At 43.6% G+C, this 144,179-nt stretch overlaps 3 protein-coding genes across 18 annotated transcripts; 1 reads left to right on the forward strand and 2 right to left on the reverse strand.

Annotated features, from left to right (window-relative positions):
• Positions 1-765: 765 nt before the first annotated feature.
• Positions 766-26,979, reverse strand: Ssr1 (signal sequence receptor subunit 1). The gene is made up of 9 exons (XM_042278377.2): positions 26,809-26,979; positions 24,625-24,737; positions 21,140-21,227; positions 19,121-19,383; positions 17,530-17,606; positions 16,751-16,829; positions 14,886-14,979; positions 12,917-12,980; positions 766-1,514 (listed from the first exon to the last, which is right to left on the reverse strand). Exons 1-9 carry the CDS (start codon positions 26,885-26,887, stop codon positions 1,490-1,492), a joined length of 882 nt encoding a protein of 293 aa, XP_042134311.1. The 5' UTR covers positions 26,888-26,979; the 3' UTR covers positions 766-1,489.
• A 4,800-nt stretch (positions 26,980-31,779) lies between these two features.
• Positions 31,780-73,463, reverse strand: Cage1 (cancer antigen 1). Of its 15 annotated transcripts, none has more exons than XM_076573191.1 (12): positions 68,175-68,210; positions 61,711-61,798; positions 59,798-60,318; positions 56,922-57,974; positions 52,903-53,049; positions 50,333-50,443; positions 48,947-49,027; positions 48,286-48,393; positions 43,601-43,705; positions 42,655-42,725; positions 36,722-36,790; positions 31,780-33,883 (listed from the first exon to the last, which is right to left on the reverse strand). In XM_076573191.1, exons 1-12 carry the CDS (start codon positions 68,193-68,195, stop codon positions 33,826-33,828), a joined length of 2,433 nt encoding a protein of 810 aa, XP_076429306.1. In that variant the 5' UTR covers positions 68,196-68,210; the 3' UTR covers positions 31,780-33,825. The 15 variants fall into 15 exon arrangements, with proteins under 15 accessions (XP_076429306.1, XP_076429305.1, XP_076429311.1 ...); XM_076573190.1 differs by lacking the exons at positions 31,780-33,883; positions 68,175-68,210 and adding exons at positions 34,823-34,950; positions 73,122-73,463; XM_076573196.1 differs by lacking the exons at positions 31,780-33,883; positions 68,175-68,210 and adding exons at positions 34,823-34,950; positions 73,091-73,249.
• A 52-nt stretch (positions 73,464-73,515) lies between these two features.
• Riok1 (RIO kinase 1) lies at positions 73,516-94,810 on the forward strand. 2 transcript variants are annotated; one of them, XM_006972777.4, is made up of 17 exons: positions 73,516-73,802; positions 76,474-76,672; positions 78,320-78,410; positions 79,502-79,571; positions 80,948-80,990; positions 83,303-83,395; positions 83,894-84,006; positions 84,093-84,173; positions 85,031-85,117; positions 85,480-85,617; positions 86,457-86,560; positions 86,852-86,958; positions 89,727-89,792; positions 90,779-90,898; positions 92,365-92,418; positions 93,546-93,698; positions 94,475-94,810. In XM_006972777.4, exons 1-17 carry the CDS (start codon positions 73,732-73,734, stop codon positions 94,583-94,585), a joined length of 1,701 nt encoding a protein of 566 aa, XP_006972839.1. In that variant the 5' UTR covers positions 73,516-73,731; the 3' UTR covers positions 94,586-94,810. The 2 variants fall into 2 exon arrangements, with proteins under 2 accessions (XP_006972839.1, XP_015846376.1); XM_015990890.3 differs by having other exon boundaries at positions 73,666-73,802; positions 76,437-76,672.
• The last annotated feature ends 49,369 nt before the right edge of the window (positions 94,811-144,179 follow it).

Consider the following 144,179-nt stretch of genomic DNA (forward strand, 5'->3'; position numbering starts at 1 on the left):
AGCACTAGAGAGTGGCTCCTCAAGAACCAGTTCAGAATCCTAAAAACTGAAGGGCTTCCTGTGTACTCAAGAGCTTGGAGGGTACAAATATATTCATCTGAATCTAAGATAAAGTGGACCATGAAGTTAGGAAAGGCAAGTGGGGTGCTGGTAGCCCCCTGCTGAGATCCAGCAGCACCCCATCTCCCCAGGGGGTTCAATTTTTTTTTTTTTGGACAGGGTTTCTCCATGTTCCAGCTTTCACTGTCCTGGAACTCACTTTGTAGACCAGCCTGGCCTGGAACTCAGATATCTGCCTGCCTCCACCTCCAGAGTGCTGGGATCACAGGCCGGTACCATCATCGCCTGGCTTTTCTTTTACTTTTTTAATGCAGGCTCTTGAGCCAGCTCTCTGAAATCCCAGAGTCTGACTTAGACAGGTGGTGTAGGGGGAGGGGCTGTGTCCAGAGCATTCAGATGCACTCGGGTCACTGGTAGGGCTGGTGATACAGTTTGTCCCTATGTGACGATGTATGGACAAATGTGAGCCTGTGTCATGGATCAGACGCAAGGCTGCTTCCGTCAGCCAGTACGTCACACGTCACTTCAGCTCCTCTCACATTCACAACCCACAACCCCAAATGTGCAGTATCCACAATCCCACAGCACTGCCATTGGATACACCCGGGTGTGTGTGTGTGTATGTGTGTGTGTGTGTGTGTGTGATTGTCTTCACCTTTGACCTTCTAGGGCCTGGCACCCAGAAAGATTCATATAAATCTGTAAGCCTTTTACATCCATTTATTTCCACCCAATTTGATTCAAAGTAATTCAACTCCATTCACATCAGCACAATTCAAGCTCATGGTGAGCATCAACACGCAGCAAACTGCCCGAGAGCCAGCTAGGTGAATCTACATTTGCATGAAGCTTTACTCAGCTGGGGTGCCTGGCTCACCTCCACTGGAGGGCCTGTGGAGTGGGGGGACCACTGAGCTCTTGATGAGGTCCCGTCAGCCCAGCCTGAGGACACTCGTCATTGGACATTTCCTCAAACGGTCACAGAAGCTGCTAAGGTATGTCCAGTCAAGGAGGTATGCTGGCTTCCTTCACACAGAATCCTCTGGTTCCTGCCATCTTTGTCATGAGGCCATAGATGATGTGGGGACATGAAAGCCCGCTGACCCAAGTGGCCCTAGAGCTTGGCTGGGGGCCCCTCCCCTCCTCCACACTAGCTGTCAGAGATGCGGGGCTTCCTGGGAACACTCCACCCTGAGACAACACACGGCAGCTGTCGTCGCTCATCAGCCACAGCTAGTGACCCAGCCATTTCCAGCGGTGACTCCATAGAGGACTCAGCTGAGCAGCTGGTGCTGTCCTAAATGTCACAAACAGCAAGCCGGTGCAGAGAAGACATCCAGGGGCCACTGGTCTAGGCAACTTCCTGAAGCAGCTGAGGCAGGCACATCGTGCCCCTGAGACCGCAGGATGGCTGAGCAGCAGGGTCCCCTCAGTGGGCCTCTTTCTTTCTGCGCCTGAAAGAGCAGAGGGAGACGGTGACCTAAGAGGCTGCATGATGTGCTCCCAGCCACTGCCCCAGTGTCTGAAGCTTGGGGGGTGGGGCAATGGGGCCTAGGACCATCTTAAAGGCATCTTTATGCTGCTGTGTGGAGCCGAACACATCACCCATCAAAGATTCTCCCCGCCATGCTCTTCCTCCTATGAGGAGTCAGAGAGAAGCCTAAGCCGGGAGTTCCAAGTTATTAAAATCGGCCCAGATTATGAGTCCCTCCGGGAAAGAAGGCCAAACAAGCGTGCTTCTCATTGAGATTTGGGCACTTGCATGCTTCAGGAGGGACCTGGTGTGAAAACAAGTCTCGCCATGCTGCGGAGCAAAGGAGAGGTATGGATCTTTGCTCTAGAAACCAAATCAGTGCCTGACCATTCCCATTCCCTCACCCACTTAACACATTTTGAGTGCCTACTGTGTTCCAGGCTCCAGACTAGGAGCTGTCATTGTCACTGTCCTAGGGAGCAAGGCATGACCCTCACAGTCAATGGCGGCATGCATACCTTGAGAACTGTGTGAATGAATGAAACCCTGTGCCTGGGATTATGGAACAGACACCTACCCTCAGTATAAGGCAGAGAGAGAGTCCAAGAAAAGCTCCTCTGATACAGGGTGATGCCCCTAAGGAGCTAAGGCTTAGTTCATAAAAGGCTTGCCATGCAAGTGTGGACCAGAATTTGGCTCCCCAGGATCCATGTCATGCTGGGTGGACTCAGAAGGGACAAGAATGGCAGTTAGAGTGGGTTAAGGCTCTGGCAGCGCCATGGGCAGGGACCACTACCACTTTGGGACACTGGCATCTGGCATCTTTAGAAGCATGCAGGAACCAGGTGGATCCATGCACACTTGTCTAGGCTGGGCAGCAGGCAATGTGGCTGACTGTGTGCCCAAAGCAGTCTGAGATTGCTTGGAGATGAAGTGAGGGAGGATGAGAGGGCTACACTGTTTAAATACGTCATGGTTTGGAGGGAAAAGCTCTGGTGCTTTTAGTAGCAGACACATGATCCCCGCTTTTAGAGGGAGAAACAAGAAAGTTACTGTGGGTCAGGCATTCCGGTCAGCTTTTTTTTGTCATGCTGCATTTTTTTTATAAAGCGGAGATAAACTAAAAGATTTAGAGAGCTTCATTGGATTAACTAGTAATTCTAGTTACTACTATCCCTATATGACAGGTGAAGACACAGGTGGAGGTAAGTCAGGGGACTAGAGGAAGGTTATCCACGCAGTACATGGGTGGGTGGCTTCAGGAAAGGGTTCATCCCAGTAGCTGACCCAATCTACAACACGGTCATCCAATGGATGGAAACAAACCGCTCTGTTCTCATGCCATCTCATACACAAGGAGACCCTGTAGCAGGCAAAGCAGAGGAGTGGTTGGCTTTCTCTGCTCAGCTTGTTTCTCTTGGCGCAGTGGTTCTCAACCTTCCTAAAGCCGAGACCCTTTAATCCAGTTCCTCATGTTCTGATGACCCCCAACCATAAAATTATTTTCGTTGCTACTTCATCACTGTAATTTTTCTACTGTTATGAACTGTAATGTAAATATCTGACACACAGGATATCTGTATGCAACCCAAAGGGATCATGACCCATACTGGAGTAAGTAGTGTGTTTAGGAATGAACTCTTCCCAGACTTCTCCAGCGTTCAGGGCTGGGAGGCCCTGGGAATGGGTGGTTCAGTCACTGCCATACCCTCCATGGCCAGCAGAGGGCAGCAAAAATACATCTGTGCAGACTGGCTCCAAGGGAGTCTGGAATATCTCACACATGAAAGTATTTTCTTTTTAAATTTTTTATATTTGGTGTGTGTGTGTGTGTGTGTGTGTGTGTGTGTGTGTGTGTGTGTGTGTGTGTGTGTGTGTGTGTGTGTGCGCTTTTTCATGCGCCATGGTGCGTATATGATCCTGGGACAACTTTGTGGAGTCAATTCTTTCCTTCCACCATATGGGTTCTGGGATCCAACTCTGACTTGGTGGCAAATGCCTTTCAGTGCTGAGCCATCTCGCCTGCCTTGCAATATCTTATCATTTGAAAGCTCCCTGTAGTGGATCTACGGGAAAAGTTATGAAGAAAACAAACAAAACAAAATAAAACCTCTCACAAGTGAAAGTGACTATCTCCTGTAAGAAACTGACTTTTATGTGCATTTAGAAATGTGTGCATTTTCTTTGTATTTGTTTTATTTTGTTCGTTTGTTTTCAAGACAAGGTCTCTCTGTATAGCCCTGACTGTCCTGGAACGCACTCTGTAGACCAGGCTGGCCTCCAACTCAGAAATCTGCCTACCTTTGCCTCCTGAGTGTTGGGATTAAAGGCATGCGCCACCACTGCCTGGCAGTGTTTTTGTTTGTTTTAATTAAAACTTAAATTATATGGTGTGTGTGTATAGGCACATATGTGGATGTCAGAGGTCAAACTCTGGGGAGTTGGCTCTCTGCTTGATTCTGGCTTCTGCAGAAAGCCCCCCCCCCCTTTTTTTTCCTGTTTTTTTCAAGACAGGGTTTCTCTGTGTAGTTTTGGGGCCTGTCCTGGATCTCCCTCTGTAGACCAGGCTGGCCTCGAACTCACAGAGATCCGCCTGCCTCTGCCTCCTGAGTGCTGGGATTAAAGGCGTGCACCACCACCGCCCGGCCCAGCAAGCACGTTTTATCCTGTGAGTCATCTCATTGGCCCTAATTAGGTTTTCTGAGACAAGGACTCACTCTGCAACCTCACCCAGCAAGCCTCTTGCCTCAGCTTTTTCACTGTGAGCATCTGGGGTTGGTTTTAAATATTAGTGGCACCTAGTCTTCAGAGGCAGAACCATGGGCAAGGGGCTAACCTTTGACGGTTTTCCTTGCCTCTCTCCTCCCAATGCTGTCATGGCTAGTGGGCAGCTTGTGAGGGGCTAATTTTCGCTTGGCATCATGCCTGGTCATCACACATGTAAGAAAGTATCTGTGGTTACAAGTCAGTTTAGGAACAAGTTTTTCATACTGAAGCTACAGCTGTTATGTTTTTGTGCCTTTTCTAGAGCTACCTGATGGAATTTCACAGGGACCATTTACCAGTGATTATGTGGACTTGGCTGCCGTTTCTTCTCGAAATGAGCAGCAGTCTACACTCCAGATGCCACCAGCTCTTTGCATAGATTCAAGGTGCAGCAGCTTGCAAGGTTCTGCCTGTGAATCCCAAGCATGGCATGCAAACGCCTCTTCTTCCCTTGGGTTTTTAGTGGATGGTGACCAGGAGGTAGTTTTGTTTTGGAGGGAGGCACACCATCACATAACTGGTCGGGATACACACACACACACACACACACACACACACACACACACACACACACACACACACACACACACACACAAGAACCTATGTTTGAATCTCAGTTTTGCAGCTTAATAGTGGAGTTTATTTCTAAATCAAGTAAACTTGTACTTTTTTTTTTTTTTTTTTTTTTTTTTTGGTTTTTCCAGACAGGGTTTCTCTGTGTAGCTTTGCACCTTTCCTGGAACTTGCTTTGGAGACCAGGCTGGCCTTGAACTCACAGAGATCCGCCTGCCTCTGCCTTCCGAGTGATGGGATTAAAGGCATGCGCCACCTCCGCCCGGCAAACTTGTACTTTTAATTTCCTTATTTGCATATGTATCACAGTGTGGCTGTGTAAAAAAATCCTAACATCAAACACCTACCATTGAGGTACTATCTGAAGACTCCATCTAGCGACTTGGTTGCCTGGGCTGGATGTGCAAAGTGGGGTCATGTGTATTTGAGGCAGTGGATCTAGCTGAGTTACATGCCTAGTCCTTAACAGTTCTGGTCCTGAAGTTCACATTTCACAGGGTGAAACAACATAAGGATCGGGGAGTAGGACATGGACAACAAAGGACGGAGTGTGATGCACACCCCGAGGTAAGCTGGGCAGGTCCCACTGCTGGAGTAAGTGTGGGGGCTTACGACGGTGAGAAGCTGGAGAGGGTGTGAGGGGAAGGCAAGGCAGGGAGGGACCCTCTAATCTAGACCCTTGAGCACCCTGCAGGCCACAGTGGAGCACCACAAACAGACTGTGTCTGTGGAAATGAAACCTTCCGATTTTCAGCAGGGCAAAGTCAAGTTCCTGACTTGGCCGTGACAGGGATGCAGCATTGAATGTGGGGGGCTGGACCAGTGCAGAGCGGAGGGGAGAATGGACATTCATAGTTCACATCGAGGATGATATAAAACACCTGTAGGGGCTTCTGGGACTAGTTATCCCGACCTTCAAACAGGACGTGTGCTAACACGTTTTAGGCAATGGCTCACTCTTTTTGGCTACACGGAAGCTATCTGCAACTGCTTTGAGGATCACACTCATCTTTGGAGGCCCAGATAAAGTCAACATTCGTATTTATTGCTTTCATTATAAAATATAAGCACTTTACAAACATTTTGAAAAGGAAAAAAATTCACCACCCTAGCACAAAGACTGCATCAGCATTTTGGTATGTCTCTCCCTAGATTTAGCATTTAAAGGTTAATCTGAAATTTAATACTGTTCCAAGCATTTAGAAGAAAACATAAAAATACTAGTTCTTATAGTCCTTGTTTTTTTCTAATTCTTCAGAGCATGTTTTTCTTTCACAGAAGACTGAAAACATTAGTTATACAGCCACACTCTCCAAGTTTGCAGCTTCCAGTCAAGTGACCTTTCTGTGAGGAACATACAATGTGACAGCGCAGAGCTGAGCTGGGGGGCACACCTGGTGCTGCTGCCTCATCGGGTGTCCAGATGACAATGCTTAACTGGCTGGTTCGTGGGGTGTGTGATTAACTGGAAACCCACTCTTAGTGTGAGTGGGAATGAGAGGAGGGTAGGTCTTTGAACCCTCATGTATCTTTTACGACCATGATCTGCAAAGTCAACAGGCCAGCAGCACACGTGAAGTGTGTGTGTGTGTGTGTGTGTGTGTGTGTGTGTGTGTGTGTGTGTGTATGCATGAGCGTGTGTAGTGCTGAAGATGGAACCCAGGGCCTCACACATACTGAACAAGCTCTCTACCGCTGAGCTCCTTTTCAGACAGGGTCTCATTAAGTTGCCCAGGCTGGCCTTGAAATTTACCCTACAGCCCAAGCATGCCTAGAAGTCACAATCCTTCTGCCTCAGCCTCCCGAAGAGCTGGGATTAAAAGCCTACACCATAAAGCTTGATATGAAATTCATTGTTAGTCCTCTTGATTCTACAACACTACTTTGTTATCTGGAATGGCAACATTTTTGTATGTAGAGAATAGGTTAACTTTTAAAAACATAATTCTGGCCAAAATCATGATCAAATTTTTTTTTTAGATAGGATCTCACTTACATAGACTAGGCTAGCCTTGAACTCTCAAGAGATCCACCTACCTCTACCTACCTCCTAAGTGCTGGGATAAAAGGCACGTGCCATCAAGCCTGGACTGTTTTTTCCTTTCTTCTTCTGTTTAGTATTTTAGGTATGTTTGAGCATCTCATCTCTGAAGATCAACAGTGACAGGCTAGCACTTGAGAAAGATTTCAGACTGCAGCGATGCTCTCCCAAGCAGCTGTAAGGGGTATGCCTTGGAAACAGAAGCAACACAGATAAGCACCTTCACCTTAGGCTCACCAGACTCGGCACAGCCATCCTGACACTCATATGAGGAATGCATATCAAAGCTGCACGAGAACTACTAGTTCACTGCCCCCATTTTCACTCAACAGACACAAAAGCCACCCAAAGAACACCTTCAGACACATGACCACCAAGAACCCCCCCGACTGGAAAGCTTCCTAATAGATGAACCTGCTTGAAGTACACTGGGAAACCACAACTGGCAAGCGCTAAGTTCAAACAGCAGCTCCAGGTCTCCTGAAGGAAACTGGGAAGTAGAAAAAGTGATGTTTTGAATCAGAGGTACCTCAGAAGTGGAGAGGACTGAAATCTATTAGTAATTCACAGCAGAGCTAGGGTTAGCTGTCACTCATTCATTAAGGCTAAAAGGGAAGTTGTGCTGCTGAAAGGTGACACAGGAGCCGGAGAGGGCCACGGAAGAGAGCATGTGTTACTGGTGTGGGAAGAGAGACTAGAGGGCCACAGGCAGTTAACTGGCCCTGAAGGAAATACTTGAGATCAAAGAACCCAGGGCTGAACTAACAAGCTCAACAACACGAAACATGAAACTTTAGTGCCGAAGCATGACCCTGGATGGGAAAGGGGACTTGGGGTTGGTGGCCAATGAAGATGGCTCTGGCCACATGGAGTGCCACGAGATCCTAGACTAGCAGGCTCTGCCCAGGCAGGGCTAAGTCAAAAGGAACCTGAAACACTGCAGGCCTAGTGAAGGCCAGCAAGGCCGGCAGCACAGGGACAGTCTGACAAGAGGAAAAGCAGACAGTGGAAGAGGAGGACCTGCAGGACTCAAGACGAAGCTTTCAGAAGCAGGCAAAGAAGAGTCAGAGATGGAGAGGATGGTACGGAAGGAAGAGTCCATCTGGAGACAAAAACAGTCCAATCCACAAGGTCCTCGGGAAGCCTAAGGTTCCTGCAGTCCTGAGGATTACCGCTAGAACACAGGAGAGCCTACTGGTGAGCACATACTCATCAAGGATTCGTTACACCTCCAGTCAAGTTCCAGAGGTTATGTCAGTCACACAGCGGATGACTGAGTGAGAATGAACAGGGAGCAAGTGCTTGATACACCCAACTTGACCACTTCCATTTCTTGGTGCTAAGAACTGAACTCGGTCTTGTGCTACACTCTACACACACCATTCTTCAGTATTTCTCATTCTCTTGTCTAAAATGCCTTCAGACTGCAGGTGTATGGAGGCCAGAGGACAACCTTGAGTGTCATCCTTAGGAATGCTGTCCTCTACCTTTGAGACAGCTGGCCAGCGCATGCCACCATACCTGGCATTCTCATGGTTTCAGGAGCTCAAACCCAAGTCCTCATGCTTGCAAGGCCATTGTCAACTGAGCTATGTTCCCAGTCCATGCTGCCTTGGTTCTTGAGACAGGGTCTCGCTATGTAGTTCTGGCTGGCCGAGAACTCACTAAGACTAGGCTAACCTTTATGCAGTAACAGGTTTCCACCTAACGGAGCTAGAGGCTGTCAATACCCAAGTCTTGGGGCTCCTAATCTAGCAGAGGGAGAAGTGACAGCAGGACAAACTGTCACAGGCACCTACAGAAGTCGGTATAAGGGAAAGCAAAGGAACAAAATAGGCACAAATTACCTCTGGGTCTTGAAGACTAAAGACCTATCCTTTGGGCTTTTCAGGTACACTGGACTTTCTTTGCAATGTCTTATTGTGCCCAAAGAAAATCCAAACTGAATAGAAAGTAGATCGGAAGTCTTGTAACCCCAGACCTGGCCCCACCTGCCAGCATAATACAAGCAGCTATTAACATCTCTAACACAAATATGGGTATTTCAGCTAAAAAATTCAAACCATCCAAACATCATTTTCATTTTCTTAAAACAAGGTCTTGCTATGTGGCCAGGCTGGACTTTCTCACGATCCTTCTACTTCTGCCTCCCAGTACTGGGATTACAGGTGCTCACCATCACACACTGCCAGATGATTTTAAAGAGCATTAACTCTTTACTAGGGAGACACATATATGATTTAATGAAGGCCAAATGGTGTATTGTGATTAACTAAATTAAAAAAGTTAAATCCCCAGTTCAATTTTATATACACACACCACAAGCAAAGTGCAATGATGCACTTCTGCAGTGCTATGAGCTAAGTGGCAGATGTGTTCAATGTGTACATGTTACAAACACATGCTAGGTATTCAGCACCATGGCTATCTCCACTTTCTAGCTGCTGGATTCTGGAAATTGAGTATTTGTAAGCTGCCCAAATGTTTGGTTTTATAAAATGTCCATGTTGTCTGGAGTACAGGGAAAGAACACTGAGGTTTTTTTTTTTAAAAAAAGACATCTCTTGGAAGCCCTTATTTAATACATAGCCTCCAAGTCACTTATTCCATGACCCTTTTTATACATACTAAGTGAGAATAATGTGGCTGCCCCAGTGAGCTGTTGTGAGGGGTCATGAAGAAGAGGGCCCACAGAACACATCTCATGACTCATGTTCAACAAACAAGCTTCCCTTCCCACACCCTTACAAAGGCAGGATACCCAGCTTCATTCTTGTGTGTTCTACACAATTCTACCATCTAGAAAAGACCACCAGAACACTTCAGGTAGAATCACAAGGCTAGGTTTTGTGTAAATGAAAAAGAGATAAAAGCATGCAAATACCAACAAAATTAATGCCCCAGAGCAACTATTGCTTAGCTATCCACAATAATTCGTAGCCCTGTTGTCCCTTCTTAGGAAGTACTCTGTACAGGTCATTTTCTCTGGAACACAGACCAGCGTAACCTCAGTGTAACCTAACATGAAACCTAACATCACACACATACACCGCTGACTAGAAATTTGACCATGAGGTTGCTCTTCACTAAGCTGAGTAAGGGAGGATTTATTAAAGAAATACAGATCTATGGTTATAAATGCAACCCAACACTGTGTAAGTACTTCAATTATATCTAGAAATAGTCAATTTAAGCTAACATACAATCTTGGGACTCAAAAGAAAAACCAAGGGTCCAGCCTATCAATATTTTTGAGAGCATATATATTGTTCTGAGCTGAATTAAAATTATTTCACACCATACTGTAGGAATTCAAGACTATCCTGAACAAGGCCATAAGACCCCATCTAAAGACAAACAAAAGGCATGACTCAAATGCACTAACTACCAAGCACATTTTCCTTTATAAAAAGAGTATGAGCGAACACCTTTGCACTACGAGACGAGCGCTCTGTATTCCTGCATGTAACATCATCTACTATACCTCCAAAATATGAGCATGACAGTTATTCAATGTTGTACCGCTTGCCTCTCCTTCCAGCAGTTCTAGGCTGATAAACTAGCCACCCGACGTATCAAGTTCTATTTTCTGTTGTTACTGCTACTTCGCATTTCTACCTGGTTCTCTCCCCTTAGGCTATTTTATAAAGTCTCACTTCTCCTTTCCAAACTCCTCAGGCAACACTTCAGTGGACAGTGTATCAGTCCCAAAGTCCCTTACTATAGAACATGATTCAAATGATGAAGCTATACAACCAGAGTGAGACCCATGCTTTATGACACGTTATTCTCAAAGGCCTGGGTAATGTCTGATACACATGATCCTTAAATTCATTTAACAGATTCTGAAACCCACTTGTTCAAAAGATGAATTCTGAAACCAAGGTTGATGATGCAAATGACTATATTGAAAGAAAAAAAAAAAGCGCTTCATCCAAGTATTTACATTTCAAAAGACATTTAAAAGTAGACTACTTATTAAGTGTGCTTGAACAAACCATGTGTGGAATTGAATTCCATTCATTATGGAGTTAGGTTCTGCTAAATACTTACTGATGCTATAGTAGACACCTGGCACTTGAAGACCCGAGTTTTCAGCTGTCCCCAGTCTCCACTAAAAAGTAATACATTCTACACTCCCGAGGCTCTAATCCGGGCCTCAGAAACAAAGAGCTGGTGTATAAGGCAATTACTCAGGGATGAGAACGTGGCAGCTCTAAGTGTGGTTTCTGCAACTGCCCATGTTGTTACCAGGTGTTTAGTCAAACTCTAGGGGCCATTTAAAGGTTTTAATCACTGATACCTTACTGTTACAGTAGCTTAACAAACTGAGATATTCACAGAAGGTTCTGGAAAATGTTTCTTGAGAATGAGAAGGGTCTCCTATATTACATCAAGTTAAAAACCATACAGTTCCTCAGGCCTCAAAGAACCTTTTCAAAATAAACTGATTATGCAGCCCAATTAAAAACCCACACACATTATATTACAGCCACAGAAAGTTTACAGTCCAGCAATGCAAATACAGGCAATGTGACATTTCAGCCCCTTTTGCAAAATGATTAACAATTACAGAAGACCTTCTATCGTTATTGGCTTTGGCTCACATGTTAAACAGCTTGGAAGTTCTGTTTCTGTGTGTATTTTTGTTTCGTTGTTTTCCTTTAGATGTGTGGGGAAGGGAATGGACCTTCCAATGAAAAGGAAGTCAGGAATAAAAGAACCACTGAAATTACTACTTCCTTGTAATACACACAGGGAGACTATGGCTTAAAAACAGAGGGAAGCCTCTGACCCATTCACTGAACTCAATGTTACTTTAAGTCTGACAATAATGCCAAACTTAATTCACTAGTTCAGGCAAGAGTAACTAAAGGATTGTTATCAAAACCAACTTAACTTTGGTCCTGAAATCTTAAGTGCTTAAATTTTGGGAATTTTCCACATTAACAAAGACAAGAAGTAGGTCAACAATCAAAAAACCCAAAAGATCAGGCCAAAGATAAATCTTGTAACTACTTTAAAAGTTTCCAGCTAATGTTTTTGTAGGTTAGGATTAACCAAAATGTATCTCTGCCCCTAAAATTTGATCCCCTTGGTCTGTAAACCATGACAAGTTTTCTTAAATTGTTTCTAAGAACAAAATGCACTGCTGAAAGCCAACAACAAGCAAAGAGGCAAAGAAAGGAGGCCACTCCAGAGCTCCCCCAGGTCACAGGAACAACAGACAACACAACAACCCAGTTTGCGCAAACTACTTTTGTTAAAAAAAAAAAAAAGAAAGAAAGAAAAGAAACCAAAAAGGAAAACAGGTGTAAAATTAGGATTTATATACCAACATCAATAGAACTGTCAGGTTTCACATTTTGTTGCTAGAGATTCCAAACTTCCTTGACTCCACTGGTGAGTTCCTGAAGGTGCGCACACAGTAAAGAGCAGCAGATACCCAGCATGCCTCCGCTGCTCAGGGAGCAGTCCCTCCTGCTTGTACCTTTAGAATATAAGCTGTAGCAGACAGCAAGCAAAAGGCCAGTTTGTGCTGTCAGCTTGATCAATTCCAAGAAATAAACCAATTATTTGCTCAAAATGATCCACGGCAGAACATCTAGAACCACACTGACAACAAATATGAATTGAGCTTGGGGGCAAAACTCAGAAAATACCACAAGGGAAGCGGCACCAGCGTTTTGCTGAATATTCTAAAGGCGTGGTTCAGGTAGTTTAACAATGATTCTGGTAAGACAACTGCTCAGACATTCACACCCACACAGTTTAATGTTTAAAAAAAAAAACAAAACCAAAAAAACCAAATTTGTTACTTTAGAAAAATGAATGCAGTGCATTTTCACAATATTATCGCCACAGACTCTGATTGCTCAGTCCACACATAAGCAGTAGTTGCCTCCTATGGTGATATGGCTTCTCTGCACTAATTCCCATCAGGCCGAAAAACATTAGGGCAGGGGAAGCACAGACTGAATTGTTGCACAAAGAACATTTACTCATCAGATCCCACCGATCTCTTCTGTGCCCGCTTCCTGGGCAGCCTTCTTGGAGAAGCTTTATCTGAAAGAGAGCAAGTAAGAAGCTAACTACCTCAACAGTGTTTTGCCTTCTCAGATAGCAGTAAACTACACACACACACACACACACACACACACACACACACACACACACACACACCCATCTGGTAACAAATGTCTCTTACCTAGCTCTAAGTTTTAAAAATAAGTTTAAAAATAACCTTCAAGGGTGATACCAATTAAAATAAAATGTTCCCATCTAATGTAGGAAATGGTCTGACAATGGTTGATCTACTACTGCAGACACCATGCACACATGCACATTCTATAACATGCTTATATGTGCAAAAGCAAGAGTTTAAAGATACTTTAAAAGACCTAGGCATGGTGGGCCACATCCCAGCACTTGGGAGGTGGAGGCAGGAGGATTAGGAGTTCAAAGCTTATAGCAAGGGCTACTATGAGATTCTACTTAAAAAACAAATACAAACATTTTAAAGATATGACACATTTGAAGCATACTTCTGCTGGACACTAATACAAGACTTAGTTGGTATTTGTGGGCACATAAGTTTGGGCAATTTACAAATTTATCTGGAAAAAGCAAGCAAAGAACATTAGTACCTCAAAGCTAAAACCACTCCAGTACACAGAATCACTTTAGAATTTAACAGAAATATATGTAGTGTTGAGATTCTACTATTCTATAAAAGAAATAATCTATATGTTTCTTTTAAAAACAGAGGGCCAAGATGGGTATGGTGGTTCATGCCTGTAATCTCAGTCCTGGGGAAGCTGAGTTTGAGGCCAGCCTGGGCTATATCTACAAAGGCTGTTTCAAAAAAAAGGTTGGACATACCCTCTCCTCATTTTCTAGGAGCACTCTGTGCACCAGGAAGAATAGCTCACTGTAAAATAAGCTAATATTTTTCCAAAAAGAATAAAGAAAATGTATACACCCTGGTGATATGTGCTAACTGTGGCAGCCGGAAATCATTTGAAACCAGATACAAGGCCAGGTTGGGCAATATACAAGATCCGGTTATCTTGTCATCACCACCAAATGATTTCTGAAGGAAAAAAAACTGGAAAAGGATACTTTCACCAAGGTGTGAGGTTTATTTATTTATTCTATGAAATGAAAGATTATGCCTAACATCCTTTTTCTTAAAAAAGTTACTAGGATACATTTTATAATAAATGTTTATCAAAAATAACTGAAGGCTAGCGGAGTGGTGGTGGTGCACACCATTAACCCAGCACTTGGGGGGCAGAGCCAGGCGGATCTCTGTGAGCTCAAGGCCAGCCTGGGCTACAGAACGAGTTCCAGGACAGCCAAGGCTGTTACAGAGAAATCCTGTCTTGAAAAACCAAACTGCCTATTTAAAAACAAAACAAAACAGAATATATTAAGTAATATTTTAGATCCATTCTTTCAAAAGTAGCTTATAGGCAGTTTTGAATCTCTGTGGGTTCAAGGCTAGTCTGGGCATGTTCCAGGACAGCCAAGACTACACAAAGAAACCTTGTCTTGAAAAACTAAAAAGTAGTTTGTGGTAGTTTCCCCCCCAAAATTACAGTTCCATTATTCAACTTGCTTCCTCATGCATTATGCAAGAGCCCCCACTGCGGTAGCAAAGCCCATGAAGAAATGAACCACCTCACCTCTTCTACTCTGCACTGAAGCGACAGGGAGGAAAAGACAGGAAACGGATTAGAGAGAACTCAGACATTTACAATCAAGCTGCAAGTCTGAATGCACTTCTACATTCAATCATAAAAACACTATACACAGAACAAGTCTTTAAGTTAATCATTACACCAGAGTCTAAACAAGTAATGGAAATGATCAATGGTAAATAGTACTGACCAAGCATGTTTTTGCTGAATTGAAACTACTTAGTTTCTATTTAGAGAAAAAATTTTCACAGTTTGTAAGGCTACTTACTGATCTGATTCAAAGTTTCCTGAGGAATCCAGCTCATGTCAACATCATTTTGACTTGACGTGCCCATTTCTACTTTCTGTATGGGTCTCTTGCGCTACAAGAACATAAAAGATGTATTTCAAAAATATGTCACATCATTGTTTATTCTAATTTTAAAAACATTGATCAACATATAATTTGAGTATCTTAGCAGACAAATTACATTCTTTTGTTTTCAAACACCCTAACATACATTTTATTTGCTAGAAGGATGAAAACACCATGTCTTTTTAGCGAGTAAAGATGGTTGCAACCAAGTTTGATGACCTACATTTGATCCCAGTGTCCCAAATGACAGAAGAATCAACTTCTCCAAGTTGACTTCTGACCTTCTCACATGCCAAATTGCACACATGTGAATGCATGTGTATACATACCCACCCAAAAATAAATAAGTGTAATCGGAAAATGCTTTAAAAAAAATAAATCTTGACTATTTTCAGTCTGTAAAGAGCCTAATTTGTTGTTATACCACTGACAGATCAAATAAGAACACCATTTACCCAATAATTTTCTTTCCATTTAGGAATTAGATCATAAAAAATAAAGTTCCAGCCGGGCGTTGGTGGCGCACGCCTTTAATCCCAGCACTCGGGAGGCAGAGCCAGGTGGATCTCTGTGAGTTCGAGGCCAGCCTGGGCTACCAAGTGAGCTCCAGGAAAGGCGCAAAGCTACACAGAGAAACCCTGTCTCGAAAAACCAAAATAAATAAATAAATAAATAAATAAAGTTCCAGTCAGTGAAACTGAGGATAATTATTGAAATGTTGCAAGCAGGCAATCTTTCATCGGTAGTTAAATACAATTAAAAAGTAGGCACAGATACAAAAACAAAAACCCCAAAAAAATACCACCACACAAAATCTCACATAGGCTGACTATAATGAATTCATTAATGGCATGAAATTTTCAAGGCATAGTGGGATGTATCTATAATCCCAGGACACTGCAGGAAGAGGCAGAAGGATGAGGAGTTCAAGGCCTGCCTTGGCAACATAGTAAGTTCAAGGTCAGAGTAGGCTACATGTCTCAAAAACAAATAACAAAAAACCAAAACAAAGAGAGGGAGAGACTTTCTCTATAGCATATCTGCTGCAATACTGGACTATAAAACCAATTTAATTCCATTTTCTCTAGCCTTGCTCTGAAATTTAAAAATCTAATCTGTGCAGGAAGCTGGTGCAGTGGCACACACTTTTAATCCCAGTACCCAAGAGGCAGAGGCAGGTGGATCTCCATGAGTTTGAGGCCAGCCAGATCTACATAGTTAGGACTATCTCAAAATTCTGTGGGAAAGTTTGTAACCCTAGCACCTGGGAGGACACAGAAGGACCGATCATGCCGGGCCAGAGGGAGCTACACTGGGCTTTAAGGCCAGCCAGAACTACACAGAAAAAACTCCCTCAAAAACCAAGGGCTATACTTACAGCTCAGTGTAGAATGCTTGCCTAGCAGGTAGAAACTCTGATAATCTATTTAAACAGTTTTACATAGTCTATAAATTCTGAATACACAAAAAAAGTACCCCCCCTCACTAAGAATTCTAACCCAAATAAATTGGTCAATTACAGATAATTCAATCCATTCACGAGAAAAATGTATTAGGTGGAAGAAAATCTTTCTGAACTCAAGGAACATTACAATGAGAAAGTAGAGATCACTTTAGAGAAAGTAACTAGCACACATCTCAAAACAAATTCAAGTTACACACCCAAAGTCTCATCTCTGGGGACTATTTTAAAAGGCACAACAAACTACAGTAAGAACTCCAGCGTATTAGTACTGTCACAGCTGGGTGTGGTTTCCCAGCTGTTCATTCATAATTACCTTTCTAGATTCTAGGAGCTGATGAAGGCCAACAACAACCAGAAGCCCAAGACCAGCAAGGAACATATACATAAAAATTCTGGTACAAAAAAAGAAAATATAGCTCATGTTAATTCATACATACTATATCTAATTAAAAAAAAAAAAAACCTAACACATGCTACAACAGCTTTCCAAATAAACTGTAGGAAAAAAAAATAACAGCATTTTAATTAATTCTAGGAAACAAATTTTTACATTTTTTTACATTTACTTTACAAATTTCCTTTTATTTATAGTTAAGAACACTCTGTCAATAAAAAATTCTACCATCTAAATTGTGTTTTACTTCAAACTCCCAGTTTAAGATAATTCAGTAGTTTTGTTTGCCTTACATTTATATCCTTTTTCATAACTAGCCTTATAAATCCCTTCAAGTCAGTCACATTTAAGTTCACAAATGATTCTTCACTCAAAAAAAACATTTCTCAAGGAAAAAACCCTATTTTGTGTGATTATCATAGAGACATGTTAGATGGGCTAAAGCTCAATTCAAACAAGAGATGTGGGAAGAGAAGAGTCAACTACTACCTTTGTAAAGGCAATTTTCCAGTTTCAACCATCTTTCCTGACTTGTATTAATAAGCACAAGAAGCACGTAACATATGGACTCTGTAGTAAGTATTCCAAATCTGCAGGGACCATTGCATTCTGACCATTTAAAGATGTTCTGAGATCTGAGCACACTGCCCTCCAGCTCAATCTGTGAGCTCCAGATACACAAGGACTGCTTTACTTACGTTTCTCCATCTAACCCGTCCTCTCTTTCAATCACTGTAACTGTCTGATTGAAGACAGCATCCTGGAATACATTGCCCTGTTTAAAAAACACACATTAAAGATCACATATGAGATGTGCTGAAAGAGTAAAAGTGACAAGTGTCCTTCAAACTGTTATCCTACTAGACTTAACTTTCCCATCAGTCATAAGGGACAATAAAGTCACATGTAACTGCATGACTCAACGCCAGGTACAAAACCTTACGATGTTATTTCCCCCATAAAATAAACATGCCCAGAAACTTGCCAAGACCACCCTCTACTTTCTTCAGGGAGCAGGGAGGTGGTGGCTTCAGGAGCCAGGACAGCAGTGAAGGTCACAGAGCACTGGCAGGAAGAAGCAGAGCCCACAGAGCTGCTCAGTGGCAGCTGCAGGAGCAGACCACTCACAAAGCAAACCTGGACAAAGTCAGGTCCATGATCTACACTGAACTGGAATGGAAACCAATTCCACTCTAAGGAATGGACCAGTGATTTATTTCCAGTTCCAAAGTATTTTTTCTATTATCATCTTAAAACAATTTTGACAATTTAACAAAACTTTAGTTTTCTAGTACAGGGAATCACCAGACACACAACGGCTGTTCTTCCACAAATGTAGCACTTTAAAACTGAACCTAACTTAATTCAATCTTACTTGAAAACAAGATGATGGACACAAAATGAAGTAACTCTAGCTATTTAAATGTCACTTTGAGACAGAATGAGAAGCTTTTCCTCTGTGCTAATCACAACGCAGGGCCTAGCTGAAGACACAAGGTGAACACATTAATGGGGTGAGGGAAGGTGGAACCCACTCCTCAAAGGATGCTCTTGGGAAAGGAAATTGGATAAACACAGCCTCATGCAATAGAGAACGTAAGAGTTGTCACTTGGGATCTCTGGCCCACAGTAGTGGATTCCTCTTGGGCTTAAATGAAATTAATACATAAACTTTGCTGCTAGAACTGTATTTAAAAGTGGGTGGGTTTTTTGTTGTTGTTGTTGTTGTTGTTGTTTTGTTTTGTTTTTTTGTTTTTCAAGACAGGGTTTCTCTGTGTAGTTTTGGTGCCTGTCCTGGATCTCGCTGTGTAGACCAGGCTGGCCTTGAACTCACAGAGATCCACCTGGCCCTGCCTCCCGAGTGCTGGGATTAAAGGCATGTACCACCACTGCTCAGCAAAAGTGGGTTATATTTTATCTATGAGCATACAAAAGAGCAAAACTGTAACAAAGTCTTTAGAAGCATTTAAATGGGCAAAATGTCTACAACAAAATGGGACAGGACAAACTATTCAATAGCATCTAAGTAACAGGCAGACTCCACTTCGCCCTTCCTGGCCCTTGTCAAGATCCTAACAGCAGCATCTGGTACCACAGAGCTCAGGCAGGCACATTCATACTGTGCTGCTGCGTATTTCTGGCCATCTCCCTCACCACCTTGTAAACACAGTTAGAGTCGGATAGGCAATCCTTTTTGTATAAGCACTTATCAGACAGAAAAGCATTCGACAATGGCCACTGTCCCCTGCAGTCTCTAACAAAAACAAAACACAACTCAAAGGGTCTTACGTTCAAATCTTTGTAGTTCAGATTGATGACCAGACCAAAAGGCCGTCCCCCCATGGGCTCTGCAGGAATGAAGGAATACTCAAAAGTCGCCTGTCTCTGGGGTGGCACTATAGTGTTCAGAGGAAGAGCTGTGAAATTCTGGATGTAAAACTGGTAGTCCTGAGGATAACGAAATGAGGCATCTAGCGATTCAACAATAAAATCTTCTGTCCCCTTGTTTGTAAAGCCTACCAGGAACTTCACGATGTTGTTTGCTGGAAAATCTAAGACACAAAATAGGAGGGGTGGGGATGGGGGTCAGAGCACATTCAGAGTTCAAAAGGAAACACAGACATGGACTTGGTTTCAGAATTCTCTTCACCAGAGCACTCTAGTATGACTACCAGCTCTGATTCAGAGCTATACTACAAACTAAAAATCTTTTGTCTGTTCTCTGGGATTCCAATTTAGGAGATAAAGTGGGTATTGCAATTTCAGCCTAATCACATCCAGATTAAGAGGCTAAGAAAAAGCATAGCAGCAAGATTATCATGCAAGAGGTTTATATAACTCAGTATGTTACTACAAAAATAAATGAAGGAGGGTCATCACACACTTAAATTCCCTTTTCTTAAGTGCTGAGAACAGAACAGGGGCTTTGTACTTTCAAGGTGTGTAAAGAACTATTGAGTACATCCCCAGCAATCAAATCACTTTTTGCAGGCATAAAGCTGGAATATATGGAAAACAGAACACTTAAGACCAAGAAAATGCATGGTTTCTGTTGTTATGTCTTCCATAACACTGTACAACAGCCTAATAGTTGAACTCCACCTAGAACAACACAGGCTACAGACAGACTGGGTTATTAGAATCTTGTCTCTGCACTCTAGTTTATGTTCTGAGTAATCACAGAACAAGTTTCTTAACTCTTCTAAATCCAAAACCACCAATAACTATATCCTCGGGGTTTGCTGGGATTAAGTAAGCACTGCAATGTATAAAGAACAATGCTATCCACAAAGCCCTCAATAAATAAATGCACTCAAGAATTTGAGTAGCCCTAGCCGGAAGACTGGAAATGCTCCAAAATCTAAACCTTTGTGGGTCAACAAGATGCTACAAGTGGAAAATCCAAGTCTCAAGTGATGCACATGAAACAAATCCACCCTACAAATAGCTCATGTCTATAAAAATATTCTAAAACTTAAAAAAAAAAATTCAAAACCACTTCTTGTCCTATGCAAGAAATATGCAACCTTAATATTCCTTTCTAAATTAATACTATGCTGTAACCAAAGCCTAATTGTAAACATTTAGTATTTCACTGATATTTAATCATTCAAAAATACCACCAAATTCCAGACAGGTCTGAAGATATATGCCTGTAATCCCAACACTTGGGAGGCTGAGGCAGGAGGACCTTCAGTTCAATACCAACAAACCAAACTACTTTTAAAAGTTAGTATGGGTGTGAGTGTGGATGTAAACACACAGAAGAGAGAACCACTTCTGGGAGTCAGTTCTCCTCTTCACTTGCTCAGGAAGAGCCGTCTTGTTTCTGCAGGGCTGCCTACTCCCGGCTAGCTGCCTCACAGCCTCAATGAGCCACCCTGACTGGGCTTTTTGTGTGATTGCTGGCTCTTTAACATGGGTTCCAGGGATTAAACTCAAGCCATCAAAACAGAACAAACTGGTATTACTGACACAGCTTGGAAAAAGTTCCAAGAATGGTACTTTTGGGGCTGGTAAGATGGCTGTGTGGGTCAAAGTGCCAGCAAGCAAGCCTGATAACCTGAGTTTGGTCCCCAGAAGCCCTGGCACAAGGGCCGGCCTCCTGCAGTCATCCTCAAGCCTCCACATGCTCCCACTGGCATGTGTGCACCCACATGCACACATACATTTTTTTTAAAGTATTTTTGAGATGAATGTTTAATTTCTAGTAAACCAAATAACATTTACTTTCCCCTTTAAATACCAGCATTACCACACAGTGTTCATAAACGTAAGATCAGAATTAAACAGATAATTCTGCATTACCTTCTCCTTTTACAAATAAGATAGTTGTGTCTGCACTCGGTGAAGCTTCCGGTTCACCAGACACATCTTCTTCTTCTTTGTCTTCTGCCTAAGGGCAACAACATCAAAAACAGATTGCTGTGAAAAGGGTGGGAAAAAAAATCACTGAAGTACAGACTTCACTAGACTGGGATAAAATACTGATTTGCTGGTACTGGTGGTATGAATTTCTTATTTTTTTATGAGATCACAAACACAGTCTCCCACTATCACAATTTATACAGTGGAGTTTTCTGCACTGGGGAAATCACTAGTCAGCACATCCCAAGACAATGAACCTCTCCCTGGGAAAGCTACCTCCTGGAACACAGCATCTCTGCAGCCAAGTAAGTATAATGGTATTACTTTGCTCTACCTCATCAATTAAACAGAACTTATAGAACAGCTCATGAAAATGTGCACACCAAGCCACTGGGAATCTGGTAGCTCTACCTCAGGTAAAGACTGAAATTTTGCTTCAATTTCTCATAAGCATTCAGTAAATGCCATCATGGATAGGAATCTAGCCACAATTTGAACTGCAAGGTCCTTAGAACAGAGACTGGCAAGCTGGTTTCCTTCTAAGGAGGGACCATAATAAGGTCCCCCTCCTCGTCACTACTTACCTCTGCTTTTGCTGTGTGAAAGCAGCCAGATAATAAATGGATGAGCAGAGCTGGATTTGGCCAGTAACAACATTTTGCCTAGCCCCATTTTCAAGCACCTTATTAGCAGCCCAGAAAGATTTACATTCCAATTAAAATCAGCCATACACCACTGAAATGGTATATCTGTCAAATACCATTGAAATGGTATGGTAATGGTGAATATACACCCCTCTACAGAGACAGAGTTCCCCAGATCTGAGGAATACACAAGGCAAGATATGACTTTTGAAGACAGGCAGATTGCTGATTGAGCATAGGAGTTTGAAGCCAGCTTGGGCAATACAGTGTCTCCAAAATACAAGATGCAAGTAGGCAAATATACCTGAGATAGGAAGGCTAACAAATTCTGTAAGAATAAAATAGCAAAGTATACTTGAGGGAAAAAAGTGAAAGAGAGAAATCACAACTAAGATTCGATTAATGGACTTCAAAATAAAACAAAAGAAAAAGACAACAGTCCAATCCACTGGAGCCACATGAGAGCAGACACTCATTTATGGGGACGCACAGCTGGTAAGTGCCGGACTCCACTGTGGGCACATGCAATTGGAAGTGTACTATCCTGCAAAGTGGTGGCAGTATTTGTGGAGCTCAAGGTAAGGGGCTAGAAAGGAGATCTGAAAGCTATTAACAGAAGGCTGTAGTGGTTAAAATCAGGTTTTACCAACATCAGGGTGTAACCAGAAGAAGGTAGCAGAGAGAATCCCAGCAGCAAGTAGGCAGGAAAGAGAAAGGCAGGAAACAGCAAATGCTAAAAAGGGCCTGAACTATGCAACCAGGAAAGTGGGCCAGGAATTGGCAATGAGGTTGCTGGTGACCTTAGCAACTTTCACTACGCATATAGGACAGATCCTGATGGGTAACGAATATGAAGCTACATAAGAGCAGAAGCACAGATTACTCTTTTAGGAAGTACCAGGTACCGGCAAAGGTAAAAAAAAGCAAGTAGCAACTGAAGGTGGGAAGATGGTGTATCTGCATGTGTGCAGCTCCAGACCCGAATGCCAACAAGAAGGACCAATGCCGGAGGTGACAAAAGCAAAGAATCCTGTCCGATCAACAGGGTGAGATGGAGATCCTTAGACGGAGCATAACACTGTCAGGAGGAGATGCAGAGGTGGAACTCTGAGGGTTCACTGTTGAAGGCCTTCATTTTGACACCAGAGCCAACACTGCTGCCAGAGGACTGACACAGGAGTTAAAGTTAGCAATGTCTGCAAGAACAGATGACAACACAGGAAGCTTAGGACAGGAAGATAATAACCTTATGATTTACCTCAGGTCACAAAGGAATGTAAAGCCCAGTGCCTACTACCTGGTACAACAGCACAGACGAGTCCGTGTATCCCAGACCACCTCCATAAGCAGAGGACAGGGCAGGTAGCACAGGTGATCTATTTAAGGCTGCTCCTCTAATGAAATGAGTTGAAGATGCACAGCTTCCAAGCATAAGGCTTGGCACAGATCACCAGTAAAGGTCTCTTCAAAGCGGGGAGCCAGCAAAGCATAAACATTAAGGGTATTCTATTCAGATGAAACACCATGTGCCTGTACATCAAAATGTTAACTCAAAAAAAAAAAAAAAAAAAAAAGAGCAAACCACCAGCTTAAGAGGTAGGCATTAGCAGGAAAAATGTTGTAGCAATGACTCCAATTTGAGCTGGTTTTTTTTTTTGAACTTTATTATATATATATGTGTTTGCCTGCATGTATGTGTACCTATGGACCACGTGCACAGTGCCCATGGAGACCAGAAGAGGGCATCAGATCCCCTGGAACTGGAATTACAGATGTTTGTGAGTAGCTCTGTCGGTGCAGGGAAAAGAACCCAGGTCCTCTGGAAGAGTAGCCAGTGTTCTTAACTGCAGAGCCGTCTCTCCAGCTCTGAGCCAGACATTCATATTGTCACTATTACAGAGTACAAATATCAGAGCTAACTTCTAAGAGATCTTCTCTAACTGTTACTATTCATACGGCCTATTTTTATCACCTGCTCTTTATCTCCTGCTCCCAAAACACTCACATTATCCACAAGAACATCAACTTTTTAAGAAAGCAGAGAAAATATCGCACTTGTTCTATCTAGTACCGGAATACAGCCTTGCTACATAGTAGAGATGGCCCCACGGGAGTCACGGCAGGTTACTGAATGAAAGTAAGCAAGCACAAAAAAAAAAAAAAGACAGACCTAGAAAGCTGAGCACTGTAGGTTCCAAACTTAACAGTTCAGGTCTGTGCTAGCCCCACTACACTGTTCTTCTCCTCCATTCACATATGAACGATCAGTGCATCGATTCTCCTCCCCTCCTCCAGAAAATCCTTGTGTTCATTCTTAATGACTTGCCCTTAGGCCAACTTCAACCCAGGGGAGGTAGCTCAGAGGCTAAGAACACATAGGGCTTTTGCAGAGGACTCATATCTAAAACCCACAACTGTCTGTAACTCCAGTTCTAGGGGATCAAATACCCCTGGCCTCCTCAGGCATTTGGACTCACATGCAAGTACCCATGCATTCATATAACTTAAAAAAAAAATTACCTAACTTGCCAATAAGAAGAACATTTTCTTGGGCTCAGTTGGTAGTGTACTTGCCCACTATGCCTGAAGCCCTGGGTTCAATCTCTGACACCAAATAAAACACATCATGTCCTGTACTTGGGAAGAGGAGGCAGGAGGACCAGAAGTTCAAGGTTATCCCCAGCTACCGTAAGTTTAGAACCAGTCTGGGCTACAGTGAGACTACCTCAAAATTGGGGGTGACCCCACCTTCGTGTATCCTATACAGTATATGGCACTAACCAAATCGGTGGGTTCATCTTCCTCAACCTCAGCTTCGTCATCTTCATCTTCAATTATCGAATCTTCCACTGTTTCTTCATCTTCTGTAAGATCTTGAGCCACTGCTAATGACCCTGAAAATAAAATAAAAAAATCAACACTTAACTTTCATCACTGTTTTTAAACATCAGGTATGGATAAGAAAATGTTCTAAGCCAGGCGGTGGTGGCACACACCTTTAATTCCAGCACTCAGGAGGCAGAGGCAGGTGGATCTCTATGAGTTCAAGGCCAGCCTGGTCTACAGAGTGAGTTTCAGTCAAAAGCTGCACAGAGAAACTCTATCTCAAAAAACAATAAAAATAAATAAATAGATAAAATAAAAGAAAGAAAAAAAATGTTCTGCCTATAGTAATTCAGTTTCCCTGGTCAGCTGAACAATATTTATATTATTTTATTAGTAGTCTTAACTACTGCATATTAAAGGGAATGTTTCTAATATCAAAAGGCACAAAATAGGGAGGCCAGACTCAAACTCAGTGAGTTAAGGGCAATTGATGCCAAGCCAGACCATGTCAATTTGATCCTTAGGATTCACACTGAAAGGCGTCCTCTAGTCTCTACATATGCACTGCAAGTCACACATACAGAAAGACAAGACAGAGAGACAGACACACAGACACACACACAACACACTAAATGTAATAAAACATTTTAAAATATGTGGTATCTTCATGGTTAATAGCAAGGGAAAAAAAATCCGATTATTTTATACATGACTTCAAACATATTTTCAGATAGATTTAAAATATCAAAAATAAATCATAATCATAATGCCCAATTATAAGTCATAGTTTTACAGACAAAACTTTCTCAGCAAGTCACACTACATTACTTTCAGGCAAAACCCTCAGAAGCCCTTCAAAGTTCTAGCAGTTCTTTCCAGCACTTGTCAGAGACTGATGATGTGGCAATTCAGTAGAGAAGGAAATGTGGGAAGAGCCACACGTGCAATACCTACAGGAAGCCATCTGTCCTTAGGACCATGCATCTTTAAGTCTTCCCGAGTTAAAACGGTTTATTCGTAGTTTATATATCATTTCCCAAAGACAGTTTTTAAAAAAGAAAGAAAATCCAAGGGGCTATGGTTGTAGCTCAGTTGTTAGCGTGCATGTCTTGCATGCCTGGCATGCTGGAAGTCCTGGGTTCATCCCCACCACCTCATTGATGGGGTGCGGTGCCAGACACCTGAAACCCAGCACTCCAGAGGGACAGGGACAAGGATCAGAAAGTTCAAGGTCCTGCTAGGCTACAGAGGTTTCGAAGCCAGCCAGGGTTACCTCCGTGAGATTGTCTCAACACCTGTCCCGTGTCCCCACCGCGCCCCCAACCAAAATCTGTAACAGTTACTCAAACCATACTAGCTACTAAATAGAAACCAATCACTTCCTGTTTTCTAGGAACACCTTCTGAACGTGGATCATTACTTCTTATGCCCTGGGCCTCGGAAACTTGGAAAAAGGAAAGGAATTCTGGCCATTACTCAAACTCTTTTTATAAATTGGAAAATCAAAGTTTTTGATTTTTGGCAAGAGGAAAAAGTTTCTACGTTTTTACATTCTGCCAAGTTTTTACCCCAGGTCAATCGTTGGAATGAATAAACGCATAAATCTCGAAGTAACTTTTCCCCAGCACATTTCCAACCTGCAGAAACTGGCTGGGAAAGGGAGAGGGCAGGAGGGAGACATTAGAAAACGAAAAGAAAGCCATCCGGTGGGAACTCTTCAGTAGCGGCTGGCGAGCAGAAGGAAGAAGGGGCGCTTTTGGACACCGAGCCTCGAGGTCCACACGGACCACGTTGGGCGATCAAGGAGACGGAGGGGCTACGATCCACCGCGCCGGGGTGGAGAGTCCACCCTGGGCGAATGAATGGAGGCGCGCCCGCGTGGGGCTAGCGACACGTCAGCGCAGAGGCTGGAGGCCGGGGGGCTGGGGGTCGGGGGCCCGGGCGGCCCGCGCGGGCAGAGGCGAGGCCGGCCCCGGCGTGGGTCCCGCGGACCGAGGGCTACGGGCCCGCGCTCGCACAGGGCGCCGAGCCGCGGTGGGTCCTGGGGGGCAGCACGGCCGCCACCACCACCACCCGGGGAAGAGGTCCCGGGCGGCCGCGGTGCCGGCCCCCCCCCCCACCCCCCCGCGTGCCCCTCACCTCCGGGACCGCCGCGGAGCAGCACGGCGGCGGGGAAGGCCAGCAGGAACAGCAGCAGCAGGCGGGGGAGGAGTCTCATGGTGCGGCCGGTCAGCGTCCACAGCGAGTCCGCTCGGGCTCTCGGCGGCTCGGGCGGTAATGGCGTTACCCTTCATCCGGGCTCCGCGGGAGGGGCGGGGCACGCACGCGCGCCAGCCGTGGTCCCGCCCAGCCACCGTCGACGTGGCCTCTAGGCGCCCAGGGGCGGGGCCTGCGGGCCGCGGGATCACGTGGCCGGCGGGGGCGGGGCTCCCGCCAGAGCCTTGCGGGCCCGCCCCTTCCAGGTACAGAGCTCCTTCGCTGGGGGTGCTTTGAGGGACAGACCCCCTCGGTAAGTGACAGTGACGTGAGGGACGTAAACTTCCTGCATGTGTGGCGATTAGAGGACGGAAAGGGAGGGCTGTGGGTAACGACAAAAAAGCCACGAGTCACGCCTCCCGCTGGAATCCCAGCATTTGGGAGATTGAGGCAGGAGAATTGCCGGCTAGTTCGAGAGCATCCTGGGCTATGTTGTGAGCTCCTGGTAAGTCTGGGCTACAGAGTAGACACCTTGTCACAAAACAAAGCAGGTAGAAAGGGGAACACACAGATAGGAAGATCTACCCCCATCCTCTACAATAAACAATGAGAGTTCTGGAGTTTTATTCTTTTAAATTTTACTGTGTGTGTGTGTGTGTGTGTGTGTGTGTGTGTGTGTGTGTGTGTGTGTGTGTGTTTGCCGGTGCACGGATGAGGAGGCAGTCAGAGGACAACTGGGAATTGATTTTTCTCCTGCCCCTTTTATGTGGGTTTTGGACTTGAACTCTGGTCCTTAGGCTTGAATCACAGCCATCTCCCAGGCTCAGTCTGGGATTTTTTTTTTTTTAATGTAACAAACCCAGACTTAGAAATCATCTAGCATTTCTGCTGTTTCCATTCCAGAAGTCCTGGCTTCTGGTTTATTTCTGGCAACTTCAGCTGGCCCGTGTGAAATAAACTCATCAGAACCTCCAGACAAAATCCTTTGTGGGGATTTTCTTAGTTATTTTTCTGTTGTTGTCAAGAGACACCATGGCCAAAGCAATGTATAAAAGAAAGCATTTAGTTTGTAGGCTTGTTTATGATTTGAGGATGCGTTCATAACCATCACATCAGGGAGAATGGGAGCAGTCGGGCATGTTGCTAGTGCAGTAGCTGAGAGCTTAGTGTTGTGCCAAAAAGGACCAGGCAGAGAGGTAATTCCAATGGTGTGCAGTTTGAAACCTCAAAGCCTACCCTCAGTGACACACCTCCTCCAACAAGGCCACACCTACTCCTTACCAAGCAGTTCCACCAACTAGGACGAAACATTGGCCTATGGGGGCCAGTCTCATTCAAATCACTGTAGAGGCTAAGCAGCCACCAGGATGTCTGGAGCCTCTGAGCCACAGAGGGAATAAACAAACTTCCCTAGCAATTGTTGATGACTGGAGTGGAAGTCACAGCTTACATCAAAACTTACAAACCTCAACAGGTGCAGGCCGGTTGAAACGTTAAAGGACCAGAAGTACTCACCACCTGAAGTCAGACCTGGGAAGGGGACAGAGTCAGTGAGGCCCTCAGAGCAGTAACAGTGCATGTGTGACTTCACCTCAGTTACAGTCCCTGTCAGTTTCTTGTGCCAGGAGAGAGCACCAGGACATGCTTGTTGAAACAACCACAAAAACTGGTGGTCTGAATAAGGACGGCTTCCACAGGCTCACATATTTAAATGCTTCGTCATCTAAGCATGGTGCTATGGAAGAAGGAGGATTAGGAAGTGTGGCCTTGCATGGCAGGCCCTGTTCTCTGTCTGTCTGTCTGTCTGTCTGTCTCTCTCTGTCTCTCCCCCCTCTCCCCGCTCTCTTTCCCTGCTGCCTGTGGGTCAGGATGTAGAACTCTCAGCTACTTCTCCAGCACCGTTCTGCCTGTGTACAGCCATGGCCCCTGCCACGGTGATAATGGACTAAGCCTCTGAAACTGTGAGCCAGCCCCCAATGAAAAGTTTTATGAGTTGCCTTGGTCATGGAGTCTCTTCCCAGCAACAGTACAGTGACTAAAACAGTGACCTTTTCCACCTCAGCCACTCAGAGCAGGTCTGAACCGATACCCATGACACAAAAGGGCCTTTTTAAAATTTGTTTTTGTTGTTGGTTTTTGAGACAGTGTTTCTCTCTGCTGTCCTCAAAACAGGCCTTGAAGTGGAGGTGAAGGATTAGTCCATCCAGTGGAGAACCCAGTATAGTCTCTGCCACATCAAGACAGTGAAGTGGGAGGCAGCTTCAGGGGAGCCCCTCTGCTGCTGCATGGCTCCCTGCAGTAGTAGCTGCTGCAGCAGTGCCAGCACTGGTGACCATTGTTGAGCACTGTTAGGTAATTAGCTGTGAAAGGTGCAGCAGAAACCAGTTTGTGTGCTCAGAGGTGACTGGTATGTAATGACCTCAGGGAACATAAAACATGGAAACGGGAGAGAAAAAGACCAGCATATACAGCCATTTAATTATCTAAAAAGCAGAAGTGAGTGTTTCAGGGAGTCTTGAGCCAAGCCAGCTTTCCCTCAGTGCCCACCAGAAAAGTTCCCCTTTGTTGGTTGTAGTATTTATTAAAGTCCCATCTACTAATTTAAGCCTTCCCTAATATCCCCTCTCATGTCTCCCTGTCCCCTCCCAACTTCTGACCTACCTTTTGGGAGGTGCCTGTTTTCCAGGAAGATGAGGCATCCAGGATAATCACACTGGTACAATTCCGACAGGTCCACAGGTGATTCTCTGCTTTGGTCGTTTGACTCCTTTATAATATGTGGGAGCAGAAAATCACTTCCCTTGATACTGAAGTTTGCCTCAGCATTGCTCAAGCCTCATGAGCCCTGGTTTGTTCTCTGCATTCTCCAGGTGACTGCTTGTCCTTCAGAACCTCACTCATCTGGCATCTCCTCCACTTACCCTGATCTGCCTTAAAATTACAGCCCTTGGACTGGAGAGACGGCTCAGTGGTTAAGAGAGCTGTTTTCCAGATGACCCACATTTGGTTCCTAGCACCCATAATTACAGCCTTCCTGCCCCCCTCTCTCTCAGGTCCCCCATGTTCACTTCATAGCATTTGTTATCTTCTTATATAATCCTTAGCTCTTGGGTCTCCTGTCCATGAATACACCCTAACACGGTGATATAAAACAGTCTGATACCAGGGAACTTGGTTTTGTTTTGAAACAGGGCTTTCTTGTACAGCCCAGGCTCGCCTTCAGCTTTGGACCCTGCCTCAGCTTCCTGGGGGCTAGTACTACAGGTGTGGGCCAACATGCCCAGCTTGTAAAGAAGTCATTGAACTAATGAGATACGGTTTTGTTATAGTTACATCTTTCCTCCTCAAATTTGTAATCCACTTGGAGGTCTAATAAAATATCAATCAAAACAGTTGTGTTTATTGTTTGTGAACAAATACTTAAGTGTTATTCTATGTATCAAGGAGGAGAAAAGAATTAAACCTTCTATTGTATACTCTCAGAGGGAACAAAAATCAATGGGGAAAGAGAATGGAAAGCAAGGCTGTCCTGGCCAGTGACTCAGTTAGCAGGAGGGCCTCTTTTCCTTCCCCAGCCCACACTTCAAAAAGAACATGAGCAGTCCTGCCAGCGGATTGACCACAAAACACACCACTTCACCTGCCTCTCTCCCCCAAGGCTCTGCCTTCCTTTCTCTTACAGTAAAATGTTTATAGGCCAGTCAGAAGCCAGTCATCATTTGTGGTTTAGATCCTGTCACCCGTGTTAAATATGATTCTAGAACATTCCTCTCGACACCACCGTAACTGCCTTTCAGTGCATCACTCCCATCAACATACACTACCCTCTGCTGTCACCTCTCAAACTGACGACGGCTCATATCCCTATCAGTGAGACTTCACTCTCATTTTGCAATTTTCTTCTCAGTATAGTGCAGCTTGGATTTTAAATTCTCCACTAAAACTTGATAGACCCGGTAACACTCATGTAAAGCCAAACCCCACCCTGGCGCTCATTTTTCTCGACCCTGTGGCTCCTCTGCAGGACTACTAAATAACAATACGAAGCCCCCCGACAATGGATTCACAGCCTCGGGAGTGTCAGCCCTACCTGCTTTGGTTCTGTTTGAGGGCCCACAGGACACTCCCTTCAGCAGAATGGGAAGGAAGGCCCTGGGAAGAGTGCTGTTAGGAGACAAGGGTGAAGTGCAAGACATCCTGGACAGAACTGGGCCAATGGCAGTGGAGATAAGAGGATGGGATGGGGGACAGGCAGAAATAGCCTGGGCAGGCTAGAATGAGATTCAGTGAGACTAGGAGAGGGAGGGGGATGGGCAGAGGGCACAGTCTGTAGAGAGCTATGCCGCTGTAAAGAAGCACCACCCTAGAGAGAGGACAGAAGGACACCTGTTAAGTCCATGACCCTCCTCTTGTGGTTGCTGTGATAAAATAGCCTGACAAAAGCAACTGAGGGGAGAAAGTTCTAGATTACAGCCCATCATTTGGGGGAATTCAGAGACAGCTGGTCACATTGCATCCACAGGCAAGAAACAGAGCAAACATGCTTTTATGTTCATCTCTCTCTCCTTTTCGTTCAGTCTAGGACCCAATCCACAAAATGGTTCCATCCGGTTCAGGGTGGGTCCTCCCCACTCAACTAAATGAGCAAACTATTTCACAAGCTTGCTCACAGGCCAACTGATGTAGACAGCCCCTCATTGAGCCTTCCAGGGGATCCCAGATCCTGCCTAGTTGACAACAGAGACCCCAGAAAGAGTACTGCCTAATTTATACAATTATGGGACTCAAGTTCAGGAGGCTGAGGGATGTCCACTCTTTAAAAAAAAATAGAGGACCAGCCTCCAGCAGCACAGGGCTCAAGGGGGATCCACAGAGTCGGCGAACTAGGACAAACAGACACACATGAGGCGGTTTCTGAGGGCCAAAGCTTGGTTGGTCATTTTATTATTCTTATTGTTTCCTTCTGTCTATCTCCTAACTTTCCTTCTACATCTTTCCTGGTGTTTTCCTTTTCTCATTCTTGATGTTTTCCTTCTAACTGACTTAATTTTTTCCTCTCACAGCTTATATACCCCAGCAAAATCTTTCAAGCAATATAAAAATTACAATGTGGTTACATTCTGTTTTTCCAGTGGATGATTATAATGAATACAGGTTAAAAAAAAAAACATGTTTTCCATTTCTCTTACATGATTAAAACAAAGTCATTCCAAGAACCCATGTACATTCACATCTAAGTAACTTGCTACAGAACAGAGTATGAGCAAGCAGGGTATTTTTATCAGCCAGTTCTTTTACTAGCGAGCTGCATATTGTGGTTACAAAGAAAAAAAAATCAATCACTTTATTGCTATCTTGAGAGGTAATCTTATAAAGAGTCTTAAAAGAAGCACAAACTTAAACTTTTATATATGAAGGTATATATGAGCCAGATGATTTACATATGGCCTCTGAAAGTGTGCATGGAATGAACAGACATGCTTGCTTGGTTATTGAAAGAGCCATCACATCAGTTCCCAGCATGCAGGGTAAATGGAAATAAAAGCATGCTTCTGAGACCGCTGCCACTTAACCCAGCCAGCTAAGATAATAAACTAAGAACCCATCTGGCAGGGCCTGATGGCACAGCCTTGTAATCACAGATACTCAAAAGACCTAGGCAGGTGGATCACAAATCCAAGGACTGCCTGAGCAGCTATAGAGAGATCCTGTCTCAGATAATTATTCAGTGGTAGAGCTCTCACATGGCACGCATGAGACCCAGCACCAAGTAAGTAAGTAAATAAATAACATGTCTGAGGGCTGCCTATGTAGCTCAGTGATAGAGTAGTGGTCTATATTAAATCTGAATTTTTTCTCTCTGTACCCCTTCCAAGTCTCCCCATCATTCTGTCTGTTATTCCCTTTGGAGACTAAATCCAAATTTAATTTACCACTCAGCAGGCCCTCGTAAATGCTAAGACACATCATGTCATATGATCTGAAATGCTAAAACATCAAGATTCCAAGACTTGAACCCAAGCCTTAGGATTCATGTTGAGGGCTCTTTTTGCCATTTCTATTGTCTCTTGTTCTATAGTTTAACAGACTGCACTAAGTGCCATTAAAGTCAGATAAACTGGGTGAGATGACTGACCATCCTGGACCCACAAGTCAGGTTTGAAACCCAAGCTCTTCCAGTGGCGAGAGATAAGGGTGATCATGAAGAACAAGAAATGCCAATCTAGAAAACTTAAACTTGGTCCCAAGAGCTCTTGGAGGGACTTGGAGTGGGGAAGTGATGTGGAACATGCTCTTTTGAAATACCCCCTTAGTAATGACACATAGAGGAGGTGGATCGAGGTGACAGCAGAATCCAGAAGACAGCAAAGCTACTTTTTCAGGCAAGAGAAACTGTGCCTGAGAACTAAAACCGTGACCGTGGACATAAAGTACATGGTAGTTTGAATGTAATTGGCCCCCATAATCTCATAGGGAATGTGGCACTATTAGCAGTTATGGCTTTGTTAGAATGGGTATGGCCTGGTTAGAGGACGTGTGTCACTGTGGGGGTGGGTTTTGATGTTTCTATGCTCAGGATACTGCCAAGTGTCTCAGTCAACTTCCTGCTGCCTGTAAGATGTAGGACTCTCAGCTACTCCTCCAGCACTACATCTGCCTGCACGCCACCATGTTCCCTGTCAGGATGATAAAGGACTAAACCTCTGAAACTGTAAGCTGCCATGTCAACTAAACGTTTTTCCTTTGTAAGAGTTACTATGGTCATGGTGTCTCTTCCCAGCAGTAAAAACCCTAACCAAGACATAACTTAAGTCAGGGTTTCTGCAGAGTCGTGCTTTTGGACAGCCTGGGCTGGCTTTCCTTCACTTGTTTCATCCCTTCAGTGTGAAGACTCCAGACTTAGCTGTCTTTGTAATAGTTACCTTCCAGAACATTCGATTTTCCTAGAGGATCCTTGGATTATAAGGAAGGGTTCTTCTTATGCTTGGGTGGCTTCACAGCTCTCATGCTCACCTTGCTGAAAGGAGACACCACTATGGCTGCAGCTCTCTTAACTGGTCATAAGTGATGTTCCATGTTTTCATATGATTTAAAAAATATTCTGATTTTTATCATTTTCCCCTTTTTCCATTAAAATAAATTAGTTGAATTGCTGAGCATGTCAATCTCAACTGACCCAGAGCTGTCTGAGTGGGTCTCCTTTTCCCCTTGCACCTTACCTGTCCAGAGCCCTGCAAGCTCTTAAGCCTGTCATCCACCCAGCCATGTTATGTGACCTGCCTCCCCAAAGATAGTAGTTGTCTGAACCCCTAGGAGAGGTTCTGGTGAACCACCTTGTCCAACTGTTCCACGGCTCCAGCAAACACCACATTTTCTGCTTCTGAGTTCAGATAGGCCCTGCCTTACAGAGTTCTCCAGCAAAGACAGACGTGGTGACAGCTTGCCTCAGTCAGCGTGTCTTTCAGAACCAGTCACGCACTCCACACAAACTCGCACTTGCACCTGACTGACTGACTTTGTGAGAGGAAACAATGTCCACCAGCAGAGCATGTTGGTCAACAGCTGTTGTTGGGGATTTGACAAAGGGGTGGAATGGGGTGAAGGCAAACCTGGAGGTGGGAAACCAAGCAGGACAGAACGTCCACAGGTCACATGTTTGGTGTGCAAGCGCGGGGACCTGATTCATACTCCTAGCCTACATTTTAAAATAGCCGGCACAGCGCTGCATGCTTGCAGTCTTGGCACTGTGGAGATGGAGGCAGGAGGATTCCTGGGGCTCCCCGGCCAACCAGCCTACCCTATTTGGTAAGTTCTAGACCAATGAGAGACCCTGTGTCCTAAAACAACATGCATGACTCCTGGGAAGGGACACCCAAGCTTGTCCTCCACCTTAGATACTCAAGTGCGTGCGGGGGCACGTGCACATGCACACACACGTGCACACAATACAAATAAATTAACTTCAGGAATTGAGTATTTAATCATGTATTACAGTCAGTTCACACGGAAATAGAACATTCTTTACAGTGTCCATCAAGATGACCTATTAAGGTCATGGACTTTGGATGATTTTCTAATCTTGGTCTGTAAGAAAGAAAGAATATGATGTAAAAATGGGGAGAGAAGACTAAAATAGTGAATATGGCTTTAAAAAAATCATTATTTTGGCATATTTGCCTATCACTTTCAAGAAGTTGTCCTTTAGGATCAAACTATGAGACCCTAAAAAGACAAAACTTTCAACACATAGTGTGTGGACCATCTTCAATGTGGCCCATCCTCAATGTGGTCCATCTGTATTGTGGACTATCCTTAATGCATGTGAAATAAATACTGGGCCACAGTCTCATTATATTTAATAGGGTCCTAATTTACTTACATCAAGATTTAGCTTTGAAATGAAAACCTACAAAAATCTCCTTGCAAGTGAAGAACTAGGAGCAAAAAAATAGACATCGGGGTGAGGGCTGGAGAGTGGGGATGGCTCAGTGACAGAGAGCATTTGCAGGGACAGAGTTTGGTTCCCAGCACTCCTGTTAGGTGGCTCACAACAGCTCCTAACTCCAGCTCCAGGGAGTGCAAAGCCTCCGTGGTCACCTGCACTCATGTGTACATATCCACACACACACATAGACATACGTAAAATAAAAATGTATTTTAAAAAGTTAGACATCTGGGATTGTTTTTTTAACCCCAAAGTTCTGCTCTTTCCACTGCCAGAGACAACTGAGCAAAATCAGCACCGTGATTTTGAGAAGAAGCAGAGGAAGTCTCAAGCTACACTGAAGGGTACACTGAGGTCAGAGGTCAGTCAAGACTTCAGAGCTCATCATGGCTGAAGCCTGCAGGGCTCTGGAGTTTTCACCCAGGACTTAGCAGCTGGGGGTGCCTTGTGACCTCTTTCCCTGATTTCAAAGTCAATAAATCCATGCAAATATGCCTCGCATTCAATGTAAAAAATAGCTATGTGATAAGTAAGCAAATGTCTCAATGGGTAAATGTATAAAATTATATGGAAAATATTTTTAAATAATTCTAGAAAAAATACCATAGTATGTTGCTACAACTCAGAGAAAATCCATGCTGTTTTGGAAATCAAAATTCCTGAGCAGAATTAAACTAGTGTTTGCAAAGTGATCATATAAAATAACTTATTTTTTTTTCTCTAAATCTCCAGTTTTGGTATATGTACTGCTGAAGATAGGACCCAACTGCGTACTTACAGTTGACCTAAAAGATCGCGTACATATCCTGCTGCACGGGGCTACATGACTGAGACTGTTCTAAAATTACAGATTAAGAGTTCATGTTAGTGAAGGGAGTCAGTTGATAAACACGTAGAAGGCAATAAACACCTCAGCTCATAACCCCAGCAGTCTTTTGCTTAGAGCTTCTGTGAGGGCAGGCAGCCTGGCCTTCTTATTCAGGCTCTACAAAAACTTGATTGTAACTTGGTAGGTGGAACATGCCTGAAATCTCAAAACTTGGGAGCACTTAGTGGAAGGATTTTGTATTGTAATCTGTGCTGCATAGCAAAAAAATAGCTCAAAAAACAATCAACCAGATATAAGACCATCTCAAAATAATATAAAAAACAAAACCTGTGTTTAACATAGTATCTTGCTAAACTTTGCAGGCTAGCTTCCAGAATAGCTGGGGGTTTTAGATATGTGCCACTGGGCAAGGCCTACAAGAAAACTTTGATCATGCAACTATTTTATGCTAGAAAAATATGAAATACTTCATATTTATCTTTTAATCTTAAATAAAATATAAGGGGAGGAAATTTTTTAAATGTATTATTTACTATATATATTTTAAAGATATTATTTTTTAAAAAGGAAGGGAAGCTTACCTTGACCTTCTGGCTTTCTCTTTGGGCATTCTAATTAAATCTTCCAAATGTCTATTTCTCTCTTCCAAACTGAGGGAAGAAACAATTGCATTTTTACACAAAAATGGACTTTTCAAGATGAATATTTTGTAACTTCTCTGGAGGCTGTCTCAGTCACTGTCCTATTGCTGTGAAGACACACCATGACCATGGCAACTCTTACAAAGGTAAGCATTTAATTGGGGGCTGGCTTACAGTTTTAGAGGGTTGGTCCACTATCATCATGGCAGGAAGCAGGCAGGCATGGCACTGGAGCAGTAGATGAGAGCTTTACATCCTGATCCACAGGCAGCAGGCAGAGGGAGACAGACACTGGACCTGGTATGGGCTTTTGAAACCTCTAAGCCCACCCCCAGTGACACACTTTCTCCAACAAGGCCATACCTCCCAATCCTTCCTAAACAGTTCCACTAACTGAGGATCAAGCATTCGAACATATGAGGCTACAGGAGAAAAGCTCATTCTCATTTAAACCACCAGAGACTATGAGTCAATACTGTAAGGATTATGAGCTAAGATTGTTATCTATAATAAAGCTACCCTATTAAATATTTTATGATGGGGGCGAGAGGAGGGAGGAGAGGGGGATCTGTGGCTGGTGTGTAAAATGAATAAAATTTTTCTTAATTATAAAAATTTTTTAATAATAATAAAAAATTATTTTATGATCAGATTTTTCTCATAACTAACATTAAATCCAAAGCTAATCATACACCATCTGTCCATCTCAAAATACAGGAATCTGGATCTTTTCTTGGCAATTCAGAACACTTGGTCAATTTTTCCCTTTATAGGTTCCAGGGCTAAAGATAAGAATAGATAATGACAAATGTCATTTAGATTTGTTTGTTTGCACAGAGGGTCAGTGTAATGTAGCCCTGGAGTGTGTTAACAGGGTTCCTTATCTGGAGCTGCTTTACCACAGGAAAATGTGTGATAGTGTCCTGCATGGTCACAGCATTCTGTTGGCCTGTTAGATAGAGATTTTCCTGTTTTTATGCATTTAGAAAGAGAGAGAGAGAGTTCCAAGCAAAAGACATTTACAATCTCAAATATATTCTTTAGGACATATAGTAAAGACACTAAAAAAGTTAAAAACAAACAGTTAAAAAAAAAAAAGCCAGCTCATCTACAAAGGCAAACACAGCACATTAAACGTCTCAAACCAGGAAAGAATGGAATTAGACAAAGACTCACACAGCACATCAAACCTCTCAAAGGAAACCCTAAAATCCAGTAAAGAATGGAATGGTATATTTCAAGTCCTAAAAGCCAATAACTTCCAAATAAGATTGTTGTGTCCCACAAAATTGTCTTTCAGAACAGTAGAGAAATTTGATTATTTTAAGACAAACAAACAACATCAGGGCTGCTAAGCCAACACTGAAGGATGCTTATGTGAACCCTGAATATAGAGGAGGAAGAGTGTGGACCAAGGAACACAGGGAAGAATACTCTTCTTGAAAAATAGATGAACAAGGGAGAACTAAGAAAGAATACAAAGTGCATGATACAATAAACCCACAAATCCCTAATATGAATAGAAGAGAGAGAACAGAACAAGTAATAATCCAATTAACCAGGAAAACAACCAATCAAATTACAGGAATCAGCACAGCACTCTCAATAATAACCCTAAGTGTAAGTGGTTTTAACTGTCCAATTAACCAATTAAAAAAAAAAAAAAAAAAAAAAAAAAAAAACACGGGCCTGGCGGTGGTGGCGCACGCCTTTAATCCCAGCACTCGGGAGGCAGAGGCAGGCAGATCTCTGTGAGTTCAAGGCTAGCCTGGGCTACCAAATGAGTTCCAGGAAAGGCGCAAAGCTACACAAGAGAAACCCTGTCTCGGAAAAAACAAAACAAACAAACAAACAAAAAACCCACTGACTAACCTGGGCAGTGGTGGTACACTCTAATCTCAGCACTCAGAAGGCAGAGGCAGGTGGATCTCTGTGAGTTCAAGGCCAGCCAGGTCTACAGAGCAAGTTCCAGGATTGCAGAGAGAGACTCTGTCTTGAAAAACACAAAAACAAAAACAAAAACAAAACAAAGCAAAAAACTAAAACCAAACCAAAATAACAACAACAACAAAAAGACACTAACTAGCTGATTGGACTAAAAAGCAAGATCCAAATTCTTTTGTCTCTAGGAAAGGCATCTCACTGGCAAACAGTTACAGACTGGAAGTGAAAGATGCAAGTCAGTGTGCCAAGTAAATGAAAGTTGCTACAAGCTGCAGGAAAATGCAACGGAATTCAGCTACTATCACAAAAGCTACTACTTGGAAAAGTCAAGGACTTCTCCAAAGGTCAAGCCATGGCTTAAGAAGTCATGTTGATTATATATATATATATATATATTTGCTGGTTCCTAAAATGTGCTTCCAAGACCTCCTAACAGTGTATTTATCTAAAATGCCTATCAAGGCCAAACAAAACAACACCTGTCTCCTAGGTCAGGCAGATAGCTTTATTTCTTGTGCAATTTAGGGTGAGACCCTCCTTTCTTATACAACCTTACTAGTAGATCCCTAACTTCTTACCTAACCACTTCTCAGAATGCAGACTGAGCACACAGATCCCCTTTTTCATACACTAACGGTCATTAGCACTCAGGTGACCTCCTCTTTGACCACTCCCATTTTGGATTGTAAAAGAAAGCCTGGTGGTCACTGCCTGAGGAAAATGCTTACCTGCCTTTATGACCCCGCTCGACCAGGGGATTGCTATTGCTTGGGTCTATAACTGGATTGCTGGGAGACTTAGGAGGAACGTGGAGAACTTAGAGACAGAGAACAGAGAGGGATAAGGAGGATTTTGACCAGAAAGAACGTGTGGACGAGATGGAAGATGAGGAAGAGTCAGATGGAGAAGTACTAGCTGGGTAAGAACAAGATGAAAAGGACCTGGATGAGGCAGAATTAAGACGAGAGAATTAAGATAGAACTTAGAGCAGTAGATAAATATAGAGAGAAATAAGGCAGGAAAGGAGAACAGAACTGAAGCTGTGTAAACAGGATGTTATCCCAGAGGAATTAAAGTGAATGGACTAAAGAGCTCTGTGTGCTGAGATTCTATTTCCCGAATATAGTCCTCACTGTTCATAGTTCTCTCTCCTGAGCCCCTGGGATGTATAATATTAAGGCTGGTCCCTCTAATATTATACAAGAGAAAGTCAAAACTAAGCTGGCAGAGCTCAAAGAAGAGATGGTGGGAAGAACGTCAGTGAGATGGCTCAGTGGACAGAAGTTCTTACCACACAAGCCTCAACCTGAGCTGGATCCCCAGAACCCACCATGGAAGGAGATAATTGACTTCCACACACACAGGCACAGGCAGGCCTGTGCACATACATGAGCACAAACTAAACAATCTCCAAGAAAACGAAAACCCAAACAAATGTTAAGGACGTAAAGCAGATGTGTTTCCCTGGGTTAGGTCCTCCTCATTTTGTACCCTTAGAATGATGACTGCCATTTAGTAACCCCACTTAGTTGTTAGAACATTTCCTTTTTCTTTTTCAATGATTTATTTATTTTTATTTTGCGTACATTGTACACTGCTGTTCTGCCTGAATCTATGTCTGTGTAAGGGTGTCAAATCCCCTGGAACTGGAATTACAAACAGTTGTGAGCGGCCATGTGGGTGCTGGGAATTGAACCCGGGTCCTTTGAAAGAGCAGCCAGTGCTTTTCGCCTTGGAGTCATCTCTCCGGCCCTAGAACATTTTCTATACCTGAATTTCTTCCTCTCCTAACATTAATAATCATTTTTGGAAAGTAATGAGAACGCAGAATGAGCTCTGTATTTACACTGTATCATAGAAACAATTTAAGGGATTCTTGTATTCCCTCTCCCTAACTCAGACCTGATATAATCCCCAACACCCCAAACTTCTAGCCACCCTGTCCTTTTATAACTCTAGATGTTCAAGTTGGATTTGGAATGGGAATGAAACGATTGGCTCTAGGCCCCTATCTGTTGATCTTTGTTTTCTGGATTCTTGTCTTCAGCTTCTCCATTCACAATCAACCATGTTAAGCCTTGACTACAGGGCTCATGGGCTAGGCCCCTCCCTTCTTGGGAAGGGTGTGAAAGGCCTGAGTGAGTACAGGGCACACTCTGGGTTGTTTCTAGGAAGTTTTGTTGTTTAGGATTGCAAAAATAACTGTTTGCTTCCTTTTGTTGTTGTTGTTTGTTTGTTTGTTTGTTTTTCCTTTTTTTTTTTTTTCTTTCTTTTCTTTTTGAGACAGGATTTCTCGGGTTGCTCTGGATGTACTGGAACTCCATCTGCAGACCAGGTTGGCCTTGAACTCAAAGATCCGCAGGCCTCCCAAGTGCTGGGATTAAAAACGCACCACCGCTCTGGGCTGCAGATGATTCTTGAAGTGTAAGGTGAGGCAGCCCCACCTGGAGAAGGCTGGCTCACACCTCTGCCCCTGGAAGGTCCATGCCCCGTGTACTGCAGCAGTGCCAAGGGCAGTTCGTAGGAGCTGGCACGTTTGCCCACAGCTGTCCCCACCACAGCGGTGAGGTTTCTCACCTGTGTGGGTTTGCAAGCATGTCTTGAGATGCCTAGGATGCTGTTCTTTCCCTCTCCCCACTCTGGTTAGGGGGCTTCTGGAGCGGTAAGGCTTCTCACCTGTGTGTGTTTGCAAGCATGCCTTGAGATGCCTAGGGTGCTGTTCTTTCCCACTCCCCACTCTGTTAGGGGGCTTCTGGCAGTGTCATGAGCAAGGGGCTCATTCATGGTGGGGGAGCTCCGGAGCGGGTGATGCCCTTGCAGGGGTAGCTGTGGGATGGTACTCTGGGGTAACAGCCAGTAGTTCCTCTCCACCCTGTGGAATTATTCCCGCTATGAAGCCGTAGCTGCAAGGGGAAGTCTTGTGCGCCGCTCCCCGTGGCTGAGCTGTGGTCCAGCTTCACACTGGGCCCATTGGGGCCCGCCAACCATGCAAAAGGACACTGTAATGCTTAATTCTGGGGCACAGCGTGGCCTTTGGCAAGGCTGATGACCCACTGACCGCCATGTTCGCTATCGGGGCTCTCAGCTACTCAGCACCAAGTTGCCCCTCAACCGCCCAGGAGCTGCTGAGTGGTGGCTCTCTGGAGGAGGGGCCGTGGGGGTGGTGCCGACAAGCCCCTGTCTGCAGGAGGAACAACTTCGGACCCTGCAGGCATGGGGCACTGGCAGGGTGGTACTCCACCTGGAAGAGGAGGATGGAGCTGAGGCTGGTGGGGACCATTGATTGCTGACGGGATAGGCAGTTGGAGAGAATCAAGTCTTTGAACTCCTGGGTCTCCTTCGGGGTGGGCGGCCTGGTCATCACTAGCTCTCTCTCCAGGGCTGGGACAACAGTGGCTTCTTGTGAGGGAGCTCTTCCTGTGACTGGTAGAGGTAAGGTGAGGTGGGGTGGGGTGGGGTGGGTTAGGGTGTGTGTGTGTGAGGGGCGTGTCAGTGAGAACACGGGGCGACAGCGCCTCACTCGTGGCCTAACAGCGAGGTTTCAAAAAATAAGAAACAAAACCCAAGACCAGAAGTCCCAAGTTGCTCGAGATTCTTCTTCTTCGGATTAAATATAAACTGTTGTGGTGCCTTTTTAGGAAGTTCGTTTGTATATCAAAATTCTCAGAAAAGCTGTATCTCTTGAAAGCAGCAGCCAGGCAAGCCCCAGGTCACACGCCGGGCTGCGCCCTTGGACCAGCAGCGTCCCCCACGAGTAATAATGCAGCTTATTCCGAATCCGGCCGGGGACAAGGTTTTAGCCCATCCTAAATACACACCCTTGTTTTTCTATTTCTAAGAGTCAGAGAAAAAGATCTTAGAAGCCAGAGAATGAAATAAAACATCAGTAAATATTCACAAAATTTAAAAAATTAGTTTTATTAACTTACTGTGCAATCTGAGAATGGGATATCTCAAGTCTTTGGTCAGCACATTTGATAATTTCTTCATATGACGTTACCTTGAGAAAACAGGTATTTTTTAAAATAAATATAAGCATTTGTATTTAATTTTGATTACTTTCTCCTTTTTAAAAAAATCTTTACAAGTTGAAGTTTAATTATTTGAGTACAATAAATGAAAATCTTACAGCAGACAAAAACATCCTTTTCTATTTTGATCTTAGGAACATGAGTAACCATAGAGTTAGGCCCACTCATCAGGCTGGAGATGTGGGTCCCAGAAACTAGACAACTCCAGTGAGGGCCCTGTCATCTCCCAGTCTCCCACACAATGGTACCAACGATACAGGAGTCAACTAAGGATTACAGCCTATTTGATTAAAGTTAATGCAGCCCCCCCCCCTTTTTTTTTTGAGTAAACTAGAAACCAAGCGTGGATGGCCCATGCCTGTAATTTTAGCACTGAGGCAGTAGAATGTAAGATTCCGAGGCAAGCCTGGGCTACATGTGGAGAAAGTCTCAAAAAGACCAAAATGAAAACAAAAAGGAAATTTAAACACTAAGTTGGCAAGATACTTAATTACCTTGAAGGTAAAGTAGCAAAACCAAGACTTTAAAGTGCCTGGCACAAGGTTCTTGGCCACTTTCCAGCTATCCCACTAATGAGGGCATTGAATGTGCATTACGAGGAAAAAGGGACCAGTATAAAGTGGCTTGGCAGACCTCAGATCCTTTTGGCTCTGGAGTTCCACTGGTTCTGATGTGATGTTTGTGTTGAATTTTATCATTGTTTGGTTTGCTTTTTATGCTGAGGACCAAACCCAGGGCACATGCTAGGCAGGCACTCTGCCAACTGAGCCACAGCCCCATCATTTTTTGATGCTTGGCATCATTTTTGAAGGTTTTGTTTGTTTTCCTGTCAGAGAACTTGTACCTTATTTATTAAGCTGCCTACATGTCTTCGGTACTTGTTATTCTCCTCCATGAGTCTGCTGTAGTGGTCTTCTTTGCTCTCCAGAAGGCCCCCCAGCTTTGTGATCTACGGAGAAACATCAGTGAAAATGTAACCTGGAAACCACCATGAAACAGGCATAAAAAATGAAAACAACCAGCTATATTTTAGTCCATATTCTCTGAAACAGAGTTCTACTAAAGTGAGTCGTGACACAGATCAGCTGGAGCTGGGGTTAGATTGCACACAGAACACACAAGCAAGGATTATGATGGACTTTCATTGATTCTGTTATTTTCCACTCTGAGACGGCTTTGGAAATAACCAAGCACCTGCTAGCACCTACGGACATCAATCACATCCAGCTGTCATTACTGTCCTTTTCCTAGATAACACGTGCAGAGACATGCTTGAGTGTGAGTCACAGCAGCGATGGGGTGATGAGGCACGGTCTGGGACACACTATCCCTTGCAAATGATGCTCATTTCTAAGTTTCAGCTTAATGTACTTCATGGTCCAGCCGATTGTCCAGTTTTCTCAAGAATATTATTGAAAATTAAAACAGGTTGGCAAGATGGCTTAGTGGGTAAAGGCACCTGCAGCCACAGCTGATGACCTGAGTACTGTCCCCAGACCCATGTGGAAAGGGAGAACCAACTCCTGCAAGTTGTCCTCTGACCTCCCTGTGTGCCATGGCACTTTCCATATCAATATGGTTACACACACACACACACACACACACACACACACACACACAAATCAATCAAATGTAATAAAAATTTTAAATAAAAAAATTACTTTTTTCTGAGAGAGGCATTTAGGGTTATCAGGAAAGCTTGTTAATATTTTTCTCTGAAAGTTACTTTAATTTTCAAAGAAATTATAGAAGAAAAACTACAGAAACCTTCCCATTAACTAGCAGTGCTAAGAGTGATTTTCAGCCTTCTCGCATTATTTATTTATTTATTTATCTATCTATCTATCTATCTATCTATCTATCTATCTATCTATCTATCTATCTACCTATCTATTCATTTTGGTTTTTCGAGACAGGGTTTCCCTGTATAGTTTTGGTGCCTGTCCTGGATCTCACTCTGGAGACCAGGCTGGCCTTAAATTCACAGAGATCCGCCTGACTCTGCCTCCCGAGTGCTGGAATTAAAGGCATGTCCTCCCTTATATTCCTTTCTCTGCCCAGCCATTATCACTTCCTGTCTCAACCTTCCTAGTGCTGGGATTAAAGGTGTGTGACTCCCAAGAGCTGGGATTAAAGGTGTGTGCCACCACTGCCTGACCTTTGTGGCTAACTCTGTGGCTGGCTCTGTCCTCTGATCTTCAGGCAAGCTTTATTAGAGTACAACAAAATATCACATTTCCCCTTTTTTGTCTAAAGTAATAAAAGAAGGTTATAACTAATATAAGAAAAACTATATACAATAAGTATAATAACTATATATAATATATACAGGGAATAATTACATTAACAATGTCCAGTCCATTAACATTTGACAGACTCAGAGAAAATACTCCATTATTTATCCTATTTTGTGAGTCCAAAATGTTGTACCTAATTAATTTTCTATCCTAATTTGTATTATCAACCCCAAACTGTCTTTTGATGTCTTTCAAACTTATATATTTTACATCTCTTTAGTGAGTTTCTTTCCTAAATTTGTCAACAAGGAAACTATAATCTTCAAACACTTCAAAAACCTACAGAATATGGCATTTAATATGTTTTAAGAACTTAGACTTTTCTGGACAGTGAGATACTTCTGCTCCTGGAAGCACCAATTACTTCAAAGAGGATGATGGGCATCGAAGAAACTTGTTATGGAGTTTGCTTACAGTGTGGAAAAGGCTAACCATTTGGGCAAGAAACTGCTCTTGCCTAGACTGCTTGACAATATGTTGTATAAACTGGATATGCAGGACCCATAGGAAGGTGACCACTGAACTTTGCTAAAAAAAAAAAAAAAAAAAGGCAGGATGGTCCTCTAGGTTTCTGCTTCACAGAAGAAACTGCCAGACATTCTGCAGGACACAGAGGAAAGCAACTGACAAACTTTAATATTAGGTGGAATAGTCCTTCAAATTTCCTGCTTCACTGAAAAATATGCCAGTGACTCTAGGCCAGTAGGCTGAAGATGGATGCCCCAATATTACAGAGGAACTTTGGGTGACTGTCCAGGCAGCTAGATGTCTCTGTCATTTCTAGAATTTTGGAAGTTGCTTACAATGCACTTCCTGTTTACTTAGGTATTATTATATCCTTCTGGGGTCTTTGATGGAGATGATGATTAGATAGTCACAGTTTTCCTTAGTTATGATAAAAGGTAAATTAGATATAAAACTTTAGAATCACAAAAATAGGATAGATGATAGAATATTTTCTTTAACTTTGCTAAAATACAAATAAACTAGATATTGTAACTGTAATTCTTGCTTGATAACTGTTTTGTTATATGTAATTTTACTATGTTAAATTTAAAACCTTTCTTTTTGATTAGACAGAAAAGAGGAATTGTTGTGGGATGGTCTTTCTGTATGCTATGAATATGTGTTGCTTCCATTGGTTAATAAATAAAGCTGCTTTGGCCTTTGGTAAGTCAGGATAAGAGCCAGGCAGGAAATCCAAACAGAGCTACAGAGAGAAGGGCGGAGTCAGGGTAGACGCCAATCTGCCTCCCAAGGAGCAACATGCCAACAGACTGGTAATGCCATGGCCACATGGCAAAAGATAGATTAATATAAGTGGGTTAATTTAAGACATTAGAGATAGCTAGCAATAAGCCTGAGCCATAGACCAAACATTTTGTAATTAATATTAAGCCTCTGAATGATTGTTTATAAGAACAGCTGCTGTCCAGGCAGGACCAGGCAAGACTGAGAAACTTGAGTCTACAGTGGCACAATGCAATAATCTAACACACATAATTTATAGTGATAAAATTAGGACGGTTCAGACTTCTATCTCCATAGACCTTTAAAAAAAACAAAAACCTTTGATTGTCAGGGCATGGTGGTGCATGCCTTTAATCCCTGCACTCAGGGAGGCTGAGGCAGGCATCTCTGAGTTCCATGCCAGCCTGATCTACAGAACAAGTTCCAAGACAACCAGGGCTACACAGAGAAACCCTGTCCCAAAACAAACAAACAAACAAACAAACAAAAAAGAATCTTTGATTATCATGTGACAGTGATACATATTTATGCAGCTGAATGAATGGAAAAGGAAGATATTATAGAAAATGAAATAAATCAGGCCCAGGAAGTTAAAATCACTGCATGTTCTGCTTGAAAGATAAATGCTTTTAAACAGTTAAAGTGAGTGTGTAGTAGTGATATCTAGAGGATGGGAAGAACAGAGGAGAAGACAGGATGGCAGGGAGTTGGATAACAGGTAATAAGATCCAGTGTTCACAGGAACATGTGCCATATTCTACAAATAATCAGGAGGGAAGTGGCCAAAACTCCAAACACAAAGTCCTGGTAAGAAGGAAGAGATTTATTTGATTAATGCACATTGTATATGTATATTAAAATATAGTGTGAAAAAAAGAAAAATATTATACTGTACTATACTAATTCAGTTTTTTAATTGTTCTGTAACTGTCTAGACACCAAAATCATGTTTTCATTTCCTCCTGTTTTCTTGCATTCTCTTTATGTGCCACCTGAGGTAAACTCAGAGTTATTTCCAACCGCAGTCATTGAATGCAGCCATTATAGTATATATAATAGCCATTATATATACACAAAAGCTAAGTGTGCTTGACCCACAGTGGAAAGAAGCACATATTTTGGAGAGCTGTGCGTGGTGTGTATCTGTAAGCTCAGAACTTCAGAAGCTGAGCTGGGATATTGTGAGATGAAGGCTGTAAATGATGGGCTGGAGAGATGGCTCAGCAGTTAAGAGTATTTTTGCTGCTCTTTCAGAGGATTCAAGTTTGGTACCCCACACCCATATCAGGCAGCTCGTAACCAACTAGAACTCCAGCTCCAGGTGATCTGACACCCTCTTCTCACCTCTGGATGTACATACACACACAAATAAATAACATTTTAAAAAATAAATACATGAAAATAATAAAAGGAGGGATAAAAAAGCTAGTGGTAGAATGCTTATCTAGCATGAGGTGAGCCTTGGGTTTGATGCCTAGAATTAGGGAAAATAAAAGCATGTTTATCTTTTGGCTTCTGCATTTTGAAAGACATAAATCTTATTAGTCTAAACACAAATCAAGTTGAACAATATTTAAATTTTTATAATTATTTTTAAAAATTCCTTTTTATTTTTATTTTATGTGTATGGATGTTTTGTTTGCACATGTCTGTATATTGCTTGCATGCCTGGTACCTGGAGAAGTAAGAAGAGGGTACTGGATCTCTTGGAACTGGATTTATAGACAGCTGTGAGCTACCTTGTAAGTGCTGGGAATTGAACCTGGGTCCTCTGGAATTACAGCTTAACCACTGAGCCACTTTTCCAGACTGATATGTACAATTTTAAAACATGAAAATACTTCCATACTTTTGTTGGTAATATTGCCATAATGCCAGTGTGACTACTTTAATGAGCAATGCTTTGGAGGTTGATAACTTCTTAAAATGTAGTGGATAGTAATAGGCGTAAAAAGGGCCATAAGGCATTGGTCTGTCTTACCAAGAAATCAAGCTCCTCATTTAGATTGTGGTATTTATCCAGTTTGACTGCCAGTAACACAGGTGCATCTCTGGCATTCCTGGCTTCTTCCGAATCAATATCTGTGACCTGAGATTAAATATGTTTGCACACATTATAGTAATTACATACTCCTATTATTTTACAGTATCATTTTAACTTGAGAATCAAAGAAAGGGGACTGGAGAGATGGCTCAGCAGTTAAGAGAATTTGCTAATCTTTCAGAGTTCCTAGGTTCAGTTCCCAACACCACATGATGGCCTCGAAAACATCTGTAATTCCAGCTGATGCCCTCTTCTGGCCTCCTCAGGCACTGCATACACTTGGTGCATCTGCAGGCAGGCAAAACACACATAATTTTCTTTTTTTAAGGCTCAAAGATTGAGAGGATTGAGTGACATGAGACTGGATTCATAGAAATATAGAATTTGCTGAGTGGTCGTGGCACACACCTTTAATCCCAGCACTTGGGAGGCAGAGGCAGGCAGATCTCTGTGAATTTGAGGCCAGCCTGGTCTACAGAATGAGTTCCTGGACAGCCAAGGCTACGTAAGAGCTAGACTTCATCAAATCTGCCAAGAGACCATAAATATCTGCAGTGCTTTAGCATGTTGAAGACAAAGCGCACCATGTTAAACTCACCTCAGTAGTGTGATCTGGAAGTGCTTTCTCATGAGCAATTAACTCTTTAAGAGTTGCAATTCTGTTTTTATGTTTCAATAACTAGAAAAAAAGTATTTTATGTTTTAGAGGAAAAGAAATAAAATTACCTACTAGAACATTTATGATGAAGTCATGCACCCATACAAAGTCCAGTCCTTAATGCCTAAATGATGTAAATGATTTTACCACTTCCCTGACCACCAGTTCCTACAGCAGACTCAAGACTGCTACGCTTAGAGAGACCAGCTAGCAAGTCACCTAGAGCCCTGAACTGTGTGAGGTTTCTATGGTCCTTGCTACAGATGACTCACGGGGCCAAACTCTGTTGTTCACAGCATGCTGTTTAGAGTGAACACTTGCTTGCTTTCTGGTGGATGGATCTTTGGTACATGATTTCCCCAATAAAAATTCTATGGGCAAGTGGTTTTACTGAACTCCCCTGGCACATGACCCTTCACCCTGTGATCACTAATTAGTGCTGGGGAAGTGCTCTGCATACTTTCGGGACTCCTGCAGGACCTCTGGGAACCTGTTTCCTTCTGATTCGGCCCTACTGTGCTTTTCCCTGGCTGCTTTTACCTGATAGCCTTTTGGTATGAGACATCATATAGCTAGGACTATAGCTGGATACTGAATCCTCTGTGATCCCTGGAGTTCACGGTGGAAGGCGACAACCAACTCCTAAATATTGTCTTCTGACCGCCACACATGCACCATGGCCCATGTGCACCCCCCAACATACATACATTATTAAGTACAATTACATTTACATTTTTGGAAAAGGCAATGGAGAAACTCTAGGTACTTCTACCCTGACCCTTCTTCCCAATGAAGAAACACAGGGTTTTGTTTTAAATGTGTCTAAGTGACAAAGTTTGAAGCCACTATAAGGAATGTCAAAACGAACTCTTTAGGAATCAGTAATGCCATGGGAAAATGAAAAAAAAATTTCTTTCATTTTTATTACACTTATTTAGTGTGTGTGTGTGTGTGTGTGTGTGTGTGTGTGTGTGTGCACGTGTGCGCGCGCCTGTGTCGCAGTCAGAGGAAAACTTCTGAGAGTTTGTTCTTTTCTTCTACCATGTGGGTTCCAGTGGTGGAATTCAAGTCACTGGGCATGGTGGCACATGTCCCTAGCAACTGAGCCTGTCATCAGCCCCTGTGAATAAAATTCCCAATGCAGATTTAATTTGTAAAGAAGTCAAATTTTGGCTAGTCTATCTACTTCTAAGAGGCATAATGAGCTAGTCTGGTCCCCAAGAACTTCTTAAACAAATCCGAAATTTTAGGAGCAACTGCTCTGTGATGTCTTAGCTATCTCTTCCCACTAAACGGAATCAGGTTTTAGAATAAAGAATACAGTACCTCTTTCTCTAAATCTCTCTTCCTAAGGTGAAAGCTCTTCAGTTTTTGCAGCATTACGTCATTAGCTTTCTGGCTTTCTTGGCAATGTTCAGCGTCAGGAATGACGGTATCCTAAGGGTAATGGTTTGAGAAACTAGTTTGAAATTTTTGCTCTGAAGCTAAAATGGAGAAGAAAAACCTCCTTTCAGATATAAGGGGCCAAAGGAGATAAATCATATTGAATCCATGCTTCAAATGCTCTTCATTATCTCAGAGTTAATATAAAAGCCTGCACGTGGATTCACACACGCACATACATTGCTATTAAGAGTGGGTAGTTGGGTAGTGAGTGCCCAGTGGTGGTGGTGCACACCCTTAACCCAGAATGGGAGGCAGAGGCAGGAGGATCTCTGTGAGTTCGAGCCCATCCTGGGTCTACAGAGCTAGTTTCAGAAAAGTCAGGGCTACAGAGAAACCCTGTTTCAAAAAACAAACAAACAAACAAAACCAACAACAAAAGGAGTAGGTAGCATATTTGCTTATCCTCATCTATAATAAATGCATGCTTATACATTCATAGTATATTGATCCTTAGCCTGGCAGTGTACATACTCAAACTTAAATAAATTGTTACCTCTGACACTAGAACAGCCAGACATTCTCAACAATATTGCAACTAGGTAGTTCAAGAGTAGCCAGGATGAAGGTAACTATACCAAGATAACCTAGAGGTCGAATGTGCAAGGCTTTGTGCTTGAGTTCTGTTACTTACATGTGCAACTTTGGACAAGAGTTCAACTCTTCTAAAGCTTGCTTTGTTTTTCTGAGTTAAAAACAAAAGCCTAATAAGACAAAGAATGATGTAAAGTTGATTCAGACATGTCAGGGATAGTAAATGTTTGAAGGTAAGTGCCTCCAGGGATAGATAGTCAGTCAGGAAGTCAGCACATACTTGCTGCAAGCTCATTATGGGCTTGACTCTGCATTGGGTACAGAACAAACAGAAGGTTTGCATATCTAGTGGGGTGGGAGATACAGAACAGGCAAACAGGAAGTATTTATTTGGAGTGGGGTGGGATCCACTGAGAGGGCTGATGATACACTGCTATTAAGACATCCAGTACAGCAGCAGCCAATAAATGGACTGAAGAACAGCAGCCAGGAACCAGGGGAAATCTAAGCAACTATTGTACATACGCAGCTGTCAGGAGGGTGGGATAGAAAACTACTAACCAAGAAGAGTCTACACCACATTTAAGTCAAACCTTTAAAAACACAGTTATGTGTTTGTGGCCCACCTCTTTGAGATCTTTGATCTGCACAGCTTAGCGTGCAATCTGGCATTCAACAAATACTGATGTTTAACAACATTTAGCTAGATAATACAAAGTTTTTTATCACATTGAAAACACAGCAATGAGAGCAAGACATGGTGGTGCACGCCTTCCTAGTGATTCATTTCACTGACTTTTCAAGAATCAAGAAATGGTAGCACATGCCTTTAATCCCAGGACTTGGGAGGCAAAGGCAGGCAGATCTCTGAGTTTGAGGCCAGCCTGATCTACAGAGTGAGTTCTAGGACAGCCAGAGATATGCAGAGAAACCCTGTCTCAGAAAACTAATAAATAAATCAATAATAAATAAAAAACAAAAACAAAAACTATGGCAAGCTATGCACTCATATTTCAGCTCAGATGAATGTACTTACAATGGAAGACATGTACAACGGAAGAAAAAGCTAACTTGAAAATTTAGCAAGTACATACCCTTTCATACCATTTCTGTTGAATGCAGTGGCTGCACAGGACAGAGAGCAAGTATGGTTCCTTATTTAATGAAACAGGCTGAGAAAGCACATGTTACTTGGACAAGTCACATAACCAAGACATGTGAGGCCAGGATTTGAACTCATTGACACTTCATTTAAAAATTATCTTCTATCTATCTATCTATCTATCTATCTATCTATCTATCTATCTATCTATCTATCTAATGGATATATTGGTATTTTTTGATATTTTATGGATATATGGGTGTTTATACAGCCTGCATGTATGTCTGGTGCCCACAGAGGCCATAAGAGCAGTTAGAGCCCCTGGAACTGAAATTATAGGCAGTTCTGAGCCTTCATGTGGATGCTGGGAATCGAACCTGGGTCCTGTGGGAGGACAGTTCTTAACCCCTGAGCCACCTCTCTAACACTGTTACTTCATTTTTCATTCTACACATGTACATAGGTCTCCCTGCTCCAAATTATTTTTAATAAGGCAAACAAATCATTAGTGTGAACAATCCATAAGAGCAGACTGGCCCAAAATATAAAACAACTGCTCTGGAAGGAAGAAGGTCTAGCTATCTAGTTAGTATCTTAATTCTTTATCAGTTTCTCACTACATCTGACTGTACACAGATGTGGGAACTGGATGCCAAAGAGAAACAGTATGAGGCATCAGGAGAGGGCTGGGTGGTTGGAGGTCTGGTTCTCTCTTTTCTTTTCCTGTAACTTACTTCTGAGACCTTTCACAGCCTCTTTCAGCTCACCCCAACCCCACTGGAAGAGCTGATTTATTTTTATTTTGTTTATTTTTTACCTGACATGTGAGAAGTCCTATTGTCAGGGCCAAAAGACTGTGGATTCTAGAGGCCAGTGGGCAAGTCCTCGTCATAGGTGGGAGTTCCAGGGTTTCTTTACAAGGCGAGCAATCCACGAACAAATTAGAATGGAGCCACTTTGTACCCTATATGTACACAATTCAGATGTGTCACAACAAAGTCAAAGGACCCATATATAGCCTTTAGGTAAAATACTGATAAAGCTCTACACTTAAAAGTTATAAGCAGGGTTCTGAAGCATCTTTCCTTGGGATACCTTTATACTCTTAAAATTTATTGAGAAAAACAAAGCACAATTTTAAAAACAAAAAAAAATTGAGGACTATATTTTTTACATTAGAAATTGTAACAGAATGTTTTAGAGTATTTGTTTACCAATTCACTTGGCTAACAATCCATTATATCTCAACATAAATAGGCCTTTTATTAAAATTATGTCCTCAAAAATAAAAAACGCTAGTGGAGAAGCAGTTTTCTAGTTTTTGCAGATTTGAGGGTACTGGGGTTCAGACTCAGGGATTCACTTGTGCTCGGCAGGTGCTCCTCCTGTGCTAGTTACAGACCCGGACTCATTTGCATTTAATTTTAATTCTGTAGTTGAAAAGGCAGCAGGATTCTCATTTTTGATCCACACACTCTGTGGTGGTTTGAATCAGAATGTCCTCCATAGGCCCATATATTTGAATGTCTCCAGGGAGTGGCCCTTTTTGAAAGGATTAGAAGGATAAGGAGGTGAGGCCTAGTTGGAGTAGGTGTGACTTTGTTGGAGGATGTGTGCCTCTGGGGGGGTGGGCTTTGAGGTTTCCATGCCAGGCCCAGAGTCTTTCCCACTGCCTACAGATCTGATGTAGTTCTCAGCTACTGCTTCAGTGCCCGCCTGCATGCCGCTACGCTCCTCACTATGACAATAATGGACTAAACCTCTGAAACTATAAGCAAGCCCCAATTAAATGTTTTCTTTTATGAAAGTTGCCTTGGTCACAGCGTCTCTTCACAGCAACAGAACAGTGACTGAGATACATCCCATCAGCCAGGAGAGCAATTACATTACCACATGTTACACAGCTTCTAAAATACCACACACTTGAGAAATAACAATGGGAAAAGCAACCCTGTCTTTTGAGAGAGGTCATCAAAACTAGTGTTCCCACACACAGAGCCAAATTCTTCAACACTTATCTGCCCCTGCCCATCCTTTAAAATTTTTTTTTTTTTTTTTTTTTTTTGGTTTTTCGAGACAGGGTTTCTCTGTGTAGCTTTGCGCCTTTTCCTGGAACTCACTTGGTAGCCCAGGCTGGCCTCGAACTCACAGAGATCCACCTGGCTCTGCCTCCCGAGTGCTGGGATTAAAGGCGTGCGCCACCACCGCCCGGCTATCCTTTAAAATTTTAAGACAGTGTTGCCAAGCCTGGCTTCAAATTTGGGATCCTTTTGCTTCAGACCCCAAAAATCTGAGATTATAAGCATGTGCATCATACCCAGCAATAATGTCTTTGTTCCCTGCTGCTAGCTTAGTTACAAATATATATAGTGTGCTATATGAGTTCTGAGTCTGATCCACTTTTCAAACTGATTTTTTCCTTTTAAGAACATTCTTTATATCTGCTAAATAAATAAAAAATAGTTTTTATTGTCTATTACATTTAATTTTGTGTGTGCAATACATGTGAAGGTCACAGAACAATTTGGGGGAGTCAGATCTTTGCTTCCACCATGTGCATTTCAGTAACTGAATTCAGGTTCTCAAGCTTGATGGCAAGTGCTTTTACCCATGGAGCCATCTTGCTAGCCTCCAAACAACCTTATTTCTTAAGTAGTTTGTGTCTTACTATAAAGGTATGACTGGGCAAGGAATTGTGGCTCACACACCCATGATCCAAGCAACCAGGAGACTAAAACAGGAAGACCACCATGAGTCTGAAGCCAACCTAGGTTACATAATAAAACTCTGTCTTAAAAAAAAAGGGGGGGGGAGAAGAAAGGAGGGAGGAAGGGAGAGAAGGAAGAAGGAAGGGAGGGAGGGAGGAGGAAGGAGTAGCAGATGCAAATCCAAAGACTAGGGCCATCATAACCAATAACTGCCACTTGTTTTCCACTGAGACTAGCAAATGCTTCCTGGGCCCTCATCACTGCAGCTTGGATGCTCCGCCCCAGAAAGACTCTGCTGGGATCATTGAAAAGACACAGAGACAGAAGGCAGAAGAAATAGCTACACCACATCAGTCATGTTTTAATAAAAGTGCTTTTGACTTTACAGATGCTCTCAGAGCATATTTTGAGAAAATGGATCTAGAATAAAGAAAAAGCAAAAAGAGTGGGAATTTGGAGATGTTAAAGAAATTCTTTAGTCAAGATAAGACCGGGAAATTGACTTCTTAACACAAAAACTAATGGTGGAAAAAAAATCTATGTCTTGTTAAACTTCTGTAGTTAAATCACCTGGAAAGGTACCATGGATTGGGAGGCACTAAACTCGAGGTCTCTGCTGAAGTCAGCCGCTCTGAGGTGTGGCCCCTGGAACAGCACCATCCATTCCCCCTGGGAACTGCTAGAACAGCATGCTCTATAAAGTCTCTATGTCAACAAGCCCTCCTTGTCAGGATGCGCGTGTCCAAGACTGAGAATCACTGATCTGGGCAATTCTTAGAGAGCTCTTTAGTTTTTTTTTAAACAAAGACAACAACAGTATTTTCCAAAAAATAATAGATTTACTCTCAAATAACACATAAATATTATGAGAATGACGCCATGACTTGTTCACAGCAATATACCAACTCCATTCAAGTTATTACAAGATTAAAATAAACAAAGCTGGATATAGTGGCACATGCCTGTAACTACTTGGAAGGCAGAGGCAGGAGAATCACAGGAAATAGGAGGCCAGCTTGGTCTACATAACAACCAATCAACCAACAATTAAATAATAATTTTTCAAGTACACTAGACTTGTCCAATTTCCTAGCTCCAACTGGCTTGCTTTCTTCAGCAAGTTGACCCTTGGCATACACCACCACAGCTACCAGATCAGCTTTCTTCCTAACCAGCCAACTAACAAGGATTAACTTTACCTACGAAGTGCAGTGGCTCATACCTGAAAATCTAACACTCAAGAGTCGCAGGCATTATTAGCATTTTGAGGTCAAGGCCAGCCTCGACTACATAGTTTCAAGCCAGCCTGGGCTACATACCAAGACCCTGTCACAAACCAACCAAATTTGATTTGAGATTTTGTTCTTCTTTGAGGTTCATATACTTTAAGGAAGAACTATACCAGGTGTGCCCTGACTTGTGAAAACTACCCCTTCCTGGATGTACTTTTAGGTATTTTGCTCAAACAAACAAACAAAACAAAACAAAGCTTTAGAATGACATTAAAAATTCAGTTTCTCTAAACGTGTTGATAAAAGGTTTTAATGCTGTTTTCTATGTTTTATAATTTTACAAGTAATATGTGCTATAGTTTTACTTTGTAAGAAAAAGAACAATTTTATTCAGTTTATTGCTAAATTAGATTTGAAACCATATTTTAAAAATCCTCTGGTAGTCCAAGTAAATCAGACATGCCCTACAATTCCCAACAAAACAAAACAAAACAAAACAAAACAAAAAACAAGGAAGGAAGGAAGGAAGGAAGGAAGGAAGGAAGGAAGGAAGGAAGGAAGGAAGGAAGGAAGGAAGGAAGGAAACCCTCTTTCAAGGAATTCCTGTAGAGATGATTCTTAGGAGTGGTCATGGGTACCCATAAAACTCCCAGGTTAACTGTCACCTCTACCAAAATCAAGCCAAGCCAAGAATTATTGTTCTTCAAGGTGAGTGCCCAGAAACCAGTAGAAACTTCTCTAAATTTGTGGTACATTTCCCCTTCTGTTTCTATTTTAAAAAAACAATACTTCTTCCTATGAACAAGTACTATATCTGAGTATCAAGTCTAAATGTCCAACACTGACCACTTGAAACTTTGGGGATTGCATTAGACACTCAGCGTCTGCATCAGTACCTGGGTGCCGGATGCCTCCATCACTTCCTCCAGCTGCTCCCTGGACTGGATTATCTCAAAGTTAGGGGTGCAAGTTTGTGCCTCCCCCTTTGCAGCCTGCTGCTGGAGCTCTTCCTTTTCCTGCTTCAGCTCGTCGACCTGCTGCTGGAGCTTCGTACTTTTAGCTCTCTCGCTCTCGCAGGTGAAGAGCAAACTTTTCACTTCCGCGATCAGCTTCTCAACTTTAGATTTCAATTTCCGTCTTTCTTTCAGGTTCTCCTTTTCCCGCTTCTGGAATTCCTCCTGAAAGGCCACGAACTCTTGTTCCCGGATCTCCTTCTCCCTTTTCAACAAGCCCAAAGCGGAACTGGTGGCAATCTCCAGCTCGCCTTTCTGCTGCTGCAGTCTCTGTAGCTCTTGGTCTTTCTGGCTTAAGGTCTTCTCTATCTCCAGGCACTGGCTGACTGATCTGTTTCTCTGCTGTATCTCGGCCATGTACCTTTCCTGTAAACGGACGTAATGGACCTTGATCTTTTTAACCTGGAGCTGCAAGGTCTCCTTGTCTTTCTTGGATTCCTGAAGGTGCTTTTTGGCGGTGGCAGAAACCTCCTGCAGATCCTGAAATTTCTTGTTGATATCATTCTTCTCTAGGAGGACGTTGTATTTGTCATCGATTAACGCCTCCATGTTCTCCTTTAGTTTGTTTATGATGTCAACCAACATCTGCTGTTTGGTGACCTTCATCTGTAGTTCTTTAAGCCTGTTTTCCAAGTGCAGGTTCCTACCGTGGAGGTCTTGGATCTGCTTCTCCTGTTTTCTGTTAGCCTGTTTTAATCTCTGCAAGGCTTCGTTTAAAGCCATGTCCTCTTCCAGAGGCTCCAAGTTTTCAAAGCTTAGCTCCCTATCAGGCGTCATACACTTGTCCTGAGATCTGCTCTTGAAGATGCCTGCTGGAGTCCAAGATGAGGTAATGGCTAGGCTGTCTACACCGTCTTCTGTGACTTCCTCCTGGTGACTAACTGACATCTCAGAAATCTCCCCAGAATTCTCTATTTCTTTTGAAGAAACTTCAGGCTGTAAATTATAGTAAATAAATGCGAAAGAGTAGACTACTGAGTATAACTCCCAACAGCATGGCAAACACAAGCATAGACATAAGCTAGACATGTGTATCATATTTACTTAGATAAAAGAAAAATTACATTTGGGCTCTCATCATCTTTTATGATGTAAACCTTGGTCACATATAAGGTGCTTTCTTTGGTTTCAAAATCAATTAAGCAAATGTATTACTTACCCTATAGACTATAAAGATCTTTAATACTTCATCCATGCTGACTCCTATGAACATTAGAATGGCAGACATACTTCATGATTGTCTTTATGCCCACAATACAATTTTTCTGGGTGCGTGTATGTAACAAAAGACTGCAAAGTTGTGGTATAGAACACTGAAATGAATATGAAATTTAAACCCCTGTATGAAGTATCTGCAGGGGTAGTATTATACAACTTAGAGATGCTGAGCCCCTGCACATTTAATGGCTTTTCATTGCCCTGGGATAAAGTCAGTTATCTTACCAAGGTTCCCAAGACCCTGCTAATTGCTACTGATAGCATACCCTAGTACCCTGTCATCCTCCTCTTCCATACCCCCTTGCTCCCTGCAGCTCCATGTTTCCTAGACTCTAGGCTTCCTTGAGGCCCTAGTAGGTACCACAGACCTCGCAGGTACAGGGAGTCCATAGAGATATTACCCCTTGTTCGTGGAATGCTTCCCAATCCACAGTTGTTCAATGGACCTTCATTTACCCATCAGAGCTCAGCCCAAGGACTACTTCAAGGAAGCCTCCCCACACTCTCTTGCCTGGTGAAATACCCTCAGCAGAGGCAATCATCACCCTGTACAGTTCTAAGAGTCAAGTGCACAGTGGTTTGTGTGCTTGTTTGGTTAATAGCTGTCTCCTTTACTGGGATGATATTTTCATGAAGAGCCGTGTGTTTTTCTTATTTGGTTGTTTTTAACATTATATAACCATTACATAGCTGTCTTGTACACAATAGATTCTCACGAGTACCTGTTAACTCCTTGGCAGGTGTGTGTGTCGGGGGGACGGGGACTAAATGCAATGGGGAAAGGGATACACAATTTTGAGAAACCTTAATTAAACAGATCTTGGAAATGCTGGTTTCTAGAAATCAACATTCTAAGAAGTTCTCTTTCAAATACTGCTGTCTAATTTCCAAATCAATAAACAAAAAAACCTGCTCATAGTCCCAGACAGATGAGTAATACCTTTTCTTATGAAACTCATACTACAAAGTGATTATTTCCACTACTCTTGGATTAAACTCTTCTGCTGAGGTTGTTTATTGATCACACAGACTTTCTACTGTTAATGTCATCAATGCATTTAGGATATCACAGGTGACCACAACCAATGACACCTAAGACAATAAGTATTTGCTTGTCCAAAGAAGTCCAACAAAACAGACAAGGCTTTTGCTTTTTTTTTGTCACATAATTTAATAAATACCTCTGTACAACCTCCCTTTCTCAACCCTTCCCACAAGGCCAACTCTTGAGTCTCAGCTGGTTTGGTGTAAGGCACCATGTTGGTACTACACCATGTAAAGAGTAAGAGTAGGACAGTGAGTCATAATCCTTAGAGAAATAACCATTTGGTAGAGCTACTCTATAGGTATGGACTGAATTTATCAGGAAAAATTGTATCTGATTGGTTAAGCTCTCCATGGAAGTACAGTCCCTTGAACTGACCTGACGATTTAACGATATTTGGAAAGTCTCAGACTGTGTGTCTGTAAACAGTAAAAGCACCCCTGCACCCATTAACACGCTACATACAGGCTTTAATGACACCAGTGTTCGATCTTACCTCCTCTGTTTCATAGTTAGTTCTGAAGTCAAGCAGGTCTAAGCAATTCTCACCATCAAATGCATCTTCACTACTTCCGCAGACATTTTCTTTACACAGAAAGCTTTGAGACTGACTGATGTTGAGGGCGACATCTACAACAGTGCTTCTAGCCAGTGACTTTTCCACACATGGCTGTGTCTCTCCTCTGTAGTAATTCAGAGAAAGACCTCGAGGAGATCTCCTGAGGTACTCATCAGCAAGTTGGTCTTTATTTTCGGAAATGCTATCTTCCATTGGACTTTCTCCCTTATATGCATCTAGCTTCTTGCTGGCATCTGCTGTATCATTATATTCCTGGCTTTGCAACTCTGGCTTCTCCGAGTAAGAAAAATCCTCCCCCAGGTCTTGAAATGTCATCTCATCATTAAATGCTTCTATCCAGTGAAATTTGCAAATGGGTTCAAATTGTCTCGAGGAAGAAACCCTAGTGTTAGCTGGTTGATTCTGCACACTCTCTGAGTAATTCCCAAGGTTGACATCTTATTAGAAAAAGAAAGAAGATGATGAGTTACCATAAACATATGTTGTAACTGTTATACTTAAAACTAAATATTGAAATCTTTTAAGAATTGTGTGTTATTTCAAACAAAACAACTTTTTCTATTCTTTTTTGTTGTTTCGAGACAGGGTTTCTCTCTGTAACAGTCCTGGTTGTCCTGGAGCTTGCTTTGTAGACCAGGCTGGCTTTGAACTCACAGAGATCTGCCTGCCTCTGCCTCCCAAGTTATGGGATTAAAGGTGTGTGCCACCAACCCCTGGGCAAATTCTTCTAAACTTTCATATTGGTTCTAGGAGTTTGTAGGTGCTTATTAATTTCTTATGTAGAAAAATCATGTTTACAAATATCACTTCTCTTTAACTTAAAAATTGTTATTATTGTATATGTATAGATGTGTGGGAAGACATGCCACAGCACATGTGTGGGTCAGTGGACAACTCTGTGGAATTCTCTCCTTTCTCTTTTATGTGGACCCTGGGGATTGAACCCAGGTCACCAAGCTTGCATAGCAAGCACCTTTATCTATGGAACCATTTCATAGGCCCTTGTCTGCCTTTTTATAATCCTCACACCACTTGCATTTCTTATTCCTGTGTATAATGAATTCTAGAGTGAGGTTTGCCAAATCTTTTAAAATTATTATTCTTTATAGTTATTAAAACAAATTTCTATATATTATTTGGGCTTTCATTGATTAATATGGTTAGTGTGTTTTATAACTAACTCTTAACTAGCTTTTAACCCAGTATCAGTTTAAGACAAAATAAGAAATTTTGGTTATATCAATACACATCTCCTAAAATGCTTGTGTGGTATTCTAGTGTTTGAGACGATTTGAATCACAGCGTGCTCATTAAAGATACATGACTCTGAGCAAATCAGATTCTTAATGCAAAATGTAAATATAATGTACTCTTATTTCAGAAAAAGAAAACCCTAACATTTCATATGATTACCTGTGGTTTACTTTAATAACATATATATATATATGTTATTATACATTTTTATAATTATTTAATAACATATATGTTATTACACACACACACACACACACACATATATATATATATATATATATATATATATATATATATATATATATATATAAATCTCAGTACCTGGATATTATTGTTATTATCACAGAACACACAGTTTTTCTGTTTTTTTTTTTTTTTTTTTTTGGTTTTTCGAGACAGGGTTTCTCTGCGTAGCTTTGCGCCTTTCCTGGAGCTCACTTGGTAGCCCAGGCTGGCCTCGAACTCACAGAGATCCGCCTGGCTCTGCCTCCCGAGTGCTGGGATTAAAGGCGTGCGCCACCACCGCCCGGCTGGCCAGTTTTTCTGTTTTTTATATTGCAGCAAAGGATACTTACTACCTATCAAACTGTCTTGTGTGCTATAAATATCTTCAGAGAGTATGTGTGTAGACTCATTTTCCCTTTTTATATTCTTTGTTTCATCCTGTATAATAATTTAAAAACATTATTAATACTTCAAGAAAATATCAGCTTCTTCTAAAGGAGTACAGAATTTACTCTATAGTTTTTTTTTCATTTTTATTTATTTTTTCTATTATCAGCTTGATACAATACAAATGCTTATACTAGTGAAATGTTTCATTGAGGCTTGCCCAGTAATTGAGTAAAACCAAAACTTATTATAAGTCACAGTCATCCTAGGGTCCCCCCCCCCCCCCCCCCCCCCCCCCCCCGCTATATAGCCTCCCTGGTTCTGTGGGTTGCAGTCTGATTGTTCTTTGCTTTATATCTAGTATCCACTTATGAGTGAGTACATACCATGTTTGTCCTTCTGGGTTTGGGTTACTTCACTCAGGATGATATTTTCTAGTTCCATCCATTTGCCTGCATTTGCCTTTATATGTACCACATTTTTTTTAATCCACTCTTCAGTTGACAGGCATCTAGGTTGTTTCCAGGTTCTGGCTATTACGAATAATGCTGCTATGAATATAGTCAAGCATGTATCTTTGTGGTATGATTGAGCATTCCTTGGGTATATGCCCAAGAGTGGTATGGCTGGGTCTTGAGGTAGATCCCAATTTTCTGAGAAATGGTCATACTGATTTCCACAGTGGTTGTACAAGTTTGCATTCCTACTCTATAGTTTTTTATGAATTTTTTTCTTCACAGACAGAATGTGAATTTTAGTGCATTTAGTTCATTTCTATTGCATATTGTTGCAGCACATTTGGGCTTTACCCAACAGGTCTGCAGGGAGAGGATGATTGGACCACGGGCCTGAGTGCAGATGTCTGAGATGGTCTGCACTTGGCTGTGCTGGGGGGAGGTCTTTTGCTCCACCCCTTGGCATTCCTTTAAATATCCTAGGGCAGAGACAGTTGGGCCGATAGATTAGAATCCATCCCCCGCCCCCTAGTCTATCCTGTATCTTCTCTCTGTTTCCCTCCCCTCTGTCCTTCTATCTAACATTTCCTGCTGCTCCTACTCAAGAGTACTCTGGGGAAAATGTGAGGGTGAGGGATGGTCTCCCACAGATGGCACCACTGAACAGAGACTAAGAAAAAAGAAAAAAGAATATAGACATTTATATCCAGAGTGCTTGGCAAAAGTGGGAGTGTGGCTCTGCCAGTTAAAGAAGAGAGAACGATCTGGTTTTGTAGGGAAAGCTAAATAGGGAAGGGGGTTTTCCTTGGGAGAAAAGGAAAAAAACAGACTGGAAGGATGTCTGAGGCTGCAGCATAGAATCTTCTCTATCAAGACTTCTCTCTGTCTGTCTTAATTTCTATGAAAAGTAGGGAAAGTCAGAAATATATAGTGTAAGAAGTATAACTTAGAAGAGTAAGGTAGTGTAGGAAAGATTTAGAAAATAAGATATGTGACTGGACAGAGAAACTAAATCTTTATTTTTCTAACTTTGGGGCCAGGAACACAAACAGGGGAAAATCTGTCCACTTTGAGTTTAACGGGAAGAAAAAAAACTCTTCTTTGAGTTTATCAGGCAGAAAAAAGATTCCTATGGAAGCTTTTAGCCTGAGGACAGCTAAAATGTTAAGTCCAAGCAGCAGAGGAAGGAAATTTCCCCTGTGGCAGATGCGGATGGATGAAAGAAAAATCCTCTGCTCTGCTAGCAATGCCTGAGAGCACTTTTACAACATTGTACCAACAGAATTAGTTTCCTCTTTACCATGAAGTCAAAAGCTTAGAGAACAGAAAATTTGGGAAAACTTAATCTTTTTCTTTCAAACTAAAAGCTTTCTTAAAAACTTAATCTCTCTCTAAAAAACTAAAAAGCCTTTCAGAACTTTCTCTCAGATTTTCTTTCTGTAAGGACAAAAGTAAGAATCACTTGGAGATATTAGTGCAGGAATTCACCAGTGGTTTACTCTAAGAAAAAACAACAAACTTCTTGGAACAGGGAACAAAACCTCTTTAAGTTCTGTCTTTCTTTTGAGCCAGAAAAAAAAACAGCAGTTACTTCAGACCCTAGCCAGAATTCTTCTGCAGCTAGAAAGATGCTCAGGAAAGTGTAGGGCAGCTTGAGGAAGCTGCTGGCATGGTAGAGGCTGAGCTATGTCTGCAGCTGCAGCAGAAGCAGCATCAGAAACTCTGGGGGGAGGATCTGAGCCAGGACAGGATGGAGAACTATCCAGGAAAGCCTTTTTTTTTTTTTTTTTCCCTATGAGAGAAAGGACCTTTCTCAGAAAAGCTTTGTTTCAAGCACTTTTGGTTTTCCCCCACTGACTCCGGGTGAGGCGAGGGAGTGAAGCCCTGAAGGGTGGTTGCCTCTGGGAATAAGCTACTCTCTGAGAGCACATGGACAAACGAATGCAACCCAATGGGGGACTGGGCCAGGTCAAAGTTCTGATTAGGGAAGTACACCTCTCCTAATGGGAGGCTAGGAATAACAAAAACCTCCCTTAATAACAAGCAGGACGAGATGTCTATCAGGGAAAGTCTCTCTGAAGGAGCTGCAAGAAAGCTTTGCTTTAAGGGCTCTTGTTCCTTTTCACTGTCTGGCTGAAGCAAATGAACGAGCCCCGCGGACATTTTGGAATCAGGGATGCCAGCCTCAACATGTGCTAACGAGTCAGGTGTGATTCTGATATGGAGTCAGTATTAGATGAAAGAAAAACACCTATTAAGATCACCTCAGAGAGAACAGAAATCCTTTGACTCAAGAACCCTCACGTACTGCATTTAAAAAGCTTGTTTGAAAGCAAGCCGGTAAAAGGGAACCGGAAGTCGACTCCCAGATCCAAAAAGAACTATGGGAAATGAAGTCCAAAAGGTAGCTCGGAACAGCGGCTGATACAAGAGAAATCCATTCTGGGAAAGGTAGTTTTTCCACTAATGATGGCGATATTGCCTGGAAAAACTGTTTTTTTTTAACTGGAAATAAAACTTCCTTCCTAAGCATTTCTAGAAAGCTTAGATTTACTTCCCAAAAAGTTGAAAGCAAATAAATAGCTTGCCTCACAAGAGATAATTAAAAAAAAATCTTATGAGATTGAGTTGTGTTTAATATTCCATAGAAACATTGATAACATTAAAAGATGCTCTTAGTAAACTTAAAATGCAGCTTTTAAAAAATTAAGGAGGAGGAAAATTGAGAGTTTGTTGAGTATCAGCTCCAATGAAAAACCGTAAGGAAACAGAGCTTGGAGCTGTGCCACTTTTTTTTTTTAATTTTTTATTTATTTATTTTTTTTTATTTTTTGGTTTTTCAAGACAGGGTTTCTCTGTGTAGTTTTGGTTCCTGTTGTGGATCTCGCTCTGTAGACCAGGTTGGCCTCGAACTCACAGAGATTCACCTGGCTCTGCCTCCCGATTGCTGGGATTAAAGGCATGTGCCACCACAGCCTGGCCGAGCTGTGCCACTTTTAACCAGAGGCAGATAGATACAGGATCCTTTGAGAAAATGCCTTATATTGCCTATTAGCTGCACAGTGTTTTGTATGGTAGCTGGATGACAAAGAGTTACCTATAAGAGCAATGAAGTCACTTAGAAATATGTTAAGCTTTCAAGGCAAATAGTCTAGCAGGGGAACCTGTTGAAAGCTGCAGGTCTGGAACCTCACTCCAACTTAGACAATTATCTTCTCATGATTGGAAATCTGTTGAGTTGCCAGCTAAGCAATTCAGAAACAGAGTACTCCTTAGAAGGTTTTTCTTCTCATTCTCTTTTTGGGTTTGAAATGAACTCCAAAGAAAATTACTCTCTGTCTTCTTGGAAGAGAATGTAAATGTTAAGAAATCTTCTAGGTGTTTGCTAAGTTAGATATTTGCTAATGGTAGCCCTATAGAGAGTTTGCTAAGAGATTCTTCCTAGTGCAAGTTAGTTAAGAGTAAGAAGTATATTTGCTAATGTGGCCCCATAGAATTTCCTTAAGAACATAAGCTTGTAAGAAGTATACTTAAATGTTGAATGTGAGACTAAATACTTAAATGTTGAATGTGAGACTAAATGTTTAATGTAAAAAAAAATGGCCATGACACGTAGTAAATGGCCACGCTAGTTGTAAATAAGAATTGTAAATAAAGTATAAATAGGCTTTAGGTCTAAGGATATGGTGAAGGTTTAATAGAGGTATTATATGGAGAAGGTTTAATAAAGTCATTTAGAGTAAAGTAGGAACCTGGGATGCAGAAAGTAGCATCCCTAGCAGACTAAGCAGTTCCAAAAGCCACCAATAACAAACAAACAAACAAAAACAGCTTCAGAAAGTAGCAGCCAAGTGTCCATGGCTGAGACCCATGGGGCATCATAGCTTCCCAAGCAGTGGACCTCAAGAGCCAGCCAAAGAAGAGCCAGCAAGAGGGTCTGCAGTCTTTTGGCTGTGAAGAAGCCATAGTGAGAAGTGGACACGCTAAGCTATAAGAAAGGCCAATGGCAGGCAGCAGCTTGGAAAGCCCAGACAAGTCGCTATACTACTATACCATGAGAAAGGTGAATGGTGGACAGTGGCTTTGAGAGCCCAGCAGCTTGCATTGCTATTGGAAGGGTGAACGGCAAGCAGCAGAGACTGCAGAAACCAGAATGCTTCGGAGGCTGACAGCAGAATAGTGTCAGTGCCTGACAAACCGCTGAGACACGTGAGAGCTGCTGAGTGCTCCAGGCTGAAGAGCCTGACTGAAGATCTGCTGCTGTGACCCAGTTGGCTGAGCGCTTGGACCATCAGCAAAGTAGGTAATGGCTTTCCGCCCAGAGCCAGGGTTGCTGTGGAAGGGCCACAGTTCAGCTCAGAGCAGCTGAAAGGAGCCTTGAGCCCATGTGGCTGTGAGCTGTTTGGAGGCTCTCTGGCCTCAGGACACAGAGATCAGAGACAGCCTGATTACAGAAGGCTGCAGACTGCAAAGCGCAGCAGTAGCTGAAAACTGAATGTTTCAGAGAGACCTGCTTGAACTGAAAGATTCAGTTATGGAACTCCTCATATTTGGAGCTATTTGCTATACACAGACTTAAGGGCAGCTGACCAGAACTCTTTTTGAACTTTTTTTTTTTTGTTTTTTCGAGACAGGGTTTCTGTGTGTAGCTTTGCGCCTTTCCTGAGACTCCCTTGGTAGTCCAGGCTGGCCTCGAACTCACAGAGATCCACCTGGCTCTGCCTCCCGAGTGCTGGGATTAAAGGCGTGCGCCACCACCGCCCGGCCTCTTTTTGAACTTTTGAACTTAAGAAATGAGATGGACAGTAATGATTTCATTTTTCTAAATAGGTTCAAGATTTAGTTTAAAAAATGACAATGGGGCCGGGCGGTGGTGGCGCACGCCTTTAATCCCAGCACTCGGGAGGCAGAGGCAGGCGGATCTCTGTGAGTTCGTGGCCAGCCTGGACTACCAAGTGAGTCCCAGGAAAGGCGTAAAGCTACACAGAGAAACCCTGTCTCGAAAAACCAAAAAAAAAAAAAAAAAAAAAAAAAATGACAATGGTACAGTTTGAATTTACTTATGTATATCGACTCTATCAATGTTGATGATTTATAGAACTGTTTATGTAAAAATGGAACTGTTTAAATAGAGAAGATTGTTTTTTTTTCTAACTAGGTTTGAGATGTAGTTTAAAAAATAAAGAAGTTTGAGATAGGTTTGTAGGAATTATAATTGTGTATAGTAATGGGCATAACTTTTCCTACTACTTCCTGTTGATTGGGGGCACTGGTAACCTTATGGGGATCCTGAGAAAATTAAGAATTATAGCTAAATCTTGGCTGTAGTAGCCTGTGAGGATGGATCATCTCAGCCAGTTGCTTTGATTGCTGATTTTGGATGTTGGTGATTCTGGATGTTGGATCATCTGGGTCATGGTGTCATCGGAGACCCTTCAGGGGTTCTTGGCTGATCAAACCATATTAGCCTGGAAGCAATCCATACCTTCTCATCTTCTGTGGAAACAAAAGCAGAACCTCTTTTCCAAAGCAGTGTATCCTTAGACATAAATTTTGAAGTCAAGATACCTTTAAAATATACATATTAGTTTAACTCAACAGCCTTTACAATCAAATATCTTTCTGCAGTAAAAATCCCAAAGACAATCCAGTCTCTCTGTGTGATTTCCATCTTTATATGTCTTATTATATTACTTTTATTTTCTCTTTAAAGACTTTATTTTTAAAACTGTTTCTTTATAAAACTGTCTATCCTCCTTTTCCTCTCTCTTGCAAGCCCATATATATTTTTACACACAATATATAACATTTAGAGGTTTATTCCATCTGATGATGTCTTTTGTGTATCTATAATCTTTTTCTGATTATTGCAAACTGCAGTATGGCTAGGATTAAAGTGGCAGCCCTGGCAGCTGATTCTGTCCACTTTAGATTCCCAACATGGCAGAGGTACCCAGGAGATTCACACTTACCCTACCAACTTTGGGGTCCATGCTGCCACCAGGTAGTGTGCATCCCAGATCTTAAGGGTCCCCCAAGCGGGCATACCCCAGAGGCATGTACCTTAAGGTCATAGGCAGGTGTTAACAATTACCTGCTACCTCACTAGGGGCGATGCTTCAGGGCATTGCTCAACCACCTACCCACTACAGCCTACAAAACTCAACATTCTTGAAGATCCTGAGACATCATGATCTCTTTTATTTCATGAGAAAGGACACTAGGACCTCTTAGGAAGATACAGAATGGATGCCGTCAATGTCTTGGACAACAGTCACTCATTTGCAGACACAGTGGAAGATGCACTAGAGCAGGAGACAGGCCCTTGTTTAGGCTCTCATCCTCTTTGTGACTGAGCTGTAGCTATGTCCCCTACCTGCACGCCTGGAACTTCATGAGCAGAAAGGATCCGTTTCAGCATGTGTAAAACTGCACCACCCTTTGCACACCAAGACTAAGAAAACCAGGCCTTGCACGCCCCTTCCTTCTGTGTCTACTGGAGATCATTTACCATCCCTTGTAATTTTGAAAAAAAAAAAAAACACGTTCACATGAGAGCAATCTGGGTTATCCCCTCAAACTTCTGACTGCAGAGAACACACCCGAGGCAAGTCTGAAGCAATGGAGCTGGCTTCTGTACAGAAGAGTGAGTCTGAATCAGAGATGTCTTGAGAAGGACCACTGATGTCTATTGTTTCCAACTCTGACGGACTTTCTACATTTTCATGGAAAATATCTACTTCAAAACATACAGGATCTGAAGACGATGATAATAGCTTTCCCCCCCTTTTGGGATGATGACCAAAACGTTTGCGAGTCCTTATTTCTAACTGCCGAATGATGGAAGGAAGGCTTCTGAGAAACAAGCAAACAAAAGAGAAAGACACACTTTTAATGTCAATCACTATGTGCAACGACTTTCCTCTTCACAATAAGAAAGCAGTAAGGGGGCTGGAGAGATGGCTCAGCAGTTAAGAGCACTGGCTTCTCTTTCAGAGGACCTGGGTTCAATTCCCAGCACCTACACTGCAGCTTACAACTGTTTGTAACTCCAGTTCTGCAGGATCTGACACCTCTTCTGGTCTCTTTGGGCACTGCACACATGTGGTACAAAGACATACATGCAGGTCAAACTCCCATACACTTAAAATAATAATTTAAAAAATTAGTAAAGTTCAGTACTCCAGATTTTAAAACATCATTTTCTGATTTGGTCTGGCAGTAAATAGTGATTTGACCAAAACAAGCCAATGTGTGCAGCATCTATCCAATAATGTCCTACAAAGTGTTACTTCCAAAACACTATCAGAAGCTTTTTAGTTTTCATAAAATCCTGCATTTCTGCTTGATGCCTCCTACATCACATCATTAAGTCAAATCCAACACTGTACAGTTTTTCCAAACCACACCTGCTCACTCAATCGACAGGGGTTGAATTTTTTTTTTTTGTTTTGCCTACCCCCCCCCCCACCCCCCACAGGGTCTTAGGGTCTTGCTACTGTGTAGCCTGGGCTGCCTTATGTTCATGACAATCCTCCTGTCTCAGCCTTCTGACTGCTGAGATTATGTGGCGCCACCATGACATTCAGCCTTGGTTTCCACTTGTTTTGGTTTACTTTCAGCATTTTGGGCAAGTGTCTGAAAAATTGGAGGCGTCTTAGAAGTCCTGCATTACCCACAGCTACTGTCACCAAATTGTGCCCATTTTTCCTTTAAAATATTTGTCTGTAATCCACATTCCAGTCCATCATGTCTCTGCTGATCTAATAACATACACATCTGTCAGGAGACAGGGTAAGTAGGTCCAAGCAGAGTCCAAATTCTTCTTCTTGTCCTTGGAGGCATTTCACATCCCACACCCACATCATTTACCCAATACTACTCCCCATTCTAGCAGATCAGGCTCATTTCCCTACAAAGGGATGCTTCCTACCATCCCAGTCATCTCTCCGAGCCTGTGCTTCTCCTAGACCCTTCCTTAGTTTGCTTTCTCTTGCTGTGACTAAACACCACAACCAAAAACAACTGGCTAATACATCTGGTTCACAGTCCATCACTTCAGAACTCTGAGCAGGAACTCGAGTAGGAGCAGAGGTAGGAAGAGAAAGGAGCTTATTAATTTGGTCAGCTACCATTTTTTCCCCCGCTACTCAAGCCCACCAGCTCAGGGATGGCACAGACCACAGTAGGCTGGACCGTTCAGCATCAATAAGTAAGAAAATGCCCACAGATCAGTCCAATGGAGGTAAGTTCCTAATTTTGAGGTTTCCCTTTCCTATATGACTAGTTTGTATCAAGCTGACAAAAGCCAGCACACCATCCATCTGGTTTTAAGTTTTCTGTGTTTCATTAGTCTTTGCATTGTTTTCTCATAATTCATCATGTTGGGCTACTGTTCAGTCTTCACTACTACTTAAAGGGTGTTACTATGTTGCAGAATATTATTTTAAGGTGTATTACTTTCATTTATGTTGCATTTGTTTAACTCTGTGAAGCTGTGCTACTGAGCCTGTCTAAAACACCTGATGGTCTAATAAAGAACTGAACGGCCGATGGCAAGGCAGGAGAAAGGACAGGGTGGGCTGGCAGGCAGAGAGAATATATAGAGGGGGAAATCTGGGAGGAAAGAAGTAGCCAGAGAAGGAGGAGGACTCCAGGGTCCAGCCACCCTGGAGCTACACAGCAAGCCATGGAGAAAGAGTAAGATTTACAGAAGTATGAGAATGAGAAAAGCCCAGAGGCAAAAGGTAGGTGGGACAAGTTAAAGTCAAGGAAAGCTAGCAAGAAACAAGCCAAGCTAAGGCAAGACACTGATAAGTATAAACCTCTGTGTGTGATTTATTTGGGAGCTGGGTGGAGGGCCCCCAAAAGAGCAAAAACAAACAACATTACTAATTTTCCATTTATACATTATAATTGTCTGGCAAGGACTCTATTGACAGCTTTTCAGGCAGTGTTGTCCCATGTCAGCCCTCCTCTTTCCCCGGCCCACTAACTTTCCTTTTATTCTTAAAGATTCACTTTTAATTATGTGTATGTGTTTGATTCTGTGTGGGTATGTGCTTGTGATTCAATGTGTCCTTGGAGGCCAGTGGTGTCAGATCCCCTAGAACTAGAGTTACAGAAGTTGTGGACCACCTGACTTGGGTGCTGAGATCCATGCTCAGGTCCTTTGTAAGAGCAGTATGTACTGTGTATGTATTACATATGTATTACATATGACAGTATGTAATAATGGCTGAGCCCATCTTTCTAGGCCCTAATTTTCATATTTATAGTCTCTTCTTTCTACATCAAGTGGTGTAGATTAGATCACAGCTTAAAAAAAAAACTTTTTCCGCTCAGTCTTTTTTTCTGTGAAACTACATGTAAATAAAACACTGATAACAAATCATAAAGATATTTATTTTAAAACAATTTTTGGTATACAAGTAATTTTACCATTTGTTAAATAGGAAAGCAAATTTACATATTAATCAGATGTTTATTTATCTGACATAATACCATCCAAAGATATACTACTTTGATATTTGTATGCCGAAGAATGAGAGTAGGAAAATATTAAGTCTCTTTTCTGTAATGAAACGATTATTTCTATCAGACCAGAAAACTGCAGGCATAGTAAAAACACTGTAGGTCATAACATATAAGTCTCAAACCTGAACAGAGGTGTAGTGTTTGTTGTTGTAGGTTGGTACAATGGCATGCACAATACCAGTTGTGTGATGTTATCAGGGGTGAATATTGCCTGACAATCATCAGATTCATTACACATTTTTCTGGGGGGGGGGGGTTCGAGACAGGGTTTCTCTGTGTAGATTTGGAGCCTGTCCTGGAACTCATAAGTCGTTTTCCAAATGCAAAACGTTTTTCTTTTCCATGGACCTGTGACTTGCAATTATAACTCCTGGTACTGGAGTTACAGTAGTTGTTAGTGGCCCAGTTGGGTGCTGGGAACAAAACTCCCATGTATTTAACCACTTAGCCATCTGCTCTAATTACATTTTTAAAGGTTTGTTCATGCCTCCAAAGGCTCTGTACAATCTGCCAATTTACTAAAATAAAAAAAAGGACTTCGTTTCCATCTTTCACTTCGGTCCCTCGAAAATGTTAGATTTTAAAAATACTTATTCAAGCCGGTCGGTGGTGGCGCACGCCTTTAATCCCAGCACTCGGGAGGCAGAGGCAGGCGGATCTCTGTGAATTCAAGGCCAGCCTGGTCTCCAAAGCGAGTTCCAGGAAAGGCGCAAAGCTACACAGAGAAACCCTGCCTCGAACCCCCCCCCCCCACAAAAAAAAAAAAACAAAAAACAAACAAAACAAAACAAGACAAAAAAAAAACTTATTCAAATGTTCCATTAGCCATTAGCTCTAAAGCTGTTATTTTTGTTTGTTTAGAGACAGGGTTTCTCCGTGTGGCCCTGGATGTCCTGGAACTAGCTACGCAGACCAGCCTGGCTTGGAACTCAAGAGATCTGCCTGCCTCTGCCTCCAGAGTCCTGGGATTAAAGGCGTGCGCCACCACCCCAACCCTACGACTTGGGATAGGTAGTGCGGCCGTTTAAGATAGGTAGTAAGGGTCTGCGAGAGGGCTAAACAGGGAAAAGCGCTGATGACCTGCGCTCGGTTCCTGGAGCCCAAGGTGGAAGGCGCCAAGACTCTTGTTCTCTGAACTTCACACATGTGCTGGTGTACACACACGCGCGCGCGAGCGGTCGTACATAACATTTAAACATTAAGGGGGGAAAAAAAGACAGTGACAGATGTCACGAGAGTTCCCGCCAAACGCAAAACTCTGACTTTAGGATTTCAATGGACTAACACCAACTTAAAAAAACAAACAAACAAAAACACACACTTGTTTCATTTGCATCTCAAAACAACGCACCAACGTGTCTAGGGCGCAAAACTGTGCTCACTTCCATGATCCATGGAGCTTCTCTGACCCCGGCTACGGACTCCGCGTTTCCTCCTGCACACCGGCTCCGCGGGAGCGAGAACGCCTTCCAACCGTCCCCACCGAGGGCTGTCTGCAACCGGCTGTGTCGCAGGGAGCTCGAACGTCCCAGTGTGACGTCCTCTGGGCCTCACTGTTGTCCCGAGGAAGTGGGTCAACGGACGCAAGTCTTCAAGAGCAGCCGGGGAATGACGGGCCTGACTTTCTGAGGCGGGAAACACCATGTTAGAGCAAGAATGAAAGGCTGGGGAAGAACGGACCCCGCACGTCCGGTCCTACAATCAATGCCACACCCCCACATCGCACCGCGGATTGGCCTTCCCCGGCCACCGTAACGCACATGCGCCGGGAGGGCACTACGGCATGGAGCGGAACTTCTCGTGACGCACTTCCGGCACTGAACCTCCGGTCTGTCTGTGTTGGTGTTTGCAGAAATCGTGTATCCGGATACCCCGTGGCGCATGCTTGCTGCTTTGCGCCTGGCGATTGCCGAGCGATTCGTGTGAGGCGGGAGTCGCGGAGACGCGGTTGGGTTCGCCGGGTGAAAAGCCGTCTCTTCCGCCCCGCTTGTCATGGACTGCAGTCGGGATAGGATGGCCGCGGTGGTCCCCGGGCAGTTCGACGACGCGGACTCCTCTGACAGGTAGGCTGCTGGAGTCCACACACGGACTGCTCAGATCCTGCCAGCTCCGCATTCCTGGCGCCTGGCCGGTTTGGGCTGTGGTTTCTCCAAGGTCTGTCCTTATAGCTGGGCAGGTCGTGAAAGCTACCTGTCAAGGGAGTCGGGGTTCCCAGAGTAATCAGCAGAGAAGCAGAGTTGGGGACAGTTGAGAAACACAGGCCTTCACCACCCCCTCCCCATACAGGGTTCCACATAACACTCAGCAGATTTTTGTCTTCCACTGGAGATACAGTGATGAACGAGATAAATCAAGTCTCCACTGTCTATTTGGAAAGGAGGGCAGAAGCAGATAGTGTAAATGGGGTGCAATGAGCAGGAAAGAGCCAGATTTAGTAACTCAGGAGGACGCTTGCCTGCCACAGACAGGGCTCTGATTCTATTTCCAACACTAAAACCACAAGAAGTCCAGATTAAATCGCTAGAAGAAGCAGAGGAGAAACAACGTGTGTGACCGAGTGGACAAGTGAAGGCCCTATAGTTGATTCGTCTTGGCTGTAAAAACAAAAGCAAGAGGCCAGAGCCTAGAGCACAGTGGAGAGAACTGAGGCAGAAGGGAGACCAGCCAGATAGACCCTTACAAGTGGCTGAGAGGAGTTAAGGTACTGTTCAGGTCTTATAAGGCCAGAGGAAGGCGTTTAGCAGGTTCAGGGAGTTGTTTGATTTACGAATTAAAGGAACTGGTCAGTTACATAGATGTTCTTGGAGAGTAAGAGTGGAACAGAGAACCAATTAAAACAAACGAAAACCAGGTTCAAACACGATGGCTCCTACAGCTGTGATTATAGAATGATATTGAGGTAGCAAGATCAAGGTTTTGAGGTTAAATGAAAGCAGTGATGGAAAAGTTCCCATTAAAAAGGTGGTGGTGGCTCACGCCTTTAATCCCAGCGCCTTTAATCCCAGCGCCTTTAATCCCAGCGCCTTTAATCCCAGCGCCTTTAATCCCAGCGCCTTTAATCCCAGCACCTTTAATCCCAGCAGTCGGGAGGCAGAGGCTGGCGGGTCTCTGTGAGTTTGAAGCCAGCCTGGTCCACAAAGCAAGTCTTCCTGCAACTGACTCTCCTCTGAGTTTTTCTAGTGTGACTGACCCCCTGTCCTTTGCCGAGCCCCTCGGCCTCCGATCCCTGTGCTATCTACACACACTCCCTTTTTATATATGCCTGGGATTTATGGTTGTGTTCTGTGAACTTCTTTGCCAGGCAGACCTTTTGTCTGTCATATCTGGAAGAAGCAGCGGTTCGTGCTTAAGTACGACGATGGGGATTGTATTGTCTAGCTACTTCCTTGAGGCAAATCTTCAAAGCGTTGAAAGCCAAAGATTAAGAGCAAATCTTGACATGGTCAAGAGGAAAATGACAGCTATGTCTAGAGGAGCAACAACCCCATTACTGTCTGGCTGCTTACAACAATAGGAAGTGTCTTCAGTGCCAAAATAAAATGTTATGAGAGAAACTGAATCTAGCATTCCATGGCCAGTGGATGGTAAGACATATACCCCCAACTCCGAGACACACACACACACACACACACACACACACACACACACACACACACACACACGCCACAGTCTCAGTGCAGGCGCTGTGGCAGTTTTTAGGTACTTGATGGGTCAAAGTGGGGAGGTATAATCTAATCCTTGAATAGCACCCATTAAGCAACAGCCGATTGTGACAGCCCCTGTCATGGTGGTACCCAGAAGTTCTCCTTGGTGTTAGCTGGCTGCCGACCCTAGTACTTCATCGGGGCTTCTGTGTCCCCTGAGTGAATGCCCAGCTTCTCTGGGAATTGGCTGTGGTCAGCTTCCCTATGCTGCCAGTGGTTTTCAGATGTCATGATGTTGCTAACACTCCTGTCATTAAATTTACAGTTATTTAAGCTTTCTCATTTGTATGAATCATCTTCACCAAACAATCCAGTAAACCTTCCAGTGGTAATCCTCGCCTGAGGCTTAAACTTACATTTAGACACGTGAGGTATCTAGAAGAGACCCATCAGAAGTGGCTGGCATGTTCCTGGGATACTTGGAGACAGTGTGACAAAGATTATTGACAAATGTGTAGTGTGGGCTACAGCAGAAGGGTGGAACAGTTTCCCCAGAGGACATAAGAGTGGACGCCAGGACCATCCTGGGTCATAAAGGGACAGGAAAGGGAACTGTAGAAGCTGGCACTTGCCAGCAGGAGGGTGGCGGCTAACTTCCTGGCGGTACCTCTTTGAATAAAGAATGCTTCTGTCTTTGAGGGAACTAGAGCCCCAGTCAACAGCCCCAGCGTCCTGAGCATGAGCTGTGCAGAACATCTACTAGAATGTGTTTTGTTTGGGATGCACTAAGTTTATGAAAATGGAACCTGGCACCGGGTGTGGTGGTGCACTCCTTGATTCCAGCACTCTGGAGGCAGAGGCAGACGGATCTCCGAGTTGGAGGCCAGCCTGGTCTACAGAGTGAGTTCTAGGACAGCTGGGACTACACAGAGAAACCATGTATCAAAAAACAAAAACAACAACAATAACAAAAAGTGAGGGGGAAGATGGAGAAGGTTGGGAAATGTAAGGGAATTTTTAGGATTGTATGTATGTGTATGGTTTTTCCCTTAGAGGGTGTATAAACATGCCAGAACACTCTTATGTCTAGTGAAAGCATAGAAGTGAAGTCAATTCAAGCAAAGGACGACATCCTACTTAAAAACCTTCCGGATGATGTGACAGAGGTGAGGGGCGAAGGTGAGATCGATGAGGAAGACAGCTATGATTACGACAGTGATTGGTACTGGGATGATGGAACTGGAAAACTCACCAAGGGCTGTACCCAGAATGGAGGCAGTAACCCTCAGGTACGGAGTCATTCTGTAAATCTGCTTGTGTGTGTGTGTGTGTGTGTGTGTGTGTGTGTGTGTGTGTGTGTGTGTGGCAGATGTTAGGTATCTTCCTCATTAGTTCTCCACTTTATCTTTTCTTTGTGTGTGTGGGGGGGAGGGGGGTTGGCGGCTCCTCCACTGAATCACTGGTGAGCCCGGGTAATTTCAGCATGGATTGTGTTCTGATGTATATAGACTTAATGTTAGTTGTTACTTTGGGTTGCTGATGATTACAGCAATTAAATTGTTAGGTTGTAGGTACAGTGCATTGTTGGAACACTTTGCCTGCCATGCATCCCAGCATGACAAAAATCAATTAGTCAAACATGTATATGATAGAAAACATGTTTGATTTTTATTTATTGTGGTGCTAGGAATCAAACCAAGGGCAAGTATTGTGTTACTGATCTATATCCCAAGGCCAAAAGTTATTTTAAAGGTTAAAGGGGCTGAAGAGATGGCTTAGTGGTTTAGAGCATTTGAGGCTCTTGCAAAGGACCTGGGTTCAATTCCCAGCACCTAGATGGCAACTCACAACCATCTATAACTCCAGTTCTAGGGGGTCCAATGCCCTCTTCTGGCCTCTGTGGGCACCAGACACCATGCGATGCATAAACATACATGCAGAGCACCAGTATAAGTGTTGAGCCTTAGGCTGTCTTTCCCCTTTTCCTTTCTTGAGTGTCAGGCTTAAAATAAATTTGCTAGAGCCGGGTGGTGGTGGCGCACACCTTTAATCCCAGCACTTGGGAGGCAGAGGCAGGCGGATCTCTGTGAGTTCGAGGTCAGCCTGGGCTACCAAGTGAGTTCCAGGAAAGGCGCAAAGCTACACAGAGAAACCCTGTCTCGAAAAACCAATAATAATAATAATAATAATAATAATAATAATAATAATATTGCTAGAATGATTTTAATGTTAGCTTTAGCTCTTCATTAAACACTTTGAAGGTAAATGAATATTCTCAAGTATCAAATCTAGAAACTAATTAAATAAAAAACAAATATAACCTTATTATTCATAATAACAAAAAATACATTGAAGAGAATAACATGGGACCTCTGTTCTAGTCAGTAACCTTAACTTTTTCTTAGAAATGCCTCTTTTTAATTTTATTTTTTATAATGTATATCTGTATACCATGTGCATGCAGTTGATGAAATGCCCAAAGAGACCAGAAAAATGTTTTGGATCCCCTAGACTGAAGTTACGGACAGTTGTGAACTGCCACGTGGGTGCTGGGAATCAAACCCATTCTGGAAGAGCAGCCAGTGCTCTTAACTGCTGAGTCGTCTCTCCAGCTATAAACACCTTAAAAAACAAGTCTTAGAAAATGTGTTTCTCTTTTATGCTCCCGTGTGTAACGGTGTCAAGTCATAACTAACTGAACTGGCACGGGGGAGACGGGTCAGCAGGTAAAGGCACTCAGTGTCAAGCATGACAACCTGAGCTGTTCCCAGGGTGGAAGGAGAAACTCAGCAATTAAAATTTGTCCTCTCACCTCCATATGTGTGGTGCCCCTCCCCCCAAAATATAAAAAAAAAATAACTAAGGAAAGAAAGAACGTAATGCGAACCTTAGGCTTGAATTTACAACTAATCCTGTTTTAAACTAATTTCTTACAGGCAAATCGACAGACTTCTAACTACAATTCAGCCAAAATGTCTACTCCAATTGACAAGTCCTTGAGAAAATTTGAAAATAAAATCAATCTAAGTAAGTTTTTTAAAGATAGATTGCCTAGCCTGGGTGGTAGTGGTTCACATCTTTAATCCCAGCACTCTGGAGGCAGAGGCAGGCGGATCTCTGAATTCGAGGCCAGCCTGGTCTATAGAGCAAGTTCTAGGACAGCCAGGGTTACACAGAGAAACCCTGTCTTGAAAAAAACAAGCAAACACAAAACATGGCCTAACTGGGCTGTGAAGAGATTCTTCCAAATGCTGAAATGTTAGGCATTTTTGTTGGCTCAAGATGTACATGTATTCGACTCAATATTGTGGGAATATGAAGTTTCAGATACTCATTCCGATTCTTACCTGTTCTACATTGGATTTTCAATTAAAATAGCCTAAAAATGCTGTTTTGTTTGGTTAGACTCTATATTGGTGTTAATGGTTTAGTTGAAAGCCAGCCCTATTTGAACTATACTGCTTTAAAAATGCAAGGCCATCATTTTTTCCTTGCACTATCTTGATTCTTTAAACCTACCCTGTGTCTTTCATGTACACTGTCCATAAATATCAGATTAATGTATGTAAGTGTTTCACGGTCATCATGATGTACATGTAACTTAAGAAACTGAAGTTTGCAGAGTTATACTTTGAATTCAGACACTTGTGTTATCTATATTGTGCAAAATAGTAAGTATCTGAGATTTAATATGTAGATCCAATGTTTTTGAGTATTGTCTTTATCTAGAGTTTAGAATTCTGGCTCAAAAATCACACCTATAGTGCTATAAATGCATACTATGAAGACAATATCTTAACTTGTTGCTTGCCTCATAAGTAAAATATATTTTAATTCTATTAAGAAAATATAGGCCAGGTGGTGGTGTCGCACGCCTTTAATCCCAGCACTTAAGAGGTAGAGCCAGGTGGATCTCTATGAGTTTGAGGCCAGCCTGGTCTACAGAGCGAGATCCAGGACAGGCACCAAAACTACACAGAGAAACTCTGTCTTGAACCTCCCCCTCCCCAAAAATATATATGTAGAAGGGGGAAGAGAGGGGGAAGTACCCTGTTCAGAGACTATTAGTGTCTTTTTGCCTCTTGTATTATTTACATTGTGAGTTTTTGTTCTTTTAGATAAACTGAATGTTACTGATTCTGTCATAAACAAAGTCACCGTAAAAACTAGACAAAAAGAAGCAGACTCGTAAGTAATGTTTTCATTATAAGCATGGTTGGTGGAGACTAATTTGTTGAGTAGCATAATTGTTCTCCAAAGGATGTTGATGTGCTTTCATTTATTAGCGTAGAGTGTGCTTTTTGTATACTTTTGTAAATCTAAATATTAAATCAGTCTTAAGTAGTAAAAGTACAATCTTGTGAAGTCCATAAATGTGTTTTCATAAAGATAAGTGTTTGTAGATTCCAGTTTAGACTAAGACCTGGCTGACTTCTCTCATGTGCTAATAACTGGGATGATCATTACAGTATAGGAAATAACATTAATTCAATAGCAGTGTTAAAACTGAACATGAAAATCAGTTTTCCTCTGGTTTATTGCTGTGTCCACAGAGATAATTACTTTCTAAGTGACACCTTAGTCACTTGGTATTTCACTGACCTGTCTGTCTGCCTCCTTGTATTTGAACCCTTGTTAGTTTAGGATAGTGTGTTGGATTGAGTTATCTAGTATATGAGCTGAAGCAAATCAAGTGTCCGTCCGCATTAAAGAGTTAACGAACAGTATGACCACACTGAGTATTTCCCTTGTCACTGTACTCCAGGTGCTCTTGTATGTACTGCCTCAAGAATGTAGAAAGACTTCCTCTTACACACACATTCTTATTCCCTCTCCTCTACTTCTCTTTCTCTACTCCTCCGTCTCCCTCCTTCCTCCCTCCACTCTCCCTGTCTCCCTTTTCTCTGTATGCATATGTGAAATGTATTATATTACATACATAACATTATATACACACACATATATGTTTGTGTGTATGTGCGTGCATGTATGTGCGTGGCTGTGGGCTCATATTTGAGTGCACGTGACTGAGGATAATAATGAATGAGGTCCAACAGGAAATTATAAACCTACTTAAAACATGAGATCTGTTGTTTTTGTTGTTTCTTGATTACATGGTTCTCGAGTGTGAGCTTTGTAGATGACATGTCCTCTAGAAATACCAAAAGGGGTCCTGGGAGATGGTGGAGAGAAGGGTCAGTAAAAGTGCCTGTCACACAAGCTTACAACCAGAGTTTGATCCCTGATGGTGGAAAGAAGCCAACTCCCAAGCTTGTCTTCTGACCATCATATGCAGAGTGGCTTGCTCTTATCTACATTTCATTCACACACAAGAATAATAAATGGAAAAAAATAACTTTAAAATGAAATAATAGAAGATTAGACATGTCTGCTAAGGGGATTTGACTTGCATGCTCAGAGAAATGGAGTTTTACTGATTAAATATCAAATTAGGATGAAAAATTCTTACGAAAAATTGCTTAAGAATTGTCACAGAGTCGTTTACATTTAGAAGTCTCATTCTGGCTCCTCACTGAGTTTTGACTATCTTTGTTTTTGCTTAGGTATCGAGTTAAAGATAAGGCCGACAGAGCAACCGTAGAACAGGTATGCTTGATGTGTGCTGCGTGGTCTTGTCTGGAACTATCATTCCCTTGTCCTCTGCATTGTGCCTTGCTTTTAGCTTCCTTGCTTGGTGCTAATCTCACCTAAAACTACTCCTGAGTAAAGTTCAGTGAGTGGCACTTTGCTGTATAATAGGACCACTTAGGTACGGTAGAACCATGGTCTGGCCGTAACTCTTGAAGCTACGATCAGTGCTTCCCCTTCTCAGGTGGGGAAGGCAGAGACTAGCAGACTAGGGTCTTTGCCATTCAATAGGTTGAGTAGCTGCCGTGTGTCTGGGGCCTGTATAGATGAGGGGAAAAGGAAAAAAGGGCAATACCTTCAGATTATGGAGACCTCTTTCTTACATGTGCTTTATTCTTTGCAGGGGGTGGGGTGCTAGTCCCTAATTTCTTGTGTGTGTGTGTGTGTGTGTGTGTGTGTGTGTGTGTGAGAGAGAGAGAGAGAGAGAGAGAGAGAGAGAGAGAGAGAGAGAGAGAGAGAGAGAGAGAGAGAAAGGAAAGAAAGAAAGAAAAGAAAGAAAGAAAGAAAGAAAGAAAGAAAGAAAGAAAGAAAGAAAGAAAGAAAGAAACAGACAGATTCTCTTTGTAGTCCTTGCTGGCTGAAACTTGCTGTTTAGACCAGGCTGGCCTCAACCTCACAGAGATATGCCTGCCTCTTGCCTCTTGAGTGCTGAGATTAAAGGTGTATGTCACCTGATCTAGATTTTTTTTTTTTTTTTTTGGTTTTTTCGAGACAGGGTTTCTCTGTGTAGCTTTGCGCCCTTCCTGGAACTCACTTGGTAGCCCAGGCTGGCCTGGAACTCACAGAGATCCGCCTGCCTCTGCCTCCCGAGTGCTGGGATTAAAGGTGTGCGCCACCACCGCCCGGCCCACCTGATCTAGATTTTTGATGTGAAGAAAAGGATTTAAAAAAAAGGTTTGGGCCGGGTGGTGGTGCACGCCTTTAATCCCAGTACTCGGGAGGCAGAGGCAGGCGGATCTCTGTGAGTTCGAGGCCAGCCTGGGCTACCAAGTGAGTCCCAGGAAAGGTGCAAAGCTACACAGAGAAACCCTGTCTCGAAAAACCAAAAAAAAAAAAAAAAGGTTTGGATTATTATTATTGCTGCCTGTGGGGCGTTTACCCACCACCCCCACAGTTCCCCAGAGTTTTCTTGAGTGCAATCAGCAGGAAATATTAGATAGAAGGATTTATTGCGGAGAATATCGCGGAGATAAACAGATAGAAAATAAAGGATAGCCTCGAGAGGGCCTGGAACCTATTCCAACAGGCCCCGACTGTCTCTGGCCCAGGGTTTTTATAGAGACACCAAGGGGGTGGAGCGAAAGACCTCCTCCCCCAGCACAGCCAAGTGCAGACCATCTCAGACACCTGCACTCAGGCCCGTGGTCCTGATCATCCTCTATTCGGACCTGCTGGGTAAAGCCACGAGGAACCCGAGAATGGGCTCCCACAGCTGCCTACCTGTGCTCTCCTCTACCTATATGTATATGTACAATTCCACATTTTGAAATAGCAGCTTCTTGACGTACAGCTCCTTGACTTAAGATTTAAGCACCCCTCTGCCCTGTACCCCCAAGGAAGTAGAAGCTAACCTGCAGTCTAGTTTGTGGAATTGATGAATCACTGGACAGAAAAGATCTTATTTATAATGTTAACTTATTATTGTATGCTAGTTTGTTTGTTCACTTGCTACAAACTAGAGTCACCTGGGAAAAGGGAACCTCCAGTGAGGGATTGCCTCCATCAGGTTGGCTTTGTAGGCAAGTCTGTGTGCCAGCCCACTGTGGGTGATTGCCGGCGGGGCCCCCCCCCCAACAAGTAATTCTGGGTTGTATAAACAAGCAAGTTGGGCAATCTTTGGAAAGCAAGCCAGTCAGCAGCTTTCCCCCATGGTTTCTGCCTCAGTTCCTCCATCGAGCTCTTGCCCTGACTTTCCTCAGCGGTGAACTGTTGTCTGGAAGTGTAAGATGAGATAAACCTTTTCCTCCCCAAGTTGTTTTGGTCATGGTGTTTATCACAGCGACAGAAACCAAACTAGAATTTGTGTATGTGCATGATGGAGGAGGCAGCTCCTGTGCAGTGGTGTCTATGTGGAGGTTATAGGTCAACCTCATGGGGTTGGTTCCAACCATCCACCTTTTTGTGGGTGGGTTCTGTGTGGCAAGCAACTTCATTCACTGAACCATCTTGATCACCCTGGGTATGTACTTTGTTGTTCTCTAATTTATTTGTCTGATTTGTTTTCATGATTGTACTTAAAAACAACAACAAAACCAAACATTTCTTTTCAGGTTTTGGATCCCAGGACAAGGATGATTTTATTCAAGATGTTGGATAAAGGAGACATAGCAGAGATCCATGGCTGCATCAGTACTGGAAAAGAAGTGAGCTTTTAGATCCATGAGTCTGTGAAAGACATAGCTCATTCACACCATCACAATTAGCAACTCATTTTGTGGGAGTTAATTAGATGTAAGAAAATTACCATTAGAGATACATGTGTGAAACCAATTACACTTAAATTGGACTTTTCTATATACAATATGCCTCATGTAACAATAGGCTACATTTAGAGGAATGAGTCGTTAAGCAGTTTTGTGTAGTAGAAAAATTGTCTATGATATCACTATAGGTAATACAATTTTATGGAACCATTCTGATATATGGGGCCCGTCAATGACCAGAACATAACAGGGTGGCATATGAATGCCACCTGGAGGTATATTAATTGTGATACAATGTTTCATATTTTAATTCACACCTTTAAGAGATGGCAGTGATACAGATGTTGTTTCAGTTTACTTTTGAGCTTAGAATCAACTGGAAAACTGACATAAGTTACTTAACACATGCTTCATTTCCTTTGATTTTGGTTAAAATAGGCTAATGTATACTATGCTAGCACAGCCAGTGGAGAGAGCAGAGCAATCAAAATATACAAAACTTCTATTTTGGTGTTCAAAGATCGTGATAAGTACGTAACCGGGGAATTTAGGTGAGTCCAGATTCTTGAATTCCTTTTTCCTCGAGTGCTAAAATAGTATAATGTAGAGACTAAAGGAACACGTTTTCTTACTCTAGATTTCGTCGTGGCTACTGTAAAGGGAACCCTAGAAAAATGGTGAAGACATGGGCAGAAAAGGAAATGAGGAATTTATCCAGGTGACTTGGGGGTGTGTGGGGTGGGGGTGGTGCACACGCTTACCTGTGTCTGTCTGTCTGTGTGTCTGTGCTGTGCCCTTTCCACAGAGTGGGAGGCCTTAGGCCATGGAGCTTATTACATACGCTTGACCAACTGAAGAGTCTGATGCCATGTGAAAACATGGGGGATTTGTTTGAGGGAGATAAGGCTTTTACAGGAGTTTAGACAGTAGTAAGTGACATGGCGATGATAATGCTGTCATTTAAACAAATTACAGGGCTTTTAGATAAATTTTGTCAGGTCCTAAACTCCTTGCTAATTACTTGCTTTTCTTACTCAGTCCAGTTTGGGACACATTCATGAAGTCATTTTGCCGTAACTACTGTAAAGAAAGGACATTTACCTAGTTTTCTCAGTTTGTGGAGTTTTCTTTCCCCTTTCCAGTGTCTTTTAACTTTTTATGTGATATCCATAAGTATAGTTTGCTATTAAGCCAGTACCATTTGGTTTGGAAGTCCTTTGAAATCTTCCTGTAGCCAGCTAACCACTAGGTCTGTGTACAGTGATTTTATTTTTGGATTAGTAAATTCAAAAGATAATTGTCGACTTAGCTGCTATGTCTCATCAATTCTAAGATGTACTTTTTTATTTTTCACAGTTTAACACCTCTAGAAGTGGATTGGGTACCACAAGTTATGGGATTTGATAGTTTATCAGAGTTTTGATGTTCTTGGTGGCACATACTAGTGCCACTTAAAACCACTGGTTTAGGAAAAGCGATATAGTTGAGAGGACTTGGTACTGTTTCCTAACAGCAGCATTCATAATTTGTTTATATGTCTTTTGACTTCCAGTTGTCCTTTTATCTACATCACAGGCTAAGTACAGCAAACATACCATGTCCAAAACCAATCCGGCTAAAAAGTCATGTTCTTCTCATGGGCTTCATTGGCAAAGATGACATGTAAGTATATGGAAGGTCAAAAGATTTCATGGTGAAACTGTATCTTAAGCCCAGTGAGCTCTGTACTAGTAAGTTTTCTCATAGTTCCTTTCGTGAGCGTTTCCTGCTGTGTTAGTGCATAACTGTTATGGTTTACCATTGTGAAGTTTCATGGGGCTTCAGAATAACAAAGTTAACCTTGTTTTTGAGGAATATTTAATTTCCTAAAGCTCTGGAAAGTACCTGTAATTGTCAGCATTTTGGAGTGGCATCCATTATCCCATAGTCAGTTCACATGACAAATGGCAGAAGAGAGGTGCATGTAACTGTAGAATGAGGTGAGAAAACTTGCTAATTTTTATCATCGTTCTTATTTATTCGAGGCCCGCACCACTTTTGAAAAATGTCCAGTTGTCAGAATCGAAGGCACGGGAGTTGTACCTGCAGGTCATTCAGTACATGAGGAAAATGTATCAGGATGCTCGACTTGTCCATGCAGATCTCAGTGAATTCAACATGCTGTGAGTGATTTGTTTCCTAGAAAATGCCCTTTTATTATTTTATGTCCTTTAAAAAAATTCAAATCTATAAAGTCATACTGTTTTCTGTTGGCTTCCCCATGGTAGGAAGTAAGATGTGGTCACTGCCTTCAGTGACCTTAGTCACAGAATAGACCACTGTGAAGGACTAAGGTTGTAGCTTGGTTGGTAGAACAAGTGCCTCGTATGTGCATGTGAGCCTGTGGATTCCAGCCTCAGCCCCACATGGTGTCGGGACGGGTGCATTTTTAGCTGACTTAATGAGCTTTGAAATTTTCTCAGTGTTTATCTTTTTATTAGTCAAGATAGCCCTTTTTTACTGCTGTAGTCATTTATGAATTACTTAAGGTGAATTTTTTTTTCTTTTAAGCCAGATAGAGGCATACCTGGAATCTCAGCACTTAGGAAGCTGAGGCAAGATTAAGAATTTGAGGCTAGCCTGTGCTACATAGAGAGACCCTATTCAAAACAAAGAACAGAATAGATTTTTATTTATTTATTTTTTTTTGTTTGGCTTTTTTTGGACACAGAGTCTCCCTACATAGCTTGACTGTATTTTGTAGATCAGGCTGGCCTCAAACTCAAAGAGATCCACTTGCCTTGCCTCACGAGTGCTGGGATTAAAGGCGAATACCACTACACCCAAGCTGAAAATGTGTAGCCCAGGCTGGCCTTGAATTCTGGCCTGATCCTTCCACCTTTGTCACCTTCAGCAAATCCTGCTGGTGTGTGCCACCACAACCAGCTTCAGAATAGTTGGAAAAAAAAACAACAAACAAGAATCTAGTAGTAACTTCTAACCTCTGTTCATTGTCCACAAGGTACCATGGTGGAGATGTGTACATCATTGATGTTTCTCAGTCTGTGGAGCATGATCACCCACATGCACTGGAGTTCTTGAGAAAAGACTGTGCTAATGTCAATGGTGAGTAGAAAGGGGCATTTCCTGACAGCGTGCGTCTGTGCGTGCATGCATAGGATGAGGTCTTGTCACTTGAGTGGGAATGTAGTCGGGCATTAGAACACTATGTTTGCCTCTCACCCGGAAGACCTTGCATTTGATCGCCAGCACCAATAAACAAGTCTCGTTTAATTGCCAGTACAGTGCCACTTAAACCATTGGCTGGAGATGGTGCATTTTTCCTTCCTTTTCTGTTTCCTAGTTGGAGTAGTAACGTCCCCTTGCAGAGCTGTCATTAATGGCTTCCTTTGACAGATTTCTTTTTCAAACATGCTGTTGCTGTGATGACCGTTCGGGAGCTCTTCGAGTTTGTCACGGATCCTTCCATCACCCCTGAGAACATGGATGCTTATCTCGAAAAGGTAAGATGGGCTGAGGAGAGGAATAAGTATGACTTGCCTTGTGTGCACATCTGGGGGACTTGGGTTGCCTAGTGTAATTATTCATTTCCATAGCCGCTTAGCACTTCTCATTCCACAGTGAAATTAGAGACAGCAAAGATGTCAGGAAAGCCAGCTTTCTTGACCTTACTCAACTGGCAAGATTACAGAATGTCAACTTCCATGAATGTTTAATAAGAAAACTGCCAGGGCATGTGGCAAAATATGCATGCCATTAAGTGCTAAGCATTAAATGCATTTCGGGTACTGTGAAAATCATTAGTTTTCTATCTGTAGAACTTTTTTTTTAAATCATCAAAGACTGAAACTGTGCTTACTAAATCCCCCTCCCCCCAGCTCCTGGAAACCACCATTCTGGTGTCATTGAGCTGCTCTTGGTGCTGCTAATCACACACTGTTTGTCCTTTTTTATTTCCTTTAGTTTAAAGTTTTTCATTTTTTATTTTCATGTATATATGTGTGTTTCTGGGACTGTGTGCTATGTGTGCAGATGCCCAAGGAGGCCAGAAGAAGTATCTTGGATCCCTTGGAATTAGACCTGCCGTGGTTATGAGCCACCTGAATTGAGTGCTGGGAACCAAACTCGGGTCCTCTGGAAGAGATGCAAGCACTCTTAACTATTGAGCCATCCCTCAGCTTCTTGTTTGACCTTTGTGGCTTATTTTGCTCATCGTGTTCAGTGCTCATCTGTGTTCTAGTGTGTGACAGGATTTCCTTCCTTGTTTAAGGGTAATAGTCCATTTGTATGGACCATACTTTGTCTATGGTCCCATCTGTCAGTGGACATTCGGGCTCTCTTCCACATGATTCCGTTATCATGATGAATCCGGTGAGAGCCCATATGAGCATATAAATGTCTCTTCAATCTGGGGCCTGTTGACTGTACTGTTTTCCAGTTCTGCTGACACCGCAGGACTTGCCGTTTCTCTGTATCCTGGCCCGCACTGATTACCCTCTCATTGGGGAGCCGTCCTAATGGGTGTAAGGTGGCATCTTGGTATGAGTGTGCTGAGTGTTCCTCTGATAATGAGTGACACTAAACACCTTCTCATGTTTCTCCTGGAGAAACGCCTGCCTAGACTGTTTGAGGCAGGCCATTTGTCCTGGTGTGAACCTGGCTGCTCACTTTTCGTCAGTCCTGAGCGGCGCTATTCTCCAGCCTGTGCATTGCCTTTTCCCCTCTTGAGTGCGCCTTTGGCCCCCAAACAGATATTTTATATTTTGATATAGTCCATTTATCTCTTGTTACTCTCGTCACTTCTGGGTCAGGTAAGGGTTTTCCTATTTCCCCTTCCCCTGGAATGCCTTTCCATCTTGGCCTTTGTTCATCCTGCTCTGCCTGGCAAAATTTAAAACCCAGGTCAGAAACCTGTCTCAAGGGAAAATTCAGGAGAAATACTGTTTTCAGGGGTATTGTTTTCTCTTAAAAATTTTTTTTGAGTCGGTTTTTCCTGTAACCAGGCTGCCTCAAACTATATAGCCAAGGATGAATTTGAATGTGTGATTCTCCTGCCTCTGTCTGCTGAGTTCTGAGATTTTAAGTGTGCACCTCTACACCAGTTTCTACAGTGCTGGGATCAAACCAAGGGCTTGGTGCATGCTGTGCTGGCATTCTTAACTGAGTACATCTCCAGCCCCTTTATTTGGTTGGTTGGTGTTGTAGGATATTATTTCAAGGTGTGTTACTTTTGTTTATGCTCTGGAACCGTTTATGTTTAATGACGCATAGATGTGTTTGATTAAATAAAATTCACCTGCAGTCAAGAGTTTGCGTCAGCAACTGACAGGAAGTGGTAGGGAGGAGCCAGGTGAGAAAGGGTTTATAGAGAGGGCCGAGGAGACGCATAGGGCTTTTTGGAGGACACGATCAGGGAGAGGAGGTGAGCTACTTGTCCAGCCTCTCTGAAGAGCAGAATTCCACTTTAACCTTTGAATCTTGAGTTCTTTAGAGGGACAGAGGTCTAGTTAAGTTCCCTTCATAGCTTTGCAAGCGTTGAAGCCGGAGGGAACGGAACTCCCTCTGGCTTCAGCCCTTGCGGCCTGGCCACTGCTGGCAGCAACAGAGTTGCGGTTGCTGATTCGGACAGCTGTGACTTAAAAGGCAGCAGCCATTTAAAAAGACAGCAGGTGGGCTTGGTCTCTTTTTGGGGTGTTTGTTTCTTTGGGCTAGGTCTTATCTGTAGCCCAGGCTGACCCGACCTTATGCTCTTCCTGCTGCTGCCTGCTCAGTGCGGGGGTGTGTGGGGGGGTCCTAGCTGTGCACCGCCGTGTGTGGTAGGTTATGAACCGTTGAGGGACAGACATTTTATTTGTGGGTTGTCAGTACCTGACTATGTACTAGGCAACTAACTACCTGTTGTCTTAGTTAGGGTTTCTATTGCTGTGAAGAGACACCATGAGTTAGGTCTGAGTGTGAATGTGATGCCGGTGCTGGGATGTGGAGCTTTGGATAGCCCAGGCCAGTGTTCCACCACTGAGCTGCACCCCAGTGTTGATCTGGAAGAAGGGGACTAAAGGTACCTTGAGACTAGAAGGATTTATTGTTTCTTTTTAAATGACTGGCAAGTCTTTGGTAGAGAGCCAACCGACATTGTAGATGCTTGTTCTAGGTACTTTGAGAAGTGTGAAGACATGACACCTATTAAGATTAAAAAAAATTCATTACAAAATAAAAACTGTCTTTTCTAGGGTGAATGTAAAGGAAACTAACTTTTTGATTTCTCTCAAAGGCCATGGAAATAGCATCCCAAAGGACCAAGGAAGAAAAGACTAGTCAGGATCATGTGGATGAAGAGGTGGGGTTATTATGTATTCACAGCCGTGGGGAGTACTTGTGGGGTTTGCTGTGGGACTGTGGGGTGTTCTGTCGTGTGTTTGAGACAGGATTTTTTCATATAAATCAGGCTGTTCTAAAATTTGATATGTAGTATAAATAACCCAGCCTCAAAGTCACACTCATTCTGCTTCAGCTGCCTGATTGCTAGAGTAACAGGTGTGTGCCACCATTCCCAACTAATTCTGGTGTTACAGGGCTTTTCCTGGTTTTGTTTTTGTTGGTAAAGCATGAACTTGATTTTATAGATAAATGGCATATAATTTACATTCAATTATATTGTTACTCAGCAGCCTCTTTGCCTATTTTTTAGGTAGTTTTGAAAGAGCTTGTGGGGTGTGTGAATCAAGAAGGAAAAGATTTAATTTTCAAGTATGAATTTTTAAATGACCTACGTACTGATTCTATAACTATAACAGACTTTAAATATTGACACTTTGTTAAAAAATAAAATCAAACTAGTCCTAAGAAGTCAAGACATTTTTATTAAGGTCCACAGTAAGCTTATTATTACTATATTTGTTATTATTGTAGTTTATTCTGATCAGAAGTTTTGTAGCAGCTGGGTGGTAATGTCCTGCATTGTAAGAATAGATGTATGTGTTCAATTGCTTACAGGCAGGCAATCCTTGCTAACTATAACTCCATCCTGTCCTTCCTCTCGGAAAATGTTTTTTGAGATTGAAAATGTATGAGAGGAGCGTTATTCTACGGATCATCTGGAATAGACTCTTTTCTTCCTTAAATCAGTTATAAAATTTTATTTTTATCTTATCAAATTGTTTTTAGCTTACCACATAGCAGAGACAGTACCAGTGGGTATACAAGCTGACTGAAAGTCAGTGTTGGAAATGCTAATACAGATTTCTGCATGATTAATAGAGCTGAGGCTCCTGAAGGGATGGAGGGGAATAGGAATGGTAGTTTAATTTTGCTTTCTTCTGTTAGGTGTTCAAACAAGCATACATTCCCAGAACCTTGAATGAAGTGAAAAATTATGAGAGAGATGTGGATATAATGATGAGGTTGAAGGAAGAAGACATGGCTTTAAATACTCAACAAGATAATGTGAGTAGCTTGGTTTGTCTACAGAGCCAGTCCTAACAAAAGAGACTGTCCTGAGCTCAGTCCTGGCTTGGTGCTAGTGAGATGGTCAACCCCTTTGTATAAACATGCTTCCATACATGGTGGCTGTAAAGGGAATACTCCTGGATTTAAGGGGCGGGGAATGATGCATTTGCATGCGTTCAGAGAACTATAACTCATAAAAAAAGCAGATTCACAAAGAAGTCTAGGATAAAAATGATTGTAGTAGATTGATAAGCTATGCTTCATTTCCACACACATTTGAAGAAATGTTTAAAATATGTCATTTTTAGTCATGTGTGTATGTGTGGGGGTGGTATGTGCACATGAGTGAATTTGGGTGTCCTTGGAAGCCAGAGGTGTTAAGTCGCCCTGGAGCTGGAGTTAAGAGGGGATTGTAAGCCTCCCGCACAGGTCCTCGGCAAGAGCAGAACAAGTTCTTAGCCACTGTGCATCTCCAGTCCCCTTGGAATAGTTGTTTGTTAATGGACCAGAAAGTAAACAAACCCTTGAGGCTTTGCAGCCATGTAGAAAAACTTAGGTGTTTATGTAAGTTTTTAGAAAGGTAGAAGAAACGGCCTCCAGATTTTCATGCATGAACAACAAAAGCATTTACAAAATTCTTGCTATGTGTGTTAGATGTGTGCATGAGAGTGTGTGTGTGTGTGTGTGTGTGTGTGTGTGTGTGTGTGTGTGTGTGTGTGTGAGAGAGAGAGAGAGAGAGAGAGAGAGAGAGAGAGAGAGAGAGAAAGCGCGAGCGCGAGCGCGCGCACGTGCCATGGTGCCTCCTGCCGTGGTGCCTGTAGGAAGGCCAGTGGACAGCTCTGTCGAGTCCCTGTCTCCACCTTTGTTTGGCTTCGGAGGATTGTAGTCAGGGTGTCATGGCAAGTGCCTTTATCTACTGAGCTAGCTCTCTGGTCTAACACACTTTAACAACGACAAAAAAAGATTTATTAATTATATGTCTGTGTGATCGCATGTACACAGAAAAGGTTGTTGGGCCCTTGGAGCTTTCTGAGTCATCAAATATCAGTGCTGGGATCCTAACTCTGGTCCTCATGATTGAGCAGCATGTACTCTTTATCACTGAGCTGTCTTTCCAGCCCCTTGAAGCACTTTCAGTCATAACTACAACTTTTGCTATGTGGGTCTACTGATGAGAGCAGAATAGGATTGTTTGTGGACTGGGTAACATTGAAAAAAGTGCAAAGTTAGTATTTGCTGTCACGTGGTGGGTTACAAGCTCATCTGAACACTATCAGGCTTTGATTGTGTTGGGCCTGGGCATGCATACCTGCCACATAACAGTACAAGCTCCTTTCTGTGTTACTATGTGATAGATTTTGAGTACATTCTCAAAATCACAGTGTTTAGTCCAGTGTTCAGTGGTGTAGTATGTACATATCATTGTTAATTTTTATATTTTTCTTTCTCCTTTTTGTTACAAGATTCTATACCAGACTGTCACAGGATTGAAAAAAGATTTGTCAGGCGTCCAGAAGGTATGGAGAACATGTGTTACTATTGCTTTATATATGACACATTTATTATGTGTGTGTGTACTCATAAGTGTGCCATAGCACATGTGTGGTGGGTTACCAGAGGACAACTTTGGGGAGTTGACTCTACACCTCCTAGGTCTTTGGGATCCAACTTAGATTGTCAGTCTGCCTGATGAGCCATCTTGCCAGCCTGTGGAAACTATTTTTAAAAGATGTAAAACTTAGTGTAAAATAGTATTAGAATTAAATTTGGAAATGAACCTATTTTTTCTGTCCCTGAATTCAGTTAAAAGTGAAATATTTGTCTTTAATTCTGAGCTTCATTGGTCTGGGGTATTACTGGTAGCCATACCCTGTTTTTGGTAGTTTTACAATCAGTTTTGAAACATGTCAGGGCTGGAGAGATGGCTCAGTGGTTAAGAGCTCTTGCTGCTCTTCCAGAGGACCTGGTTCAGCTACCATCACTCACCCACTTACCTGTAAGACAAGAAAATGGAAAGTTCAAGGTCAGCCTGGACTATGTAATGAGATTCTGTTTCAAAAAAGAAAAAGTTGAGTAAATGTGGTAAATTTCAGGGAAAATGAAACTTTCTCTTGGTTGACTGTTCATTTCATAGAAAAAGTTGTGAAGTCACTGAAGTAGATCTTTATTATTGTTGTTGTTATCATCATCATCACCATTATTATTATTATTTGCCTCTGTATTTCACATCCTTTCCAAATCCCATCCCAAACATTTGGCTTGCTAAAAGTAGCTGCAGACTTACGTTGTTGTTTTAGGTCACCCATATAACCCTAGTAATCAGGCATGTGCCCAGCCTTTGGCAGTGGACCACATGTGTGCCAGGCTAGCTGTGAATATAGCCCCACACATTTGTAGATGACAGCATCATGTTGTAGTGTCAAAATATTGAACACCTGTGCTAGTTCCTTTATTTGCATATATTCATACTGGTATGAAGGGATGCTGTCCATCTTTCTCTCTGTTGATTCTGCTATTTTGATGTTTCAGTACATGACTTTAACATGTATCTGGCATGCTGATATAAAATGGTGGCATTGACATGTTGACTAACAAATAGATAAGTAATTGGCTTCAAGTAACATGGTTCTGTAATAACTTTAAGGTCCCTGCACTCCTAGAAAGTGAAGCTAAGGAAAAGACTTGTTTTGATTCAGAAGATGCTGAAAGTTCCGAGTGCTCTGACACAGACTCTGAAGAGCAGGGAGAGAATGCCCAGTGCAAAAGACACACTGCTGACCCTGACGTTGATAAAAAGGTTAGCCAAGGTCTTTATTCTTCTTGAGTGTGGAAGCTCTGGAGCATCGATAATGCCTCTTTTGTTCTTGTTTGGCTTTTTTTTTTTTTTTTGAAACAGGGTTTCTCTGTGTGGCCCAGGGTATCCTGGAACTCACTCTGTAGACCAGGCTGGCCTGGAACTCACAGAGATCCACCTGCCTCTGCCTCCCAAATGTTGGTATTAAAGGTGTGGGCTACCACTTCGGGCATCAATAGTGCCTTTAATTGTAGTTTCATAACTAAATGTGAACTTTACTTTTGGAGTAAATTAGAGACTTGGCTGCTATTAGGAGCTTCTTCAATATCGCACAGAGAACAGGTTATGTCTCCTACTAGAAGCAAATATTTGTTTCTTTCTAATCTTTATTTCTCTTAAAATAGGGAGTTTGTAAACATCAAGTAACATACAGGGATAGTGATTTGGACTCTGCAGTTTCAGCAAAGTTCAAGGGTCAGGATGTAGTTCAGTGGTAGATGGGCTGGGGTTGGGGTGGGGGACCAAGAACAGTCTGGACAACAAAGTGAGACCCTCTTGAGGGATGGAAGAAGGCAGGGGTATTGGGGTGGGGATGCAAAGAAGTGAGACAGAGGGAGCCGCAAAGAAAAGTTGTACCCCACGTTTCACTAACTTGTAATTGTTATTTTTTATACTACATTTACTTTTATCCTGTTAACATAAGAATTTTAATTTAATTCTAATAACAGTTTGAATACTCTGAATGAAATTTGTTGGGGTTGTGTTGTTTGTTTTTACAGGAAAGAAAAAAGCTGGTCAAGGAAGCCCAGAGAGAGAAGAGGAAAAATAAAATCCCTAAACATGTGAAAAAAAGAAAGGAAAAAACAGCCAAGGCCAAAAAAGGCAAATAGAATACAGAGCCATGTTGTGGACATCCTCAGCTCCTTTGTGAACCTCAAGTGGAAGTTGTCGATTTGAGGATGGCTTCTTGACTAAATCTTAGTCTTCTCCATCTCACTGTTGGGGAAGACTGGGTGTGGTCATGGGGCTGCCTTGAAAGCCCAAAGCCCGTAATTCGGGATCCAGTCACTGCCCTGCTTTTAATGGATTTATTAAAGTACTATTTTAATGAAGAACTTGGTACATTTTATTTTTATATATTTTCTCCTACAAACTTTTTCAGAAGTATCATAAATATTTAAATGTGATGAACATCCACAGTCTTTATAAAATTGATCATAAAGGCACTCCAACTGATTTGGGAATATTTGTTTTCCTTGTACATGCCAAAGACACGTCTGAAATCAACTGATTACCAAGCTGTGGCTTATAGCCTGGAATTCCACTCGTAAGAGAATTCATCTGGCCGTGGTGTTGCAATTCACAGCAACTCTGTTCTTGTGTATTCTCTTGCTTGTTTGTCATGTGATCCCGCTTGTCTTTAGAATGCCTTTCCAGCTAGACCTTTCAGTTCAGAAGCATTTCACATCCGGCCATTTGTCATGTTCAAACATTTAGGTATTTTAGGTACTGGGATATAACAGTGAACAAAACAAAATTACTTCTTTTGAATAGTTTGCATTCTCATAGGGAAATGAAACATTAAACAAAGTAAGTAGCATTCTTCCCTTAGGTTACAAATTATATAGAGAAATAATGCTGAGTAAAGAGAATGCCTGGGGAGACACACGCCACACAGTGAGATACCTGACAAAATGCTGGAAGCTGAGTCCCACTGAGCTTCCTGGCCCTGCCATGGCTAAATGGAAGGATTCTAAGTTCTGGCCAGCCTGGGCTACTTAAAGATACAGACAACAAAGCCAAGTCAGTACAGCCGAAGGAAGAGTACTCCAAGTGACTCGAACAGCCATGGGAAGGACCCTGCAGGAAATGGCTGCAGCATCAGAATCAAGGGGCAAGTCATAGCTGATGGTGTACTGCTCATGGAGTTTTTTTTAGCACAGGAGTGACAGGATCATGCTTGTGTTTTGAAAGCATCGCTCTGGCAGCTGGAGAATTGAGACAGAGATGGAAGATGATTGGCTGTGCTTGTTGTCAGTCCAGGTGAAAGATGCTGGGAACTTGGCCTAGGATGCTAGAAGTGGATGTGGAGTTAGAGCCTAGATGTCCCCCAGAGGCCATATGTTAAAAGCTTGGTCCCAAGTTGGTAGCGGTATTGCTGAGTAAGGGTAGAACTAGGGAGGGGGCTTCGGTCATTTGGAGTGTTCTTGCTGGAATATTGGATCCTGGTGCTTTCCTCTGCTTCCTGGCCACAGTAATGCTAGCAGCTTTCTTTCATCACTGCTTTAATGTACTGTCTCGGCACAGGCGTCACAAGTCAGAATGAATGTTTCTGTTGGTTGTTCTCTCCTTTACCACCCATCTTTAGCTCAGGCACATTGCACTATAGGTACTCACTGCTACTGTTAACACTGTTTCTCTCTGGTATTTTGCACAGCCACAAGAAACATAACATATGCCCTTTGTATTATGAAATCCAGACTCCACTTGTGGACAGAGCTAGGGAACTTGTATGTTCAAAAATGCAGATAGCACTTTCAGTTTTACCCAGATCTTCACTTTTAAAACAGTGTTGACCAGTCATGGTGACACACTATTTTAATCCCAACACTGGGGAGGCAGAGGCAGGTGTGTTCAAGGCCAGTCTGGTTTGCATAACAAGTTCAGGGCAGCCAGGGCTAGGTAGTCACAGACTCAGTGTGGTTTGTCTTACCCATTTGGTTTGGTACTGTCGTCTATGTCCCTGAGCTGCTGCAAACTTTCATCATTCTCCCTTTGTTTTTTTCCTGTAACTGCCAATGACCAAGTACCTTGCATATTGAATTTACTTACACATATGACCTCAGACCACAATGTAACCTCACAAGGGTAGGGATTTGTCTTTGTTGTTTTGTATCCCAGCACCTATCATGTGCTGAGACATAGTCAATTCAGTAGATGTTTAATTGATGTTCTGTCAACTAAGCAAAGGCAAGGATATCACACATGCCTCTTATTCATAAAGATGGAAATTCGGAATTAATGTGGTCAACATGTACCCCTCAAGCTTGCCATAAGGCCATTTGGCTACCACGGAAAGTGCTCAACCCAAAAGGTTAGTTCACTTAATCCATGTACATATGTAGACGGGAATGGGGCAGCCCAGTCCATATTCTGATGCCTTGGCATGGAACAATGTCCAAGTTTTCTGAGGGGTGGGGTGCCAACTCTAGCCTTAAGCTCCCTTACTTGTTCTGATAACTTGCTCTGACACTGGAAAGTCACTTTCCTTTGGGGAAGAAGTCCTCATGTGTAAATTGTGGGATTTGGACCAAATGATCACAAAAACATCTAAAATTGATTCACTTGCAGTGTCTCATGTCGCCCAGGCTGGCTTCAGACTCCCTGTGTAATCTGATCCTTATGATTTCGTTTCTTTCCCAAGTGCTAGGAGTGTAAGTGTGACACCACACCGCTTGCCACGCTAGAGGGTATGAGACCTGAGAGAAGAGCCAATAAATGAGGTGAACTAAAGTCTCATGTGGTAGCCAACTTTACTCTGAGGGGTAAGAGGAGTCATGAGAGTAGTTTGTTTCCACAAGCATGTTTCCACAGAGGCGTAAAAACATAACAATGGCCAGCAATCTGAAGCACACTCTTCTATTCACTACACCTGGAGGGACACCCAAAAGCACAATACGGGAACAATTGCATGTTTTGAAGAAACTGAGACTCTTGTCTCGTTTCTTGGAGTTTTTTCACAAGTACTCAGAAATCTCAAATGACTCCATTCTTGGACCATGTTCTGACATCCTGTTGTATACAGTGCTGGGATTAAATCCCAGGCTTCCTACAGGCTGTGCATACACTAGATGAAATGAGACCATCCCTGACCTAAAATTATTTTAAAATCTATCAGATTGGTGTAATGAATTTGTTCCTGAGACAGTCTCACTGTGTTGTCCTGACTAGCCTTGAACTCAAAGACCAGATCAGTGTTTTTGAAAAGACTGTTTTAAACCCCAAAGGGCCAGGTTGGAACCACTTCTTGTTTATTAGAACTAAAATAAAGGGGTTTAAAGTGCAGGCCAGCACATAAGTCTGGTTTGCTATTACATGAATCATTAGCCAGCCTTTAGCATGCTGTTTTGCCATGGAATACTGTTAATTGTCCTCAAAGTTATTTTGTTCCACTAGAGGGAGATGTGTCCTTGAGTTCTGATGTTTAACCGGCATGATTGGCAGCAGATGCGCTAAGTGGCAGAGCTGTACTACATACACAGAGGGCGCCCAAGTTCATAGCCAAGTTCATCTCTTTCCCCTAAAGACTAACTGGCCTGATAATGGCACATTTGGTGCTTGGAGCCCCTGACAAACTTGCTCCTCAGTATATACTTTGCAGAAGTCGTAGTTAACCAAGAATGGAGTCGTGTGCTAGAGCATACCTCAATCTCAGCACTTGGGGGACAGAGGCAGGGCAGTCACATGTTGGTGGTTAGCCAAGATCAGACCTTGTCTCAAAACCACAACACCAGAAGTGGGTTTTTCCCTTGGAAATGATGCACATTCAGTAAGATGTTTACAGAAACACACCCCTGAAGGGCCGTAGACTGATGGTGTGGCGTGCTGTTCACTTGCTGATACTTCATCTTGCTGGACCTTGGTTTCCTTTCTCAGCTATCCAATCAAGACTGAATAGAGAACGGCTTAGGGGCCGCACTGTTCAGGGGCCGCACTGTTGGGGGGGGAGGGGGGGCTGCAGAGCACTGAGCATAGCTGGTGGAGAAGACACTTAGAAAACAATGAAGTAACAGTAACTTGTTAGTTGAGTACGTGTCAAAATGATATTTCCCATGTGCTGGGCTGGTTCGTCTCCATTAACATTGAAATTCCATAGGTGGTGCTGGAGGGCTCGGTGGACAAGAGTCTGCTTGGCAAACCTGACAACCTAGTTTAATTCCTGGATCCCACACTGGAAGGAAAGAACTGACTCCCAAAAGTTGCTCTCTGACCGCTACACATGTGCTATGGCACATGCCTGTTCCTCCCCCCCCATACTATATATACTATAGTGTGTGTGTGTGTGTGTGTGTGTGTGTGTGTGTGTGTGTGTGTGTGTATAGTAATAATTTTTAAGTAAATTCGGTATGTGGGGATTTTGTATGTACATGAGTAGGAAGAAATGGGATTTTTCCTCAATCTGTATAAACCAATTCTCTGTACTTTTCAATTTTCCTTATTAAGGAATCTTAATTACTAAAGAATAAAGGTAGCAAAATGGTTCAGTTGTTTTTAATGGCTCTTTATTTTTGGTTGTGAGCCTAGCCTTTAATGGCTAAGCCATCTCTCCAGCCCTTTAATGGCTCTTTAAATACAGGCAGGCTCTATATGTACAAGAAAACGGCTTCTTAACAAATAAGACATGAAGTAGAGATTGAGTATCTGTTATTTAAAATACTTGGGACCAGAAATGTAGGGTTTTTTGATTTTGCATTTTTTTACATAGGCTTTACTGGTTGAACATTCTGATTCATAATTGGAAATTTTTGATCATCATGCCATTGTTCAAAAACTCAGATTTTGGAGAATTTTAAATTTGGGGGCATTCACATTGTTCTTTGTTTCTTCTAGAGTACTTAGTTAACCTGTTGATTTGCTCAGATTTTTCTGCCAAAAGTTACTAGGGAAGACAGGCTGTAAAGATGGCTTAATGATTATATCACCAATTGCTCTTCCAGAGGACCAGGGTTCAATTCCCAGCACCCACATAGTGGCTCACAACCATCTGTAACTAGTTCCAGAGGATCCAGTGCCCTCTTCTGGCCTCCATGGGAACTGCATACACATGCACAGACATTCAGGCACTCATACACATAATATAAAAATAAAATCTCAAAAAGTCATTAGGAAAAAGAGCCTGGCTCCAAGCTTCCTTCCACTCTTCCTTCCAGACCATCTTCCTCCAAGGATGGTGTGGCTTTTAAATCTCTTGTTTTACAAACAAAAAAATCCCAAGAAAATTTTCATTCCACTCACTAAATAAATTCCCATTGAAATATTTTTGAGGTTTTTGATTATGAGAATGATGCCTCAGGAAATCACACATTTAACATATGGTGGGCACATCAGGACTGTCAAAACTATTTGGAAGTTTGTGTTTGTGAGGTTAGTATGTCTGAGTTTTTGCCAATTCGATAATTGTACAACAGGATTAAGTGAGCTGTAATACAGGTAATTAATTTAGCACCATGAATGTTTATTAAAAAAAGAACTGAAGGCTGGGAGGTAGTGGCACACGCCCTTAATCCCAGCACTAGGGAGACAGAGCCAGGCGGATCTCTGAGTTCGAGGCCAGCCTGGTCTACAGAGTGAGATCCAAGACAGACACCAAAACTACACAGAGAAACCCTGTCTCGAACCCCACCCCCCCAAAAATGAAGAGGGCGGGGGAGATGGTTTAGTGGATAAATTGATGGCCACAAAAGCATGAGGATAGGAACTTGAATTTTCTAGAACCTGTATAACTGTCAGGTGGCTTGGTGACCCACCTATGATTTCAGACGTGGAAGGAGGAAACTGTTGGCTAGTTTTATGGCAACTTGACACAGCTAGAATCATTTGGGAAGAGGGAAAAGCCCTCTTTGAAAACATGCCCCCACCAGAGTGGCCTGTAGGCAAGCCTGTAAGGCATTTTCTTGACTGATGATTGATGTAGGAGGTCTCTATCTCACAGTGGGTGGTGCCACACCCAGGCTGGTGATCCTGGCTGAGCAAGCCATGAGGAACATGTCAGTATCATTCTTCTATGGCCTCTGCTCCAGTGCCTGTCTTGAGGCTTGCCTTGACTTTCCTGGATGATGGACTTATAAGCAATAGGAGGTTATTTAAGGTTCCTCTCCCTCCCCCACACCACAAGTGCAGTGGAAACTCCCAACATTTTGGAGTACTGTCAGATGATCACCATTAGAAGCAGGTGTGGAATACCTGAGCTGACCTGAGCCTAGACAAGCTATGTGTGCTGTGGATGGCAGATCCGGAGAAGCAGACCTGCCTAGGTCTCTTGGAGCTCAGAAGGTTGTGAGTGGGTCCCAGATGTCTGAACTGAGTTCATAAGCAGTGGGTATCATTTCTCACCTGGTCATAGCTCTTCTCCATAATGGGATTGGCCAGGAGATTAAAGTCCATCAAGTAGTGAGTGGGATGGACTCAGCCCTTCATCTGAATGAGGAGCGTGTGCAGGTCAAAGGTGATGCCTGGGAAAGTTCAAGACTTGACATTTGGGAAACACTGCTGATGTTGCTGTGTCTGACGAAGTCTAGGAATCTATGCAATTTCCCCACACAGTGTCACTTCACAAATGCAGTGTGAGCTAGGGATGTAGCTCAGTTGGTGGAGATCTTGCCTAGAATGCAGGAAGCCCTGGATTTGCTTTCTCACTGGATAAGCCAGGCATGGTGGTGTACACTTGTAATCTCAGCATTTGGGAAGTGAAGGCAGGAGGATAAGACGTTGAAAGTCATCCTTGGTTCCATAGAGTTCAAGGCCAGACTAGAATGCATGTCTCCCTGAAAAAAGTAAATGGATAAGTATTCAAGAGCATAATTTGGTACTTACAAACAGCGCCTCTGGGCAGATCTTGGAGAAATTAAGGGGGAGGAGTGGGCAGTGAATATTAGCAAAATATATTGTATATGTGCTGGACAGTTTTATGTCAACTTGACACCAGACAAAGTCGTCTGAGAGGAGGGACCCTCAATTAAGAAAATGTCTCCATAAGATTGGGCTGTAGGCAAGCTGTAGGACATTTTCTTAGTGATTGATGGGGGAGGGCCAAGCCCATTGTGGGTGGTGCTATCCCTGGGCTGGTGGTCCTGGGTTCTATAAACAAGCAGGTTGAGCAAGCCAGCAAGCAACACCCCATGGCTTTTGCATCAGCTCCTGCCTCCAGGTTCCTGCCCTGTTTGAGTTCCTGTGCTAACTTCCTTCTGTAATGAACAGTGCTGTGGAAATGTAAGCCAAATAAACTTTCTTCCCTAACTTACTTTTTAGGCATGATGTTTCACCGCAGCAATAGAAACCCTAAATAAGACAGTATACATGTATGAAATTCTCAAAGAATATGTATATGCAAATTGGTCTTTAAGTTCTTAGTATAGCCATTGGAAAAGGAATAAAAATGACCACTTTCGCCGCTTTGCTCCTGGGAATGTTGTTCTCCAGAGCAGGAGGCTTTTCTGGTGCTGGGAGTTGAACCCAGGATGTCATGCATTCTAGGAAGTACTCAACCACTGTATATCCCACCATTGAGTTCTGAGGCAGTCTTGCTTTATGTAGGCCCAGGCCGGTCTTCTGATTCTCCTGCCTCAGCCTCCCTGATGCTAAGACTCCAGGTGTGCCTCACCACACCCAGCCAGGACTTCTACTTCAGTTAAATGGCTCACTCTCATTGAGCAAACCTTGACACAGTGAAGGGACATGGAATGCTGGAAGGGGTGTGGCAGGAAGTGAAGAGACACAGAAAGGTGAGGGTGGAGATGTCCAAAAACCAAAGCTACTGACTCCACAGTTTTCCTTGGGGCCAGGCCAGCCCTAGCTTAACACCGCAGTAAGAGCTGGGTCACTGCCATGCCCTTCTCATGGTGTTAGAAAGTCATTCCCCATTTGGGGCTTGAGACTTACTCTTGCTGCTTGGGGGTCCTAACGGGGTTGGAACAGAGATCTGTGGTGCAGCTCCAGGTAGCCTTGTAACACATGTTCATGCAGAGGGTGGGACTGTGGGGTTAGAGTCCCCAGAGGGTCTCTAGCTTGAGCTGGTTGCTAATTAGGACCTTGGAGGAGAACAGGGACCTTGTTGTCTGGTGCTTAGTTCCTTTGCTTCTGTCCGCTCTGGCTTCATGGCAGCCTGTGGAGATCTACACATCTGGAATGAAGGAGAAAACCAGGAGCTTGTTCCTTTGTTGGAAAATTCCTGTGTTTAGGGTCCCTCCCTTCCCTGTGTTTAGGGTCCTCCCCTTCCCTGTGGTTAGGGTCCCCCCTTCCCTGTGGTTAGGGTCCCCTTCCCTGTGGTTAGGGTCCCTCTTCTCTGTGGTTAGAGTCCCCCTCCCCTGTGGTTAGTATCTCCCTTCATGTGGTTAGGGTTCTCTATTCCCTGTGGTCAGGATTGTTTTCCCTATGGTTTTGCTGCATTTTAGGAACATCTGTAGTCATTCCTCGGTTCCCATGGGGGGATTGATTCAGGACTCCATAAGGACACTCAGATCCATAGATGCTTACATTCCTTCAATAAAATGGTCTAATATTTGCACGGAACCCTCACTTATCTTCCTGTGCACTTTAATCTCTACATAACTTACAACATCTAATGCCATGGGAGTGTTATGTGAATAGTGTGTAGCCAATTATTTAGGGAATAATTACAAGAAAAAAGTAGATACATCTTTGGTGTATGCAGCCATCATAGCCTAACAATAGCACTTACATAAGACACAGGTAAACAGTGCTGAAAGAAGGGGAACTGGAGAGCCAGGACCTGGAAGATGTATGTACCATCTGTGTGGATTCAGCTTAGTAGTCATAGTGCAGCAAATTCAAATTTTTCTTTTTGGAACTTTCTAGAAAAACATTTTTTTTTTCCTGATTTGTTTATTTCTACCACGTGGGCTCTGGGGATTGAACTCCGGCTGCCAGGCTTGGTGGCGAGGGCCTTTACCCACTGAACCATCTCATTCGTCCCTTTCTGAAGTTTTTGATCCATGACTACTTGGATCTGCAGATACTAAACTTGTGGCTTTGGAGGCCACCTGTGTGTCTAGGGCAGGAGGAAAGCCTTCAGAAATCTTAAAAATGGGGGCTAGCAAGATGGCGCAACATGGGTCCTAGAGAGATGTCTCAGCAGTTAAAAACACTTATTACCCTTTCAGAAGACCTAGATCCGATTGCCAGCACCCACATGGTGGCTCACAATGATCTATAACCCCAGTAACATGGGATCCAACAGGCACACACATGGTGCATATATGTGCATGCAGACAAAACATTTACACACATAAAGTAAAATGTTTTTTTAAAGGTGACTCAGCAGGTAGAGGCACTCGCCACCAAGTCTGACCTGAGTTCGATCTCCAGCACCCACAAGTAGAAGGAGAGAGCTGATTCCCCAAATTGTCTTCTGACTCCCACTTGTGTGCCCCAGCTCCACAAATAACATGTAATTAAAAAATGTGAATGATGGGAAAACCTTCTGTAACGAAGAACAAGCCCCTGAGGAGAGGGCAAGTCCAGAAGACACCTGAGCTGACTGTATTTGCAGACTTGAAATTCCAGCAGCTTCTGTGTTCCAGCCAAAGGGAGGCTCTACCCTATCTCAGGGGGCAGTCTCTGACCCGGTCACTTCCTGAGGGGCACGCCTCCTTTAGAGTGGGCTTTGGGGCAGCCTCTGTTGGGGTCTGAGCAAGCCCAGGAGTTTATTTCCATGACCTTGTGTTTAGACGGGGAGAAGAACCAGCAGGACACCGAGCAACACTGCTCCTGGAGACCAGCTGTGGGTGGGGCTGCGGGCCATGTGCTTGGAAAAGTGGACGGGACACGTGGTTACGAGTAAGGCAGGCCACCCAGGTCATGAGGCCTGCAGCTTGGAGCAAACAGAACTGCCTATACTTACGGAAGTTAAAGGTAGGATCCACAGCCTCACCGCTTGGGTGGCCCAAGAGGCTGGGTGGGTAAAATCTGGAATTCTTGGGTGATGATCTGGCCACCTGAGCTGTGTTCCCTCTTGTCATATCACCTCAATAGAGTCTAAGGGGACAAAAAAAAAAAAAAAAAAAAAAAAACTCCAAAAAAACAACAAAAACCAGCACTCCCTGCCCCCAGCTTTAGCAGGGAGATTTAACAGCTCAGAGCCTGACCCAATGGTTTGTGATGTCTTGTTCAAACAACTAGCTCCTAAGGGTCCTGACCCTTCATCTCAAAGGCTAGTCTCAGGGCACTGTAAGATTTACTACCTCAAGAGTGGGAACTGCCCCCTTGACCTCTGTTCAGTTAGGACCCCATCACATCGCCCAGGGGCAAGGCCAGGTAATTTCTCTTAGCTCTCAGAAAGGACCCTGTCTTTCTCAAGAGCCGAATTTCTCTTACTTCACCCCCCATCCTGCCCCATCTCCTCAGAATTTGCCTGTTATGATTGCCCTCTGTGTCCACAGAGTCTGTTTATTAAAACTCTTCTCTAAATTCTAGTCCAGTAACTTCTTCTAGCCTACACTTGAGTTGTTTCTGACAGACAAGCTCCTCAATGCAAGCTGGGAAGCTGACCTGTTGAGGCCACAGCCCGATTAGTTCAGTGGCAGTGGCAGAAATGTCCTGTTCCTTGTGCCTTGGATATAGCACAGCATCGGCTTTCTCTGGCTCATTAGGCTCTCCTCTATGACAGGAAACTCTAAGAGAGTGGGACTAGAAATAGAAAGCATGTCACCATCCCATCTCAGTTCTAAGGCCAACAGCGCCCTGTCCTTCCTGAGAGGGACCTGTGCTGCCCCCGAGCCAGTGCTGGGCTAACCTGTACAGCAGACAAGCCTCGGCCTCCTCACGTTGGCTGATATCATACACACACACACACACACACACACACACACACACACACACACACACACACACACACACACACTTTTTTTTAAGACAGTTTCTCACTGTGTAGCTCTGGCTGTCCTGAAACTCTATGTAGACCAGGCTGGCCTTGAACTCACAGAGATCTGCCTGCCTCTGCATCCTGAGTGCTGGGGATTATTTATCTACTTATTTATTTATTTATTTATTTATTTATTTATTTATTTATTTATTTATTTATGGGGCTGAGGGGGATGAGGGTGGGGGGGACCATTTCAAGACAGGGTTTCTCTGTGTAGCTCTGGTTGTCCTGGAACTCACTCTGTAGACCAGGCTGGCCTCGAACTCAGAGATCTGTCTGCCTCTGCCTCCTGAGTGCTGAGATTAAAGGCGTGTGTCACCATTGTCCGGCTTTGCTTTTGCTTTTTAAGTAGGAAAAATGAACAGCATAATGAAATACCACCCTGTCATTCATCGGTTTCCTCTCATGAGGCTTTTTTCCCCTTCCAGTGCCAGGGAGTATTGAGGCAGTGTTCTCCTGAGTTCTAGAAAGGCCCCTCCCCAGGCATTCAAGAGACTCTCACTGCCTGGCTGGATTTCTTAGAATTGGAGTTATGGTTGTGACCCAGAGTGTAAACCTATGTCCTTTGCAAGAAGAGCAAGTGCTCTTGACCACTGAGTCATCTCTCCAGGACACCTTGCCCCCCAGTTCCTTCCCACCCACCCCACCCCGAACTCCAGCCTACCCCACTCCCAGACTTAACTTTTATGCTGAGCAGACTTACTTTATTAGGGGGATATACTAACATTATACATTAATCCCTGTGCAATGTCTTCTGGGGAATACGACACACACACACACACACACACACACACACACACACACACACACACGCTCATACACAAAAAAGCTTGGAAATAATACAAGGCTCGAAGTGCTAGGTTGTGTGGTACAGTGTATGGCGTGGATGTGTGCAGAGGAAAGAACCGTGGGCCTTTCCACACACACAGTGCAGCAGCTCTTTTCAGTTGTAAAGAAATGGAGTTCTTCGGTTTCCTTGCCTGTCTGTCATGGGTATTTTAATTAAAAAGTTCTAATTAGACTTAGTTATTTGTTTTTCTACAGACAATTTCTTTCAAGTGTATCGGGTACTTTGGCCATTTTCACCCCTCCCCCACATCTTCTGCCTTCTCTCCTCTCTCTCTTTCCTACAACTCTGACTTTCCCTTAGTCTCCCTTTTTGCTATTTAGCCTGAAACCTACAGACTGGGAGATCCTCCTGCCTCAGCCTCCTGAGCGTTGGGATCTCAGATACACACCACCAGACCCAGATTTCTTTTGGTTTTAAAGGATCTTTTACTGCGTATATAGGGAAAATGCATCTTTTGTTTTCCCTTCTATGGTTTTGTTTTTTGAGGCAGGGTCTCATGTACTATAGCCTGACCTCAAACTCTGTATAGCAGAGGCTAGCCCTGACCTCCCAGTTCTCTTTTCTCTACCTCCCAAGTGCTGTTAGCAGTTTTCCCACATTCTTCCTCCATGATCCCTCAGCTTTTGGGGGAGGGATGTGATGTAGATATCCCATTTATACTTGAATGCTCAGCACGGCTCTCTAGCCACATAAGAGAAGTTTCTTTTTCAGTAGATGGTCATCAGTACAGAAGCCCACGACTGGTCAGTGCACAGAGAATTAGAATGATCTTGAGATAGTTAGGCTACTCTTATCTAGGCTGAAGGTATGTTTTTCCTGATTTAAACACTACCCAGCACTTAAGGCACTGAGGCATGTGTGTCATCCTATTAACATCTACAATTTTGTTTTTATGTATCAGTTAAAAGTAAAATAATTATTAGTTCTTTTTTTCTTTTCCTTGTTTGTTGTTTGCTTTTTTTTGTTTGTTTTTGTTTGTTTGTTTGTTTTTGTTTTTGTTTGAGACAAGATTTTGCTATGTAGCTAGCCTTGGCTAGCCTGGAACTTGCTATGTAGATCAGGCTGGTCTCAAACTCAGAGATCTGTCTGCCTCTGCCTCCCGAGTGCTGGGGTTAAAGGTGTGTGCCACCACCGCCCAGCCCACCCCCCCTTTTAGTGGTGGTACTTCGGACTAAATTTAGGACCTCAAATACTGTACCACCAAGCTCTATTCCCCATCCTAAAAAAATTTTTTTCATTTATTTTTAAAATTTTTATATGTGAGTGTTTTGCCTACACGTATGTATATATGCCATGTGTGTGCTTGGTGTCCTCAGAGGTCAGAAAGGGTTTCACATCCCCTGGAACTGGAATTACAGATGATAGTGAAATACCATGTGGGTACCAGGAATTGAATCCAGGTCCCCTGCAAGAGCAGCAAGTGCCCTTTACTGCTGGGACCACCGCTTCAGCCCTTAAAATACAAATTTAAATGAACCCTTAAAAACTGTGAAACCCGGGCTTTGGAGAGATGGCTCAGCAGTTAAGAGCACTGACTGCTCTTCCATAGGACCCAGGTTCAATTCCCAGCACCCACAATGGCAGCTCACAACTGTCTTTAACTCCAAGATCTGACACCCTGACACAGACATACATGCAGGCAAAACACAGTGCACATAAGATAAAAATAAATTATTTAAAAAAATTGTAAAGCCTATTCTCCTGACTCAGTTGTTTGAGGCCCTGGTAGTCTGTTCCTCTTTCTTACACTCCACTAGATTTTAGAAGTTATTTTCTCCCTGGAGGGTCCGATCTGCTCCAAGTTGCCTCCCTTCCTTTTAGTAAATGACATTAGAAACCTTGTCAAAGGTGTGCTAAACAGTTTTGGCCCACTTCAAATTCAGAATTGGGATGAAGCCCCAAATTGGGACCTCTGGGAACACTGTCAGGTATGTGGGCTGAGGACGCCACTGCAGGATGATAGGAAGGTCCCCCCATAGAATTTGTTTTCTAAGTCCCTAAGTCTAAGAATCAATTTTTCCTAGCCAGATTAGTGTGTGTGTGTGTGTGTATGTGTGAGATCTCCCGTCCCCCCCACCCCCACCCACCAGAGAATCCTCAACAGTCTTGCTTGACAAGAAGGAGGGTGGGACTGTACCATCTCACTGTGGGATGTGAGCATTCTGGCCAGCCGCCTTCTCTGTCAGCAGCAACTTCTCTCCTCCAGCTCTGCCTGGTGACCCCCAGTCTGAGGACCCCTTGTTCTGCCCTCCCCTGAATATAGGTTTGGCTTCTGTGCCTGTGGGGCAGGCTAATCCCAGATCTAACCTCCATCAGCATGCTGTTCTCTTAGGTGGCAAGTCACTGCTCCCTTGGTTTCAGGGATGCCTGGTGTGTCTGTTCCTGAGTCTGTGAGGACTCTGTAGTGTAACCGGCTCCACTCTTGGCCTCCTCCCATGTGACAACTTTCCTCTAAGTTCCTGTTCTACCACTTCACCCGTTTCCAGCATTTGAGGCTTTATCCCTGATTCCCCCTGTCCTTGTCAGGGTCAGTTTGGTTTTTAGCATTTCTGCAGGGAAATTAGACATGTTTGCTACTTATCTTTATCCAGAGCTGTGTCTGAACAGACTTGTTCAGATGCAAACACTGCAGAAATATTTTATTTTGTTGGCGAGTGCTCCTAGCAGAAAGGGAATTTCAAAATATAATAATCAGATAAATGTCTAATTCTTTTTTATCATCTCTGTATTATCTTAAAAACCTCATCAATCTGGCCAAGAAGGCAGATGATGTAGTTTTCAGTCATCTGCAGCTTTTTCTGACTAGTCACATCTCACACACACACACACACACACACACACACACTCACAACTGATGAAGCGTTAAGGATCACAGGGATCACTACTTATGACAGTGAAAACTCAGGATTCACTAGAGGACAGGGTTACTTGATTGGGAAAAGGACCAGAAGGATTTTTTGATTGATATTGTTTCCAATTCCCAGCACATGTAGCTCAGCGGCATAGCATGTGCTTAGCATGCACAAAGCCCTGGGTTCAACGCCAGCACCAAGAATAAGTAAACAGTTGTCAGCATGTGGTGGTTTTGAGAGCCAAAGGAGGCTGTGATTGGCCTGCTGTCTTCCAGACGGCATCTTCGTACACAACACCTTCGTTTAACCTCTTCTGCTTCCCTTAGGACGCCATCATTTTGGAGTCCTAGGAAGAATGACTCAGAAATAATGGGGTAAAAGTTTGTATTTCAGGCAAAATATAGAAAGTTTCTAGGGTTTTGGGAGTTTTAAAGCTTTCAGAAACTATTATTTCTAATTATCTTTCTGTCTAAAATCCTGTGAACATGGTTGATTTTTCTCAAGGTTATCCCTAACCAAGTATATACTTAGTATATATTTATTAAAAGCCATTTATATGTCAGCCCTATGAGAAAAGCTGAAGTAAAGCTATTTAAGATGCCTCTTAGGAGGTTTAACCCATTGCTTAGCTGAAGAGAGAGACATGTTTTTAAAAGCACGCACCATAGGGCTGTAGCTCAGTGGAACAGTTTGTGCAGAGCCTGTGGGAGGCATTAAGTCCAACCACCAGCAGCACAGAAGGAGGATGAGAAAGGAGGATGAGAAAGGAGGAGGAGGAGGAGGAGGAGGAGGAGGAGGAGGAGGAGGAAGAGTAAAAGGTGGTTTAGTCAAGGTTTCCAAGCTACAGAAGAGTTCCAAAGAGGACGGAATTGATCTTCCCCTAAGGCACCAAACAAGTCAGCAGCAAGACAGGGCATCCAGACATCAGGTTAGTGTCTGCAGAGAAGGGAATGAAGACATCCTGTCTGCCTAAAAAGGAGGGTGTGTGCTAGAGCCAAGGTCTTACAAAGACCTTTGAAGATCAGTCTTCAGGCTAGTGATTTTGAAGATAGTGGGGCTAACTGATTGAGACCCCCAGAGATCCTGACTTAGCCCGTGGGATTTCCAACTGTCTGCTTTTAAAAGCCCCCAAGTGTGGAGACTGGGGTTTAAAATGACCCTTTCAGGAAGCGGTTCTGTTCAAGGGATCTCAGGAGTAAAACCGTGCAATCAGACCAGTGAAGAAACAGTCCTGTAGCCAGACTGGGGAAGCTGGGTGGGGAGACAGTGGAAGCAAAGAGGTTGTGCTGAGAGGTTCATGACAGGGAGACCATGGGCGGGAACCAAGGCGGGGACTGTCAGAAAAGATGAGCCCATGTTTTAACTGTCACCTCCACCCTCAAATAAAGAAGTTAGTGGAATGGCTGGAGGAGCTGGATCTCTCAGATGCAGAGTAAACAGTGGCTCAATCCATATCGGAGAAGCAGAGCTTTGGGTTTAGAGAAAGTGTGTGTGTCACTTCGGGCATCACGAACAGGCAACCATGTAAATGGGTATAAAGATCTGAAGATTTGGGGGCTCCCTGATGGAGGAGAAGGTATTTGACAGCAGAGAAATAAATGACTGACCCAGAGAGAAGGTGAGGCTTGAGACTGTCAGTCTTTTTTTTTTTTTTCTTCCAAGACAGGGTTTCTCTGTGTAGTTTTGTGCCTGTCCTGGAGCTCGCTCTGTAGACCAGGCTGGCCTCGAACTCACAAAGACCCGCCTGCCTCTGCCTCCCGAGTGCTGGGATTAAAGGTGTGCGCCACCACCACCCGGCTAAGACTGTCAGTCTTAAAGTGGGGAGGAGGACAATCATGGCGGTAGACAGACAGGGCGATGGCGTCCGAAGACTGCAGGAGCTAGAGACAAAGATGAGCCGTGAAGCGCTTGCCTAGTGTGCCTGAAAAATGCCCAAACAAAACATTTCCTAAGCATTACCGCACACACCTGTAGTTCCAGTACTGAAAAGTGGAAGGCTGGAGGACGGAGATTTTAAAGCCAGCCTGGGCTACATGAGATCCTCCTGTCTCAAACAAAATAAAACTGGCAAGAAGGAAAAGGGGCGGGGCGGGGCGGGGGTGGGGTGGGGGCTAGTGTCCCTCAGACAGGGAGGATCCCTTGAACAAGCAGGATGTGGTCAAGCAGGCCCAACAGCCTTCTCCTCGGGAAGGCTGCCTCCCATCCTGCCCTGCGCCTTGGGAGCAGGCAGCTTCAGGCCCCAGAAAAAAGGGGAGGAGAGTCAAACTGTGGATCTCCCTTAATTATTTGTAATCTCCTTGAGGATTTCATTGGTGCTCAGCAGCATTTCCCCCCAGAGACAAAGGCAGGAGGGTGCTCCAGGCTTGGGCGTGACTCCAGCAGATGTAATTGCTGAGTGAAGAGCTTTAGTGTCCCTGAGAGCCAGCTGGAGAAGCCGGGCTGCCTCACCCTTAGGCGGACGCCAGCTCACTTCTGCGCTACTTACACATTTCTTCTGATATTTTTGCAGCACACGCCCAGTACTCAGAGATCGTTCTAGATGCTGGGGGGCGGGGGAGGAAGACATTTAATAAAGAGAAAAAATATAAAGGGATTTTACCTTATTCTGTGCTCTTTACTGCTTGTATTTTCGTTTTCATTGGGAGGAGACATCACACACATTTTAAATGTAGTCAGTATTACCAGGTAAGACATACTCCATATGCACCCTCCCTCCCCAGCCAGCAAGATTCACTCATTTTCATCTGAGTCTCCTTATGGACACAATGAATTATGCTGCCCAGCATTCCTGGGAAGTGGGACGGGTCCTTTGCTGGAGGGCTCCCTTGTGAACGGGTACCGAGGCTCCATGACTACAGCTTCATTCACACTTCTTCACTCAGCAGATATTTTTATTGACTGCCTACTCTGTACAAACCAGTGCTTATGAAACTCTGCCCTGCCCACAGGAATAGTGTATCCAGCTCTGGGGCAAGCTGAAGCATGCATGCTCCACTTAAAACACGCTTACGAGAACAAGGCCGGCACCCTCGCTTGCCAAATGAAACGCAGAAGAGCTCATGTTCCCCAAGCCTGCTCACCTGGGTCTCTGTGACCTGCAAAGGCTTAGAGCGGAAGTGGCATGTGCTGGGTCTCAGTTTCACTCCCTAGGACGCTGGGAGCTCTCAGCAATAGAGCTCGAACTGGTCTCCTCCGGCCACCTCCCAGTACCGGCCCACCTTGCCGTCTGCAGCCCACTTCACATCGAGCTCCATTTCCCGGGAGCCACCATCACCAGCTGTATCAATGTGAAGTTCCGGCTCTTGGCTCCTGGTGGGGACTTTGTTGAATAGGAACGGAGGAGCACTCTGGACCAAGAGTAGGGAGTATGAACCCGGAATGCACTTGGGGGTGCACAGAAGAGAATAAATGACCTGCTAGGCTGGAATTGGGTATGTGGGAGGGTCCTGGGAAGACAAACAGGACCCAATCATGGCACGTCCTATGACCTTAAAAGTGGACTTTGTCCTGCTGGCACCAGGAGACGTGGGATGCAGAAGGGGACTGTCAAGGCAGGAAAGCAGGAGGATGAAGGGTACAGGGTGGATGAGATAAAGCAAGGCGAGACGAGAGGATAGCTCAAACGAGTCAGTGTCGCCTCACCCAGAGTGGGAATGCAAAAGATGCATCTAAAGAAGATAGTGTATTTGTCCACCAGAGGACATTCTGATAGGATGAGAACATGTATGTTTTAAAAATCCCAGGAAGGTGGGTGGTGTGGTTCCCACCCATAGTTTCTGCCTGTGAGAGGCTGCGGCAGAAAGATCGCAACATGTTTGAGACTAGCCAGGGCTACAGTGGGAGAGTTTGTCTCAAAAACAAAAACAACAACAAAACCCCAAAACAAAACAGAACAAAAATCAATCAAGGAATTTAAATAAGATGGACATGGTGGTGCACGCTTTTAATCCCAGCACTTGGGAGGCAGAGGCAGGCGGATCTCTGTGAGTTCGAGGCCAACCCTATCTATATAATGGACTCCAGGACAGCCAGGGCTACACTGTGAGACCTTCTAATGAATAAAAGAGAAACGTAAACACGTTTCACTCCTGCTGTAGCTAAAATAGCCTCCCTGTGTGAGCAAGATTCAGTCTGTGCCTCTGACCTCTCAGTCTCAGGATGCCACTCTGTGGACAAGCCTGCTCTGCAGTGTGGGTGGAACTCTCTCTGGAGATGGAGGAGACAAGAGGAGAAGAGCCAAAGTTCTCATGGGGACGCTGAGGATTTGCTTTAGTTTCTAAGCTCTCCAGGAGAGCACATAATGGTGGTGTGTGTGCATATATGTACACGTGTATTCACTTGTGCACATGTGTACTTGTGTGCACATAGTATACCCATGTGTAAGTGCAAGTGTTTGCATTCATGGGTAGATATGTGTGTGCGAAAGTGCATTTGTGCATGCATTTGCACCTGTGTGTACATACATATGCATATATGTTCATGTGTACTTGTGTGTTTATGCATGCATTTTTGTGCATGTGTGTGCCAGTGACTTCTCTGGAACTCTTGCTTCTCCAAATCTTATCTGGAACCGAACACTATCCAGCTTCCTGCTGATCCTAATCTCTCCTAAGACTATCTCTTTGAGCTCAGTAAGCCTGGTTTTGAAAACTACCCCAGCTTTACATTTACCCCAGACGGGGTGGTGGAGGAGGCACAGACCAGTTTCAACAAACCTCTTCCCTTGTGGGCAAGAGCAAATGGCAAAAATGACTATCCAAGTAAAGCCTGGGTGTGCCAGCTTTTTAATTTTTTCCTTAGTGAATTAATTCCAGAGTGATAATTACATATCTTGGCGAATGGGAGAAATGAAAAAAAAAATTGAAGTGATCAAGCAAGGAAAGGTGTACTGGCGCGGGAGGAGGAGAGGCCTGTGGTGATCTGGGAAACCCTTGAGTGTAGTCATAGACAGGGAGGCAAGGGAGCCTGGTTCATTCTGCAATAGCACGTGTGCTTAGCGTTTGTGAGGCCCTGGGTTCCCCCACACTGCAAGTGAGTAAACAGAAAAGCAAGCCAAGGGGAGGAGAAGAAGGGATAAGATGGGGAGCCTCAGGGACAATGTGTAAGAAGTGTACAGAAAGGACATAATTAAATGAAACTTTGATTTTTTTTTTAGTTAAAATAATAATGGATTTTAACCGTGTCTTTAGATATGTACAGATGTCTGTCATGTGGCAGACAACAAATGATACCCACCCCTTGCTTTGAGTATCCAGACATCTTGAAATGCCCATGACTTAAAGCCCCCCCCCCCTTTTCCGTCTCTGTCTCTTACTGTTATTTCGAGGCAGGCTAATACTGTGAAGTTCAGGCTTGTCTGGGCACAGGAACCTAGACAACACGCTCCTTCCTGCCTCTCAGGTGCAGGGTTTACAGGCTTGTGCCACACACTCAGCCTGGAAATTCTGTTTCTGAAAAAAGATTTCCAATAGTCAAAATGTAGAAACGACCCAAACATCCATCCTGGTTTATGGATGAATAACGTTTACTGCATAGTTCCATTTTTAGGAAATATTCACAATGGGCAAATCTATTGACTCAGACAGCAGATTAGAATGGCCAGGGACGAGAAGGACAGGGAGATGTGGGCTTTCCCTTTGGGATGGTGAGCTGAAGCAAGATAGACAGAGATGGTCTCATCACATTATATCACTGTCAAAGGCATGCTCCTAGTCACCCACTTCCTACACACACACACACACACACACACACACACACACACAGAGCAAAGATTCACAACTGCTGGTTTTCTGGAAGTAAACAAAGAACTCAGTGGGAGGTCAGGGCCTGACACCAAGTGTTGCCTGGAACAAACAGTAAATTCTTTCACAGCCTTGGGTTTTTCCAGTCTGAAGGGGCTGGTTTTTTCCCACGGACTGGAGCTAGGTCTAGGAACTCCACTGCCACAGAAGTTTGTGACTAAAGTGCTCTGATTATTTCTTTGGACCTCACACACGAAGATCCCCGTGTATATGTAATAAAAATAAAATCTGTGTAGTTTTATTAATCACTAATCCCTAGATCTACCTAAATGCCCCTATGAGGAGGACAGAAGGAACCTTACCTTCTTTTCAAAGTGGAACCAGCCCATGAGCTGTGATCCAGGCAGCCTTCCTTGATCTGGGGCCTCAGCTGCGGATAAGCAGTCCCAGGGTTACGACTCTCGGGTCACAGGAATCAAAAGCTAGAAGCCAGGCAGCCACCTTAGCAAGCCTGGCAGTTTCAAAACTGATATTTTATAACAGGACACAAAAAACAGATGGGCTGGGAGTGTAGCTCAGTTGGTAAGTGTCGACCCAGCAAATATGAAGCCCTGGATTCGGCACCTCAGAAAACCAGAAGTGGTGGTACACACCTGGAATCCCAGCCCTTGGGGTTAAAGATGGAAGAATTAGAAGTTCAAGGACATCCTTGACTGTATAATGGGGAGTTTGAGGGCAGCCTGTGCTACATGAGTCCATCACCAACAATATAAAAAGGATCACAAAGGAAAGGGTGAAAAAGTAAATGTGTTGACACTGAGAAAAACATCTCTGTCTTTTGGACAGCGTAGAGCAGGGACTTGGTAGAGTACTTGCCTAGTATGTGTGAGGCCCTGCGTTCCATCCCAGTATAGAAAAATTCATACGTACACACATGTGGGCACTCACACAGGCCTGTGCTTCATACATAGCATCACTCACAACGGTCAAAAGGCAGAGGCAGCCTGTGTCTGTCAGTGAATGACTGGGTAAACACGCTGTGCTGTGCGTGTACACGGGCAAAATAGTATTCAAAATTAAGGGCTGAGCTAGGGAGAAGGGAGAATGGAGAGTTACCGCTCCATGTCTCAGTGTCATAAGATGAAAAAGTTGAACGAATGGAGAGGGTGACTGCAATTGATGCCACCAAATCATGTTTTTAAAAGTGGTTAAAACGGTCTCTGTTATGCCACGTTTATTTTACCCATTAAACATAATTTTAGATTTATTCATTTTGTCTTATGTATATGAGCATTTTGCCTGCCTATATATCTGTGCACCATGTGCATCTCTTGTGCCTGTGGAGGCCAGAAGGGGGGGTTGGGTTCCTTGGAAGTGGATGCTGGGAACTGAACCCAGGTCTTCTGCAAGAGCACTAAGTGCTCTTAACCTCTGAGCCATCTCTTTAGCCCCTTTAACACACACACACACACACACACACACACACACACACACACACACACACATATATATATTTAACCAGGAAGGAAATTTGGATACATGGAGACCTTTGGGGACATCTTGCTAAGTGAAATGCCAGCCACAAAGGGCCAACACTGGATGACTGAGATTGTTCCCTTGAGAAAACAGACCCAGGGACAGAAAGCAGAGTATCCCAGAGGCTGGGACAGAGAGAAGGAAGCAAAGCGTTTAATGACTATGGAGTTTCAGTTTTTCTGGACTGTCAAGACTCAGCAGGTGAAGGTGCTGGGTTGCTGCTCAGTGATAGAAGATGATCGCCTGAGTTCAGTCCCAATCCTCAAAACCTCAATAAAGGCAGGAAGGAGGAACTGACTGTATAAAGTTGTCCACTGACTTCTACATGCATGTTGTGAGACACACACAATAATAATAATAATAATAATAATAATAATAATAATAATAATAATAACATTAAAAAAGATCACAGTCTCTTAAAATAGTTTTTGTTTTTCAAGATGAAAAAGTTATTTGGATAGAGAAGAATGCAACTATACCTAATGCTTTTGAACTACACACAAAAGTGATTAGAATGATAAAATTTATGTATGCAGCACACTAAAGAACTCATTGCTGGACGTGTCACACATACAGAAGTCTGAGGCAGGAGAAGGGAGATTTTGAGGCCAGCCAGGGTTGCATGGCAAGACCTTGTCTCAAAGAAGAAAAACAAAAAAAGAATAAGCAAAAGAAAAAGAAAAACTACGAACTCAGAGAGACAATACTATTCAATTTCTACATCTCTACCCGTGTATCTTGCATGGAAACAACAGGTTGATGATCAGAGAACAGACCAACAATTTGCTCACATAGAAGTTTTATTGTCCATTCCCCATGCTATACGGGAGAGACCTTTGTCCTCCCCACAGATCCATCCACTCCGGAAGAGAGAGGAAGATCAATGGGTTTATTATCTTTTGGAATGTAGGCAAGTGGCTCTGGATTTATCAGCTGTAGGGGATAAAGTGAGCACAGCACTGGGGGAAACGGAGGCATTATCTTTACAGCATGTCCACGTCTGTCTCTTAGAAAGGTCCAGAAAGTGGTAAAGCAAGAGAGGATGGTTTTCCAACAGGTTGCAGAAAGAAAAAAATAATATGATGATTTAACTCAAACAACTGGAAAAATGGATAAAATGATATACATCAGTAATTTATAAAAGATGACTTTCAAGCATTTGAAGACTTTGTAATAATTAGAGAAAATCAAATGAAGACAGTACTAAACACACACTGAAATGTTTCCCAATATTAAAAAAAAATACAACCCAAAACTTAGTGGAGTAGTGCGTTGTCAAGTTTTAGGATGACAATATGACTTTACTACAGGGACTATCAAAAGCACACAAATCTAAGCCAGCTGTGGTGATATACATGTATCTAAGTCCAGCACTCTGGAGGCTGAGGAAGGAGACTGGGAAGTTCCTGGTCAATCTGGGATACACAGTGAGACCCGGCCTTGGGAATAAAAAAGCAAATATATAAAGACAGAAAATAAATCAGTTTTTGCCTGGGGTCAAGGCCAGCCTAGGGAGGTGGGCAGGAAGGGCCGGGTGAAGGCCAAAGGAACAGAAACTTCTTAGGATTCTGAGTAGCTACGATAATAACCCATGCTGATGGATTTCCAACTCTGCAAATATGTTTTGTAATTTCCCAAGGTGGGTAAGACAGAACCTCTATGCACAGTGGTTAATAAGATACATTTATTGAATGCTCAAAATTTGCTGAGAGTAGATATCAAGGGTTCTCACCACATACATGTGGTTTATATTTGACAGTGTAAATCTGGAAAAGTATTTAACATAATGAAAAAAAAGAAGGGATGGGGAAAGAAGAAAGAGAAGGAGGGGGAGGGAAAGAAGGAGGAAGAAGGCAGGGAGGAAGGGAGAGAAGGAAGGAACAAGGGAGGGTATCTTAGCTGAGGATTCCCATTGCTGTGATAAACACCATTACCAAGAGCAACTTGGGAAGAACAGGGTTTATTTCAGCACATACTTCCACATCATATTCCATCACCGAGGGAAGTCAGGCCAGGAACTCACACAGGGCAGGAACCTGGAGGCAGGAGCTGATGGAGAGGCCATGGAGGGAATGCTGCTTACTGGCTTGCTCGCCCTGCTTCCTTATAGCACCCAGGACCACCTGCCCTGGGGTGACAGTTTCTAAACTACACTGAGCAAGGCTCCCTCACATCAATCATCAATGGAGAAAAGGCACCCCAGGCTTGTCCACAGGCCGATCTCGTAGGGGCATTTTCTCAATTGAGATTCCCTCTTCCAAAATGACTCTAGCTTGTGTCAAGTTGACATAAAGCCGAGACACATAGAGGGATATTATTTCCTCCTCTTTGCACCAGATAATCAGAAAGGAAAGGTCTCACTAATGTAAGATTTAGTGACAATTTGGACAGATGGGGACCCTCCCTGCTACTAGTGAAAGTGTAAGTTGGTTCATGCTGGAAGAGACAGTGGTGTATGTGATAAAGATAAGCCTCCTTCATGTCTCAACAATCCCACTCTTAGGTTTAAAAAATCTTCAGGAACCTGCACACCTTTAATCCCAGCATTTGGGAGGCAGGGGAAGGTGGATCTCTGAGTTTGAGGCCAGCCTGGAAATACAGAGTGAGTTCTAGGATTTCCAGGGCTATGCAGAAACCCTGCCTCAAACAACAAAAAACAAAACAAAACAACAAAAAACTTCAGGAGTTGTATGGGCACGCGTGCACGCACTCACACCCCCCCCCCCACTGTGTTTGTGGAGACATCATTTGTGATAGTGAACAATTTAAACTTTATTATTTTTTAAAGAGTTATTTTATTATTTATTTATGTGTATATATGTTTGTGTGGGTGCAAGAACCAGCATGGGCCAGAAAATGGTACTGAATTCCCTGGAACTGGAGTTATAGTTGGTGGTGAGCTGACATGGAGGGAATCAAACTCACGTGGGTCCTCAGCAAGAGCAGCCAGTGCTCTTAACTGCTGAACCATCTCTCCAGCCCCCAATTTAATTTGATTTTAGATACCCATGTACAGGACCATGGGTAAGTAAATAAATTACTTTTGTTCATACAGTGGAATAAATGAGAAAGCACACAGTAAGTATTTTGACAGGGATGCATCTCTCTCTCTCTCTCTCTCTCTCTCTCTCTCTCTCACACACACACACACACACACACACGATGTTAAGTGACAAAAATCAAACTTGCAAGTGGCTTCATACTTAATGCTGCTTGTAGAAAGGCATGCAAAACAGCAGCAGCTCTACAGCTATGTCACACATGAATTATGAGTGGAGGAGAAATGGCAAGCTCCAGATAGTAGCTCTGGAACGAGGAAGAGGAGAAAGGAAGGAGGGGTACAGAGCACAGCAACTGTACCACTGATCCGGTTGTTTCTTTTAAACACTGGGAATTTGCACTGAGGATGGAATCTTCACAGCAGAAGCCAAGGTCCAAAGTTACTGTTTGCTTACCTTCCAGTTAGCCTCTCCCTATCTCTGCTTGTCCCAAGATGCAACGGGGCAGATACACTGACAGTGTTGTCTCTGGTATCTCATGGCACAGACTCAGAGATGTTGGTGAGCAGGAAGATACAACAGTTACGAACTTTGTCCTCATCCTGGAGAGTGCAAAATTGGCATCTGGCCAGAAGAGCACATGCAGAACTCTGCGTGTGATCCCAGATGAAGGAGTGTGTGTGTGTGTGTGTGTGTGTGTGTGTGTGTGTGTGTGTGTGTGTGCTCTCATGCGCGCGTATGTGTACACACACAATCTTGCCTGAAATTCACCATGTAGTCCAGGGTGGTCTTGAACTCATGATCTTCCTGCCTCAGTCTTTCAAGTGCTAGGATTTCAACCATGCACCACAATGCCCAGCCATGTAGAATTCTGCAGCTTGGGAAACACCTAGACCTCAAAATGCTCTTTTATCATTCAGAAATTGTGCCCCGAGAGTTACCAGCTCTTAGTTTTTAGATGACCTGATAGTCCAGAGGAAAGCCCCAGGGCCAGTTATCAGTGCTGCCATAAGAACCACAAGACACAGGATTAACCCAGTGGAGTTGAAAGGTCATGCCAGACATTGATAACTGAATGTTGCAAGATATCACTTGGGTGCCTGGAATACATACTTCAAACACGTTGAATGACTAAGAAAAAAAATGCTTTTGTTTTTACCGGCAAATGATCCCTTATTAATTTTATTCTTTTTTTAGTCTTTGCATTGGAATGTTGCTTAGCAAACAATTATCCCCAAACTACCCTTTAAAGGGAAGAGACACATCTATTAAATGTGTTCAGTACAATCAGAGGAAATGCTGGTTCCCTGAACTTGCACAGACTTTAAAACAACCATGACTTTCTTACCTCCCTACAGACTGTGATGTCCTAACATCAGTGTGCTTTGCAGAGCAGACTCCACAGAGTCAGAATAATTAGGAGCTCTGAATAATTAAGCACTCAGACAGCTGGAGGTAAGAGAACGATGGGTCAGTTCCAGCTGTTCTTTTTCTAGAAAGATATTGTCTGCAAGGGCAGCCAGGTTAGGTCCTTGCTGCTAATAACATGTCCCATTGACTGGCAGCAGCCCCCCAAGTGTTTATTAGAGGTTGAAAACCTTACACCCCACTCAGATGGACCAAAGTCTCCTGCTAACTATGATCCTCCAATGATTTTCATGCATGTGGTTCACCCATGTATTTATGTATTTATTTGAGGCAGGATCTCACTGTGCAGCCCAGGCTGACTTCAGACTCATTATAAAGCCCACACTGGACTTGAACTCAAGCTCCTTTTGCTTCTGGCTACCAAGCACTAGTGTTACAGGTGTGTGCTTCCAGGCCAGCTTCATGCACATTTATGCTTGAGAATCACAGTCGTATAACCCAAGGTAGCACATTGTCTTCCAAAAAGATTCTGGCATAGTAAGGAATAAAGGATGATCACTCTCCAGAAAGCTTAGAAAGGGAAGTCTTTCTGAAAGCCAGGAAAAGGCCATACTAGAGGAGGTTGCTATTTACAGATTATATCGGGGATGAAATTGCTATTCTGTCTTCCCTCATTCATCGAAAACATGAAGTGGATTCTGGAAAACAGCAGAAAGAAGAATAGGAAAGAAAGGTTAAACAAACAACATTGGAACTAATGTTGAAGCTCAGTGCTTAGCACGTATAAGATCCTGGGTTGTATGCCATCCTCAAATTCTCTCTCTCTCTCTCTCTCTCTCTCTCTCTCTCTCTCTCTCTCTCTCTCTCTCTCTCTCTCTCTCTCACACACACACACACACACACACACACACACACACAGTCCTAGAAGTTCTGAGTTCTCACTGGAGCATCCCTTCATATGATATGCAACATGATCATGACCTCATCATATTTCAGTTTCCTCAGCATGGAAATTGCCCATGCCATTTCCAGAGAGTGCACAAAGACCGTACCAAGGGTGTGATTGTGAAGGGCTCTGGGGTCCTCAGATGGAAGATGTAGTCCAAGTTTGTGTGTCACACGGCCATGCTGTGAAGGGCAGGCGATCTCTTGTTTTGCAGCTTCCTTGCACTTTGGGCACAACGTGGTCACTTTCCCCTCGCTCCTGGCTTTTAGGGAGGAGAGGAGAGGAGAGGAGAGGAGAGGAGAGGAGAGGAGAGGAGAGGAGAGGAGAGGAGAGGAGAGGAGAGGAGAGGAGAGGATGGCTCAGGGGCAGAGTCAGCAAACCTGAGACTTGGTGACTCAGGGGGCATCATGGCGGCTGGCAGATCCTTTACTTGCTATGACCTGTCTGCCAACTCATGGCTGAAGAGAGCTTGAGTGTCTCATACTGCTGCTGTGATGTGAGAGGGGGTACGTATCCAACTTCCCTAGCCTTCCTGTGGGAAGAGCAACTAGGGAATGATGTCATTAAGTAACTGGGTGGCACTTGTGACATGTGACAGCACACGGCAATGGGGTGAGCTCACAGCTGACTCGCCAAGTGATTTCTAGACACAAGCATGAAATAAACATCTGTGGGTGACTCTCGCAGACTCCCACAGAGGCAGTCGCTGTATGTGGCAGTCGCTGTATGTGGCAGCTCCAGCGTGCAGCAGGTCACAGTGCACCTGGCTTACAGATGTGCAAAACACACGAGCCAGAACTCCCAAATGGGGAGTGGGGGAGAGATCTTCACAGTGTATTTACATTGTATAAGACACCTTTGGCCTTTTGAGGTGTCCAGTATGTTATTGTTATCTGTGGACACCCTTCTGTGTAAGAAGAGCTCAACATGCTGCCTTTATCTTATGTAACTGTAACTTAATAGCCACGACCAGCATTGTTTGTCTTAATATCACATATTCTCTTTCATAGGCAGAATCTAGATTTAAGTGTCCACACAACACCAAGGTAGAAGTGAACCACGTGGGGAGAGGAAGTTGTTTTAGGTGGAGGAGGCTGGGGGCAGTGTGGTTAGAAAGACAAAAGTGTTAAGTGTTTTCCATATGGGATTTAAATTTAAGTGTTTATATATACATGGAAGCAAAGGATAGGCCATTTAGAAGGAGGAAGGGGGTCAGGGGGAGGGGAAAGGAGGGATGGGATATTGGGGGGGGGACCTGACGCATGTATTAAAAAATGTCATAATGGAATCCATTACTTTGTATGCCAACTAAAAATTAATTTAAAAAAATAGGGGGCTGGATGGCTCAGTTGGTAAAATGCTTGTTGCACAAGTGTGAGGCCCTAAATTGGGGTCTCCAGCACCCACATAAGAGCCCCAGGCATGATGGTACATGCCTCTAACCTTAGTGATGTGTGTGTGTGTGTGTGTGTGTGTGTGTGTGTGTGTGTGTGTGTGTGTGATGCACAGACAGGTAATTCTGGGGCCTCTGGCCAACGTGTCTAGCTGAAACATGAGCTCCAGGTTCAGTGAGAGACCCTATCTCAAAAAACTAACAAGGAGGGGCAACAGAGGAAGATACATCCACTTCTCACCTGCACAGTGCACACATGCATCAGTACACCCACGTACATATACATCCTCTATTCACATGTGCACACCTAAGTATACACAAAGGCACACAGCACTTTTTTACTACTAGCTGATGTTCTCAGAGTTCACTTGTACCTAAACTTAAGCCCAAATTTTCTATGTAAGGTCAAGTAGCTTTATATCCCATTGTGCTAACGAGCCGTGTCTCATTTGTACGGTCATCAACCGGCAGTTTTCACAGTTTGGCTACTATGGTTGTATGTTACCAAGGACACAGGAATACAGATAAGTTTCTGCTTTCAACATTTAAGGTTTAGGCAGATGAGAGGAGAGGTGTTGAGAGGGTTAAAGACTAGTGATTCTGGGCGGGGATGTATCTTGGTGACACAACAGTGTGATCTTCTGTAGTGTGTGTGAGGCCCTGGGTTCAAGCCCTGGTACCAAATAAAGAAAAGAAAGAGAGGGTCGGGGGGAGACAAGGACCAGATTCTGACCAGCAGAAGTCCCTGGACCACTGATCACGTCCTTGGTTTCTCTTCTTAGTCCTGAACTCTGAGCCCATCCCCAGAGTGGAAGCAAGAGTGTGTTTACTGTAGACCATCTCCTGACCCTTAAATACAAAGAGACACCTGCTGTTGGACAACTCCCACCTTTTGAAATTCCCGAGTGTTAAAAAGGCAGACTAGAGCTAGAGCAAAACACAAAGCATGAGGCGCAGTAAGGAACGGTGTGCCTCAACAGCTCTCACTTGGTTTTGTTGTGTGTCATGCAGTGAAAAACCAGTCACGTGGAGTTCCCAAGAATCAAAGGGTTTCTCTCAGTCTGCTGCTGCCACAGCAGAACGCTGCAGACCGGGCAGCTTATAACACTAGAAGTTTGTTTGGCTCCAAGCTTTAGAGGACTAGAAGACTAGGAAGTTCAAGATCGGAGCCATCTTAGATGGCATCAAGGATAGAGAGCTGAGAGAAGAGAGAGAGGTGAGTTTGAGTCAAGAGTCCTTAGTGCCATGGGACCCATTTCCAAACCACAGGTGTGAACCCATCCAAGGGACAGAGCGCTTGTGACCTGATCACCTCTTCAGGGTCCCACCTCCTGCCATCATAGCAATTGTTTGTTTTGTCTGGGTTGGGTTTGGTTTGGTATTTTGAGACAGGGTTTCCCCGTGGGGCCTTGGCTATCCTGGAACCCGCTCTGTAGACCAATCAAGCCTTGAACTCAGAGATTCACCTGCCTGTGCCTCCCGAGTGCTGGAATTAAAGACTGCACCACCACCACCTGGCAGCAATTAAGCTTTAACATGAGCTTTGCAGGGTATGTGTACACCTTGAAAAGTCAAACAGAAGTGAAGGCGGGGACTGGGAAGATGGCTCAGTGGTTACAGGGCTCACTGGGCAAGCATGGAGGCTTGACTTCAGATCCGGGGAACCACTCAAAGCTCCACGTGGTAGTGTGTGCATCCTTAGCTCAGCGCTCCGGAAGCTTGAGGAGCAGCTATCGCAGGTTAGGAGAGGCCTTGTTTCAAACGAGGTGGGAGGCAAGGACAGACAACCAAGTTTGTTCCCCGACTTCTGCAGGTGTGCCATAGCATGTGGCTGCGTACACACACACACACACACACACACACACACACACACACACACACACACACGGTGAAGAAAAATAGATTCTGTATGTCAGGGGAGGAAAGACAGAGCATAAGACATGGTTGGAATACAAGGTTGATGGGGCTATTGGAAGAAGTTTACTCAATATGAAACTGTCACTGCCTCATCCCAGATACATGTGGGTTAAGAATGGAAAAACAAAGCAAAACACCTTGCAGGATGGAGTGTATTGCCCTGAGGTAGAGGACATGCTTTACCCTGGGCTTTATACAGAGCACTAAAAAAGCTAACCAAACTGCTTTTGATTTATTTTCTGTATAGCATTGAGGTGAGGGAGTAATGAATTATACATTGAGACTAAAGGAGACAGGCCACAGATGTTAGCAACAATTATCTTTAGGGGAAGAATTAGGATTTTTCTTCTTTGTAATCGTTTTTTTTTTTATATTTTAAAAGATTATTTTGTTTTTAATTGTGCTCGTGTGTGTGTGTGTGTGTGTGTGTGTGTGTGTGTGTGTGTGTGTGTGTGTGTGCTGGAGGGTATATACACTTGAATGCAAGGTGGTCGAGGTGGCCAGAAGAGCATGCCCAGAAACCATGGAGCTCAAGTTGGATGCAGTTGTGAGTCAGATGTGGACATTGGGAACTGAAATCAGATTCTCCGACAGTGATACATGATCTTAATCACTGAACCGACTCTCCAGCCCTGTTTTCTTATTGTATTTTACTTTATTTAAACGTATTGAAAATATCAAAGAAGGAACATGGCGCTGATGTTTTCTTCATTTCTTCTCTTTCCCTCCCAAAAGGTAGATGAAGAGGGGGAACAAAAGCTGGTGAGAAATACTCACAAATAAGACTATAAGCCCAGACATCACTCATAGAACTCAATCTCATCACCAACTGGGTTTCTTTGTTCTAACTTCTCTCTGTCATGGAACAGAATCTTTTTGCTTGATTTTTTTTTCTTTCTTTTCTTTTTTTTTTTTTGAGACAGGGCTTCTCTGTGTAGCCCTGGCTGTTCTGGAGCTTGCTCTGTAGAGCAGGCTGACTTCAAACTCAGTGATCTGCCTGCCTCTGCCTCCAGAGTGCTGGGATTAAAGGCTGTGAGACCACTCTCCAGAGGAACTGGATCTTAATAGCTCTGAGAGGGGTGGTGTAATTGTGTAAAGTGACTTGCCCATGTTTGAACAGTTTTTTTTTTATTTTGTTTATGCATTTTTGGAACAGAGACTCATGGTGTAGTCCTGGCTGACCTGGAACTCACTCTGTAGACCAGGCTGGGCTTGAATTCACAAAGATCTGCCTGCCTCTACCTTCCGAGCATCAAGCCTAAAGGTGTGCACTACCACACCCTGCTGTATTTTGTCTTCACAACTTGAAATTCTCAAGCAGAGCACAGAGTGTGGGAGCTGATGAATATTGAGCTGCAACCTCTTAATTGTGGTCTCTTTGTTGATGTAAAGAATGTGATTTAATGTCTCTGCTAAGGACATGTTCTAAAATAAACCACCTAAAAATAAAATCAATCTTGGAGCTGGAGAGATGGCTCAGTGGTTAAAAGCACTGGTTGCTCTCCCAGAGGATCTAAGTTCAATTCCCAGCAACCACATGGTGGCTCACAGCCATTCCAGTTCCCTCTTCTGGTGTGCAGCTGTGCATGCAGACAAAGCATCCATATACATGAACACATCTTTAAACAATACAAATAAAATAAATATAAAAAATACATAAGTCTTTAAAAAATTTTAAGATTTCCTTCTAGGGCCTATGACTTTCTTATTTCATTCAGCTGGTTTTTTGTGTGTCAATGTGGGATCTATTCAGGAGTTTATCTTCTTCGTTGCTCTTTCTTTGAATATTAGTTATTTTTCTGTTGCTGTGATAAAATATTATGAACAAAAGCAACTTAAGAAGGGATTGGGGGGGGGGTGGTGCTGAGTGCCGGCTGGTCACATTTTCATCCACAAAGGAAGTAGCGAGAGAACGAGAAAGAAGTGGAGGGAAGGTATAAACCCTCAAAGTCCATGCTGTGACATGCTTCCTCCAGCAAGTCTGGAGCTTTTAAAGGTTCCAGAACTTCCCTGAGCAGCAGCAGCAAGTGCTCTCCTGGGGACCAAGTGTTCAAATACATGGGCCTATGGGGGGACATCTCTCATACAAACCACCACACATACTTTTAATCACACTTTTGAATTCTCCATTACAGGATTCACTCTGGCTGGAATCCATTAAGCTTGAAGGGAGTTTCTGGCATACCTGTGCTGGGTCCAGCAGCATAATTCTAATTTCCCTCTTTGGTGTTCTCCTACTCTCAGCTTAGCTCGGTGCAGGGGTGGGGGTGGGGTGCTGAGGAGCCAGCAGCCTCAGTGTTCTGTCGTTCATGATCAAAGCAACTTGGGGAGAAAGGGGTTTATTCTGCTTACACTTCCATATCCCTGCTCAGGCCAGGAACTCACACAGGACAGGAACCTGGAGGCAGGAGCTGATGTAGAGACCATGGAGGGGAGCTGCTTACTGCCTAGCTCTCCATGGCTTGCTCAGCCTGCTTTCTCATAGAAGCCAGGACCACCAGCACAGGGATGCACCCCCACCATGGCTCAGCCCTCTCCCACCAATTATTAATTAAGAAAATGCCCTACAGGCTTGCCTACAGCTTGATCTTACGGAGGCATTCTCTTGACTGGGGTTTCCCGCCTCTCAGATGACGGAACATGTGTCAAGTTGACATAAAACTAGCTGCCCCAGCTGCTTGCTTACTGGATTGTTCCCCACGGCTTGCCCAACTTGTTTTTTTTTATCCAATCCAGGATCACCTGTCCAGGGCTGGGACCACCCACAGTGGGCTAGCCCCTCCTACATCAATCATTAATCAAGAAAATGCTTCCCCCACCCTGGCCTACAGGCCAATCTGAATGAGGCCTTTTTTCTCAGTTGAGGTTGCCTCTTCCCAGGTGACGAACCAGCACACCGTTTAACCAAGAAGCCTTCTGTCTGTGGGGTGTGTGTGCATGCGTGCGTGCGTGCGTGTGCGTGCGTGTGCGTGTGCGTGTGCGTGTGCGTGTGCGTGTGTGTGTGTGTGTGTGTGTGTCATGCACGTGAACATGCAGGCTCATGTGCCCATGCACACGTGAACAGAGGCCAGAGTAGGATATTAGGCATCCTCCTCTATTATTACCTTCTACCTTTTTATCTTGAGACAGGGTTCCTCACTACACTGGGCAGAAGTTCACTGTTCTGCCCAGCAAGCTCTGAGGATCTGCTTGTCTCTGTCCCCGGCAGGAGTGTCACAGCATACGCAGCAATGCCCAGGTTTTTACACATGAGCTGGGTATGTGGGCACAGGTCCTTCTGCTTGCAGAGCGAGCATTCCTCCCCACTGAGTCATCTCCTTGGCCTTCAGAAATCTTAACAGACTTTTAAAGACGCAGAATTTGTTAAGCTGACCTTAAAAGGTGTAGAGGGGAGAAAGAAACAAAGACAAACCAAACAATTTTGAAAAAGGGTGACGTCAGTTCTATTGCCTGATTTTAAAACATACTATAAAGCTGAAGTAATCCAGATACTCTTGCATTGCCACAGGCACAGTCATACAGAGAACAGTGGGGTAGAAAAGGCCAGCCAGAAGTAAGCCCTTGCATGGATGACCAGCAAAGATGCCCAGACCTTATCCCAAGAAATCCTTACTAAAGAGCTCTTTGCTTAGACATTCAGGTGTCTGAGGCTAAATTTGGGCCAAACACTTTGCATAGACTTGTCTGCTGTTTTGGACACCTTAGCCAAAATTTTCTCTGTGTTACCAGGTTTATCAGGCTCTGCGCTCCTCAGAAGAAAGCCCATGCCCTCGCGAGGATAAGCACCCTCTTCAGAGAGAAAAGTGGTGAATGAGTTTGACTCCAGAGGGACTGAGCAACCCAGATGGGTTCTGGGTTTGGGTGGGTTTTTCATTTGTTCCGTTTTTTATTTTAATTTTTATTATTCGAGACAGGATGTCAGCATTGTTCTGGATATTTTCAAACTTGGAGCAATCCTCCTGCTGCAGCCTCTGCTGTGCTGAGACCACAGGCATTGAACTGCCATGCCCTTCTCTAGGTGGGTTCTGGACTCGGATTTTGTTCTACACACTAGAATCTAGAGAATTTGAGTGCTGTGCCCCAGAACTTTCGGGTGCAGCTGTGATCAGCCATTTGTTTCTTTTGAAATAAAGATGTGACGAGGACAAACAAGCCCTTCCCAGAGCTTTTCACCAACTGCTCTCTGTGACTGAGGGCTGAGAGTATGTCTCAAATCCTAGCTCAGCATTGTGGTGGGGCGCTCCACACACCTAGTGCCTAAGAACATGTCTGTCCCAGCAGCCTCAATGTCACCTATCAGGGCCAAACCTGCCTGAGCAGGACGCCTCCTGGTCTGCCAACTGCCATGAATCTTTCCAGGATGTTGGCATGCCTCAGGAAATGGACACGCCAGGAGTAATAGGGTCTGTGGCTGTCTTCTGGGCTGCTTCCAGCTGTCGGGATGGTTTTCTTTCTTGTAATTCAGGAATGGGTGTGGCGAGCAGCTGGCGTCTTTTCCCCACCAGTGGAGGCTAATTCAGGGGGTGCCTGCACCAGTTCCTGTGAGGACCCACAGTCCTGATTCTGTTTAGGCATTTACTGCAAAGAAACACAAATCCTTCCCAGGAGAACACTGAAAGGAAACTATATTCTAAAACGAGGATATACAGCCAAACGTGTATTTCAAGTCATCCTCTTACAAACACTTATAACATTAAATTTAACAATTGACAGGCAACATAGACCTATAATCCCAGCACTTGAGGTGCTGAGGCAGGAGGATTGCCATGAGTTTGAGGGCTGCTGGACTTATTAAGTATCGGTCTACCTAGAGCTATATAGCAAGACCGTGTGTGTGTGTGTGTGTGTGTGTGTGTGTGTGTGTGTGTGTGTGTGTGTGTGTGTATGTGTGTGTGTGTCTGTCTGTCTGTCTGTCTGTCTGTGTCTGTGTGTCTGTGTAGGGGTGTACACATGCATGTAGGTACCTTTGGAGGCCAGAAGAGGGCGTTTCAGATCCCTGGAAACTAGAGTTATAGGAGATTGTAAACTGCCTGACATGGATGCTGGGCCCTGAACTTGGGTCCTCTGTAAGAGCAGCAATGCTCTTAACCTTGGAGCCATATCTCCAGTGCCCAGGGAACAGTTTTTGTTCTTGTTTTTTAATCACCACAGTGAAAGACCCTTCCTCCTTTCCTCACTGTCTGTGTGATCAGGAGTACAGTAATGCACATTCCACCTAGCTCTTATCTTTCCCTCTGTCTGCTCTTGTTAGTATTTTCTCAACAAATAGTGTAATCGGTCTGTTTCTACGTTTACATCCTGTTTATTCTAAAGCTTATCAGACATGGGACCTTGTCACATCTGCGGCCATTAGGTAAGCTTGACTATTAGTAATTTTACTCTAAGCTTCCTGCCAGACAAGCACTCCCCCACCCGAGCTGTGTCCTCAGTGCCCTGGGATTGATCTCTAATTAAAGAAAAGAATTTTTTCCTTTTCCCCCCCTTTGGTGCTGGAGATTGGACCTAGGACCTCAAAAATGCTAAGCATGTGCTCTGTCTTCTCCATCCCTTTACTCCCACCCCACTCAAACATTTACACACCCACCTCCTCTCCTCTCCACTTCCTGCCTCTTCTCTCCTCTCTTCTCCCTTCCTTTCCTTCCTCTCCCTCATCTCCTCCCATCCCATTCCCTCCCTCTTCCTTCTTCTCTCTCCTCCCTTCCCCCTTCCCTTCTTTCCTCCTCTCCTCCCTCTCTCCTCTTTCCTCCCCCTCTTTTTCTCTCTCCTCCTTCTTCTCTCCCTTACTGTGGCTCAAACCCAAGGCTTTACCTATGCTGAACACACCCTAGAAGGAAATTAAAGGACCAGGGTTTCTCTGATACACATTCCTGCTATGATGCTGCCTTATCACAGGCCCAAAGCAATAAGACCAACCAGTCATAGGCTGGAACTTCCAAAATGGTGTGCCAATTGTACCTTTTCCTTTTGTAAATTGATGGGCTTAGATGTTTGCTATGGTAACAGAAAGCTGTCTGACACATGGGTTAGCAATGTTGATCTGGCAGGAATGCTGGGAGGAGTCAATGAGAACATACTGAAAGCAGGCATTGTTATCAAACTTGGGGGACACAACCTGTACCCCAAGTCAGGTCTGGCTATCTGCTTTCAGTAAGCCAACCCAAAGAAGAAGAAAGAAGAGGTTTATTCAATGTGGCCACCTTTGGTAGGATAAAGAGATCCAGTAAGTTGCCTCAAATGCCTCTTTAGGATCCTGGAGTAGCTTCAAGCTGAAATAGAAGGCCAAGGATATACACATCTAAGCAGACCTGGTGAAGATGTGGTCCAGCCCACCACTGGCCCATCATTGTTAGGGTTGACAACAAGTTGTTATAACTCTGTGAAATTGCTTTCTGAGAGACAAGCTCCCCTCTGGCTGGGGACTTACTCTTCTCCCAGCATGAGGTTTCTGAGAGGAATCACCATTTCTTTGGGGTCTGTTATTTCAACAGTAGGATAGCTTCCCTTCTCCAAGGCCCCTTAGAGCACCACAGAGCTAGCACCAGGTTCCATGCCTTCCCAGTCACACACTGTGATGATTTACTACAATGGTATTTACTTTGCAAAAAGAATGTAATTTATTGAATACCAAAATCAATCTCTCTCTCTCTCTTTCTTTTCAGGTCTCACTATATAGCCCTGGCTATCCTAGAGCTCATTGTATAGATCAGGTTGGCCTCAAACTCCCGGAAATCCTCCTGCCTCTGCCTCCTGAATACTAGGATCAAAGGCATGCACATCATTCCAGGGTCTTACTGTCTAACTCAGGGCAGTCAGGTTGGTCTTGGACTGTAGATGTAACCAACAATCTTATTAAATAAGAAACACAGAACCAATGCAAAGAAGAAAGCCAGGAGATCAGAGCTAAGAGCCTCACTCGTCTGCTGCAGCTAGCCTCTTCAGTCAAGAGAGACCTACTTCCTGTGTGTTTGTCTTTATATAGACTTTCTGTTCTGCCTTCTCATTGGTTGTAAACCCAACCACATGACCACCTCATCACTGCCTGTCTGTATAGACCTCCAGGTCTTCTATGGTTGGTATTGAGATTAAAGGCATGTGTCTCCAATGCTGGCTGTATCCTTGGCCACACAGAGATCTACCTAGCTCTGTCTACCAAGTGCTGAGATTAAGGGTGTGCACCACGAACGCCCAGCTCTGCTATGGCTTACTATTAGCTCTGACCCCCAGGCAACTTTATTTATTAACATACAAATAAAATCACAATTCAGTACAAATAAAATATCACCATATTGGACTCCTAGTTACCCCCACCCCATACACATATTAACCTCCCAAGGCTAGACTTCCAGGTATGTACCACCATGCTCTGCTGTCATGTCTTAAAGCAAAGGGATATCTAGAGCTGGAGAGATGGCTTAGCAGTTAAGAGCACTGACTGTTCTTCCAGAGGTCTTGAGTTCAATTCCCAGCAACTACATGGTGGCTCACAACCATCTGTAATGAGATCTGGTGCCTTCTTCTGGCTTGCAGGCTTATATGCAGGTGGAACACTGCATATATAATAAATAAATACATCTTTTTTAAAAAAAAAGGGATATCTAATTTTTTGGGAGTCAGTGGGGAGAGGAAATGGGGCATAAGAGGCAGAGTCCCCACATGGTCCATGATTAACCCCATACAGTTTTATATGAAATCATCATTCAAGGCTTGAATAGCAGAAACATGAAAGACTGTTAAAGAGACATTAGATCCAAGAGGCATGGAGGCAGCCAGATACGGAAGGAGAATTGCCGGCAGTGGCCCTTCCTAGAAAAGGAGAAACTGTCCTCTCCTGGGGCTAGACTCTGTGACCGCAGTAACTCTATCAGGGGCTTCCAATGTGGCTCAGTGATAGAGCTTTGCCTACAATTTATTCCCAGTGCTCTGTGTTCTATCCAGCAAAACACACACACACACACACACACACACACACACACACACATACACGGGAGGGGAAGAGACAGAGAGACAGAGAGAGACAGAGAGACAGAGAGACAGAGAGAGAGAGAGAGTTACTTTGCTATTGCTGTGAAGAGACACCCTGACCAAGACTTACAAAAGAAAACTATTGGGGCTCATGGTTCCAGAGGGTAAGAATTTATGGCCATCATGGTAGGGGGTATGGCAGCAGGCAGGCAGGGATGGTGCTGGAGCAGGAGCTGAGAGCTTACACCTGATCCATAAGCAAGAGGCAAAGACGGAGCTAACTGGAATGCCATGGAATTTTGAAATCTCCAAGCACCCCTAGTGACACACTTCCTCCAACAAGGATACACCTCCTATTCCTTACTGAAAATTTCCACCAATTGGAGATCAAGTGGGGGCCATCCTCACCCAAATCACTCTACTTCTCTGTCCCTGTTCCAGCCTGCTTCTTCCTCCTTCTCCACATCCTATCTGCTGCACCCTTACTCAGCCCCCATAGTTTCTCAGCCATGCTTCTGACCTTGTCCCCATACCTCTTCAGTCTGGATGCCTGAAGACCCATGACAGAACCTCGATGTCACTCATCACCCATCAGTGCTGTGGGATGTTCTGTATGTCCTGTGGGAGCCCTTCTTGGGTTCTTTGTGGCGTTACCCAGCAGGTCCGCATAGAGGATGATTAGGACCATGGGCCTGAGTGCAGGTGTCTGAGATGGTCTGCACTTGGCTGTGCTGGGGGATGGTCTGTATGTCAAGTTGTTCTGATTGATCAATAAATAAAACCTGATCGGCTGTGGCTAGGCAGGAAGGATAGGTGGGACTAACAGAGAGGAGAAATAAAAGGACAGGAAGGCAGAAGGACGGACTGCCAGATGCCGCCATGACCAGAAGCATGTGAAGATGCCGGTGGGCCACCAGCCACGTGGCAAGGTATAGATTTATGGAAATGGACTAATTTAAGCTATAAGCACAGTTAGCAAGAAGCCTGCCACAGCCATACAGTTTGTAAGCAATATAAGTCTCTGTGTTTACTTGGTTGGGTCTGAGCGGCTGTGGGACTGGCGGGTGACAAAGATTTGTCCTGACTGTGGGCAAGGCGGAAAACTCTAGCTACACATCAGGGAACAACCACCATGGTATCCGCTGCTAATTGCCTCACGCTAAATGCCCTATTTGACTGTAATGAATGGGTCATTTTTGAAACCTGGGAGTGAGAGGTGTCGAGGGTGGCCATTTTCATGCCAGTGGCTTTCTGGTTGAGCTTTAAGATTCTTGGTTCTGTGGCCTCTGACACTGTTCACTTTCCCTTCATCAGATCTACCATCCAAAAACGCCATCGAGGGAGCAGTGGCCTCCACTGTCCCTTGCAGAGGAGGACAAAAATGCAGAAGTCCCACAATACACTGTACCTTCAGGTCCTATGCTCCTGGTCTCACTTCTCACTGATTCCGCTCTCCTCTCACAGAAATATTGACCTAGAAGTGGTCACCCCAAGCTCCACAAACAACCAAATCTCTTCTTGTAGCTTAGCACATTCCTGGAGTGTTTGCCCTGATTTTTGTAGCCAAAAGCCACTCACTCTTTATTGTCAGAATAGGAATTATTGATTCGTCACCTGAAGACAGTCCCGGTCACTCTTCTATGTTCATCCAGTACCTTTCTCTCCTCCTGGGGAATCTCCCTGTCCTCACCCATCTCCTACCCCTCCTCACTTCTGTCTGTGCTATTATTAGTCTGTCTGTATCCCTTGCTTACCAGTGAGTCTCCCATGCTATCCTGTGAGTGCTGGAGGCTGACACTAGAATGTCTTCTCTTTATTTATTTAATACTTTTTAATCTATTGTACGCATTACTATGAGTGCATGGGTGCCTCAGGCCAGAGGCCAATTTTCCAGAGTCTCTTTCCACCCCGGTGAGGCAGGGTTCTCTCATTTCTGCTGATAGCTGACCAGTGAACTTCTGGGATTCTCTCTCCTGTCTTTACCTCCCACCTCATGGTGAGAGTGCTTTTTAAAACAAATTAAAGTAAAAACCAAACAAACCAAAACCCTTTTTACATGCATCCTGGGAATTGAATTCAGGTTGTCAGGTTTGCAAATGCTTCTACCTGCCAAACTACCTCACCGCCTCTCTCCCTTAGGGTCTTGAGACAGGGTCTCTCGGTGAACCTGGAGTTGGCCGTTTTGGTTGGTCTAGCTGATCAGCAAGTACCTGGAGATCTGCCTGTCTCCACCTGGGTTACAGGCATGTGCTTTTACATGCCTGGCTTTTATGTGGTTGTCAGGGATCCTAACTCAGGCCCTCACGTTGTGCAAGCACTTTATCCGCTGTACACCTCCCCAGCCCTCTCTAGGGGTTTCCTTTGTATTTCAGACTCCACGATTATCCATTGTGCCTGTTGGCATAATGACATTTTTTTTTTAATTTGACATAAGAAGGAAAATATTAACAAGGGGGAATTTCTGAGCTTGTTACATGCCAGCGGGCTAGCAATCTAGTTATAGGATTGCCCTCCTCTTAGTAATTGGTTAGGCTGGGAATTACACTCCCAGAAAAATGGGACACTCCCATTTTGGGGGACACTCCCAGAAAAGCCAGTAAATTTTCTAAAAGTCTTTGTTTATCTATATGATGGCATGGTGCCACAAAATAAATAATTATACATGTGAAATATATAATTTGCTAGGTAATTAAAGATGGGATGCTAATTGAATCTACTCCCCCTCGGGCACTGTCTCCTAGCAATGAGCATTTGGGACCAGCTGTGTGGGGTAGCTGCAGAATACAGCTTAGAACAAAGGAACCAGAAGAGAACAGTACTAACTGAAGGCCCTGTCTTGTCCAATCCACACAAAGTTGTTATGCAGAAGTGCCATTCAAAGGCCCTCTCTTAACTCTTAGAAAAAGGAAGTAGTAGTTATGGCACACTCTTAATTTTTTGCTTTTGGAGAAGCTCCTTTCGTTTAGGAGGTTTAAAGATTTGAGGACACAGCCAGTTTCCAGGCATTTTACTCATCGGTTTAATAGTGGATATCCATGAAAGTTCTTTCCTGATCCAGTGGAAGGTTTAAAATCATCCAAGCAAAGCTGCAGAGATGTTTGAAGAGAGTAGCAGTTAATAAGAAACTCATGCTTTCTAGAACTTGAACTCTGCTCCCCCCACCCCTGCCTCTACCTCCCATGTGCTCAGATTATAGGTGTGCACTACCACGCCCTGTATGCTTATTCTACAAATTGTATTATGTATCTTCTTGTTGAGCAATTGCAGTTCTTTATATATCCTGATATTAAATCTTTGTCAGGTGTGTGGTCTGCAAATCATCCTCCCATTGTGTAGATTTCTCTTTCACTTGCTAGGTAATGTCCTTCGATGAACACAAGTTTTAAGTTCTGAGGTCCATTTTATTTTTACCTTAGATGGTCATGCTTTGGCGTCATGTCTAAGGCTCCCCTGCCACAATCAAGGTCAAGACTGACTCTTGTCTTTTCTCCTGGGTTTTACTGTTTTAATGCTTTTATTTAGGTCATTGATCTATCAGAGTTAAGTTTTGCATGTGGTAAAAGAGAGGGTTCTCTGCATCTGGGAATCCTGCTTTCCTACAACAGTGTTGAAAAGTCTGCTCTTTCCCTCATTGGATGGACTTGGCCCCCTTGTTGAAAGCATTTGATGGGAGCATGGGTTTATTTCTAGATTCATCTAGTCCATTGGTCTATGAGTCTGTACTAATGCTAGATCTACACAGTTTCGGATTTTTTTTTTGAGGTTTATTGTGTGTACATGTATGTATCTGTGTAGGGGTATGTGCTTCTGAGTAAAGTGTCTGTGGAGGCCCGAAGATTGTGTCAGATCACCTGGAGTTGGAGTTACTGGCAGTAGTGAGCAGCTCATGTGGGTACTGGGAATCAAACCCAGGTCCTCTGGAAGAGCAGCAAGTGCGCTTAACCTCTGAACCATCCCTCTAGCACAGGTTAGGCTAGCAAGTTTGTTTCATAGTAGGTTTTGAAATTGGAATATGTGAGTCCTTCAGTTTTCTTGTTCTTTGCTGTACTGATGTCTCTTTGAGGATCTTTACAATTCCAAATGAATCTGAGAGATTTTTATGCTTTTAAAAAACAAAGAAATACCCAAACAACCACAGCTTCCTCTTTCTTCTCCAGGGATTACCATTTTCATCATCATGCCTGTGAGGACACCTCCACCTGCAGCTCCTGTCTGGGAAACTCCTTTTGGAAGCCTAAGACACTTTATGCTTGGGGCTAAATCTTTTTTGAGCCATGTTAGGAGAGCAAGTGAGATTGGGATTTGAGGGTCATTTCTTTCTTTAAATTACTCGTGTGTGTGTGTGTGTGTGTGTGTGTGTGTGTGTGTGTAAGAGAAAGACACACACACACACACACACACACACACACACACAGAGAGAGAGAGAGAGAGAGAGAGAGAGAGAGAGAGAGAGAGAGAGAGATTCATGGGGGAGTTTGTATGGTAGATATCTGCACCAGAGGGGTGCTGTATCACTAAATACAATGGTGCTTTTTAGTGTGTGGTTCAGACAGTATCTGAGGTCCAGGAGCAGCGGGGTGGCACTGCCATGTGGGAACAGCGTCATAGTGTCATCAAGGGTTGCATGGAGAAGCAGTACGTAACCGAGGTAGACAACAAGAGAAGACATTCTGGTGGTTCAGAGGATGTGATAAAGAGAGATGACAGCAGCCAGGCAGTGCTGGCACACACCTTTCATCCCAACACTCAGGAGGCAGATTTCTGTGAGTTCGAGGCCAGCCTGGTCTATAAAGAGAGTTCCAGGACAGCCAGGGCTGTTAATACAGAGAAACCTGTCTTGAAAAACCAAACCCACCCCTCCCCCGCCCCCCAAACAAGAAGCATGATGACAACAAAATCCAAGACTCAGTGGGAGTGAGTGGAATACCTCTGGGAAGTTTCTAGAATCTCAGTCCTGCTGGGGAAGAGAGGCCCGGCTGCAGAGCTGGGTGGAGCCTGGTGTGGAGAACCATGCATCAAAAGGAGTTGTCTGAGTAGTTGCTGCTGCAGGATTTATAGGCCCATCTCACAGAGCTCTGTCAGCCCCAGCCTTTCCAGTTTCCAGAGGACCCATTGTTCCCAAGGGGAAGGTGGAATGTGGCCCTCACCACACATCAGCAGGCGCAGGAACTGGGAACAAGCGTCAGGCACACCCGAGTCTCCAGCTCAGGTTCCGGCCACCACCCTTGTCACTCCACACTGGTGTGATTGAAATAGCCTCTTGTCTGCCCTCCCTGCCCTCGGGCTTACCTCTGCCCAAAACCACAGGGCAATCCATGGCATCCTAAAGTACCCACAACAGTGTCAACACCGTGTTGTCCATTACTCAAGAATGCTGTCTAGCTTGGACCCAGGACTTCTCTCTCTAGAACAATCTCAATGGTTTCCATGGTTCTCCCCAATCCTCACACTCTTCACAGTGCTGGGGCCTGAATCTGGAGCCCTGTGTTCAAGATTTCCAGGAAAATGCTCTGCCACTGAGCTAATCTCCAGCCCTGAGTTTGCCGGTTCGAAGCCTTCCACAACTGCACCCACAAACAAAGCAATTCTATTTGTTTGTTCATTCAGCTTTTCAACAATTTCCTGACCATCTAATGTTTCTTGGACAGTAGACACTATTATTAGGCTGAATGGTGTCCCACCCCAAGATCCCTGTTAGAGTCCTGCCTCTAGTACGTCAGAATGTAAGGAATTTGGAAGGGGTAATTAAGCTAAAATGAGGCCACTTTCATGGACCCTTTCTGATATGACTGGCCTTTATTAAAAAAAAAAAAAAAAAAGATTAGGTCACAGGCACACACAGGAGGTGACTGTGTAGGACCCAGGGAGGGAACACTTATATTTGAGACAAGATGAGAGGCCTCAGGAGAAATCAGCCCTTCTAGCATCCAGGAATGAGAAAGATAAGCATCTGTGGTTTGAGCCCCCAATGTAGTACTTTATTATGGTAACCCTGGAAGGTTACCACAGGCCTTTGCCAAACCTACCTTATACCGGCATTTATAAAAATAAGGTATATTTTGCAATGAAACTTCTAATTTTAAATTTCATTTTTGTTTTTGGTTCTGTGGAATTGAACTCAGGGCCTCACATATGCTGGGTATACCTACTCTACTGTTGAGCCATGCCCCCAGCTTCAGCAACTGAAGTTTTAAATTTAAATGCAATATGCATACACATCTTTCATGTTGGAATATATGCTATCTACTGAATTCCTTTTAACATTAGCATAGCATTTCATTTTCTTCCATCTATCTTTCAATGTGTATGTATGTTTGTGGTGTGTGTGTGTGTGTGTGTGTGTGTGTGTGTGTGTGTGTAAATGTGTTTGCATGTGCATGGGTGCACAGGAAGGTCAGAATTTGGTGACAAGTATCTTCCTTGATTCCTCTCCACCTTGCATGTTGATGTAGATTTGACCTTGTATCCATTTTCCAGTTGCTGGGGTTACAGGCAGGTTGCTGCAATGTCTGCACATGCCTACTCTACATTTATATGGTTGCTGGGGATCTAAACTCTGATTTTCATATTTGTGAGGCAGGCACTTTATCCACTGAGGTATCTTCCCCATCCTGTAGCGAGCTTTTTTTGTTGGACTGTCTTTTTATCGCCAGCCCCCAAATAATGGCATGGAGACTTAATATTAACTATGAAAGCTTAGTTATTAGCATGGGCTTTTTTTCCAACTAGCTCTTCTAACTTAACCCAGGTTTTTAATCTACGTTATGCCATGTGGCTTGGGTACCTCTCCTCAGTACGGCACCTAGATTGCTCCTCCTCTTCCTCTCTCTCCCTGGAAATCCCACCTGTCCTCTCCTGCCTACCCATTGGCCATTCAGCTTTTTATTACACCAATCACGGTGCACATCTTCACAGTGTACAAAAAGATTATCCCACAACACCTTCCTTCGCTTTTAAACAGAAAAATGCCAAAAATGTCAATTTTGTTAAATTGTAGCAACTATAAAATGAGTACACACTGTATTTAAAGACCCACATTACCTTCAGAATACAAAGATGGCTTAGACCACAGTTTTCTATGGAAAGGACTACCCGTGTCACCTTAGATGAAAAACAAAGGACGAAGAATTTCTTGACTTTCTCAAGGCTGTTCCAGGGGTAAATGCTCAGCTCAGAAAGGGTCCATCCATGCCTCAGGTTTGTTCCCATTGTGACGCAGTGCAACTGACCTGGGGAGACCATGCATGTCTTCCCCATTCCACTCCTGTACCCCATACAACAATCACTGTCTAGCAACTAGAAATCAAAGAATGTGGACGCAGCCTCAATGTTGGAGACATCTGGTCTACCCTCATCTTTTTGTTGTTTTCTTTTCTTCTGAGACAGAGTCTTATTATGTAGCCCTGGCTGGCCTTGGGTCCCCAGTCCTTCTGCCTCAGTCTCCTGTGTGTCAAGATTGGAGGCTTATAGCATCATGTCTAGCTTGCTTTCTCCTTATAGATGAAGCTAAGGACCAGAGTTTTGCCTCCTAAGAATGAAATCATACAACCTATGACCCTCTGTACCTGTTCCCACCCCCAACAACCCTTATCTGTCCTTACAGAACTCACGCCTATCTTTTAAAAGCAGACATCTAATTGAATCCATCTCCTACTCCTGCAAGAGCTTCCTGTTTGTTATACTTGCATTCAAGCCCCCACATCTTACCAAAGCCTCGAGGCTCCAAAGCTGGTCTAGGGCTGGTAACTTCTATAGCTTCCTTCAGTCACAGCGGTCTTCCTATTCTGTCCTTTTCTCTGTTTTTCATTTGCTTTTTCAGATAGGGTCTCATGTACCCCAGGTTAGCCTCAAGCTTGCTATCTAGCAGAGGATGGCTTTGAACTTCTGATCCTCCAGCCACTGCCTCCTGAGTGCTGGCATTACAGGCACATGCCACTATACCCACTCTTGTGTGGTTCTGGAGATCAAGCCCAAGGAGCCATGTACGCAAGGCAAACATTCTACCAACTGAGCTTTGTCCCCAGCTCCTCTTCTCTGTTTGTTAATAGCCAAGTGTTTATTGGGAAATGATTTAGTGTAAAACATGCTGGGATGTGCTCGAGGAAACAGAAATAGGTGGGGCCTTAGTAAGCTGTGTAAAGCCAGGCTTCCATAGCCAAGGGCTGCGCATCTGTGGGCTCCATCCATGGAATCTACCACCAAGAGAGCAACCGAGGTTTACAATTGGGCCAATACTAACATGTGCCTACTTTTCTTGTTAGTATTACCGGAACAAAAAGTATAACCAGGGTTTGCACAGCATTTGTGTTACATTAGGCATTGTAAGTAATGGGAGGCTGAAGACTGCTTAAGCCCAGAAGTTTGAGTCCAACCTAGTGAGACTTACTTTTTCTTTCTTTCTTTCTTTCTTTCTTTCTTTCTTTCTTTCTTTCTTTCTTTCTTTCTTTCTTTCTTTCTTTCTTTCTTTCTTTCTTCCTTCCTTCCTCCCTCCCTCCCTCCTTTCTTTCACTCTCTCTCTCTCTCTCTCTCTCTCTCTCTCTCTCTCTCTCTCTCTCTCTTTCCTTCCTTCCTTCCTTTCTCTCTCTCTCTCTTTCTTTTTTTTTTTAAATAAAGAAAAGAAGCGTCAGCAGGGATATGTGTAGGTTCTGTGTGAATACTAGACCTTTTATATAAGAAGCTGGATCATGTGTGGATTTGGGTATCAGGGGCAAGGGGAGGGGAGGGGGCCCAAGTCCTGGAGCCCAGAAAATTGTGAGTCTCAGATGTCAGAGATTGAGCTGCATGCTGGACTTCGGTTTGGCTTCCGTGTGATTGCCTTTAAGAAAGTATTTTACTTGTTTTTATTTTACAGGAGCCCACAGTTAAAAGACTTAGATATTTTAAAGAGATCTTAAACTTTTAAGTCATTGGCATTTTTAAAGACAGTGGGACTTTTAAAGTAGTATTTTATACTATGGTGGCTATTTTTGGGTGTCAACTTGACACATTTGGGAATTTCCTCCATCAGATTGGCTTATGGGCATGTCTGTGGGGGCATTTTCTTGGTTGCAAATTGATGGAAAATGGTCTGCCCCACTCTGGGCAGTGCCATCCCTGGGCAGGTGGTCCTGGATTGTATAAGGAAGTAGCTGAAGAGAAGCAGGAAGCAAGACAGGAAGCAGCGTTCCTCTGTGGTTTCTGTCAAAGCTCCTGCCCCGGCTTCCCTTGATGCACTGTGACCCGTGAGATGAAATAAGGCTGTTCCTACCTAAGTTGCTTTTGGTCAGTGTTTTGTCACAGCAACAGAATTCAAAGTAGGACAGAAGAACTGGACTTCTTTTCTGTGTCAACGTAGCTAGCAGCCAGAGGCAACTAGGAAGTTTTAAAATCAAGTCAAGCAATAAATAGATGTAATCTATTATACTTCCATTTCTGTCTCTCTGTGTCTCACTACACACACACACACACACACACACACACACACACACACACACACACACACACATATAAGTACACATTCAGTCACATAGACTGAAAACTTCTAACCAATAAAACTCCGAATCTGAAACTTTTTGTGTGGTGATATGATACCATAAAGAGAAAATTCCACACCCGGCCTCATGTGATGGGTACAGTCACAAGGAAGGGATATAAAATTACCTTCAGGCTATGCAGACAAGGTATATACATAGAATATGAATTAATTTAATGTTGAGATTTGGGACCTACCTCCAAGATTCTTTATTATACATGTTATGACATCCCCAAATTGGAAAGAAATCCAAAATCAGAACCACTTATCTTTCCTGGCATAAGGGATAAGGATTACTCAACCTGTACACGATGTTAAGAGTGTTGTGGGTTTTATTTTCCAAGCCCTTTTCAGAGGCAAGGTAACCATGGCTCTGGAACACTGCAAAGCTTCCTGAGGCACATAGTTAGTGAGCAGTGTGCAGATGTGAAGCTGAGGATTTCAGCCCATGTGTAAAGTCCTGTCCCGGGTCCCTGGATAAGAGTGACCTGGGCTACAGCCAGGCCAAGGAGGGTGAATAAAAGGGGTAGAGAGGAGACAGACGGTCACGGGCATATCTGAGAGCACACGAGTGCCCTGTGAGGGGATGAAAGGGACCTAGAACAATTCTGAAATTTCAGACATGATCACCTGAGGTAGAAGAAAGGGGAAGCATGGAAGGCATTGGGGTGATACAAGGCAGAAGGGGCTAAGTCATCAAGACAGAGAAGTAGGGTAACTCCCGGTTAAGAGTATCAGAAAAGCTCTGAGGGGGCCTGGAACTCCAGTGGGCTTTGAATGAGGAGCACCAGTTCTCATCAGGCAATGCTACACTGGGGGAGATCTGGAGAGAATCATAGGAGGGATGTCGACTTTCCAGCACCAGACAAATGCCTGGAAGAAGCAACTTATAAAAGAGAAGGTTTGTCTTGGCTCACAGTTTTGGAGGTTTTAGTCCTCGACAAAATGGCTGCGTTGGCTTAAACCTTTCTCTGATGAGGAAGCCCATCATGGCAGGGATTTGTGTTGGAGCAAAACCCACTTATGTCATGGGCCAGGGAACACAAAGGGGAAGAAGAAGGGTCTGAGGGGTTCCCCCAGGCTACTTCAAGGACAAGACTCCAATAAAGTCCTCCAAGTAGGCCCCATTTTTTTTTCTTTTTAAAGTTGGCAACCAAGCTCTTAATACATGGGCCTATGAGGAACATTCTAGATAAAACTATAGTAGGAAGCTTGCAGTTGTGAGCAGGGAACAGGAGCAGGAGGTTCAGTTAGGGCACCCCTCCTGTGGACTTGAATGGCAGGAAGAACAGGATGTTTTAGGCAGAAGGGAAAGCCCTGGTGGGGTTTGCTAGTAGAAATCCACCAGGGCTAACCTTGGGTAAGTTAGAATAGACAGTGGGAAGAACTTTGAGTAGAGTTTTACATTAACACTGGGACAAGATAATGGAACCTTGGATAAGGACCCCAGGGTTGGAGAGAAGCGGATAACGTGTAGAGACCAGGAGCGTGGCCCACATGTGAGGACACAGGGTGGGGAGGTAGGTCCAAGACCATCTTGAAAGTTTTGAATTTGGGGGTCAAAGCAACGAATTCAATTTGGAGGCGATGGCTTGAGATGACAGTCTTGGGTCTAGTCAGCAAGAATGGCCCAGAAGGATGAGAATGTGGTAAAAGCCAAGTTTAGAGTTGGCTTCATCCTGTGAGGTTACAACTGAAATCCTGGCAGTGGACGATAGGGGTTAGGGGCAGAAGGAAGGGACAGGAAGGG

This window comes from Peromyscus maniculatus, chromosome 5 (genome assembly GCF_049852395.1).
Source record: "Peromyscus maniculatus bairdii isolate BWxNUB_F1_BW_parent chromosome 5, HU_Pman_BW_mat_3.1, whole genome shotgun sequence".
NCBI lineage: Eukaryota > Metazoa > Chordata > Mammalia > Rodentia > Cricetidae > Peromyscus > Peromyscus maniculatus.

What these genes read in the sequence shown, in the direction of transcription:
- Ssr1 (XM_042278377.2), bottom strand. Translation starts at nt 26,887, where the DNA reads ATGAGACTCCTCCCCCGCCTGCTGCTGCTGTTCCTGCTGGCCTTCCCC. An exon ending in GCTCCGCGGCGGTCCCGGAG is followed by an intron (nt 24,738 to 26,808) that starts GTGAGGGGCACG and finishes TTTTATTTTCAG; the next exon opens with GGTCATTAGCAGTGGCTCAA. An exon ending in GACGGGTTAGATGGAGAAAC is followed by an intron (nt 16,830 to 17,529) that starts GTAAGTAAAGCA and finishes TTTTTGTACCAG; the next exon opens with AATTTTTATGTATATGTTCC.
- Cage1 (XM_076573189.1), bottom strand. Translation starts at nt 68,195, where the DNA reads ATGGACCCCAAAGTTGGTAGG. An exon ending in TGGACCCCAAAGTTGGTAGG is followed by an intron (nt 61,799 to 68,174) that starts GTAAGTGTGAAT and finishes ATTATTATACAG; the next exon opens with GATGAAACAAAGAATATAAA. An exon ending in TAGGCAGCTTAATAAATAAG is followed by an intron (nt 42,726 to 43,600) that starts GTACAAGTTCTC and finishes TGTTTTCTCAAG; the next exon opens with GTAACGTCATATGAAGAAAT.
- Riok1 (XM_006972777.4), top strand. Translation starts at nt 73,732, where the DNA reads ATGGACTGCAGTCGGGATAGGATGGCCGCGGTGGTCCCCGGGCAGTTC. An exon ending in AGACAAAAAGAAGCAGACTC is followed by an intron (nt 79,572 to 80,947) that starts GTAAGTAATGTT and finishes GTTTTTGCTTAG; the next exon opens with GTATCGAGTTAAAGATAAGG. An exon ending in TGGATGCTTATCTCGAAAAG is followed by an intron (nt 86,959 to 89,726) that starts GTAAGATGGGCT and finishes TTTCTCTCAAAG; the next exon opens with GCCATGGAAATAGCATCCCA.